The sequence below is a fragment of the Protopterus annectens genome, chromosome 1.part1 (genome assembly GCF_019279795.1).
Source record: "Protopterus annectens isolate FY-2018-M chromosome 1.part1, PAN1.0, whole genome shotgun sequence".
Lineage (NCBI taxonomy): Eukaryota > Metazoa > Chordata > Ceratodontiformes > Protopteridae > Protopterus > Protopterus annectens.
In genome coordinates this window covers 1,574,739,763-1,574,883,941 of record NC_056726.1, presented here as the reverse complement: position 1 = coordinate 1,574,883,941, position 144,179 = coordinate 1,574,739,763, and positions in this window count along the sequence as shown.

Here is a 144,179-nt window from a genome sequence, read left to right as displayed (position 1 = left end):
GATATTTGTACTTTAGCAAATCATTAATGGCATACTCATTTAAGGAATCTATATTCAACTGCAAATGATTAAAAATTTCTAAAAGAAAAGTATAATCAAAATCAGTTACCACATAATTCAAAGAGAATTTAAATTAACTTCTAAGAGAAAAGTCAAACAAACAATATATGACTAAATATTGAGTTAAGTACAGTAAAGTTGTTGCTCTGACCTTACAAGTTGGGAAAGTGGCTTCTGCTCACTATTGCTCGAGGTTGCACCTTTTTTTGACAGTACAGATCAATAAATCACAAATCAAGACAGGATTGTTTAGATAAGCTCTGGACTGTCCTCTCTGCTGTGTGAATTTATAGCTGACTAAGCCCCTTGGGATGGCTAGAGTTTGCCTGTCTAAGGTCTAACCCTGTCTAACAATAAACAGTGAAAATTAAAGGTAAAACAATAAAGTATAAATCAAAGTAAATATTCTTGTCCACAGGCTACCAGTTCCTTCCTACAAACAGTGAAAACAGTTGAAAAAAATAAAATATAAATTCAAATAAAAACTTCCCTTACCAGGCACAGTCAATTTCAAACCAATACAGGATAGATAAGCTAAAGGGTTGACAAAACTCTTTTTTTACACTAATGATCAGGAACATATTTTTAATAAACTGCCACTAAGAAGAAATGGATCAAACTACTGTTCATTTATCCCAATAAAGTGATGGATGGAGTAATGGACAGAGTTTGAATCATAGAATGTATAATGTTATAATAATGTTTGCTAAAATTAAATTAATTACCCTTCAAAGTCATGACAATTTTGCAATGAAGACGAAGAAGGGTGGGAGATCATGTGACATGAAGAGGACTTACTTACTGATAGTGTGATGGAGGTATAGATGGACTGATGAGTTTATAGTGACATTAATATTTATAATTTTATGCTTTCGTGTTTCTCCTGAAATACGTGTACAAATGTATACATTTTCACATTAATTTGGAAGTGAGTGCTTTTCCTTTGACTTATTGAGAGACATCCTTAAGGGTTGCTAAGTTGGAAGCTGTATTACATATTTGCTTCAGTACTGTAAATGATTTGATGAGTTTTATTTCCCCATTTCAGTTTATTTCAGTGTTACAGGTGATAGCTTTTTGAACACACTAAATGAGTGTACAATTATTTACATAAGTGTATAAGCTTGGCCTTACCAGAAAGAATCAAAGCCAGTGCCTCAAGTAAAAACAAGCTGCCATGGTGCACATCCAGCATCAACAAACTTTACAATAAACCCAAACATTTGCTGTCCAAAAAACAAAGGCAAGGCCCCAACAATGGAAAAGCACCCTTCTCAGCCTCAACAGGTAAATAAGATAACTTGTCAAATCATCCAAGGGCTCCTTTGAGAGAAACTTTGCAAGTACACCCAAGGATAGCCATAAGGCCTTTTACAGCTATGTACATAATCTAAAGGGTAGGACCCAAGCAAGTGCAGAACTAGTGGCCAATGGTACACACACATACACACACACACACACACACACACACACACACACACACACACACACACACACACACACACACACACACACACACACACACACACACACACACACACACACACACACACACACACACACACACACTGACCCCCAGAGATAGAAAACCTACTTGTGGATAGGTATGGCAAAAAGTTCACTCCCTTATCCTCGCCTAACTTACAACAAACCTTCTCCCAACCCTCCCCCCACCTTACATATCTGAAGACCAGGTCCTCAAAGCCTTGTCCAAGACAAAAAACACAGCCTGTATGGGACCAGGCTGTCTTCTAAACAATCGAAACATGAACTATCATCACCACTAAGTGCCCTTTTCAATCATAGCCTAATCACAGGCTTTGTTTCTGAAGAATGGAAAACAGCAACAGTTATTCCCCTCCACAAAGGTGGCCTAGCAACAGGCCTGGGGAATTACAGACCCATAGGCCTGACAAGTCTCATCTGTAAGTTCATGGAACATATCATTTTGTACCTCATAAATAAAGACATAGGTATCCTCCAAACCAAGGATCTTACCCAATTCAGATTTGTGAAAAGCAGATCATGTCTGTTAAATCTGGAGGAAATTCAGCTTTGTGAAAGTCAGATCATGTCTGTTAAATCTGGTGGATTTCTTTGAAAATTTGACCAAGGCCATTGAAGAGGGCATATCTGTGCGTGCAGCATAACTCACCCTGACAAAGGCTTTTGACACAATCCCACATTCAGGCATTACTGACAAACTTAGCAAACTGAATGTAAACCCCCTTTACTGTAAGATGAGATGCCAACTGGCTCACAAACTGGACACACGCTATCATAGTTGGTGACTCCAGATCAACAAGCAGACCTGTTACCAGTGAGATACCACAGGGGTCAGTGCTGGGCCCCCTACTGTTTGGTTATATACCTCTCAGAAGTTCAGGTCAAATCTAAGGGGTTGTGGCTGACCAGGTTTGCAGATGACTGCAAACTAGGCGCAATCAGTGAATCCCCAAATTATGTCAGTATACTCCAGGAGGGTCTCACGCTGACCAGTGACTGGTGTATTAGTCACAATCTCAAACTGAATGCAGAGAAATGCATCATCATTCTCTTCAGCACAAACAATGTCCCCTCACACTATCAAATCAACAACAATACCCTAAGTACCCATGAAGTGGTAAGGGACCTGGGATCACAAGTTGACTGCAACCTTAACTTCAACCACCACGTGTCTACGGTAGTAAGGAAATATTTCTACATAGTACACTTGATTAGAAAATGGATCACCTTGAGAGGAAAAGAAGTTATAACCTCCCTATTCTCTGCATTTATCCAGCCCATAATTGAGTATAACAACCCGTTTGGCATGTACAGTACTAAGCAGCATGCAATTAATGAGACCTCAGAAGTTTCTAACAAAGAAGATCAAGGGGCTACAGCATGTGCCTTACACAGACCAACTAAAGTCCCTATCACTATACTCTGTATCATATAGACTGCTTAGGGGAGACTTAAGCCTGGCCTACAGAGCAATCCAAGACCCAAAGCTAATGAACTTGCTGCATATCCGTAAATCAAATGGGACCAGGGCTACCCATTCCAGGGACCTAAATATGGCCTCTGGCTTAAATAGGACATGCTGGAGGGACAGATTTATCTCCCAGTGACTGCCACGACTTTGGAACAGGCTACCAATACATGTGAAACAGAGCACCTGTATGACACTGTTCAAGAGGAAACAGGACGAGTGGATGAGACACCATAAATTCATACCGGGGATAGCAACCACAACCCTCCAGGATATGGGCAGTCATCACTAAATGCAATCTTGGGTATTGACTAGCATTTCTGTGGTATTACATTGGGGTGAAACGGGTAAGCTTAAAATGACCTCTGGGTCAATAGTCTAGTAATTTCTATGATCCTATGAAAATGAATATTTAGTGTAAAGGTTTAGAATAAAGTTATTTATTATCCCCTGACTCTTGGAACAAATGCTAGAATGCTCACTTTAATGTTCATACACTAGTTTATATGTGGTAAAAATGTAACGTGATTGTATCAATATTATGTAAACTGCTTACACAATCGGTATTGTTAAGCTGAAAACTGAACTTGCTTTTCCTTCTGTTTTTCAAAAAAAAAAAATGACTGCAAAAAAGTCAGACGGTACAACATTATTTTAAATAAATATCATATGTTCAAAACTGGCTTGTTTGAAAAATTGTAGACCAAATGTAATTTCCTCACAAAGAAACAAAGGTCTTTCAAAATGCTCCATTGTAAGGGAAATGATAAAATTACACACTTCAACTTTTATTAAATTAATGTCAGTTGTAGATGAATTACAGTATAGTTTGTCAGATGTGTAATAGGGTCTATATTATATTGACGAAGGCTTAAATGTTCGAATCTCTAAGTGTTCATCAATGTAACAAAACAAAGAAAAAAAAAAGGTAAACTGAAACGGTTTTAGCAGGGGGGCAAACCCCCCTGCATCCCCCACATCCCCGCTACTTAACTATACCAACTCTGAGATTGCACTTCAGTGCATGGCAGAGCGGAAACGGGAAATTTCCCATTCCCTACACTGTAGCATGATCTTGGAGTTGGTATATTTAAGTAACGGGGGGGTGTGGGGAGGGGGGGCTTGCCCCCCTGCTTACATCCTTTAGTTTTTTTTGTTTTACTTTTTTTTTTTAATTTTTAAAGATATTCGAACACTTAACTGTTCAATCTCTAAAGGTCGACCTTTAGAGATTCGAACATTTAAGCATTTGTTTATCTAATATAGACCCGTGTAATACTAAAGCTATCTGCATTAATTATAAAAATTTGCAGATGTTATAATCTCATCGTAAACATGGGTGTTTCAGTTAGTCTCTTTAATGTTATAAAGTTTGTTGGGCATAAAATACTGTAGCCACCTCAATAATGAGATTTTCTTTTAAAAATGTACCACATTTTGTTTGGTCATTACTTATTTGGTGGGTCTATAGCAGATAGTCGAAGTTCCGTAACTCCGAACACCTAATGGTTGAACCATTATGTTTGAAGTTACAGACCTTCGACTACATAAAAAAAATAACAAAAACAACGGACAAAACAATAAATTTTTGTAAGCAGGGGGGCATGCCCCCCTACACCCCCAATGTGGGGGGCAAGCCCCACACACCCCCTACTACTTAAATATACCAACTCCAAGATCGCACCACATTAAAGTGAATGGAAACCTCCACTTATGGAGATTTCCATTCAAATGCTCAAACTTTTACAAACTCGAATGTATGGTCTCAGAACCCTTATTTGGCATATTCTCTGGATGACTCTTTTAGAGGTGGTAATATAACAAATTTTACACCATAGATGGCACAACATCTCCAGTGAGTACTTTTTAGTATGCTACATTTAGGATTTTGCCAATAACATAATGTATTATATTTATGCTCATACCATTTGTTTCATTTTAGGGAAGATCATTTCTTTTCCAAAGTTTGGCAAATCATTACAAATATAAGTAACAGTCTTATTACTTTATTTGCTGATTTATTTCTAATTATTAAATGCTTATTTTTCTATATAATTTATATAATTTTGCTACATTTTTCTTCTTTACAAATTTACTTCTGCATGCACACTACTGTATAATTCAATGACACCTGCATCCATTTTCAAATAAAATTGTGTCACCATCCAAAAAAAGGGACATGAAGGTAACTTATCATACAAGGATTGTAAAAATGGCCCTCAGAGTGACATGCATACTGAATAAACAAAATTTCATTAGTAGTAAACTGTTATTGCCACCACAAAACAAGTAGTTTAGCTAAGTCCACGACTCAAGTTAATTTAGTCTCATTACCAGGTCAGTGGCAAGTTACAACTGGATGACTAGCAAAATATTTAAGTACCTTTATCACTGGCCATCAAAGTGGCCACATCAGGCATTGCTAAGATCAATCTATACTTTTGTACCTGTCAGCAAACCATGCTGGAAATGAAGAAGCTAGCATGACCATCAGGCCAGCAGTGATAGTTACACCATTTCTCAACCTACTATATAATATTTGAACAACACAGTCCTTTAAGGCCAAGTACTATAAAAGGAAGACATTTATTTGTAGAGCAGTTGTTTTAATTCTGAATATTTTCTTTCCAGTCTCATAAAACACCACTGGAAAATTTTGCAAAATTATAGTCTTTTCTAGAAAAATTTGTAATTCCGAAGAATCATCCGCAAGTCTCGATAACAGAAATTTGTAGATAGTACATCGCTTGCTAAAATTTAAAACATTCAGCTGGTCTAACACAACATAACTCATGAAGTAGCTCAAGATTTTCATATTATTATATATTATCCCCTCCTGCACAATAATCTCAGTGTTAAACATTCACAACTTACGCCACATTCTATATAAAAAAATAAGAGTCTTGTACTTATGTTAAAACATGTCATTGTAATACATGGAATGCTTTGATTACAACCCAAAAGTAAGAAAAAGATAAGATTGTTAAGCAGCCCTAGGTACTCTTAGGATCAGATCTCACTGCTAATTGACATTGGATAATGCTGTCTGAGATAAGATTGTTAAACAACCCTAGGTACTATTAGGATCAGATCTCACTGCTAATTTACATTAGATAATGCTGTATGGGATAAGATTGTTAAACAACCCTAGGTACTATTAGGATGAGATCTCACTTCTAATTGACATTGGATAATGCTGTCTGGGATAAGATTGTTAAACAACCCTAGTACTATTAGGGTCAGATCTCACTGCTAATTGACATTGGATGATGCTGTCTGGGATAAGATTGTTAAACAACCCTAGGTACTCGTAGGATCAGATCTCACTGCTAATTGACATTGGATAATGCTGTCTGGGATAAGACTGTTAAACAACCCTAGGTACTATTAGGATCAGATCTCACTGCTAATTGACATTAGATAATGCTGTCTGGGATAAGATTGTTAAACAACCATAGGTACTATTCGGGTCAGACCTCACTGCTAATTGACATTGGATAATGCTGTCTGGGATAAGATTGTTAAACAACCCTAGGTACTATTAGGGTCAGATCTAACTGCTAATTGACATTGGGTAATGCTGTCTGGGATAAGATTGTTAAACAACCCTAGGGACTATTAGGGTCAGATCTCACTGCTAATTGACATTGGATAATGCTGTCTGGGATACAATTGTTAAACAATCCTAGGTACTATTATGATCAGATCTCACTGCTAATTGACATTGGATAATGCTGTCTGGGATAAGATTGTTAAACAACCCTAGGTACTATTAGGATCAGATCTCACTGCTAATTGACATTGGATAATGCTGTCTGGGATAAGATTGTTAAACAACCCTAGGTACTATTAGGATCAGATCTCACTGCTAATTGACATTGGATAATGCTGTCTGGGATAAGATTGTTAAACAACCCTAGGTAATATTAGGATCAGATCTCACTGCTAATTGACATTGGATAATGCTGTCTGGGATAAGATTGTTAAACAACCTTAGGTACTATTAGGATCAGATCTCACTGCTAATTGACATTGGATAATGCTGTCTGGGATAAGATTATTAAACAACCCTAGGTACTATTAGGATCAGATCTCACTGCTAATTGACATTGGATAATGCTGTCTGGGATAAGATTGTTAAACAACCCTAGGTACTATTAGGATCAGATCTCACTGCTAATTGACATTGGATAATGCTGTCTGGGATAAGATTGTTAAACAACCCTAGGTACTATTAGGATCAGATCTCACTGCTAATTGACATTGGATAATGCTGTCTGGGATAAGATTGTTAAACAACACTAGGTACTATTAGGATCAGATCTCACTGCTAATTGACATTGGATAATGCTGTCTGCGATAATATTGTTAAACAACCCTAGGTACTATTAGGATCAGATCTCACTGCTAATTGACATTGGATAATGCTGTCTGGGATAACATTGTTAAACAACCCTAGGTACTATTAGGGTCAGCTCTCACTGCTAATTGACATTGGATAATGCTGTCTGGGATAAGATTGTAAAACAAACCTAGGTACTATTAGGGTCAGATCTCACTGCTAATTGGCATTGGATAATGTTGTCTGAGATAAGATTGTTAAACAACCCTAGGTACTATTAGGGTCAGATCTCACTGCTAATTGACATTGGATAATGCTGTCTGGGATAAGATTGTTAAACAACCATAGGTACTATTAGGATCAGATCTCACTGCTAATTGACATTGGATAATGCTGTCTGGGATAAGATTGTTAAACAACCCTAGGTACTATTAGGATGAGATCTCACTTCTAATTGACATTGGATAATGCTGTCTGGGATAAGATTGTTAAACAACCCTAGGTACTATTAGGGTCAGATCTCACTGCTAATTGACATTGGATAATGCTGTCTGGGATAAGATTGTTAAACAACCCTAGGTACTATTAGGATCAGATCTCACTGCTAATTGACATAGGATGATGCTGTCTGGGATAAGATTGCTAAACAACGCTAGGTACTATTAGGGTCAGATCTCACTGCTAATTGACACTGGATAATGCTCTCTGGAATAAGATTGTTAATCAACCCTAGGTACTATTAGGATCAGATCTCACTGCTAATTGACATTGGATAATGCTGTCTGGGATAAGATTGTTAAACAACCCTAGGTACTATTAGGATCAGAATTCACTGCTAATTGACATTGGATAATGCTGTCTGGGATAAGATTGTTAAACAACCCTAGGTACAATTAGGATCAGATCTCACTGCTAATTGACATTGGATAATGCTGTCTGGGATAAGATTGTTAAACAACTCTAGGTACTCTTAGGATCAGATCTCACTGCTAATTGACATTGGATAATGCTGTCTGGGATAAGATTGTTAAACAACCCTAGGTACTATTAGGATCAGATCTCACAGCTAATTGACATTGGATAATGCTGTCTGGGATAAGATTGTTAATCAACCCGAGGTACTATTAGGATCAGATCTCACTGCTAATTGACATTGGATAATGCTGTCTGGGATAAGATTGCTAAACAACCCTAGGTACTATTACGATCAGATCTCACTGCTAATTGACATTGGATAATGCTGTCTGGGATAAGATTGTTAAACAACCCTAGGTACTATTAGGATCATATCTCACTGCTAATTGACATTGGATAATGCTGTCTGGGATAAGATTGTTAAACAACCCTAGGTACTATTAGGATCAGATCTCACTGCTAATTGACATTAGATAATGCTGTCTGGGATATGATTGCTAAACAACCCTAGGTACTATTAGGATCAGATCTCACTGCTAATTGACATTGGATAATGCTGTCTGGGATAAGATTGCTAAACAACCCTAGGTACTATTAGGATCAGATCTCACTGCTAATTGACATTGGATAATGCTGTCTGGGATAAGATTGTTAAACAACCCTAGGTACTATTAGGATCAGATCTCACTGCTAATTGACATTGTATAATGCTGTCGGGGTAAGATTGTTAAACAACCCTAGGTACTATTAGGATCAGATCTCACTGCTAATTTACATTGGATAATGCTGTCTGGGATAAGATTGTTAAACAACCCTAGGTACTATTAGGGTCAGATCTCACTGCTAATTGACATTGGATAATGCTGTCTGGGATAAGATTGTTAAACAATCCTAGGTACTATTAGGATCAGATCTCACTGATAATTGACATTGGATAGTGCTGTCTGGGATAAGATTGTTAAACAACCCTAGGTACTATTAGGATCAGATCTCACTGCTAATTGACATTGGATAATGCTGTCTGGGATAAATTGTTAATCAACCCTAGGTACTATTAGGATCAGATCTCACTGCTAATTGACATTGGATAATGCTGTCTGGGATAAGATTGTTAAACAACCCTAGGTACTATTAGGGTCAGATCTCACTGCTAATTGACATTGGATAATGCTGTCTGGGATAGGATTGTTAAACAACCCTAGGTACTATTAGGATGAGATCTCACTGCTAATGGACATTGGATAATGATGTCTGGGATAAGATTGTTAAACAACCCTAGGTACTGTTAGGGTCAGATCTCACTGCTAATTGACATTGGATAATGCTGTCTGGGATAGGATTGTTAAACAACCCTAGGTACTATTAGGATGAGATCTCACTGCTAATGGACATTGGATAATGATGTCTGGGATAAGATTGTTAAACAACCCTAGGTACTATTAGGGTCAGATCTCACTGCTAATTGACATTGGATAATGCTGTCTGGGATAAGATTGTTAAACAACCCTAGGTACTATTAGGATCAGATCTCACTGCTAATTGACATTGGATAATGCTGTCTGGGATAAGATTGCTAAACAACCCAAGGTACTATTAGGATCAGATCTCACTGCTAATTGACATTGGATAATGCTGTCTGGGATAAGATTGTTAAACAACCCTAGGTACTATTAGGATCAGATCTCACTGCTAATTGACATAGGATAATGTTGTCTGGGATAAGATTGTTAAACAACGCTAGGTACTATTAGGGTCAGATCTCACTGCTAATTGACATTGGATAATGCTGTCTGGGATAAGACTCTTAATCAACCCTATGTACTATTAGGATCAGATCTCACTGCTAATTGACATTGGATAATGCTGTCTGGGATAAGATTGTTAAACAGCCCTAGGTACTATTAGGGTCAGATCTCACTGCTAATTGACATTGGATAATGCTGTCTGGGATAAGATTGTTAAACAACCCTAGGTACTATTAGGGTCAGATCTCACTGCTAATTGACATTGGGTAATGCTGTCTGGGATAAGATTGTTAAACAACCCTAGGTACTATTAGGGTCAGATCTCACTGCTAATTGACATTGGATAATGCTGTCTGGGATAAGATTGTTAAACAACCCTAGGTACTATTAGGATCAGATCTCACTGCTAATTGACATTGGATAATGCTGTATGGGATAAGATTGTTAAACAATCCTAGGTACTATTTTGGTCATATCTCAATGCTAATTGACATTGGATAATGCTGTCTGGGATAAGATTGTTAAACAACCCTAGGTACTATTAGGATCAGATCTCACTGCTAATTGACATTGGATAATGCTGTCTGGGATAAGATTGTTAAACAACCCTAGGTACTATTAGGGTCAGATCTCACTGCTAATTGACATTGGACAATGCTGTCTGGGATAGGATTGTTAAACAACCCTAGGTACTATTAGGATCAGATCTCACTGCTAATGGACATTGGATAATGCTGTCTGGGATAAGATTGTTAAACAACCCTAGGTACTATTAGGGTCAGATCTCACTGCTAATTGACATTGGATAATGCTGTCTGGGATATGATTGTTAAACAACCCTAGGTACTATTAGGATCAGATCTCACTGCTAATTGACATTGGATAATGCTGTCTGGGATAAGATTGTTAAACAACCCTAGGTACTATTAGGGTCAGATCTCACTGCTAATTGACATTGGATAATGCTGTCTGGGATAAGATTGTTAAACAACCCTAGGTACTATTAGGATCAGATCTCACTGCTAATTGACATTGGATAATGCTGTCTGGGATAAGATTGTTAAACAACCCTAGGTACTATTAGGATCAGATCTCACTGCTAATTGACATTGGATAATGCTGTCTGGGATAAGATTGTTAAACAACCCTAGGTACTATTAGGATCAGATCTCACTGCTAATTGACATAGGATGATGCTGTCTGGAATAAGATTGTTAAACAATGCTAGATACTATTAGGGTCAGATCTCACTGCTAATTGACACTGGATAATGCTGTCTGGGATAAGATTGTTTATCAACCCTAGGTACTATTAGGATCAGATCTCACTGCTAATTGACATTGGATAATGCTGTCTGGGATAAGATTGTTAAACAACCCTAGGTACTATTAGGGTCAGATCTCACTGCTAATTGACATTGGGTAATGCTGTCTGGGATAAGATTGTTAAACAACCCTAGGTACTATTAGGGTCAGATCTCACTGCTAATTGACATTGGGTAATGCTGTCTGGGATAAGATTGTTAAACAACCCTAGGTACTATTAGGGTCAGATCTCACTGCTAATTGACATTGAATAATGCTGTCTGGGATAAGATTGTTAAACATCCCTAGGTACAATTAGGATCAGATCTCACTGCTAATTGACATTGGATAATGCTGTCTGGGATAAGATTGCTAAACAACCCTAGGTACTCTTAGGATCAGATCTCACTGCTAATTGACATTGGATAATGCTGTCTGGGATAAGATTGTTAATCAACCCTAGGTACTATTAGGATCAGATCTCACTGCTAATTGACATTGGATAATGCTGTCTGGGATAATATTGTTAAACAACCCTAGGTACTATTAGGATCAGATCTCACTGCTAATTGACATTGGATAATGCTGTCTCGGATAAGATTGTTAAACAACCATAGGTACTATTAGGATCAGATCTCACTGCTAATTGACATTGGATAATGCTGTCTGGGATAAGATTGCTAAACAACCATAGGTACTATTAGGATCAGATCTCACTACTAATTGACATTGGATAATGCTGTCTGGGATAAGATTGTTAAACAACCCTAGGTACTGTTAGGATGAGATCTCACTTCTAATTGACATTGGATAATGCTGTCTGGGATAAGATTGTTAAACAACCCTAGGTACTATTACGGTCAGATCTCACTGCTAATTGTCATTGGATAATGCTGTCTGGGATAAGATTGTTAAACAACCCTAGGTACTATTAGGATCAGATCTCACTGCTAATTGACATTGGATAATGCTGTCTGGGATAAGATTGTTAAACAACCCTAGGTACTATTAGGATCAGATCTCACTGCTAATTGACATTGGTTAATGCTGTCTGGGATAAGATTGTTAAACAACCCTAGGTACTATTAGGATCAGATCTCACTGCTAATTGACATTGGATAATGCTGTCTGGGATAAGATTGTTAAACAACCCTAGGTACTATTAGGGTCAGATCTCACTGCTAATTGACATTGGATAATGCTGTCTGGGATAAGATTGTTAAACAACCCTAGGTACTATTAGGATGAGATCTCACTTCTAATTGACATTGGATAATGCTGTCTGGGATAAGATTGTTAAACAACCCTAGGTACTATTAGGATCAGATCTCACTACTAATTGACATTGGATAATGCTGTCTGGTAAAGAAAAGTGGCAGATCATAAAACAGCCTTGAAAACTGTTAACCGCTTTGAGATGCTTCACTTAAAAACAAAAAGTGTGGCAGAACAAAGTGCCTAACAGCTTTTGAAGTTTTTCAGAACAGCATTTCGTTTATGCTTGCTGTCTAACAGCACTAAGTATTTTACTGGCTTTCAAAGGCTTTGACATCTGGTAAAACACTTCACACTGCCACATGGTTTTGCTGTCATTAGTGCATGTAGCAGGTAAAACATCATGCACTACTAAGAATTATGATCAGGCCTCACTGATCATAACCCAGATTATGTGTTCACAACATGGATACCAAGATTCACGTCTTAATCTTCACTCAAAAGATAAATGTATTGACATGCATGTCTCAAAGGCTTAATATAGTGGTTATAATCGGAATCCTGAACTTAATTATCATGTTTAACATTATATTATTATATCTAGTTTCTTCCTTGTAATAGTTATTCAGTAATCACACTGTAACATAGTAATACTTTCTGTAACTAATTATTTCTTATAAATATTAATCTGATATTAGTCCTACGTTTCTCACTCTTCAGTCCAGTTTTTTTTTTATTCAGATAATATTTGACTGTTACTCCTTTCCTTACTGTATGCATGGTTCACATATGATTGGACAGGTTAATCATATTTGTGTTCAGCTACATTCTGCCAGATCTATGATAGTTTCTAACGTGACTACTAATTATAGGCGGATGCTTGCTCAGCTCCATTTGTCAATGTGCCTCTCTATATCTGCCTGTTTCAATGTATCATTATCATATGTGTTAACAGACCTATTTGATAATCAATGTATTTGTCTATTTTTCTGCACCAACATCCATATAAAATATTTTATTTCTTTATTATTATTGTTATTATTATTTTATTACTATTACTCACCTTCAGAAGAAACTGTTACGATGCTCTGCTAGTGAAGGAAAAATCAGCAAAGGATATTAACTCAGCTGAACTATAAAAATTAAAATATACCTACATTTGTCCTCAATCTTCTTCACTGACACAATAAAAAGAGAGAGCACAAAGTTTCCATGAAGTAATTCCACTTAGAAATTAAAAGTATGCAAAATAAGTACACCAGACAGAAAGCAATTTTGTTTGTGTCTGCTCGGCTAAGGTATGCAATGTTTAGTTTAAAATGTATAATTCTGTAATATATACAAAATAAATAAATAAATAAATCAGGTAAAGAAATGTATTTAAACAGCAAGATAAAATCCAAACTGCTGTCATCTAAGTAATAAACTTTGATATAAACAAGAGATTGTATTTCACTCACTATGTATTGCTAAGATTGCCAGTGGCCATTTTTCGGGGCTCACAGTAATTGCATTTATTTAACTGTATTTAGATTTTCAGTGTTTCACATGATAATGTTTTTATTTATTTATTAATTTATTCTGAAACTTAAATACATGAGGTGTAGTAATGAGTGTGCAATCCTAGCCTCATATTGTATCTGACTCGGGAAGATTATTAAAACATACTAATTCCAAACATTGTTGGTCTGACTGCATTAACAGAGTTCTGCAAAGTCAGTCATTGGTTTAATTGTGTTTTTTACTGCATGTACAGGGAATCTCACACTTACTGATTTTCATTTTGCTAAATAAAAAACACTACACTGAAATTTAAGCAGTACCCATTAAAAAAGGTAAGACCAAATAAATTGCACAAATATATTACAGCATAGTGCAAATTCTATATATTTTCAGTGAAAATAACTTTAAAGACAAAGAGCTTGCTTGCTCTGCATAAAGCAAACTAAGCAAACTAAGACACTAGGTTTATGAAGACTTACTGCTTAAATTAAGAGGAACTGTGCTCCAATGCATTGTTTATGTGAAAGGTAATCAAGTTAGAACAGAATATTGAGTATTAGCTTTCAAATTGTATTAATTTTGTAGTACAAATACATACTACAGTATTAAAAAACACACCAAATAAGACACTAAATGAGCTCAGCATGGTACAGTATAAGAGCCTAATAGGAGTGTTAAAACAGTAAAAAGAGTTTCTAAGAGTAACTACAGTACAAAGGAGGCAGTAAATAATAGAGTTTAAAGGCTATTCAAAACTTGGCCCGTGCATATACCTATAGGGCTACAAAAATTCATGGGTTTAGTAAAGTTTTTGAGACAATTTAATGTCTGGTATGCTGTGAGAGGTAAGGAAATTCTGACTAGCTTTTAAAGTGGACATCTAAAGCCAAATGTTTTTGAAAAATTCACCAATAGTACCATTTAGATTGGTGTCATGTTTATATACAAGTGCATGTTAATTATGTGAATAATGAAATTATTCCAGCTATGAGTTTATAGAAATGACATAGAAAAGTTCTTAAAATTGAAACCAATTCTTGAGATACTTTTTATGGTTATTAAATCCAGGTAATTTGAGTTTAGTTCTTGTAGTGTTCTGCTATGCTATGCTTCAAATTGCGTCCTGTAGATTTTTTATTTTTTTTTCAGTCTTATAGTTCTTACTGTGATGTCCCCACATTGGGCCAGTAATCAAGGAGCCTGAATCCTCACCACTTACACTGGAGAGGGATGTTCACTTGGAATACAAATGGATACACTCATTATTTCCAGGTGCAGACCTGTCTGCATCAATTACAATTTCCCTTAAGAGCACTCAAGGAACATGCTCAGTCCAAGGGCTGGTTCTTCAGCTTAACGTTTTGTCCTTAGCTGGGGTTCCAAGCTAAGTCTTCCCACACCATCTCTGTGAAACCAGTGCTTTGTGGCCCTGTTTCAAGCAGCTGACACACATACTCTTTGAGATATGATTTGCACACACACAGACACACACACACACACACACACACACACACACACACACACACACACACACACACACACACACACACACAACTGAGAAAAGCTGGCATGGATTCACCTGCTGGGCCCCCTTCTGCCCAGACTATAAGGTAGTTATTACTGCCACCAGAACCCCTGCCATCTACTTTAAGGCTCTTACAAAGGTACCCAATTATATTGAGTGAAATTAATATTAATACAAATGGTAATGTTGACCAAACAGCCAGGCTTTAAGGAGTGGCCAGAGTTATCACCAAATAAATATATGCAAATTCTCACAAAACTTAAATATTTTTTAAAAGGACCAGACACAATGAAAAGTTTAAATATATTTAATAACAAATAATAAAAGAACAAGAAAATACTATATATCTATTTACAGTAAACACCAGAGTTTCAGCCACAAGGAATATTAAAAATAACATTGATGTAGAGTTTCACACAATTATAGAAAAACAGTACTTCTAATCTCACTATATTTTCCTAACTAATCTAAAAGAATTACTGTTCCCTAGTTAAGTTACTGGCTACCGCAAGGCAAGATGAAGTGGGTGAGTGGTCCTTGTTGTCAGATCCAAGATAAAATGCAGAATGCTAAATCACTCAGAGACTTCTCTCAGTAATATCTAGATATTATTTCAGAGTTGATTACAAGATGATATCAAATCTGGTCATCTGACTATTTTTCCCACACTATCACCAGCACTAGAAACTGACAGGATTTAACACCTACATGTAATAAATACACACACAAGGGCTTTTGCTCAGATTTGTGCAGCTGTTGAAAGTCATAAAAAATAAAACACTTCCAAGACAATACAGAAAGCTTCCTAGTACAGACCTTGTGCTCTGGTTGTATTGAGAACTGAAAGATACCATGTTTATGGCCTAGGCCCAGTGATTTAATTTCTTATATTTTTTATAAAGTTTGCAGGACTAAGATTAACCTTTGCTGTTCCAGTATATGCTGTTACAATGTATACATTTAAACAGTTACAATAATGTATGTACATTTCTTTTCTGTCCAGCAGGGAACACTGTTGATGCATTTTAACACAAGAAAACTTCACAAATACATTTTAGCATAAGCAACTGTACAAATCAGTTTGATATACAAATGACATATAATTATTTACAAAATTTCAGCTAGCTGTGTTGGCACATGTTACATATCCACTACCCTACTTCTCCTGATGTGGCTGGTAGTACCTTCTATCATCATATCTCTCCCACCTTTGAAGATTCAAGTTGTTTTTCAAATGCTCCTTGAGAAACATTGCTTGAGAGGAATGAGCCTATATGGGAATACATTACCCATATCCTGTCTTGAGAGCCCATTTTCATTGGCATTGTTAACCCCACTACGGTGTTGCACTATCATATCATATGCCTGCAACCCTAGGCTCCACTTTAGTAACTTGGCATTTTGCTGGCTGGCTCAATGCAGCCATATTAAGGGATTGTGGTCTGTATCTACAGTGAATTTCCTTCCATACAGATAGGGTTGAAGTTTCTGCAGTGCCCATACTATGGCTAAACATTATTTTTCTACTTCTGCATAACATTCCTCTACTTAGTGTGTTTTTCTATATCTGCATCATCTAAATGGATGTAAGAAGAATATGTTATTTTTATCTAGTACCATACAAAACATGTAAGATATGTATTATATTTGTACTACCTACATATGAAACTATATGCCAATGTTCCTTGTTGAGTTTTATATATGTTATCTTATCTCATCTGTTATGTACTACTAGATATCTGTGGTGTATAACTGTATTGTTTCTACCTGTTGAACTATGTAATTTTATCTGGAGCTTTTTCCCCAGGCCTCCGCTGAAAAAGGACCTGCGTCCAGTCAGACTTTCCTGGTTAACAAATGTAAAATAAAATAAATAAAATAAATTCCTCCCTAGGTTGGAGCCTATGACTGAGATAAACTACTGGGTGTTCTTCTCCCTCTGAGGAAACCTGGCTAAGTACAGCCCCACCCTATGGTTTGAAGCATCACAGGCACAACAAATTCTATGCTGTAATCTGGACTGGCTAACACAGGGGGCCCTCCCAAAGCCCCTTTACATTTTGGAATGCCTGTTCACAGGCTGTGGTCCATGCTACCTTATCTGGCCTGTTTTTTTTTTTCAGGTCTATGAGGGGAGCAGCTATTGTACTATAATTTCCAGCAAACTTTCTAAAGTACCCTGCTGTCCCCAAGAATGCCCTGACCTGTTGTTTAGTAACAGAGGCTGACCAAGCCTGACTGTCTTCTACTTTAGCAGGTTCTGGCCTGATCTTACCACTCCCCACTCAGAGCATAACCTCCTGCTTCAGCTACGATACAATCTGCCAGCTCCCAAAGGGCATCTTTGTGACTCAGATAATCCAAAAAAAGAGTCAGGAGGCGTGGTCAGATACTTAGCCCCACTCAGCTGCTCTAAGGCTTTATCTGTCCTGGGAGGCCCACAGACAGCTGGACTCCTGGATTACCCCCAATTCTAACATTTTCAGTATCTTTAACAGGGTACAATTTGTGCCCCTGCCTTACTCTCTGCTTGAGCATTCCTGTCATACCAAAACTTTTTCTGCTGTTGATTTCCTGCCAGGTTCTCCTAGGCCAGCCCATGACTCCCTGAGACTTGTCCTCCTGAGTTAGGAGACTCCTTGTGGGATTCACACTCACCCTCCAACAAATCATGAATCAGATTTAAAGGTCCCCTCACCTTATGTCCATACAACAACGGTGCACCCACAGTGCTTCCACAGACAAGCCAGCAGGTCTGACATGAAATTGGCATCCTGTCAGTTAGTATTTTCTCTCAGAAAACTACCCTGATGTAATCAACTACCACTAGGATATACTTCTTCTCTGTGGAGCTTGATATCAGAGAGGCCCTACAATATACATAGCTACAGGTCCTACAGTACCCTGTTACATCCTTTGCAATCCCAGGCCAATAAATGGTCTGCATAATATATCTCTTGGTACCATTTATGGGTTATGGCTAGAAGTGCCAGACGGTAGGGTCTAGGCACTACCAACTGCTGTATTACCTCACCCTCTAGCCCTCCCTCAGGGGTCCACTGTATACAGTAACCCTTTGTTCCAGTATACAGACTCCTCTTTTCCTTGATAATCAGGTGCCTCCCTAGCTACCTTCCTCAAGCCTCTTAGTGCAGGGTCTGAGAGCTGAACCTTCATCAGCACTACTTTTGTGACTCTTCCCAGCTCCCCTTCCAGAGAAAGTTTGGTATCCTCTGACAGCAGTGCCTCACTGTCACCTCTGCCCTTGCAGTCACTCTGTCCAAGGGACATCAGTACCTACCAGCAGCCTCAGCTTTGGGCTCACTGCTACAGGGTAGATCCCTCCCTGAAAGAGCCAACTCACCAGCCCTGACTTCAGGTATGAGCTCTGTCTGGGTCTCCCAGACTACCAGATCCACATGCCTGTGTTCAAAAGTCTGACTGCATGTAACTGCATGCACACAAGGTACTGCATTATCAAAATCATTCCCTATCAGGACATCTGCAGAGATATCCTCAAACACACCTACTTTCTTGGACTGACCAACCAAGTACTCTTCATCTTTAATCAGTACAGGCTTCACAATGGTTATGTCAGAGGCTGTATCTCTCTTAGCAGTGGCCTGTTTTCCATTCACTAGGATAGCATATAACCTCTTGTGATAGCTTGGTACTCCTGTTGTCTCCAGATAACTTACCAGTGGCATACTATTATACTCACTTGCTGCCTGTTAAACATTTAACCCTAAATCCTGGTTGTGTACCTGAACTAGTGGCTTCCCCTGTTACTGGTAGACCCTGTTGGGGAAGTTTAGGCTGCCCACCATTGGTTCTCTTATATCCATGTGCAGCACTAAGTTTTATCAGCCTTTCAAAAGTGGTGACCTGACACCCATTCACCCACCTATGAAATCAAGTGCTTAACTCAGTAATATAATCACACACATTTTCATCTACTGTAGGACAGAGCATGTGATGTACCTTAAAGAAGCATTTCCAGATGTAGGCACATACATATAAGAGCTGAAATGATCAAAAATGACCAGAAATGAACTTCAGGTAACAAAAACTTGCACAAATGATATATTTTGCAAAGAACAAGTAGCACAAAACATATTATTAATCAAACCAAAAGAACGAAATGCATTATTAATTAAACAATGTCTAAAACCACAATATTTGATAAAACTAGAATAAATATTCATATAAAAGGGCAGAAGAAAAGCTAGTACAATAAAAGGGCAAAATAAGCTTAAAAAGCAAGGTGACTGTATGTTTTTAGTAAAACGACCGTGTTTTGGGCATGAACTACTGTTTTACATTGACCGTACAGTTATATTGCAAAGTGCAGTCAAGTACAGCCATTTTGAAGAGTTTTTTTTGCTGTATACAATTTATTTGCTTTGGCATAAAGTTCTCGCATATTTATGTGTATGTATATTCATACATAATTCCAAGTGCCTTCACTATTGTGTGTTGATAGGCACAGGCATTTTGCAGACCCAGTCCACTTGTGTTTGATCATAATAATTAAAGATAAAATGTGCAGATTTGGTGATTTGAAAGATGAGTTAAAAAAGGACAGACTTGTGTGTGGTGTTAATAGTGTTGCAGTGAGAAACATTTTGCTTCGTGACAGTGCTTTAACATTGAGCAAAGTTATAGAGATTTGTCAGATCCATGAGCTCACAGAAAGACACACAATTTGCTGAAGCTGTTCTGACCGACTGCTTACCGTGATATTGGTAAAAGGTAAGTGTTTATTCTCAATTAACTTCTGCACTTTTGATTTAATATTTCTGTAATCTGTACAACTGGTTTTATTGTCCTTTTTGTTGAGAGATAGAGCTGAATTTCTGTTGCTGTTACCCTCAGTTCATAGTGAAATCTTTTTTCTAGAGGCCTTTTTGTTTCTCAGTGAGAGAGAGTGAACAGGACTGGTTTAATATAGCCAGGGGAATTCCTGCAAAACACTATTCTTGATTGGATAGGTTCCTGTTCCTCTACCTTTAATATCCAGTGTTTTAAGTCAGATATACCTGTTTGCTGAAGCTGTTCTAAGCTGCAGAGAGACTGACCTACTGCCTACTGTGATATTGGGAAAAGATAAGTGTTTATTTTCAATTAAAGTCTGCACTTTTGATTTAATATCTCTGTAATCTGTACAACTGTTTTTACTGCCCTTTTTGTTGTGTGATAGAGATGAATTTCTGTTGCTGTTACCCTCAGTTTGCAGTGAGCAGAGTGGAGGAGGGGCATTGACTACAACTCTGATCTGAGATATATAACAGTAAGTATCCTTTTTTTAGCTTATCTATATTGGTTATTGCTTCTAGCAATTTATATATAGCACTTTTTATTGCCTGCTGCATACTTTTTACTGTATTTTATTGCTATTAACTAATCTGCATGGGTAACTGATTTGTATGCAGTTAAAATAATTCTGTAGAGTCTCCTTACTCCTTTATCTGTTTAATTTTTTTCATTTTGTGGCTCACTGCTGTGATAATGATTTCTGTAATGTTTACTGTCTAGAACAGTGTAGGCTAATAGCCTTAGTATTGTCCCAGTTCAGATTTGCTGTCTCTGGGCCTGTTTGTTTTTGCAGTGATTGTTCTGAGCACATGACCAGGCCATCTTGAATTAGCAGAAGCCTTTCTTTAACTTCATCGCAAGATTGTGTTGATTAGCTGCTGGCTAGTAGGGGTTGGTTCTTTTGAGCTTTTTTTAAAAAAGTTGTCTAAGGTTGCATCTTCTGGTATTTAAGCCCTAACTTTGAGAGGATTTCTGTCTATACATACTGAGTAGAGTGGAGGAGGAGCATTGACTACAACTCTGATCTGAAATCTATAACAATAAGTATCCTTTTTTGGCTTATTTATACTGGTTATTGCTTCTAGCAATTTATATATAGCACTTTGTATTGCCTGCTGCATACTTTTTACTGTATTTTATTGCTATTAACTAATCTGCATGGGTAACTGATTTGTTTGCAGTTAAAAGCATTCTGTAGAGTTTCCTTGCTCCTTTATCTGTTTAAAAACTTTCATTTTTGTGGCTCACTGCTGTGATAAAGATTTCTGTAGTGTTTACTGTCTAAAAGAGTGTAGGCTAATAGCTTTAGTAATGTTCCCCACCCTCCACCCGTTGGTGTCTTGTTGTTATATTTAGTGGCTTTGCAGTTGCCCGCCCCTGCTGTAAATTTGATCTGGGACACTCCTCCCAGTCAAGTGTCATTAGCTCATTCTACATAATACAGAGAGAACACCTGAGAAGGCCTTCTGTTCCTCCTTTCTCCCTTTCTAAAAAAAATACCTGAATCTCCTTGTGTTCTGACTGTGCTTGGAAATATAGAGTATATTTTAGTGCATTTATTAAAACTGTATATGCCTTAATATTGCTACAACTCAAGTGCTCTAGGTTGCACTGCATCTGAATTTGTGTGTTTTAGCTGCTTTTCTGTATATATAGACTTTTCTGTATATGTAGACTAGCTGCTTATTCTACTGTATTACTGCCTCTTAAATCGCTTTTCAGTTGTGCACTTGCCTTGCTTCATTTAAAAAGTTTTAAATTGCTAATTTTGTAGAGTTTTATTGCATTTACTGTTTAGGGCTACACACTCAAGTGTGTTAGCCTTTTCTGTGTTTATTTACAGTATTATTGCATTGTTTAGCCTTTTTTAACCAAAAAAAAAAAATACTATCTTGTTTGCGAGTTTCCTGCCTTTCCTAGCTAGTATAGTCCAGATCCCAGGCTTTGCTTGTCTCAGTACTTTATTTTCTGTGCTCAGAGCTATCCAGACCTTGCTGTGGTAGAGGGACGTCCTACTGCTTACCAGTAGGAGTTGTGAGCATTGTACTGCCTATCTAACACTAGAGGAGTGGTTTCCAGCTCTGAAATTGTAATTTTATTAGCCTTTTTGGGCTGATTTCTATCCCTTTCAACTTTCTGGCTTAAAAATGCATGTATTTGTGCATTTTTCACATTGTGCAGCACCGCGGGGCTACGGTTAAACTATTCCAGGTGCCAGAAAGACTGCTCTTCAAATTTTCTCTTAGAACTGGCACTAAAATCGGAACCCCTGTGTCTAGCACTTGCTCTAGAATCTGCTGGAAAGCACTAGGAAGCCTTAAACTGATACAAGCACTCAACTCTCCTTGTCAATAAGAAAAAAATAATTGTAGGCACTAAAAAGCCTATAATTGCAAAGTACCTTGCAAAGGTAAGGGAAAACAGCTCTTGTACTTTACAAAAAAAGCACCTAAACAGGCATGTCCAAGGGTCAGCTTCAGGTGATTTCTCCTGTCCACCTGGTGAATCTGGGCATACTGAGGCAATGCAGCAACTGCCTCATGTACACAAACAACCCTCTCCTTCTACCACCCTACACTACAACCTGTGAGAGATGCACTTACATAGCCAAACTGGAAGCAAAGCTCTCTCCAGCCAGGATTGTGCTAGACAGACAAGAGGAGAAGGTTAACACCTGCACTACACCTCAAGCAATGCATAGCCCTTCAAAACTCACACCAACACCCACACATAACAACACTAAACCCACATATGCAGAGGCCCTTAACATTAACCTGCCCAAGCAACAAAGACCTCCGAAGCTGAAATGCAAGCAAACACCAGTCACAACCAAAGTAACACATAGCTCACAACACCAGTGTGCCACCCAACAACAGCCCCTAAGCAAGACAATGTACCCAACACTTTAGTCATAGGTGACTCTATAGTCAGGCACACTGATGTCCCACTCACCAGGCTGAACAAGGAGGAAATTACAGTCAGCTGCCTGTCGGGTACCAGGATCCGCCACATAACGCATGCACTCAAGTCACTCCACAACAAGTACAAATATGACTTTGTCATTGTCCACGTTGAAGTGAATGCCTTGAGACGTACCTCCCTGGACTACATGAAAAGAGACATGGAAAAGCTCTCAGATCATGTGGCCCAGGCAGGTATGACCCTAGCCCTGAATAACATCCTGCCTTCACCCAGAATTATACCACAGTATAAGGACAAAATGATTGACTTCAACAATTGACTAAGCTTCTGGTGTCATTCAAAGGGGATCCAGTATCTGTCTGCCTGGGAAGACATGATCGACAAACCACAATGCTTTGCCAGAGATGGTCTGCACCTGTCACCCCTGGGATTCAGGTTACTGGCTAAAGCTCTTGCCACCCCTATAGTGCCTTTTTTAGGCAAGGTTCAATGGACAAAACCATCACTGTAACAGATACAAGCATGCAAAATCTGAAGGTAAAGCTACTCAACGCTAGAAGTCTAAACCTCAAAATGTACTCTCTCAAGGCACTCCTAAAAATGGAGAACATTGATATCTGTGCAGTAACTGAGACCTGGTTCAAGGCTCCAAAGAGCACCCCTGCAATACCAGGCTACAACTCTTACCACACTTTTCAGCCACCAAACCAAGACCAAAACACTAAAGGTGGAGGACTGTTCATATTCACCAAGGATATTCACACTTCCAGGCTAGTTGCCCAACACAATGCATCTGAAATTCTCCAGGTGCAGCTAACACTAGGTAAGACTGCAATCCAAATTGTAGCTTGCTACAGATTTCCCACCATAGCCCAAGATTCTCACTACACCTTTCTAAACATATTGTCAAATATTAAGATACAACCAAACACCCTAATACTGGGTGATTTCAACTACCCTGCCATTAACTGGGAAAACTACTGGGCTACCAGCACCTTTTCCCAATGGTTCTTGGAATTCATAAATTCCAACACCCTGGATCAACTAATCCATTGTCCCACCAGGGGCACCAATATTCTAGATCTGGTCATTACCAACATGGGAGACAGATGCTCCACACCAGTGGTCACTCCCTCATTGGTCAGGTCTGACCATAAGCAGATCACGCTTGACATCCACATCCCACCCCCACCCCCCAGTAAGGAAACCTCCGTAAAAAAAACTTCTCCAAAGCCAACTTCATGCTACTCAAGTCAGAAGTGACAAACTTCATGACAGCCATGCAGATGGGATCTGAAAGTCCAACTGCTAAATCCTACACTAAGGCACTGTACGAGCACATCCACTTGTGTATGAATCGTGCCATCCCAAATAGAACCAAGACAGTCTCCTCCAAAAAAATGAAGCCAATCTGGTGTTCCCCTGCCATAAACAAACTATACAACAGAAGGAAGAAACTGTTGCAGAAAAGAGGAAAATCACCCCGGGGATCATGTCAGTCACCCTGCTAGAAAGGGGTCCAGGGAAGTAAATATTGTGAGAAGAAATATCCAGGAATTGTTATGGCTAGGCTTGTATAGACCCTAGGGCCGATAGCCTTGTACCAACCTATGAACCTATAAAGTATGCTTACAAGTGACAAGAGCTTATTTTCAGCAGTCTGTAGAGCAAGCGTAGACAGCATGCAGCACATGGCAAGCAGAAACAGGCCTAAGCACATGTCAGCTACAACCCCTGTGGGTTTCCTAGGGAGGACACATAACTTTCTAGCAAGTTCCAAGACTAGCTTAGCAAAATGGACATGCTCAGTGCAGTATAAGGGTGAATCAGCAAAACCCAATTCTTATTGTTAACTGTTGTAATTGTGGTGCCAATCATGAGTCTAAAAGAGAGAAGTAGTTACCATTTCATCAGCAATGACAGAAGTGTAAAAAAATGGAACCACTTTGAAAAGTTTTGTAAATCAAGCAAGCCTCATTCAGTTATAAAGAAAGGTCATTCAAAAAAGCAAGTTGATTATGTAGAAAGCTGCAACCCTACCCTATGCAGATGGGTCTATATTATAACATCAAAATCTACAAAAATTGAATGTTATAATATCAAACCCTAAACACCAAAATCTGCAAACATCGAGCAGTCAGAACAGCGATTTTTTTTCCCAGGGAAAAAAAATCGCTATTCCGAGAAACATGCACACAACACAAACACACACAAAAAACAGCAATCCACACACATACACTTAAAATCCTACACCTAAACCTAAACTAAACTTTACATACACTGCTAGCTATCCACTTACCTTAACCCGACCCTAACCCTAAGGTCCGTCACTATCACCCACGCCCTAACCCTAACTCACCTAACCCGCCCCTAACCCTAACCTACACACAATCGCACACTTACCTGAACCTGACCCATAACGCTCCAACATATCGAACACTGAAAACAGCGAAACCACAGCAATGGCCCACCGAATTCTTTCCCTGGGAAAGAAGAATTCGGTGTCCTGCTCCTTCACTGTTTTCAGCGTTCGACAAAACTGGTTTAATATTATAACATTCGAACTTTATAAAATTCGATGTTATAATATAGACCCATGTAGATGGTGTATTAGTGGTCGATGAAAAGGTTGATGCAATAGACTTGTTGGCAAAGAATGAAGTATTTTGTACTGTCCTGGTCAATGGTAAACCCAAAGAGCTCAAAGTAGACACTGGTTCAAAGTGTTCATAGGTTCATAGGTGGGTACTAGGCTATTGGCCCTAGGGCCTATATAAGCCTAGCCAAAAAGGTACCCTGGCTTTCACCAACCAAGAAAATTATTCTCCTGTGCCCCTGTCAAGCAGAGCCACAGAAGTGATCCCCGGGGTGAATTTCCTATTTCCCATCCAATTATCAAGATTTTTCTTGAAGAGTGCTAATAAGGAACTTTGTTTGATATAGATAGGTAGTTTGTTCCAGAGTATGGCAAGTCTCTGGGACAGGAATCTATCCCTCCAGTATGTTCTGTTTATTGTGGTGACAAGGTTTAGGTCCCCAGAGCATGTAGGTCGGAGGGACTGGGATTTCTTTAAGTGGAGCATGTCCAGCAGCACTGGGTTTGACATAGCTTTGTATGTTAGGCAGCAATCGCCTCTGAGAAGGTGATATGCGACAGAGTAAAGCTGGAGGTTTTGAGATGGTCTGCATAGGGCATCTGTTTGAGGCCGGTAATCCTCTTTGTGAGGTATTTGTGTGACATTTCCAGTTGTTGTAGATGTCTTGTGAGGTATATACCAAAAGGGGCATTGTACTCTATAATGGGCCTAATGAGTGATGAGTAGAGGGGAACAATGACCTTTTTTTTCCTGGATGAGAAACCTTTTGTGATGAAGTGTGCCACATAGAAGGATTTCCTGACTACTGTGACGATGTGATTATCAAAGGAGAGACTACTGTCCACCTGTGTCCTAAGGTGTCTTATCATACTTTCAGGGTTACGTAGACTACCGCCTATGTAGTAGTGTATGGGTACAGAGTTTTTACCAAAGGGGATGACAATGCACTTTTTGGCATTGAACTTGAGGCCATGACTTTGACACTAGGCATCTGTCTCAGTGAGGCCCTTTTGTAGGATGTCCACATCATTATGAGTTTCAATTATGGCTCCTAGTTTGCAGTCATCTGCGAACTTCATTAGTGAAAGACCTTCTGTGTAAGCCTGTACTTCATAGAAGTAGATACCAAACAGGAGAGGACCCAGGACTGAACCCTGTGGTACTCCACTTGTCACTGGTGTGAAGTCGTATTTGGAGTCTGCTACTTTCACAGTGTGGGTTCTGTCAGTGAGCCAGTTGGCAACACATCTTGTGACATAGGGATTTATCTCATTCCCTCCAGTAGTGCTCTTTTGAGTGTGTACCTTTAACTCCCAGTGGGTGTGGCTTCAGCCTTTAAAAAATGAAGTTATCACCTTACAATTCTAACACTCATTAACAGAGTTCAAATATCAAAACAATTGTGTTTGCCATCATGTATGCTTCAAGATAAAATATTCTGATACCTTGTGTGTAGCATGGATTTGGATTATTAATGCAAATATGAACAGGCAATATTTGACGCCTAGAGGAGCAGTAGGAGGTAACTGCAGAAACACCTGGAGACGTCACTCGGCTGTACCTAGTTTAGTGAGTTTATCTATAATTCCAGAGTGGAGGATGGAGTTGAAAGCCTTGGCGAGATCTAGATAGGCTGTGTAAACCACCTTACCATTGTCTACGGCTTTGGTGACTGCTTCAAAAAAGGTTTAGTAAACATGATCTGCCTTTTACAAACCCGAACTGGGTAGGGTCCAGAGTTTGTAGATTACCAATATCTTTGTTTATAAATTCTATGATGATACGTCCCATGGCCTTGCAGACCAGGCTCGTCAGGCTAATGGGGCAGTAGTTGCCGGGGTCCATGGTGGCTCCCCCTTTGTGGAGTGGGATAACCATCACTGTGCACCATTCAGTGGGCACAAAGTGACGTGAGGATATGATTGAACATGGTGCTTAGGTGGGGTGTGAGTTCATTCTGTAGTTCATGTAGAACGCAGCCTGGGATGTTTTCTGGTCCCATGGATGTTGTGTTCTTGGCTTTGGAGAATGTGTTTTTTACCTGTGCAGCCGTGATTACAAGAACTTTGCATTATTCCGGTATAGAGCTGTGCCCTTTAGGGGGTGAGAGGGGGTAAAGTTAACACTGAACCTATCTGCCAGGATGTTGGCAATATCAGTTGGTTCTGTATATTTAGTGCCATTGTGCTGTACCTCAAAGCAGATCTGAGTGCTGCCATTGAGATTCTTGACATAGCTATAGAGTGCTTTGTGGCTGTCTTTAGAATTAGTGGCAATTTTGTTTTCGTAACTAGCTTTGGAGGATTTTATGAGGGATCTCAGCTTCTTAATGAGGCTGACCAGGGAGTTCCTCCAATCATGGGATTTTACTCTTTTTTGCAACAGTTTCTTTCTTCTGTTGTAGAGTTTGTTTATAGCAGGGGACCGCCAGATTGGCTTCCTGTTTTTGGAGGATAGCATCTTGGTTCTGTTAGGGATAGCACAATCCATGCACTCGTGTAAGTGCTTATAAAGTGCATTTGTGTAGGATTCAACAGTCGTGCCTCTACTGTCTGTCTGCATGAATGTCGTGAAGTTTGCCACTTCTGTCTTAAGAAGCGTGAAGATGGCTTTGGAGACGTTTTTTACATTGGTTTCCTTAATGGGGGGTGGAGGCGGGATGTGGCTATCTAGGGTGATTAGCTTGTGGTCAGATCTGACCAACAAAGAATTGACCTCTGGTGTGGAACACCGGTCGCCCATGTTGGTAATGACAAGGTCTAGGATATTGCTTCCCCTGGTGGGGGTGTGGATAAGTTGATCCAAGGCATTGGAATTTATGAATTCCAGAAAACATTGAGCAGAAGAGTTAGTACGTGAGTAGTTTTCCCAGTTAATGGTGAGGTAGTTGAAATTGCCCATTAATAGCATGTTGGGTTGTACCGTAATATTTTCCAGTGTATCAAGAAATGAGGAGTGGGAATCATGGGGCATGGTGGGGAATCTATAGCAAGTTACAATTTGGATTGCAGTCTTGCCCAGAGTTAGTTGCACTTGGATAATCTTGGATGCATTATGCTGAGCAACTAGCCTGGAGGTGTGGATATTCTTAATGAATATGGACACGCCTTTGCCTTTAGTGTTTCAGTCCAGGTTAGGTGGCTGAAAGGTGTGGTATTAATTATAGCCTGGTAATGTAGGGGTGCTCTCTGGAGCCTTGAACCAAGTCTCTGTCACTGCACAGATGTCGATGTTCTCCATTTTAAGGAGTGCCTCGAGTGAGTGCATTTTGAGATTTAGACTTTTAGCATTGAGTAGCATTACCCTCAGATTTTGCTTGCTTGTACCAATTACAGTGGTGAATTTGTCATTTGAACCTTGCCTAAAAAAGGCACTATGTTATGTCAGCAGAAACATTTGCTAGAGTGAGAGCTGGTGAGCAACTTAATTTGGCCAGTTGTGTGAAGCTTGTTGATTATGGAGGTGAAGAGATTCATACCAAAGGCTCAGTAGTGCTTTCACGCTATTTGGCTGAAAGCTGTTACAGCTTGCAGTTTCATGCAGTCAGAATACCTGTGCAGTCATTATTAGGTCTCAGAGACACTAAGAATGAAACTGCTTTCTTTTACCAAAGAAGTCCATCATGTGACCACGTCCCAGTTCGAGCTTCAGTGATACTATTTTCTCAGTGTATGCTGATGTTTTCAATGACAAGTTGGGCAAACTTCCAGTTGTATACTCCATGAAAGTAGACCCAGAGGTCAGGCCAGTGGTCAGACCAGTAAAGAGAGTTCCAGTAGCTATGCAAGACAAAGTCATGATCCAGTCAGACAAGATGGTGCAGCAAGGTGCGATTTGTCAAGTCATAGAACCAACTGAACGGGTGTCTTCCATGGCAGCTGCTCATAAGAAAAATTCGGATGAAATCAGAATATGCATTGACCCAAGAGATTTGAACAAGGCATTAAAGAGACCTCATCATCCTATGCATACAGTCGAAGAGATTGCCACCCTCATTATTTATTTGTTTTATTTGTTTTATTTATTTATTTTGCATTTGTTGACCGGGTTTGTCCGACTGAGTTAAGTAACCCTTTTTCAGTGGTGGCACAGGGAGAAAAGCTCCACATGTTCTACAGATTATAATTTACAAAAACAAGCAAACAACAACTGGTTTATAGAAAATATTCAAAGCAACATATACATAAAAATGCTCATGTTAAATGCTACTGTTTTTTCTGTCTTAGATGCAAAGAGTTCATTTTGGCAAGTAATGCTTGATCGCAAATCTTCACTACTGACTACATTGAGTACCCCATTTGGTAGGTACAGATTCTTCAGAATGCCTTTTGGAATACATTCTGCCAGTGAAGTCTTTCAGTTTGCAATGGAGCAATTTTTTTCAGGTTATCTGTGTGCTATAATAGTGGATGATTTAGTGGTTGGAGGCAATGGTGAAGCAGAGAATGACAGAAACCTTGGAAAAGTTCTGGACAGAACGCATGAAGTGAATTTAAAACTCAATCTTTTGAAATGTAAATTCAGACTACCAGAAGTTACTTATGTAGGTCATTTATTTATCAGTACAGGCTTACAACCAGACCCTTCCAAACAAGCAGCCATTCTTGAAATGCCGGCTCCAGACAATGTCCATACCCTACAACGTTTCCTTGGTATGGTTAACTATTTGGGCAAATTGATCCCTGACTTTAGTGAGTTATCAGCACCTTTAAGAGAGCTGACACACAAAAATGTTACCTGGTCATGATTGGAGGAACACCAGAGAGCATTTGATAACCTAAAACACCAAATTGCCATCCAGCCTACATTTAGATACTATGATGTCCACAAACCAGTAGTTCTTTCCTGTCATGCTTCAGTTTGGTCTTGGTGCAATATTCTTCAGGAGGGCAGACCTGTTGCCTATGCATCTAAAACTCTTACCCAAAGAGAGATACAGTATGCTCAAATTGAGAAGGAACGTTGCCATTGTGTTTGCATGTTCGAAGTTCCATGGTTATATTTATGGCCGAGCTATCCAAATCGAAACTGATCATCAACCTCTAGTCACTATTTTAAAGAAACCTATGCATTCAGCTCCAGCAAGACTACAAAGAATGATGTTTAGACTGCAAAAGTGCAATTTCAAAATGGTCTGTAAAAAAGGCAAACTTCTGTAATCTGGCTGATACCTTATCCAGATTGCCCAGAAATATCACAGAACATCTTGATGCAGAGAATCTTGACTTTGATGTCATGGAAGTGCATAATTTTTCTACCACAAGACTTGATGAGCTGAGAGATCATACAAAGACTGATCCAATTTTGCAAAAGCTCAACCACTTCATCAGTATTGGATGGCCATCAAAGCAATCCTGTGTACCGCCAGAAGTACAACCTTATTTTCCATACAGAGATGAGATGCTGATGGAAGATGTTATCATTTTCAAAGTTCACAAAGTTATTGTTCCTACTTCTTTACAACATGAATACATTCAGATTTTGCATCATGGCCACCCAGGTTCATAGTCTATCAAAAAAGGGTGAGAGGACTAGTATTTTGGGGGTTTCTGTCGAAAGGCCATCCTACTATAGTCCATAGTACCAGAATAAAAAAGTGACCATACCCTTTCAATCTATTTTGCTGTTTTAAAAAATAGTGACTCTCCACTAAAACTTAACATTTTAGACAGGTAAAACTTAAGTTACCTACTTTTACATCCAACTTCACTAGTGCACACTGCTGTGTTTAGGATAAACCATTTTTTTCACAATACCTTTAAGCATCTATTGCAAGACCACAATTTATTGGAAAGCCCACATTCTGCCTCTCAGTAGTCATCTTGGGTTTAGTGCTTCTGTTTTCTCCTAGTGAGAGAAGGAGTGCAGTTACATTATTTACTGGAGACAGCTGATCACCAGAAAGCTTAATAACTGCTTTATAGGTGACAGCTTGGAATCTGTGCTTAAATTCTGATCGTGATGAGAGTAGGAGCAGAGTGCACTGATTCCTGACTCTTTCTGGTTGGAGACTGAGTGTCTGTGCTTAACGTACCTCATTGGTCTGGTTGCTATTCGAGGCATCTACAGAAAAAGGCTACAAGCCTCCAGACCCTTGCAACATCTGGAACAAGACTGTGGATCACCAAACAGGCTGTGGCCTGCTTCTCTTCTTGTGATTGGTGCTAACATTTTGCTTCTGGTGAGAGAAGAAGCAAAGGAATATTGTATCACAACAGAGTGTGCTGAGACCAGACCAGCATTAGTAGTAGCCAGACAGTGACTCCCCTCTTTTCATCATTCTTGACAAGCTAATTCTTTATTTTCAGTAAGTACTGCTTGATTTCTTCCTAACTTTAAAATATCTGCCTAAATACTTCATCCTTAAATTGTCAGGGTCTAAGTATTAGTTTCCCCTCAAGTGTTTGGCATTGTTCTGTACAGACTTAGACACTTTGACATTTTTCCTGTAAAAGGCTTCAGTACTTAATATATTGAGCTCATATGCAGGCATGCTAAAGGTCAGTTCCCTGTGCTTTCTCCTGTCAACCTGGTGAACTTGGGCATCCTGAGGCAATATAGAACTGCCTCATGTACACAAACAACCCTCTCCTCTTACCTCCTAACACTATGACTTGTGAGAGATGCACATATATAGGCAAATTGGAAGCCAACCACTCTCTGGCAAGACTAGATTAGCCAGTCAAGAGGAGAAGGTTAACACCTGCACCACACCACATTCAACACATAGCCCTCCAGAACTTACACCACCAAAACCCTCAGATAGTAACACAAAACACAGACCTACATTTGCGGAGGCTCTCAATAAAAATTTGCCCAACCAACAGAGACCTCCAAGGCAGAAACACAAGCAACCACCACATCCCAGCACAAACCATGAGACACATAGCTCACATAAACAGTGTGCCACTCAACCAAAGCCCATAAGGCAAAACAACTTACCCAATACACTAGTCACAGGTGACTCAATGGTAAGGCACACTGATGTCCCACTCACTAGGTTGAATAAGGAGAAAGTTATGGTCAGCTGCCTGTCGGGTCCGGGATCTGCCACATAATGCATGCACTTAGGTCAGTTCACAACAGGTACAAATATGACTCTGTCATTGTCCATGTTGGTGTGAATGACCTGAGACATACCTCCCTGGACTACATGAAAAGAGACATAGAGGAGCTCTTGCATCTTGTAGCCCAGGCAGGTATGACCCTAGCTCTGAGTAGCATCATACCATCACCCAGAAAGATACCAGAGTACAAGCAGAAAGTTATTGACTTCAACAATTGTCTAAGTCTCTAGTGTCATTCTAAGGGGATCCAGTATCTATCTGCCTGGGATGACATGATAGACAGACCTCGATACTTTTCCAGAGATGGCCTGCACCTGTTACCCCAGGGATTCCAGATACTGGCCAAGGCTCTTGCCACCCCTATAGTGCCTTTTTTAGGCAATGTCCTGAAGACATAATTACTACCATAACAGCTATAAGCAAACAAAATCTGAGGGTTATGCTACTCAACGCTAGAAGTCTAAATCTCAAAATGCACTTCCTCGAAGCACTCCTTAAAATGGAAAACATTGACATCTGTGCAGTGACTGAGATGTGGTTCAAGGCTCTGGAGAGCACCCCAGCACTACCAGGCTATAATTCATACCACAATTTTCGGCCCCTAAACCTGGACTGAAGCACTAAAGGTGGTGGTGTCTCCATATTCATAAAGGATATGCACACCTTCAGACTAGTAGCCCAACATAACACATCAGAGATACTTCAGGTACAACTAACACTAGGTAAAACTGCAATCCAGGTTGTAGCCTGCTATAGATCCCCCACCATGTCCCAAGGCTCCCACTCCACATTCCTAAACACATTGGAAAATATTAGAGTACAACCCAATACCCTTATACTGGGAGACTTTAACTACCCCTCCATTACCTGGGAAAATTACTCATGTACCAACTCACTTGCTCAACATTTTCTGGAATTCATTAATTCCAGCGCCCTGGACCAACTCATTCTTACCCCCACCAGGGGTAGAAACATCCTTGACCTGGTCATTACTAACATGGGCGACCGTTGCTCTATACCAGTAATCAACTCCTCCCTAGTCAGATCTGACCACAAGCTAATCACCATGGATATCCACATCCCACCTTCACCACCCCCCCAAAGGAAATCACCATAAAAAAACTTCTCCAAAGCCAATTTTGGGCTTCTAAAAACAGAGGTGGCTAACTTCATGGCACCCATGCAAATGGAAAATAGGTGCATGACTGCTGAATCATACACCAATTAACTATATGACCACATACACAAGTGCATGGAATGGGCCATATCAAACAGAACCAAGATGCTCTTCTCCAAAAAAGGATGCCAATCTGGTGGTCCCCCACCATAAACAAACTCTACAACAGAAGGAAAAAAACTGTTGCAGAAAAGGGTGAATTCTCATGACTGGAAAAATTCCCTTGTTAGCCTCAGCAAAAAACTGGGATCCATCATCAAATCCTCTAAAGCTAGCTACGAAAACAAAATTGCTGCAGATTCTAAAGACAACCTCAAGGCATTCTATAATTATGTGAAGAATCTACATGGCAATGCTTAGATCTGCTCTGAGTTACAGCACAATGGCAATACATATACAGAACCAACTGATATTGCCAACATATTGGCCGACAGGTTCAGTGCGAACTTTACCCCCCTTTCACCCCCTAAAGGGCCTATCACAATACCTGAGAAATGCCATGTCCCTATCATCACAGCTGCACAGGTAAAAACAGCACTGTCCAAAGCCAAGAATACAGCTTCCATGGGACCTGATAATATCCCTGGCTGTGTTCTATATGAATTACAAAGTGAACTGGCACCACACCTGAGTACCCTGTTCAATCACAGCCTCATTTCAGGCTTTGTTCCTACCGAATGGTGCACTGCTATGGTCATCCCACTCCACAAAGGGGGAGCGACTACAAACCCTGGGAACTACTGCCCCATTAATATGACGAGTCTGATATGTAAGGCTATGGAGCGCATCATCATGGACCTTATAAATAAGGACATAGGAAATCTCCAAACTCTGGACCTCACATGGTTTGGGTTTGTGAAAGGTAGCTCATACCAGCTCATCCTGACAGACTTCTTCAAGTCTATCACCAGAGCTGAGGATGAGGGCAAGGTAGTTCACACAGCCTACCTAGATCTTGCCTAGGCCTTTGACACCATCCCTCACTCAGGAATCATAGACAGACTCACTAAACTAGGCATAAACCCCTATGTCATAAGATGGGTTGCCAACTGGCTCACTGATAGAACCCACACTGTGAAAGTAGCGGACTCCAAATCTGACTACCGACCAGTTACAAGTGGTGTCCCACAGGGATCAGTCCTAGGTCCTCTCCTCTTTGACATCTACTTCACTGAAGTTCAACTAACACAAAGGGACTCTGGCTGACCAAGTTCGTAGATGATTGCAGACTGGGAGCCATTATTGATTCTCCAACTGATGTAGACATTCTACAAAAAGGCCTCACTGACACCAGTGACTGGTGCCAGAACCATGGCCTTAAGCTCAATGCCAAAAAGTGCATTGTCATTCCCTTTGGGAAAAATTTGGTGCCCATGAACTACCACATAGGCGGTAGTCCACTAAACACCAAAGGTGCGATAAGAGATCTAGGGACACAGGTCAACAGTAACCTCTCCTTTGATAACCACATTGCCACTGTAGTCAGAAAGTCCTTTTATGTGGCACATTTCATTACAAAAGGTTTCTCATCTAGTAAGAAAGAGGTCATAATCCCTCTCTACTCATCCCTCATTAGACCTATTATAGAATACAACTCCCAATTTAGTAGTTACCTCACTAGACACCTACAACAACTGGAAAGGACATAAAAATACCTCACTAATATGATCTTAGGCCTTAGACACATGCCCTATATGTACAGACTCAAAAAATCCAGCTATAATCTGTCTCTTATCACCTATGTAGAAACGATCTCTGCTTGCCCTACAAAGCCATGTCTGTCCCAGAACTGCTAGATATGCTACACCTAAAGAAATCCCAATCCCTCCGTACCACACGCTCCAGGGACCTAAATGTCATTACCACAATAAACAGAGCATGCTGGAGGGAAGGGTTCCAAACCCAGAGACTTTCCATACTCTGGAACAAACTTCCCATTCACGTCAAGCAGAGCACTTCACTGGCCCTCTTTAAGAGAAATCTTGACGAGTGGATGGGCAATAGATAGTTCACCCTGGGGATCACTGCAGTGCCCTTGCTTGACAGGGGTACTGGGAACTAACTTTGGGCGGCATGATGCCAGGAAATCTTCTTGGGCTAGGCTTATATAGGCTCCAGGGCCATTAGTCAGGTACACACCTATAAACACACCTATAAACCTATAAAGTGCTTTCATCTTGTTCAGTATGCAATAGTATTAAACTGCATTTGCAAAATGAACCACTTCAGCTAAGTCAGATTCCTGAACTACCTTGGTCACCAGTAGCCACTGACATATTTGAGTGGAACAATCAGCATTACTTATTGTTGGTAGATTCTTATTCAAACTGGTTTGAGATTGATCTGCTATCTAACCTAACATCCAGTGCTGTCATTATTAAGATGAAACATCATTTCTCAGACCATAGTAGTCCACACAGCTATTTCTGACAATGGTACCCAGTTTACCAGTCAGTTGTTTCAGAGATTTGCAGAAGAGTGAGACTTTATCCTTCTTACTAGCAGTCCAGAATACCCTCAGTCAAACGGCCTTGCTGAATGTGCAGCACAGAGTGCAAAGCAATTACTAGAGAGGTCAAAGGTGACAATACTGATATCTTCTTGAATTTACTTAATCTCGGAAATGTACCCCATGACAACGTACGTGGCTACCCTGCTCAGAGCCTTCTAGTTAGGCAAACAAGAACAACCTTGCCTGTCAGTCCTAGTTTGTTGGTGCCTAATACAAAAACAACAGAGCAATCAAAGCCCAACTTTTTAAGAAGAGTTTTTTTCAGAAGTCCAACTATGAGAAAATGAGTATATTTCTTCATCCGTTAAAAGAAGGAGAGACAGTGAGGATTCAAACAGCGAAAAGCTTTGATCGAATTGGTCAAGTGAGAGGTATATGTGCTGAGCCGAGATCCTACTTAGTGGAATCTGAGGGTATGTAATACAGGAGAAACTGCAGGCATCTTCTTTCTGTGTCAGAAATGATATTGCAGCATCGTACCTGTGATACAGACTCTAGATGTCAAAGCAAACACGACAATGTTCATACCGAAGAACATGTCTCAGTATCCATTCCCATTCCTGATGGTGTCCCAGTTGTCCCCAAAGTTGAACATTCCTTGAGGACAGTCCCCATTGCTAGATCCACTTCTGACTTTTATGTTACATGATCAGGTTGTAGACCTAGTGTGAAATACACAACAACCTGGACATGATTGTTTTGTATGTGTCTGATTTGTATGATTGCATGTCAAAGAATTAGTTTTATATAATTGCATATCAAAAGATCATTTCTGTATAATTGCATGTTATTGAATGCTGTCATTTGATGTATGATCTATTTCTCAGAGAGGGAGGATGTAGAACAGTGTGTGTGTTGTACCTTTAAGAAGCATTTCCAGATGTAGGCATGTGCATATAAACAGTGATCACGTGCAGCAGCAGTGCCATTTTGAGAGAACAGCCAGAGTGTTAACATGTATGAGTGTAGTAGTCAGTCTGTTTATAAGTTTATTTAGGTTTAAGATACAAAGCATCATTCCCGATGTGTTTGGGTGTAATAAAGCTGCTTGAACTGAACCCGTAACTGTTTGTCTGTTTTATCCTGACCAGACAAGTGACATCTACCTTGTGTCTATGCTTGCAAAACATTTTTATTTAAGCTTCAGGTGTTAACGTAAAACATTCCAATAAACATTTTTAACTGTATCATAGTTTAAGCATTCAGTATCAGACAATTTAGAAGCAACAGTTACAGCTTTACTATGGAGTAAGGAGGTCAGGATCCATACCCAGATCCGTTGGTCAACATTATACTGTTTACATACCTTTTCAAATATATGAATAAAACAATCAGAATTATTGCCCTCTCTAAATTGTGGAAGAAATTACTGACCCTTGTTGCTTCTGGGGTTTGGTTATTCCCTTCTCCATTACCTTCATGACCCTGGGGAAGAGTCAGCATCTCCCTCTCACGTTGGTACTATTTCTTATTTTCTTCAGCCTCCAAACACTTCAGTCTCTCTGCTGATTCTAATTCCCAATGCTTGGCCTCTAGTTCAAGTCTCTTTAACTCCAGGCAGATTTTTAAGTCCTCTGAGGAAAAGTTGAACTGTTCTGTTTCTGAGAGCTGTAAGTCCCCATCAACAGACTGGCTATCCTCCTGGGTGCTGGTCTGAGCTGTGACTAAGGCTGAAATAAATTCATCTTTAGTCATGTTGACATACACTGGTTCTTTGGCTTTGCACACCTTGGCCAACTGGTTCTCTGTCAGCTTGCCATAATCCTCTGCTGACATCCTTTCCCTGCTCTCCCTGACTAAGGTAACAAAAAGTAAATAAATAAAACTATTGCGATATGAAACTCTGAATGTTCACAGTGTGGCTGCTGAGAGAATGCACACCTTTAGTGACAACTGCTTACAAGCTACAGAAATTCAATATCTACACCACTGCTCACCAATATGTGATGCCCACCACTGCCACCAATATGTAATGTCCACACACCGGGCCAGTAATCAAGGAACCTGAATCCTCACCACTGACATTGGAGAGGGACGCTCAGTTGGAATACAAACACATACACTCAGTATTTCCATATGCAGACCTCTCTATATCAATCACAATTTCCCTTAAGAGCGCCCAGGGAACACACTCAGTCCGGGGGCTGGTTCCTTTCTATATCTGTGCAGACCCCAGGTAAGACTCCCCACTGGTACAGCTTAGAGTTGAGTCTTAGCTGGGGTTCTAATCTAATTCCTCTTCCACCCTCTCTGTGAAAACAGTGCTTTGTTGCCCTGCTGCAAGCAGTTGACACACACACTCTTTGAGATTTGATTTGCAAACACACACGCACCTGGGAAAAGCTGGCACAGATTGACCTGCTGTGCCCTCTTCTGCCCAGACAATAAGTTCGTTATCACTGCCACCAGAACCCCTGTCAGCTACTTTAAGGGTCTTACAAGGGTATCCAATTATTCTGAGTGAAACTAATATTAATACAAATGGTAATGTTGACCAAACAACAAGGCTTTCAGGAGTGGCCAGAGTTAACACCAAATAAATAGATGCCAATACTCTCAATACTTAAATATTTTCTAAAGGGACCAACCACAATGAAAAGTTTAAATATATTTAATAATAAATAATAAAATAACAAGACAATACTAAATATCTATTTACAGTAAACACCAGAGTTACAGACACAGGGAATATTAAAAATAGCACCAATGGAAAGTTTCACACAGTTGTAGAAAAACAGTACTTCTAATCTCACTATATTTTCCTGACTAATCTAAAAGAATTACTGTTCCTTAGTCAAGTTATTTACTACCACAAGGCAAGATGAAGTGGGTAAGTGGTCCTTGTTGCCAGATCCAAGACAGAATGCAGAATGCTAAATCACTCAGTGACTTCTCTCTGTAATCTCTAGATATTATTTCAGAGTTGATTACAAGATGACATCACATCTGGTCATCTGACTCTGTTTCCCACACTATCACCAACACTAGAAACTGACAGGATTTAACACCTACATGTAAAAATACACACACAAGAGCTTTTGCTCAGATCTGTGCAGCTTTTGAAAGTCATAAACAATAAAACGCCTCCAAGACAATTTAGATCATTTCCTAGTACAGACCTTGTGTCTCCAGATGAATTCAGAACTGAAAGATACCATCTTTATGATCTAGGCCCAGTGATTTAATTTCTTATATATTTTTTAAAGTTAGCAGGACTAAGTTTAACCTCTCCTGCCCAGTATATGCTGTTAGAATGTATACATTTAAACAGTTACAATAATGCATGTACATTTATTTTCTGTCCAACAGGGAACACTGTTGATACATTTTAACACAAGCAAACCTCACAAATACATTTTTCAGCACAAGCATATGTACAAATCAGTTTGATATACAATTGACATATAATTTACAAAAGTCCAGCTGGCTGTGGTGGCATATGTCACACATCCACTGCTCTACTTCTCCTGGCATGGCTGGCAGTATCTCCCATCATCACACTTACAAGTAACGCTAATGCTTGTAGTGATGAAAAGGCTTAAAGATATTAGTTATTCCACAATAACAGGACAAATATTAGATTTTTAAAGGGAAAAAAATAATTGTTCAGGTAAGACACTTACCATAAGAGTTTGCCAGTACAGTATAAATATTAGTAAAAGTAATCATTGTTAACAGATTTTTTTTTATTTGCAGAAAAATATGTTTCATGTTTTGAATAATTAGCATAAAGGACATTACCTTACTCGGATATATCTCCTTGCAAAACAAAACTGAAGCATCTTTTATTTTGGACATATTCAGTATCCATGTTTACATAGCATTTTTATCTATGCTATTTTTGCCATAGTAAATTAAAGGGGCATCCTTGATTTATGATAAATGTCTGTAACATGCTGAAATTTCAAAGGATACTTGAAGAGAAGGAAAACAAAACATCAGAACTGAGCATATTTGTAAATTAAGGTATGTTAGAAACTGACTATAAATAAATATATTGTAACTAAATTAAAAGATATCTATGCAGAGTTCCAAGTTATTTGCAGTTATGATTATGCAGACCCCTAGAAGTCTCTCCTTGTTTGACTACCTGAATTATTGGTGCAGTTTTCCAGGTACAAAGTGTCCCTCTGATTCTTTTCTTATAACCGGGCATACTGTCAAAAGATTTTAATACTCTTAACATATACTGGAAGAATCACGCAGCAAAAAGGTAGGCCAAAAAAGAGTTTATTTTACATGCATGGAGACCTGCCACAAAGTTCTTGGTTGTCAGCAGTCTAATTTCTGTACACTTTACATGGGTTTTTATACCCTCTTCTATACATACACAGCAGCTGGTTACTAGACAAGGAATTTCAGTCAAGGCTATAAATTCACTCACTGGAGCCTTAGATGGTCAAAAGTCAGACACAAGATAAGTTGGTGCCTACATCAAGGTAACATCTATACACTCCTCCTTGGTCAGAAGTCAGTCCCAAGATAGGCCTGTGCCTGGACCAAAGTAACATCTGTGCATTCCTTTCTGGTCAGCAAATTCCTTACAAGAAAAACAACTAATTTTAGCTTATTTCTTTGCACGCAATGCAGTTTCAGATTTTAACCCTTCCTATACAGGATACAAAGATGTTGAACACAAAGATTCTTACTACATTTCCCCCCTCACAACACTTTGTATCCCCAGTAATACATTTTATTCATACAGGTTTTTGCACAATTCATTTTCTGTATATTCAGAATAATAAGCTTTAGTTGCATTGGCAGACAATACACTTGATATTATCATTTGGATGCAAGGAATGCAACAACAACCCAACAGTAGGAATATAATGGCACCAACACATACAGCAATTAAGACATTCATAAGTACTGTTCCCCAATTCCCAAACCAATTTTGGAAAAAGTCAGTCAATGGATTCTGTCCTGGTTTTGTAAGTTCAGAAACTTGTTGTAGGATCTCCAGGTGACTGTCAATGTCATGTTCATTATCCGGTATGAATGAACAACACTCCTCCTGGATAAGAGTGCAAGTACCTCCTTTCGCCGCTAGGGTGAAATCGAGCGCCATACGATTCTGCAACACTACAGTCCTCATTGCAGTTAGCTCATCCGTCACCAACTCTAGTGCAGAAAAAGTTGCATTGCTCAGAGTTTCTAACAGTTTTGACAGTTTTCTGAGCTCCCAAATAGATTTTACTGTCCCATAAGCTGGAAGAATACCAGCCCAAGAAATAACATCATCGCCCAAGTCCATGTGTGACAGTCCCTTGCTGCTACTGTGGGCCAAATCGTGATGATAGATCCAGGATGCATCAACGTTACCTATGGGATTAACAGGTTTATTTACAGCACGTACATTTCATATTTTACCTTGGGGAAGAGAAAATGTATGTCTTATAGCTGGTGCCAAATAACCCAAAAAACAACTGCCTGACCAATTCCTTGGTAAAGATTTTGTATGCTTTTTTACCACAGATAAAATAACAATCATTCACTTTGAGGGTGATATTTACTGGAATAGAATGATTTCCTTTGTCTTGTATCCCTTTAAACAAAAGATCATACACAGATAACATTTTTTCAAAAAAGCTTGTGACATTAATAAGCCCTGTACTATTAATAAGCACTCTTATAGGCTTGAAACTCGTTGCACAGTGCCCATCTATTGTACAGTTATGAATTATGGTTACATTACATTGACTCCATCCAACCTTAATTTTTCCAGATCTCTGGAAACATACAGTTCCATTCTGGCAACCCATGAGGGGTAGTGCTATTTTGTCCTTTAAGGCTATGTTTGAAGTTTCAAACAGTAAATTAGTCCATGTATCATTTGCCCCCAAAGGGACTGTACCTAACATCAAACCACCATGTACAGTAGGGATAGCTGTGCATACCCAACAATTTGAAACATTAAAAGACAAAGCATATGCATATTTAATAGCCTGATACGTGTTAAAAGGTGGATGCCAAGCTGTATTTTCATCTCTCTTTGTTTGGCTAGTTTCGTTTAAAAATAAAAATGGCCAAAACAGAAAAACAACACTTACAATCACTAATAACAAAATTATTTTACAATGCCTTTGTGGGAAGGGCTGCTCCCTTCCGGTATTTTCCTGCATTGCTACAACAGTCAGAAAAGTTCATACAAAACAGGATTACTACTAATCAGTGTTCCTCAGGGGAACTCAAATTTTTCTCCAACTCGAATTTCCTGACGATCTTGCAATGTGTCAGGTGAATCCAAGATGTTCGCTCCTTTATTCGAACTGCTGTGGGAGTAGAAATCAAAACCTGGTATGGTCCTTCCCATTTAGGTGAGGTCCAGGTTTTTTTCTTAATTATCTTGATCCAGATCCAGTCGCCAGGCTTCACTTCCAAGATCCTGTTGTTCTTTTGATCTGAAAAGCAATCATTTGTTAGAGAGGTGTTAGTTCTGGTCAGCAATTTCCTCATGTAATCTGCTATCTCTTCACCCCCCTCACGTTCCGCAGGCAACAGACCTTGCCACTGCGGGACGTAATAAGGTCTCCCGTATAGTAGTTCAAATGGTGTGACCCCTTTTGAAGTGGGAGTGGTACGCATGGACAGGAGTGCCAGAGGTAAGCAGTTTATCCAAGACTGATGTGTCTCAGCCATGAGTTTACGTAACTTGCCTTTGAGAATGCCATTATGGCATTCAACCAACCCTGCTGACTGTGGGTGGTAGGCACAATGGTGTTTTAAGTCAATCTGAAAAACGGCAGCCAGTTTCTGAATAACTTGGTTTACAAAATGTGTGCCATTATCAGAATAAATGCGTGTAGGTAGCCCAAAATGAGGGATAATATTATTTGTAAGGGCCTTGGCTACCGACAGGGTATCTGGGTGTGCTACCGGGAAAGCTTCGACCCATTTTGTAAAGGCGTCAATAATGACCAACACAAATCGCTTCTGTTGAACAGGAGTTAGTTCAATGAAATCCATGCAGATTGTGTGAAATGGGTACGGAGGCAGCGGAAAAGCTGCTGGGGTGACCCGCACCCCACCACCATGGTATCGTGCACAAAGCAGGCACGATAAACAGAATCGTTTGGCATATGCTATAAAGCCCTTGGTCCAGAAAATTTGCTGGATCATTCGAACCATAGCAGCAGGGCCCAGATGAGACGGGCCATGCGTCACTAATGAGGCATACCTAAAAAGGTTTGTTGGCAAGACATACTTATCATTTGGACCTACAAAAACTCCTTGCTTTTGAATGGCACCATATTTAACCCATCGCTGTTTTCCCTGAACTGTACTAAGTTCCTGCATTACTTGTAAAGTTTGTAAATCGAATTTATCTGTAGGGCGAAGTTCCTTTTGTGTGGTCTCGAGTGCAAAAGTAGAGGTTACGGCTACACTTTTTGCAGTTTTGTCAGCTAGTGCATTTCCAAGTGATACTGGATCCTTGGCATTTGTGTGTGCTGCGCACTTACAGATGGCCAATCCCCGTGGCAGTTGGACAGCTTGTAAGAGGCTAAGGATTAAATCCTTGTGGGTTATTTCCTTTCCTGAGGCCGTAACCATTCCCCTATTTTTCCATTGCTGTGCAAAGACATGGACCGTGGAAAAAGCATACTGACTATCTGTGTAGATAGTAACTGCCTTATCCTTGGAAATGGTGCATGCTCTGGTCAAAGCAATCAATTCAGCCGCTTGTGCGGACAGGTTCCTGGGGAGAGGTTTTGCCTCTAGTACCTTAGTCTCAGTTGTGACTGCATAACCCACTTGTGTAATACCTGCCTCATTCTTACGTGCTGACCCATCTACAAACAGGGTCCAATCTGAATTTGCCAAAGGCTGATCCTTAAGGTCTGGTCTTGGTAAGACATTAGAGTGTATTAAGTCTAAACATACGTGAGGGGCACCGTCATCAGCTGTAGGTAACAGCGTGGCTGGATTAAGAGCAGTGCATCGCTCAATGGTCATGTGTGGTTGTGATAACAACGTTGTCATGCAGGACAAATGTCTGCTAGGAGAGAGAAAGGTAACTTTATCCTGTAGAAGTATTACCGCGACAGAGTGCAGTACTCGTAAGGTAAGGTCATGAAACAAAACTAGGGTTGCAGACGCCTGCACGGCCAGTGCAGCTGCGACTACTGCTTGTACACAGTGTGACAACGATCGTGCCACTGTGTCCAGTTTACTGGAATAAAAAGCTAATGGTCTCAACTTATCCCCATAAGTTTGCAACAGAACCGATGTCATAAAGCCCTGCTTACAATCTACTGTCTGAACAAAAGGTTTTGTATAGTCAGGGAAGCTAAGTGTTGCAGATCCTGCTATCAGTTGCTTTACCCTAGTAAATGCCTGTATTGCCTTATCTGTCCAGTGCAGCGCGTCATGTGCTGCCATGAGAAGTGCAAAAATAAGTTCTGAAAGTGGACTCACTTCCTCTGCATAATTGGGAATCCAACTACGACAAAAGTTAGTTATTCCTAAAAATGACATCATTTCTTTTTTCGTACTGGGCATTGGTGCCTGTAAAATAGCTTCTTTTCTACAGCTATCTAGTTGTCTACCAGCATTTGAAATGGTATAGCCTAGATATCGTACTTCAGTTTTACAAAATTGTAATTTAGATTTGTTTACCTTATGTCCCTCTTTCGCCAAGAAATGCAATAACCGAATAGTTTCGGACTCACAGACAGCCTCCGTGGGTGCAGCCAGTAAGATGTCGTCCACGTATAATAGTAGATGACAGCCATGCTCTGGTTGGAACTGTGCCAGGTTTGTCGACATTTCTTGCGAAAAGATTGTAGGGCTTTCACAATATCCCTGCGGCAGTCTTGTGTATGTGTACCGCTTGCTCATGAACGTAAAAGCGAACCAAAACCTACTAGCTTCCTGTAGAGGGATGGAAAAAAATGCATTACTGATATCAATGACAGAAAAATACTTATCTGTGGGAAGGATATCATTTAACAAAACAGATGGATCTGGGACCATAGGAGCCCTTGGTACCACAGCAGCATTCACAGCCTGCAGATCCTGTACCATTCTCCAGGTCCCGTCCAGTTTCCTTACTGGGAACAAGGGTGTGTTACACGGTGAATCTGTGCATGGAATTAAAACCCCAGCTTGTAATAGAGCCGTGATCACTGGTAGAATGCCTTCTTCTGCCTTTTTACTTAACGGATACTGACGCTTGTGAGGTCTAAAATTGGATTTTGGAGTTATTTTAACCTGTCCTGCTGTTCTTATTAGCCCAATGTCATGTTGCCCGCGGGACCATAAGGAGTCTGGCACTGATTGTAACTTTAATTCTTCCTGCAGGGTTAGGAGATATAGTCAGAATGGCCCTCCCCCGGGTGGCGTTAGCCTGTCTTCGCGGAGGTGCACTGTTGGTCTAGCCTGGGTGACCCAGTTTAGTCTTTGTACCTGTACTCCTTTACATGCCAACTGTTCTGGCATCATTTTAGCCCATTCAGTAACTTTCCTCCCCACCAGATACCATGCCATTTGTTCTTGCCTTGTTACAGAGACATGTGCAATGGAATTATTGCGAAAAAGTAACTGCATATCTTTTGTAAGACTGCATGTAACTGCAGAATTTCCTGATTTATCCCAATAGAGATTTTGTAACAGGATTTTTGTGACCTTGTGTTTAAAGAATTGCTCTTCATATTTGTCGTCTGGTCCTACATACTTTCTGTAATACATGGTACAGTGTAGCTGTTTAGCTACCACTGGCGGTTGGGTGCCATATTTGCTTAAGGCCAAATTAGTTAGCTCATTTACTACATTTTGTGGTCCAGTTTCGACAAGATCATTACTGTACCAGTAGTGTAAATCACCCTGCCCCACTTGTAACATAACATCTTGAATTTCTACTCGTTTGGCTAGAACCCCTGATGCCGTCGGCACAGCTGCTATGCCAAACACGTGCATTAAATCTCTCCCTAATAAGTTTACAGGGCAAATTTTGAAGATAATGGCTCGAAACCTGATAGTTTGGTTAGTTTCAGGGTCCGTGAACCATAGAGGTTTAGATAGTGGTTCCTTATAAATGCGGCCATTTTCTGCCTTGACTAATACATAGTCATCAGAAGTTACATCAGATGGCACTGCAGAGGTTTTTAGCAGGGTCCTGGAGGCCCCTGAATCACACAAAAATTCTACATCCTTCCCTTCTACTTGAAGTGTGATAATCGGTTGTGCCTCTAGCTGCATAGTTACAGCCAGCGCTGTTAAATTAACAACCTGATATTCGCCGCCTGAAAAATCAGTCATTTCATTCTCCCATCCTGCGCATTCTCCCTTACCCTCTTCGTTTACGTCCTCAAAAGCTTCCTCTTCACTCTGCCTTATTGAGTCTGGCCCATCAGCCTTTTTGTCTGGGTCTGATCCACCTCCACCACCATCATATAGTCATGCTGACTCGTGATCCGGGGTGGCTTTCGTTTTTTCAGAAGACCGGCAATCCCTCGCAAAATGTCCCTTTTTCCCACATTTGAAACATTCTCCTCTTTTCTGTCTGCCTTCATAATCTTCGGAATGTCCCACATTCCCTCTTCCTCTGCCCCTGCCTCTGCCCCTTCCTCTACCCCTGTTAGCCAGACCTTGCAGTAGCATAAGTGTCCCATCTTCACTCACTGTAAAGGTTTGAGCTTGTTTCTTTTTCCTTTCTTCTAAATATTTTTCTGCATGTCTTGCATACTCCAGTAGGGGTTGCAGACGTGCCGTCCTATGGTCTATCATATGTTTGTGAATGAAGTTACTGATTGCAGTTTTACATCCTTTTAAAAAGGCATTTTTTAACTGTTGTTCATAAGGTGAATCATTTTTTTGATTGGGTGGTTTGCTTATTCCACTATGGTTATCAAAACACTGGGTAAGTCTGTGCAAGTAGTTGTCTACTTTTTCATCGTCTTCTTGTACACATCTATTGATACAGGTCCAGTCTGCCCTAGGCTTCCATTTATCTATAATACGAGTTAGTAAATCCTTAACCTGCTTTTGGTGTGAGTCTGAATTGTAGGTAAGTGGTCTATCGTCTTCCCTGGTTATGGGGTCCCAGTCCCCACAGACCAGGTGCCAGTCGGGACCCAAAATTTGTCAAACTACTTGCTCCAGCTCTACGGCATTTAGCTTGTAACTTTCTATCATGCCTGCGATATTTTCACAAAACTTGGTCATATCTAACCTAGGGTGTGGTATTCCTTCTACAGCTTTTCGAATGTCCTCCCGTGTCCAGGGTCAATAGACTAAAATGGTGGGACCCTGTCCGGACGTACCTGCTTGCGGATTCACAACTTCTATGAGGGGATACTCTGTGGACGCCAAATTGACTTCGGCTTCCTTTTGTGTCCATTCTGATGTATCTATATGACGGTTCCGGAGTTTCAGGGTTTTACCTACTTGTTTTGTCAGTACTACGGGGGTTACAGTTTTATCCTGATTCTCTGTGTCATCCTCCTGATACTGGGGTGGACTAACCATGTCTTTAGTGACTTCGGGATACAAGGGAGGGGCTGTCGGTTTACGACAGGCAACAGATGTCTCGTCATCCTCTTTGCGGACAAAAAATGCATCTTTTGCACTCGAGCCACTACTTCCCTTATTTGAAAATTGTTCCTTATATCTCTTATTAGCTTCTTCTAACCATTTCTGTGCTTGAGGAAATCCTACCTTTTTTTGTTTTTTAACCTTACCTCCCGTGTCCCTGCGCAGGTCTCTCACTAGATTTTGACATTCTGATTTATTTAAGGTACCACTAAACCCATAGTCTTTTTTCCATTTTTTCATATATTTCAAGTTTTTCGGATGTAATTTAAACATATATTCCTCATCCTCAGTCCTTTTATTTAAGCAGCCCTTACTAACACAACAACTGCTTCCTATTCCCATTTTTCTTATTAAAAAGAAAAACTGTTTCCTTTTCCTGAGATCTCTACCGGTCTTTTGTAAAATTTTTAAACAAAAGAAATTCCCTTATGACTAGTCCCTTAAAAAAAACTTTTATAAATAAAAAAGCTTACCTTACTGCGGATCTTCCGCCTCGTTAAATCACCGTCCACGGATCGAACCTAAGAGTGACTGGCCTCTACATACGACATCTATGTCGGAGGTCTTTCCGTTCAAGGGAGCCCGAGATTTGTTCCCCCCTTCCTGTACAGGTTTTTCAGTCCCTCTTATGCGATTCGTACCATGAAGAGGTGGCCCCACGTTCTTGGGCGCCAGAAATGTCAAAAGATTTTAATACTCTTAACATATACTGGAAGAATCACACAGCAAAAAGGTAGGCCAAAAAAGAGTTTATTTTACATGCATGGAGACCTGCCACAAAGTTCTTGGTTGTCATCAGTCTAATTTCTGTACACTTTACATGGGTTTTTATACCCTCTTCTATACATACACAGCAGCTGGTTACTAGACAAGGAATTTCAGTCAAGGCTATAAATTCACTCACTGGAGCCTTAGATGGTCAAAAGTCAGACACAAGATAAGTTGGTGCCTACATCAAGGTAACATCTATACACTCCTCCTTGGTCAGAAGTCAGTCCCAAGATAGGCCTGTGCCTGGACCAAAGTAACATCTGTGCATTCCTTTCTGGTCAGCAAATTCCTTACAAGAAAAACAACTCATTTTAGCTTATTTCTTTGCACCCAATGCAGTTTCAGATTTTAACCCTTCCTATACAGGATACAAAGATGTTGAACACAAAGATTCTTACTACACATACCTTGACTAAAACTGCTAGGAGGTTGAAGTTAGTGATGTGAAGGGCTATTGCTGTGTCTATTTATTATAAAATGATATCTAGTCAATTTGTTACTGTCATTGTTAAGATCATCTACCTCGGACACAGGAAAGATTGTAGTTTGGATAATCCCACTTAGGCGGGTTTGTAACTTTGAAAGAAACACTACCAGAGATGGGGCAGTGGCCACTAAAAATAGTCAATAGTAAATCTATATTGTATATATACAATATAAGCTATCATTAAGTCAAGAGAAGAGGGGTTGTTGGAACGTCAGCTCATTTTTCTGGGTTTAATAGCTGAGATAAATTATTATGTGTGAGACAACATAGTACTTTTGACTTCTTACTATCAAGAGAGTCAATATTGCAATCTCCTAGAATAACACACTTTTTTCTATACATATACTGGATTATAATTTCTAGAGTTTCTTCCATAGTGTGTAGGTTGGAATTGGGGTAAGCATCATCAATGTAAACTTTTATAAATTTGCTTATCTAAAACTGTACAACCTATCTAATGTAGCATATATATATATATATATATATATATATATATATATATATATATACACACACACACACACACACACACACACACACACACACATACACACACGTGCAAGCCTTACACGCACATACACACACACACACACACACACACACACACACACACAAACACACACGTACGTGTGCACACGCACATACACACATGCACACAGACACACACACACACACACACACACACACACACACACATATATATATATATATATATATATATATATATATATATATATATATATATATATTTTTTTTTTTTAAGTTTAGAGCTACCCCATTACTTAAATATTATGTACATTTGCTTTAGTAAACAAGCACATTTCAAGGGGAAATAAAAGACCAATGATAAAATACTTGTAAATATGCAATTATTTTCTTTGTGCACCTGATGTGTGTCTGTCTCTTTCAAAAACAGAACTAAAATAAATACAATTGCAGTTAGACATTCATATTCCTTGTAAATTAAACAGCAGGGACTAAAGAAGGAACATTTTGTACTGAAGGGAAAAAGTTTGCAATGAATACCTGTGTGGTAACATTGAGATGTTTACAACAAGAGAAACAAGGAAACTATTCTGGACTGTTTGGAAATTAAGTGATAAGAACTGAACTTACGATATAAAATAAAATGTGGAGATGCCAACGGAGTAAAACACAGCTATTAACTGTAATGTCCAGGCACAAACCAAGTCCAAGATGATAAAAAATACAAGATTTATTGTCAAAGTACAATCAGGTAAGCGCTTTCACATAGGAGCTTCATCAGACCTGGACATTACAGTTAATAGCTGTGTTTTACTCCATTGGCATCTCCACATTTTATTTTATTTTTTTATATATCCTTGTGCCTACGGAGGATTTACCTTGTGGGGTGCTGGCAGTCTTTATCTTATTTTTTGAACTTACGATATGCTTTAGAGGACCAGAAGTATTATTTCATTCTATATATTCTTGAATGGTATTTAAGTGAGTAGTATTATGTCATTAATAGGTAGTATGTTATAGGGGTCTATATTAAATCATCGAACACTTAGAAAAGCAAACAATGATTTATCGACCCCATGTAAGCAAAAGCTTACAAACTCAAATGCTTAGAACAGCGATGTTTTTTCCAAGGGGAAAAAATTGCTGTTCCAAAAAAAAAAAACACTTAAAACATAGCGTAAAAAGGGGAGCTTCACCCCCCCCACCCCCTACTTAAATATACCAACTCTGAGATCACACTACAGTGACGAAAATGGCAAAGTAAAGGACGCGGCCAAGCGATTTCTTTCCCAGGGAAAGAATGTGGTTATATGCCGCTTTGTCATTTTGCCTTTTTATCTTTTCAAGTTCAACCGAGACGCATTTGAAAGAATGCGTCTTTGGTCATCTAATAGGATAATAAATCTAATTTTCTGTGAGTAGTATTATGTCATTAGTAGGTAGTATGTTATAGTAGGGTATAATACATTTAATTTTCTGTGAGTAGTATTATGTCATTAGTAGGTAGTATGTTATAGTAGGGTATAATACATTTAATTTTCTGTGAGTAGTATTATGTCATTAGTAGGTAGTATGTTATAGTAGGGTATAATACATTTAATTTTCTGTGAGTAGTATTATGTCATTAATAGGTAGTATGTTATAGTAGGGTATAATACATTTAATTTTCTGTGAGTAGTATTATGTCATTAGTAGGTAGTATGTTATAGTAGGGTATAATACATTTAATTTTCTGTGAGTAGTATTATGTCATTAGTAGGTAGTATCATATAGTAGGGTATCATACATTTAATTTCTATAATTTAAATTCCATGAGAATGCCCTCACAGCCTACATAAAACAAAGTTAAGAAAAGCCTCTAATTGGAAAACACTAGGCCCAGATGCAGTACCTAACTTCTGGCTAAAAGTATTAACATCTTTGCATGAATATTTACCTATAAGTAAGAACTATTTGTGAGTACCGCAAACAGACACCAGCCTAGCTACTAACAAGAAAAACAATGCTCCTACTTAAGAGTGAACCTGCAAGTTACCCTAAAAACTATAGACCAATAACTTGCCTACCAACAATGTATAAACTATACGCTGGAATTCATGCCAACAGAGTTTATAGTCATTTAGAAGAAAACTCAGTTATGGTAATAGAACAAAAGGGTAATAAAAGAAAGTCATATGAAATAAAGGGTCATTTGTTGTTAAATAAAGTCATAATGAGAACTATAAAAGGGGAAGAATCTAAGTATGGCATGGATAAGACTACAAAAAGCATTGGACAGTATCCCACAGTCATGCATAAAAGAGTGCTTAAAAATATATAAGATACACCCTACACTGATAAACTACATCACTGCAGCCATGAAACAGTGGCAAATCACTTTGCAGTTAAGCCACAATAAAGGACTAGTTATTATTCCAGGAATAAAAATCCAAAGGGGGATGTTCCAGGGTGACTCTCTGTCACCAATGCTCTTTTCCTTGCCCTTAACCCATTAAGCTGTCTGCTTAACAGTAGGTCATGGCTATAATTTGGCTCCCAGAAAGCAAAAAAAGTGTAAAGACTTACCATCTTCTCTTTGTCAGTGATTTAAAACTGTACAGCTCATCAGATGAGGAACTGAAAGCACAACTGCAAGTAGTCAAAACATTTTCAGATGATATAAGAATGTCATTTGGTCTTGATAAATGTGCAAAAGCAACCTTTAACACGGGGAAAGCTGCAACAACAAGAAAACATCAGTTTGGGACAAGAATGTGATATAAAAGAACTTGAGCAAGAGGGAGTGTATAAATATTTGGTAACTGATGGACGATCAACAGTAAAACATGAACAAATGTGAATAAAACTCAGTAAGGAATATTTTAGAGACTTAAATTAATCTTGAAAACAACGTTGACATCTAGGAACAAAGTTCAAGCTATAAACCAATTTGCTCCTCCTGTCCTAACTTACAGTTTTGGAGTGATTAACTGACCCCAAAAGCTGTTGGATAGATTAGACAGGAAAGCAATAAGGATGTTTCATGCTCATCAAATGATTTATAAAAATCAGTGCAAACCAAGATTACATATTCCCTGTTCTGAAGGAGGCATGGGCCTACTTGAAATTGATTGCATATATATAGATCTGCAATTGTGGGACTGCATACATATCTACTGACTTCACAAGACCCAAACATAGTGAAAGTTTTGAAACATGAGGAGAATAAATCTAAGATGACTTCCCTTCTTAGTCTAGCAGAAGCATATTGGTGTCAAACGTGAATGGAAATCAGACGAGAAGTAGATACAAATCAGGTAGTAACTGAATGTGTCAAACAAAAAACAAAGGAAAGAATATAAGGTGAAAGATCAGATGAGAAGGCAAGAAATGTGGAAAATGCATAAATATAGTTGCAATGGGGTTGGGAGGGTGGCTTAATGGCTAAGGTGTTTGCCTTATAGACACAAGGTGCAGGGTTTGAGTCTCACAAGGGATAACTGGCTAGGCTTAAGATGACTTGCAAGGGCAGTTAGCTTAACATTAACCTATGAACCTAAGTGTAGAAAACTCCTGGAACAACCTCATGTTGATCAGGAATAGTTAAGGAGAGGCAAATTCAAACCAAAGGATGAAAGATTAATATCGGTGGCCCAAGACAGTGGACTACGCACACGTTGGTTTACAAAGCCGATTGAACTTTTGGGAGAAACAGACAGATGTAGGTTTTGTAAAACAGAATTGGAAACAGTTGCACACCTTGTTTCTGGGTGTGATACACTAATGGCAGAAGGACTGTATACTGAAAGGCATAATAATGGGGAAAGACTGTTCCACTGGGGATTGTGCAAACATTGTAATATGGAAGTAGCTGATAAACACTGGAAACATGAACCACAAAACATCACAGAAAATGATGAAGTCTACATCACATGGGATCACCCATTACCAACAGTTCAAAAAACAGATGCAAGAAAACCAGATATTATGGTCTATGAAAAGAAGACAAAAGTAGCATTGATCATTGAAATTGCTACACCCAGTGACTACAGTGTCTTGTGTACAGAGAGACACAAAGTAATAAAATATCAGGATCTGCAGGCAGAAATGAGAGCAATGTGGAAGAAAGATACTCAGACAGTTCCAATAGTAGTAGGAGCAACAGGTCTTATAAAAAGAATCTATAATCATATTTAGATATGTTACCAATACATGTAACTCCATACAAATTGCAGAAGGAGTCATTACTGGCCACATTACGAGTGCTGCGAAGAGCACTTTTGACTGACATCAAACACTGAAACAATACTAATTTCATGAACTTTAATCATACTTTGACTTAGGAATGGGGTCCACTCCCATCATGGTATTAGAAACCCAAAATATTTGAAGAAATTAAGGGTCTATTCCTGTCATGGTATTAGAAATCCAAAAGATTTGGAGAAATTAAAAAGAGAGAGACCTATATAAGTACTTGTTAGCTATTATAACAATCTGAGTAATAAAGAAACATCATGCAAAGTTTCATGTAATACAATATTCTGTTTTATTTGTCTACATTTGTTAGTACACCATAATTTCTTACAAATATCAGATATTCTAAATGGTACTTTCATTTCATCCCACTACTTTAGTTTCCCTCCCTTTACTGTACACACTGCCAACATTAATGAGGTCTTTAAAGACCTCAGAAAACTTAAACCTGGCTCAGCAGTGCCCAACAATCTAGTAGCATAATTTCTAAATATTTTATCCTCCACCATTACTTCTCCTTTAACTATTAACACCATCATCATCATCAAGAGATCTATCAAAAATGGCCAAGTCCTGCATGTTGGAAGAAGGGTACTACTGTACCTCTTCACAAGTAGCACCAGGTAAGTGGAAAAAACAACAAAAGTCCAGATACAATTCCATAGATTTATTACTGACAGTTAAGAAGCACTTTTGTCCCCAAGTGAAATTTCTTCAGAACTGCCATTATTAAAACACAAGTCATTTAAATACATCTCAGACTAATCATATGACATCCAATAACCAATCAATTTAATAAAACACTTACAATTGTGTGTATAGAGTCTGATGCTTGAACAAAAACTCAAATGCATAAAACAATATAAAAACAATGAGTATGCCCCCCTGAGTATAAAAAAGCAGGAATTTAAAGTTAAAGGGGATTTCAACTGTGAGTCTAGTTGAATAGTCTATATTGTCTGTTGTGATTCTTGTCCTGCCTTTTATATAGGGAAAACCTCCAGAAAACTAAACAAGAGAATTTATGAACATAACCTGGAGGTTAACAAGGCAAAAACTACTAATGCCTTTGTGAAGATTGGGTGAAGATAGGTGAAGGCTGCCAGCCTACCCAGATAGAATTTTGGAGATAATTCTGTCATCTGTAAATATTAATGTAAACCACAGGCTTCTTGTCTTAAATGGTAAAAATAGTGTTACATGTGGAACTGGAAAATAATATAACAACAGTGCACTCTACTGACCAAGCAAAACATGTTGTGACCCTTTGATGTTAAAACTCGGAGTCAGTAAGTCTAGAGTGAGGCATCCTGCCTATTGTTTTAAGGCCAGAGTTAATGGCCAGAATTTGCATGCATAAATCTCCTTTATTGTTCTGGTTTCTGTCCAGAGGTGAAGAATGATGTAATGTTAACCAGGAATGTGATTTTAAAAACAGAGAGAATCAGAGAGCATTAAGCATTTTTGTCTTGACCATCCAACTCACCAGCACTGTCTTGCTCTATATGTAAGTTTATTTTAGACTTGTGTTTTCTCTTAGAAATAGCTAGAAACTAAAAAGATTAGACTGCGTTTTTCCATGATGTCAGAACTGTACTACTGAATTATTTTAAGTATTTCTCTGTGATCTCTGAAATCTTGACTAGCACTGTGTAGTAAAAATTATTGTCTTGTGTTTTGACTATTTGTTATTAAATATTTTTAAACCCTTTCAACTGTAGCTGTTTTTGTAGAGATAATTTAAGCTCTTTAGAGTACTTGCATGCCTTTGGTAAAATTGTACAAAGCCATTCTAATAGCTTTAGCCCTGGGCTATACTACCAATTGGATAATAATATTGCACAGTAATAATTGGACACCCTTTTAAGGGCCTTTGAGTAGCTGATAAATATCAGTGGGTGGTGGCGGCTGGTACTACTGTATAGTCTGGGAAAAAGGGGCACAGCTGGAGAACCTGTGCCAGCCTTCCCCACGAGTGTCTGTGTGGATGTATAAACTCTTCTCAAAGTGTGTGTGTATGTGTGTCAGCTACTTGGGCAGGGACATGAAGCACTGGTTGGACAGAGAGGGTGCACAGAGGTTTTAGCTTGCCCTCTAGGCTAAGATCTGAACCATATAGCTGTGCCAGTGGGGAGTCTTATTGGGGACCTGGAGAGCAAGGAAGCAACCAGCCCTGGACTGACTGTGATCTCTGTGTCCTCTTAAGGGAAATTGCACTTTACTGTGTGTATTTGTTATCCTTTCCTCCTATATGAGACGCCCCTCACTGGTGTTAGTGATGAGGATTGAGGCTCCTTGATTTCTCGGCCAAGGCACAGGCGTCACAGCCTTGTACAAACTCATACTTGTTTGTCCTAGTCACAGATTTCAATTTACAATTATGAAGCAGATAAAAAGAGACCCAAGGGCTATATTACTGAAGAACATCTGTTGGTTAGTGAGCTTATTTGAAATTAAATGCAAAAGCACCCCCTGGGTTGAATGAAGCTTGCTCTATTTGCCCTTTATTAAAATTAAAAAGTTTATATGCTTAGTAGTTTTTTTAAGAATAAATATTATTTATATATTTTTAAAGTCAGTGTTATGTAAACATACATTTGCATATCTAATAAATTAAGGGGCTGTTGTTCTAATATGAATTTATTTATTACTGAGAGGCATATGACGAAAGCGCCTGTCTGTAATAAATGTGTGGAATTTTATCTGGACTTTTGCTGTTTTTTCCACTTACCTGGTGTGGTTATTAGTTTGAGTCTTGTTCGTTTGAAAATTTTCTTTAGTTTCTCTAAATAACTATTTCTCAATTAAAATCTTACCATCTGTTTAAACATGTCCAGAAAAGACATCCACCACCAACTTCTTGATCATCTGATAAACTCTGACTCTGTTGTAGTACACAATTTGAATTTAGGCCCAGTAACAGCAAAGACAGTGCACTTCATAATTGGTAAAGTATTTTCAAGAGCTTCTTGACTATGGGAAAAGTGTCGGAGCTGTCCTTTTAACAACTGTAAAGCTTTAGATGCAGTTCCGCATACTATTCTAACAGTGGTCTTAGATGGTTATAGCTTCATTCTCAGTGTACTGAGATGATTCTACAGCCCTTTGACTAATTGTGCATGAGCTGTAATACAGAATGAAAATATCAGTAACTCTTCAGCCATAAATGTAGGCATACCTCAGGGTCCAGTATTTGATTTACAGCTCCTGCTCATCATTTATGTGAATGAGATGATCGATCACTCAGTAGGTTCCAAACGAATTCAATGTGTTGATGACTCCATTAGCATTCTGAATTTGTTAAACCTGAAGCATACTTTCATTTCCTACAATCTCGACTGGTCTCTGTGGGACTACACTCAACGCATTAAGAAATAGGTCTTTGCTCTTCTTTTGCAGAATCATATTAGCAGCCACTTCTGACTCACTGCCTACCAACCTACAACATTTGCCTCATTTGTGAATTGATCCAACTTAACCCTTAACATTCTTGACTTATCTATCAGAGAGAATTTTTTTTCAGTTAATGTTTTGGGTACATTATTGATAACCAGTTATAATTTAACCTCAAGTTAAATAATGCAGCGACAAAGATTGATTTAAAGCTAGACAGACTTTACAAACCTTTCTTCAACAAATAGTGCCAGATTATCCACTTTAAGATCCTACCTACTTTGATTGCTTATGTTCTCCACTCTCATCTTCACTTCAGTTTCCTCTGCTCTTTCATAAAGTATTTCTAAATTTTTTTCTGGACATGACAACTGAACGCATACCTGCTTATCTCTATATAATCTGCATTCTCTCACATTCACATATAACCTTCCTGTCATTCACTTATGCATTACTCATAAATTATTATATTCCAACAACTGTTGGAATATAATAATATTCCAACAACTGTCTCTCCATAATCTGAGTACCCCAGTCAGTCATACATTGTCCATTCCTAAATCCTGCAACAAGTATGCAGAGGTTAGTTTTCCCATTACAGATAATAAACTATGGAAAATTGGCATGCAATACATGTTTTGTCCCAAACAAGAAGCTTTTTGGTTCCTCACTAAAGCAACATGTGTTACAAAATTAGACTTACAGCTGTAGTATCAGTTAATTATCTGATACTAATGTACTTAACAACCAGTGAATTACTAAGCATTAGCACTTAACTACAGTACACTAGCAGTCTCTTTCTAGCTGCACATCACTAATTTCCCATGAGCTCTCATCAGATTGACAACTTGCCAAGTGTTTTCTGTATTTTACAATGACTGGAATCAGTCTTACTAACATCCTTAAGACATTATAGCAATTTTATTTATTATATAACCAATATCATGTATTTATCTGTTTCCAGACCTGCTGTTATTCATATGTACTTAAGTTGTATTGTGAAGTTATGTCATATTCATGGCATTTTGTTGTCCTAACATTTCTGTCTTCCTTATTTTTATAGTATCTTACCTACTGTTATACAGATTGTATGATCTATTTATGCACTGCTGTTGTGTTATTTATTTTCATTGCCTGGAGATTTCTTTCCATATTACTGAATTGAAAATGGGACTGCTCAGTTAAGAGATATAAAATAAATAAATAGCTAAGGAAATAAACAAATAAATATATAAATAAGTGTGATACACTATCAGTCACACACACAGTATCAGTCACAGACAGAAGTGGAATAGGTGTGCTATGCCCACACATAAATACACATTCGACCTTGGTAACAATACTTTCTTTCTTGGTGTACTTTAAGGCATAGACTTTAGACTAACTTCTCCATGATTTTAGCCAGTGTGCAAAGGTAAAAGACTGTCTAAAAATCATCAGGAGGAATCAGAGACCTAGCCTTTGGGTAGAGTTAGATAGCTGCATGTTTTCCATGTGTGTAAAATGCGTCAGTGTTAAGACATGTGTCTCTCCGCACCAGAATGAAAAACAGTAGTTTCACATAGAATATTAAGGATGCTTCATCCTATAGACTCTCTTCAGTCTCCATTTGCATGCTGAATGACTCTGAGAAAGTCACTTAAACAGATAGTGCTCCCATGTTGCTCTTGAAGAGTTTTGTGCTTAGTAGGCTTACATGTGTTCTAAGTCCTCTGACAAATCTACAAACTCAGAGAAAGCCCACTATGAGCTGCTAAAATAAGATGTACTGACATGGTCCTTCTCACTATGGTAGGAGTCATCAAGGAGAGGAAAAAAAGGGCATGCCACAGGGGTATTGCTTTAATTAGAGAAATACCTTTTCAAAATGCCTAAAAGATTTTTGCTATCCATATAGGATTTGTTAAGAACAATTATCCAAATCAACAGTGATTTACAAATTGGATATTAAAATAAAATCAAGCAAAAATGTCTCTACCTGTTCCATCACACCTTCAGGGTGGTGCAGTGCTGCAGCGGTTAATGTTGTCACCTCACAGCAAGAGGTTTTCTGGTTCAATTCTCAGCTGGGGTGCCTTCTGTCCAGAGTCTGCATGTCCTCTCTGCATTCACATGGGTTTCCTCCAGGTGCTCTGGTTTCCTCCCGCTTTCCAAAGACATGTCTGGAGTGTTTCTCCCTAGGCTTTTGCTGAAAACTGGCTCTGTCCCAGTCAGACTTTCCTAGTAAACAAATGTTAAAATAAAATAAATGAAATAAATAAATAAAATCATAAATCTTAGAGGTGACATCCACCCAGGCCCAACTCAGCATATGTAGGCACCAGACAGTATATCACCATCAGCTCCTGTATCACTACCACCTCACCTACAGTCCCACCCAGGCTTATATATATATATATATATATATATATATATATATATATATATATATATATATATACCATACCAACTTACAAAGTATTTATAACAAACTCTGAAGTGCATACAGGAATTGAGCTATACACTCCAGACATCTTAGTTGCCACAGAAACCTGGCTCTGTCAGGAAACAAAAAAATGAAGAATTTCATCTGAGAGGCTGTAACATTATCAGATTTGACAGAGCCAACAAAAAGGCTGATAATGTAGCTATTTTCTTTAAAAAGAGACACTATATATCACCTTTTCCACCAAATCCTGTCAACTTTTTTTTTTATCTCAGAAATCTTACTAATCATGCTAAAACTAAATATGCAGAAAACAATTGCAATCCATACCCTGGTAAGAAAACTTAGTATGTCACTTTTATTCATCATCATCTTCTTTCGGCTGTTCCCGTTAGGGGTCACCAGAGTGGATCATCTGTTTCCATTTCTTCCTGCCCTCTGCATCATGCTGTTTCACACCAACCACCTGCATGTCCTCTCTCATCACAACCATAAACCTTATCTTAGGCCTTCCTCTTTTCCTCTTACCTGGCAGCTCCATCCTTAGTGTCCTTTTCCCAATATACTCAGCATCCCTCCTCAGCACATGTCCAAACCAATGCAATCTCACCTCTCTTGCTTTGTCTCCAAACTGTTCAACCTGAGCTGACCCTCTAATATACTGATTCCTAATCCTGTCCATCCTAGTCACACCCAGTGCAAGTCTTAACATCTTTAACTCTGCCACATCCAGCTCTGACCCCTGCCTTTTTGTCAGTGCCACCATCTCCAACCCATATAACATAGCTGGTCTCACTACCCTCTTGTAGACCTTCCCTTTCACTCTTACTGGTACTTGTCTGTCACAAATCACTCCTGACACTCTTCTCCACCCATTCCACCCTGCCTGTACTCTCTTCTTCAACTCTCTTCCACACTCACCATTACTCTGAACTGTTGATCCCAAGTACTTAAACTCATCCACCTTTACCAACTCTACTCCCTGCATCCTCATCATTTCTCTACCCTCCCTCACATTTACACACACATATATTCTGCTTTAGCCCTGCTGACCTTCATTCCTCTCCTCTCTAAAGCATATCTCCACCTCTCCAGAGTCTCCTCAACCTGGTCCCTACTCTCACTACATAACACAATGTCATCTGCAAACATCATAGTCCACGAGGACTCCTGTCTGATCTCATCTGTCAACCTGTCCATCACCACTGCAAATAAGAAAGGGCTCAGAACTGATCCTTGATGTAATCCCACCTCCACCTTAAACGTATCTGTTACTCCCACTGCAGCCCTCACCAATGTCACACTACCCTCGTACATATCCTTTACCACTCTTACATACTTCTCTGCCACTCACGACTTCCTCATACAATACCACAACTCCTCTCTAGGCACCCTGTCATATGCTTTCTCTAAGTCCACAAAGACACAATGCAACTCCTTCTGACCTTCTCTGCATTTCTCCAACAACACTCTCAGAGCAAACATTGTATCTGTAGTGCTCTTTCCTGGCATGAAACCATACTGCTGATCACTAATCATCACCTCCCTTCTTAACCTAGCTTCCACTACTCTTTCCCATAACTTCAAGCTGTGACTGATCAATTTTATCCCTCTGTAGTTACTGCAGCTCTGCACATCACCCTTATTCTTAAAGATAGGTACCAAAACACTTTTTCTCCGTTCCTCAGGAATCTTCTGACTTTCCAAAATTTCATTAAACAATCTGGTTAAAAATTCCACTGCCATTTCTCCTACGCACCTCCATGCTTCCACTGGTATGTCATCTGGGCCAACAGCCTTTCCATTCTTCATCCTCTTCATAGCTGTCCTTACTTCCTCCTTGTTAATCTGTTTCACTTCCTAATTCACTATCCTTACATCATCCAACCTTCTCTCTCTCTCTCATTCTCTTCATTCATCAGCCCTTCAAAGTACTCTTTCCATCTACTCAACACACTCTCCTCACTTGTGAGTACGTTTCCCTCAGTATCCTTTATCACCCTTACCTGCTGCACATCTTTCCCAGCTCTGTCCCTCTGTCTAGCCAATTGGTACAGGTCCTTTTCTCCCTCTTTAGTGTCCAATCTCTCATACAACTCTCCATATGCCTTATCCATAGCCTTTGCCACCTCTCTCTTTGTCATGAGCCTCATCTCCTTATACTCATGTCTACTTTCTTCATCTCTTTGATAATCCCACTTCTTCTTCGCCAGCCTCTTCCTCTGTATACTCTCCTGTACTTCCTCATTCCACCACCAGGTCTCCTTGTCCTCCTTCCTCTGTCCAGATGTCACACCAAGCACCTTTCTAGCAGTCTCCCTCACTAGCTCTGCTGTAGTTACCCAGCAATTCGGTAACTCTTCACTGACTCTGAGTGCCTGTCTTAACTCTTCCCTGAACTCCACCTCACAATCACCCTTTTTTAACTTCCACCATTTAATCTTTGGCACTGCTTTCACACTCCTCCTCTTCTTCTTGACCACCAACATCATCCTACAGACTACCATTCTATGCTGCTTAACTACACTTTCCCCTGTCGCCACTTTACAGTCTCCAATCTCCTTCAGACTGGCCCTCCTACATAGGATATAATCCACTTGTGTGCATCTTCCTCCACTCTTGTACGTCACCCTATGCTCCTCCCTCTTCTTAAAAAATGTATTCACCACAGCCATGTCCATCCTTTTTGCAAAATCCACAATCATCTGACCTTCTGCATTCCTCTCCTTAACACCATACCCACCTATCACTTCCTCATCCCCTCTGTTCACTTCACCAACATGCCCAAATGAAATCTGCTCCAATCATTAGTCTCTCACCCTTGGGTATACTCACCACTACTTTATCCAACTCACTCCAAAATTTTTCTTTCTTATCCATCGCACACCCAACTTGTGGAGCATATGCACTAACAACATTCATCATTACACCATGAAATTCAAGCTTCATAAACATCACTCTGTCAGACACTCTCTTCACCTCCAAAACACTTGGCATACTGTTCCTTTAGGATAAACCCTACCCCATTTCTCCTGCCATCCACACCATGATAGAACAATTTGAACCCACCTCCTATACACCTGGCCTTACTTCCCTTCCATTTGGTCTCTTGCACACACAATATATCAACCTTCCTTCTCTCCATCATATCAGCTAGCTCTCTCCCTATACCAGTCATACTGCCAACATTCAAAGTTCCTACCCTCACTGCTACACTCCTAACCTTCCTCCTCTCTTCCTGCCTTCGGGCATGCCTTGCCCCCCCTCTTCTCCTTCGGCCAACAGTAGCCCAATTTCCGCCAGCACCCTGTTGGCTAACAGTACTGGTGGCGGTCATTGTTAACCCAGGCCTCAACCGATCCAGAATAGAAATATGAAATGTTCTCCGCATAAGTCATTTGGCAGTGGTTTTACACCGGATGCTCTTCCTGACGCAACCCTCCTCCAGTTATCCGGGCTTGGGACCGGCACAAAGAAATGCACTGGCTTGTGGCTGGGTTGTCACTTTTATTAATATATTGTTTGTTTTTCTTTCAGCTTTTCCTGGTTAGGGGTCGCCACAGCAGAACCCTGGTCTGCTAATGATTGGCAGTAGATTTTTTTATGGGTGCCAAGGTGCCAGCTCAATGCCCAACCTTCAACAAAGGCATGCCCATTCTACTACATCTCATTAATTGGGAGTCACTAAAAACTCTTCCTATAAATTATGCTGTATCTGAGTTCAATAAATTTTTTCTAGGTGTTCTAAACACAATTGCCCCCTCATAATAAAAAGAGTCAATGCCAACCCTGCCTGTTGGCAACTAAACAAATCATGAAATAAAAATCAAAGCAAGGAAGGTCTGGACAAAATATAAAACAGCTCGTACATTACTATACAGACAACTAAGACACAAAATAAAACAACTGACCAAAGAAAAGAAAACCTTTTAGTCAACCAATCAACTCCCTTGCCAGTCTACCTGGCAAATATCTTAAAAGCAGCCAAGGCTATTGCATATCCAATTTCAATTCTGATAAATCAAGCCATATCTGAAAATAAAGTCCCTTCAATATAGAAAGAAATATTCATTATTTCACTGCAGAAGGCTGGAATCAATACAGATCTTACAAATTATAGGCTAATAGCCATTTTATCTCCCCTATCAAAAATATTAGCAAAATGTATTCATACACAACTTCTCAACTATCTAATAGATAACCAGCTTCCATTTTCAGTCCAGCATGGCCTCTACCCTCATCACAGCACAACTACTGCTTTCTTGAATTTTGGTAATACTGCCAACACCCATACTGATGCCAGAAGCCTAGTCAACCCCATTTTCTTAGACTTATCGACTTAGATAAACTCTCACCCTTGGTGCTCGTCAACGTTTCATTAAAATGACCCCATAGCTACCTCTCCAACAGAGTATAATCAATGAAACAAAAAAATGACTTCTCCTTCATTTTGTCAGTAGCTATTCATGTCCCACAACTATCTGTACTATGCCCCAAACTTTTCAACTTATTCATCAATGATCCCATACTGCTACAAAAAATGTCACCCTAGTTCAATATACTTACAACTTGACTTATCTCCTCTACCAAATCTCTCTCTCAACTCCAAGACCATATACAACAATCTATCTTATCAATTGAAATGAGTAAATAAATTACAACCACTACTGCATCTTAAAAAACTAAATTACTACGCTTTACCCCAAAATACATCTCTGTCACAACAACACTATTCAGTATCACCTCAGCCAACAAGACCATGATAGAAAGTACAGTTGCATAAGTCCTACTTACCTGTAACAGTAGATGCTTGAATTCCATACTCCTTCAGTAGCATTTTGAGTTATCTGCCAAGGTAGCTCAGTACTGGCCAGCTTTCAAAAGCTTGGACTCCCCTGCCTCTCTCCTTTTGTGACAGTTGCTTAGATGAGCATATCATGAGAGGGAAGCTTCCAGCTGTCACAGGAAGCGAGTGTTCAGTCTTTTTCTGCCATTCAAAGAAGAAACTTCTCTGACTCTTCACATGCTCCACTGCTGATTTTTCTAGCTTATTGCTCAGATAAGCCCCATTTGGGGAGCCCCTTCATTTCATTTTTTAATTAGATTTATTATTCTCTTTCTGTTTTTATATCTAAAATATGTTTATTTTAATATTTTATTTCTGTCAGTATCTGCAGTAATTCTTGTTGGAATATCTGCTTGTAGCAGTGTTTATCTGACTTCTATTTTGACAAATGCTTGCTTTTCCTCTTTCTGAGGAAAATTTAAGTATTTCTCTCAAAAGCGCAGTGTGTATGTGTGCTGTTAGACACTAGGAGCTGTTTCGTGTAGTCAGAACTGCAAATTAATCACGTTTGTCTTTACTATTGTTGCACTACTTTATTTTCATCTTTTGAAATAAAAATATTCCAGAGCTTGGCTTTTCACCATTTATACATTATTTACTACATGCATGGCTCTGTTCTCTGTGTTTTTATGACCAGATAGTAATTTTACAACAAATTAAGTTATTTGAATGTAGTGTGTAGATTGTATTCTCTGCAAGAAAATATCATAGATAAGTTGAAATTTGACAATCGTGTATCACAAGTGGTTAAAAAATCAAAGTGTATAATAAACAGTAAAAACCTACCTCACTGACATAGCTAGAAGATATATAGCCTCAACTTTCTTACTGCCATCTGTTTCTATGTCATCACAATCTTCACTAACCAGTTAAGTCTCACAGCTGTCCAAACCTGAGAAATTGCAGAATAAAATGGATACATTTGCAGTAAACTATAATAATAGGAACACACCACCGCCTAACCCTCAGAGAATTAAACTGGTTAGAATTAATACATTATGTAGTACTTTCTCAGCTAATTACAATACTCAGACTTCTCCATAAGCCAGGAAAAATTGCCCATTACAACTTAATGCAGCACTTCTCCCCAAAAGAATTTTATTATTCTGTAGAAAAATCACAAATGACTACAAACAAATCAACTACTAATACTGCAGGGAAAATAAATAAATAAACAAAAGCCCTATGGGTTCCTAGGCAGGAGAGATAAGGATCATACAACCACAGACTTTCCAGTGTCTCCATGCATGGCTCCTAGCTTTGAAATTTGTTACATTTCTCTGCTTAGCCATGGGGATTTATCTACTCTGTTTTAACTGGCAGTTGCTGGAAAAAGCTTGTTTTTAACCCACTGGACATTTATGAGCCTTGCAAGGGCCATATGAGGATCCTAACAATTAAAGGTAGTGAACCTGTGCAAGAAACTGTAATATACATGCATATATAAATAGTCCCTCTTTAATATAGTAGTAAGGCTATTAATGTTGTATGTCACACGGGCTTCCTTCTTTAGGCATTTATCTATATTTTCAGTAAAGACTGAAGATGCATCCATTCAGATCTCCTATATTATTAGTGCATTACCTGGTATAGCCTAGTGTTGGTACAGAAACAAACATGAATCAAGCACACAAGAAACATACCACATGGTATACAGAGAGGTGGTATAAGCAGAACTGGTCCAAGACCATGGGTTTTCCGTGAATTTATTTTACAGAACGTATTGGAACCAAAAAGCTGAATCCAGTCATACTACTGACATTCACTAATGGTGATGTGAGTACTTCGTAGTCACTAGATCACTGGGTAAAACTGGAAAGGACAGGTAATTGAGAATTTTCATAAAAAAATGATAAAACTGATGGAAATGACCCAATAAGGGAACAAAATGAGCAATATGTCATCTAAATGAGCAATATGTCGTCAAAAACTGCACCATGGCTTTCTATAGAGTCTAAACTCAAAATTACCCTTAGAAACAAAGCATGGGCTTTATGGCATTCTTCTAAAGACCCTCAAGATCACATTAAATACAGGCAATCCAGGAACAAAACCAAAAAATCAACTTAGACAAATAACAATACTACAGTAATTTACAGGCAGTAAATCAAAATAACCCTCAGAAGTTTTGGGCAGGTTTAAATAATCTACTACATCCTGGACAAACTTCAACCCCAATCCCTGCTACTACTATTGATAAAACCCCTGAAGATGTTTCTGATAGTTTTAACCAATTCTTTACTGAGACAATTCAAGCCCTAGCTAGCCAACTACCTCCTAGCTCCCCTGGTCCTGAAAGTAGCACCCCTAGAAACCTACTTGCGTTCAGCTTCCAACCAGTCACCACTTCACTTATCCGTACCTTGATCAAAAAATTAAAACCCACTACTCTTTCTGCTGATCAACTCCCTGCTGGTACCTACAAAAATCAGCTGATGCTATTGCTTACCCCGTCTCAATAGTAATCAATCGAACCATAGTAGAAGCTAAAATTCCCACCATCTGGAAAATATCCTATGTAATCCCACTTCACAAAGGAGACAGCTCTACTGAATTCTCCAATTATAGGCCAATAACTATACTCTCTCCACTTGCAAAGATTATGGAAAAATGTATTCACAGACAACTCATGCACCACCTAATCCAAAATAGCCTTATGGCAGACACTCAGCATGGCTTCCGTCCTCATCACAGCACTACTTCAGCCCTCCTAGCCTTTACTAACACCATAAACCATAATCGCAACAATAATTATATATCCTCAGCCCTCTTTTTGGATCTTTCCAAGGCATTTGATATGGTTGATCACCAACTTTTAATCCACACCCTGCAAACATTCTGTCTAGATACTGGAGCCCTCCAATGGTTTCAATCCTACCTGAATGGTCGACAGCAGGCTGTCCTCTGGCAGAACAAACTCTCTAACCTTCTACCTAACACCCTTGGAGTACCACAAGGCTCTATACTAGGGCCCTTGCTGTTCTCCATCTTCATTAACGACCTTTATACTGTCATCCCAAAAGTCAGCTGTATCCAATATGCTGATGACTCTACTCTGATTTGCTAAGCCACATCTCCAGTAGAGTTATGGTCAGCTACCCAGACCACCTTTAATACAATAGAAAACTGGCTTTCTAAACATCGTCTGATCCTAAATCCCACAAAAACTAAAATGCTGTTATTTTCACCAACACGTAGGTCTACCGCTTTCACCTTTACCATAAAATTGAATGATGGCACAATAATCTCCCCTGACCCATCTACAAAACTATTAGGTGTCATCATAGACAATAATCTAAAATTTGACCTACATGTTAACCAAACTATCAAAACCATCAATAAAAAACTAGGGTCACTTTACAGAATAAAAGCCTTCCTAACCCCTCCAGCTAAAATTGCCATTGCTCGCTCTCACCTTCTTTCAACCCTTCTCGAATTTAAACAAGACTGTCCTTAACAAACTCTTAATTTGCTACAACCACATTGCCAGGTTTGCCACTGGGCTGCCTTTTATGACACATCATTGCATCAATCTAAATCAGCTTGGGTGGCTTGAACTACCCAGCCTAATCCAGTATAACCAACTGATTATTGCCTATAAAATCCTCTATAATCCGGACAATACTCCTGCACTTAAAAATATTATCACCCCCTATAACAATCCTAGACCACTTCGATCCTCTAACAAACTACTAATTCAGACTAGCAAAATTAATAACACAGCCAGTGATTCTCTCTTTGCAAACTCTGTAAGTAGATCCTGGAACTCTCTTCCAGCTGATATTACCTTACTTTCCACCTTAGGTCAATTTAAAACTAGACTCAAACAACATTTGTCACTTAACTGGCTATGTCAATGTATCAAGCCTGGCTAACTCTCTCTAGAATGTGTAAAAATCTGTTAACCAGTTTACTGTGTAATTTAATTTAATCCTGACTTGTGCTCAGGATTAACTGTAACCTGTGGAACTTGTTTAACTTGCTTACTTATGTAATCTCTGTAAATAGTCTGTTTGTAATATGTAATGCTGGTATTATGTAATGCTGTATCTGCTTACCCTTGGAGCTTTTCTCCCCGGGCCTCCGCTGAAAATGGACATGCATCCAGTTGGACTATCCCGGTCAACAAATGTAAAATAAATAAATAAAATAAAATAAATATCCTAGAAGCTTCTCTGGTGATACACTGTTACCCTCTTCAGTAACAGAGATGAAAACATGATATTAAGCAAGAATCATTAAAAGCTGAATTTCTACACTTTAAACCATGGCATTTTCAACATAGCAGGGGTTTTACCACAATTTTACCACAGTGATGCAGAGTGCAATATGTCAACAAGAAAAGTGCTTTCAGAGATTTGGGTCTGTGAGGCCTGGGAAAAGCTCCAAAGGTACACTGCTGACTATTCAGATCATAAACTAACATCTAAATGTCAGAAAGAATGATATTGTAATAAAGCTAATTTTTTTTTTGTATTTCAAACTGTGTCACTGCAACAACCAATAGAGAGATGCTGTTGCATATGATTATGTATATACACAATGTTAGAGACACTCTGCAGTCACTGTAGGCAAATATTTGTATGTTCATGTAATTACATATTCACAGATTCATGTCCAGCATGCTGTGCTTGTTTGTGAAGGCATTCATATACACACATGAAGGGTATAATTTTCCACATTCACAGAGAAGGTGATTCTTGCATTTATGAAGAACTCATGAAGCTTAAGCAGAATGAATATAGAAATGCTCCACTATAACCTACTAGGCTATCTGCATTGTAACTGTAAATGGGAAGAAAACTCAAGCTGAAATTGCTACTGCATTCAGTGCTGCATCAGCGAAATCTTATTAGTAAGATGTCCTTATACATGCATACATAACATACATACATAAATGTGGGAGCATAACTTCTTTTCAAATACCTTAAATATCAGTCAGCAAATGTTCAAAAGCAAATGGGAGAAACAAAAAACATTGATGCACAAAGGATTGAAAAAAATTGTTAAAAAAAAAAAAATATATATATATATATATATATATATATATATATATATATTTTTTTTTTTGCAGGACCCCCAGAACCTAATTATATATGCCCAATACTTGCAGTGCCACAATTTCATACTGAAAAAAACTTTAATTTTCAATCAGCTGTACTGGATTTTTCACTCATCAATGAAAATCACATCAACTAATGACAGTGCACCCATAAATAAATAAATAAGTAAATAAAAACAGAAGGTCAATTTTTGACCAAATCTCAAGCAATTTAGCTTCTGTATTCCTAGGAGAACCAGCGCAAGTGCAAAATCCAGTAGAAAATTATTTAGAACAGCAAGAAGTTGTCATGGTGGAAATCAGATATAACTCCTAGAACTTAGAATTTGTGAAATGACAGATGGCAATTGATTCAGGAGAAACTGAAGGCATCCCTACAAACAGGATTAGCTTCATTCTAGAATAGATACAGTTCGTGTCTTCTACTACCAGATATGACAAAAGAATCTCAGCAGTTTACACACTCACTGGCTAAGGAATGTGTAACTGGAATTCAAGACTCATGTGAAACAGCAATACATCCAGCTCACTTATCAGCGACTGTCAACAAGTTACCCTACCAAAAGGTGACATTAGGAAAAACTAGTTATGAAATACCTGTAAACAATCTAAGAAAATGGCACAATTTCAAAATATGCTTTCATTTTCCAATTGATAGCAAAGACTAATGTGTAGCTGATATTATTGTTTAGTAAAATATTGTTCTTTGTTGAATCCTGAGGCTTAGGAATAGTATAGGTAATAATTCATTTCTATAAAATTATTGTAAAAACTGATTTTAAAAGAGAGGATAAATAATATACAGAAGTATATTGTACCTCTTTAAGATACCCATAAGGCTAGTGCATGCTGTATGGCAGATGAATTATTTTCTTAGGCAGTTCTCTGGCTATATCAGTCAGATCTATCACACACCTTAATCTTTTCAAACCACTACTAAAAGACTTCCTGTCTTCCTCCTGGCTTTGCCCCTGGTCCTCATCTGGGATGTAGCTCTCTCACACCCTTCATCCCCTTTTTAATACCTCCCTTTAGAGCAGTAAATGACAACTTGCTTATCCCCCTTCTAAGACATCACATTATTGTACTTCTAATAGTACTATACCTACTTCTAATTAGCACAACCAAATTACTATTCCAACACTACTTCGTCATTCACAGTCAGACTTGCTTATCTCCTCTAATACTTCACTCTATTGTATTTCTTAAATTACTCCTACCTATCTTATACAACAGTCTTCTATCTGTAAAGTCTCATTCAAGGTCTGTATATGTAATGTTTGCAAATATCAATGCAAATTTTATTTTAGTGACTATTATGCTATGTATTCACCAAAACTGCATTATAAAATTTGTTATTGTAAATATTGATTGCATTAAATATGATACTTTGGAGATTTTCTCCCTAGGCCTCCCCCTGCCAATAAATAAATAAATAAATAAATAATATATCAATAGAAAGTGAAGTTGCATTCCTTCATATTTGTTGAGTCATTATTTTGGGTGAAATACACTAGTAGTGGTACAGAAACCAACTGAGAGAAAGACACGACAGAAGGCTAACTCACAAAAGGGAATGAATTACTTTACTGAATACATAGGTCTCCCAGTTACTAAGGCAGACTTAATATTTTTTTTTATTGGGAGGGTCATAGCTGTGATCCCTAGAAGAATGAGACTGTATTTGTGAATACAGGGACTATAAGTCCAGTATTGCAGTATCTTGGAATATTCCCCTTACTTTAAAGATCAACAATCCTGGAGTTAGTATGCAATCATTAATGCATGATGTGGTGGGTGTGCTAGAGAAATAATGGGCTGTTGTAGTATTGGACCTCTCCAGCCATGGACGTTCCATTATTTACCCATAACACCCACCTTGGAAGACATTATTTTGCTTAGATAATGAGCTACCTGGAAAATTGTTTCATATTTTGCATTAGTGTATATATGTTTTGATGTTTTTTATTTAACATAGTTTCTCTGCCTAATGTTTCAAAGTTGCTATAGTCAGTGGTATCACTAGCTATTCTGTCACAAGTTACTATCGCCCAATCTGGTGTCTCCCCAGTTGTACTGAGGAGCAAAAAATAAAAAAAAGGTTCCCTCTACCATGGAGTACTAAGTGCTTTTGTTCTTTAGTTCTTAAAAAATGCTATTCCTTCTTTTAAACTGTGGCACTACACATTCATTGTAGTATTTACAATTTAAATTAAATGAAAAATATACCTACAAATGAACAAAAAAAACCCTTTTAAGGAAAGCATTTCGTAGTCACCACAAAATAAAACAAAGTTATGGATAACATGTTTGAATGCACTTATTTCAAACTACAAGCCCCAGGGTAATACTACACAAAAAACTAGAAACCTAATAATGTTCATTATTATCATTTCAGAATCTCATGATTTCTTCTTGGAGAATTCTGCAATTTTTGCAGTCACCTTAGTTGGCTGGGTTTAAAGACCATGTGTTTCTAAAGTATAGCAATACAGTGCACTTATGCTGTGCTGACAAGGTCATAAGAAGGCCGAAACATGCATTTCCACAGCTAGTGGGGTCTGAATGCATCTGCAAAGACTTACAAAGAAAAAGTAAAAAGTCATGGATATTCAGAAGCCATATAGCTGAAACACGATGTCCTTAAGGGGGTTATTTGTATATATCCCATACACCTCTATTACAGGAGGTTTAAGGTATCACACAGTGAAAACTCTAGTTTGGCTAGGTTTTTCTTGTAGATTTTACTAATTGGTTTGTCTGTGTGACCTTTTTACTTTTTGGTTTGGATTTATAACTCAAGACAAATGTTAACATTGATACCTTTCCATCACATACATGGATTTTGCTGAGCACTGTAACATTTATATCTCCATATCTAATAAAAAAATGTTTAGTTAAAATATTTAGCACAAAATGTTGCACTGCCAGCAAATGCAGTCCTAATACAGTAACCTTTAAAAATGAATCTATAAGGCAAGGAAAGTTATTTTTTTTCTGTCAGTAGTTAATCAGATTATAAACAAGTAACAACAACCAGTTGTGAGAGAAAATTCAGTGTGAATGAGCAACATAATTTGAGCATCAAAAGACTGTTATCTCATGATGCCATGTACTGTGATTTTGCACTAGCATTACGCTTTTTTTGTGCGCCAGAGAGAGAGAGAAGTAAATGTGTATCAGCTCGAACGGGAGCGGTAATGATACATAATTCCATGAAACAAATTGTGCATCTTGAGATTATGATGTATACTTTGAAAGTACATAAAAAAAAAGCCACCCTGTTAAAAATCCCATTCATCCATACCCCTTTATTGACCCCCACCCAATACAGGCACAGCCAAGGACTGAACTTCCTAATCCAAAGTATGCAACGAAAAAAAAATATATGTTACATCTTAACAACTGAGGCCTGTTCTTATGCCCCAGTACAACAGTACATTTGACAGAAAAATGCAAAGGGGAACATTTCTCATCACTTTCTGAGAAGTAAAGTGAAAAGGATGTTATTGACTTAATTATGGGGTAAATCCAAAAATCAACAATTTTTAATTTAATAGATAAGATAATCATTTTTTTTTTTTTTTTAAGATTTACCACCATGTGCACAGGTGGCTGCTCAGCTTTTTTTTTTATCTCCAAGGATCATCATATTATAAGGTTTAGGAGGATAGAAAATAATAAATAAAATGAAAAAAACATGACACCTTTCACTTTTCAATCATCACTGGTACATGCATCTCATAGCAGCTAGCAGCAGTGCAGCCTGTGTTCTGTTCTTTTTTTCCACGCAAGTAATGCTTAAGTCATCAAACGTGGGTGGTCCAGCTGATGTCACTGTCACTGTGACAAATAGGTGGGGGGTGGGCATGGGGGGGGGTGGGGGTGTGAATGGATGCGGATGCGGGGGGACTTTAGTCCAGTTTTAGCCGCAAAGAAACCTGGCAACCCTAACTAGCATGGAATACATAATCGTATGAAACAGACATCAGAGCTAGGTACCCTTTTTGCATCACACTAACACAGATGGTTAGCTAGTGCTGAAGATTAAGGCTACCAGCAGTTAATAAGCTACTCTCTGTATTCTGGAGTTTGAGTGTCTTACCCTCCTTTTACCGATTGTATGATTCTGAAAAAGCCATGTAACCAGAGAGTGCTCCTGAGTAATGGGGGGAAAGGGCTAGGTCCCTGCACTGTATGCCTACTAATAATGTGTGCACCCATATGATGCCAACATTAAAACAGCTAGATAAACAACTTAGCAGTTAATTAGCAACTGCTACTTGGGTATAATACCGTTCTTGTAGTACTTCAGGTATGCAGTGACAAAAGGCATATCAAAAGGCCAAAACAAGTAGTAATGCCAAAAGCCAGGTTAAGAATGGAATTAATATGGAGTAGGCCAACTCAGACAGCAGAAAAGGAAGCATCATGTGCAGTACACTTGAAAATGATTCCCATCTTGGAGTACATAAAATAGGCAATACATGTTACAAGTAGTTCTACTGACATCTTATAAGTCTGTGATTGTGAGAAGCATTGATATAGCTGTCGGCATGGTGCAGAGGATTCTAAGCTGTTAAGCTTCATTCTGTGATCCTGGCTGGGTTTGATTCCCAAAACCTTTTCTTTTGCCTGTAGTGTGCCTCTGATCAAGTCACTTAATCCGGAAGTGCTCCTAGGTCACTCTTGAAAACAGACACCTTTGCACCCGTTAAATTATCTGATTAACAAAAGAAAATGAAAATAAACATCCTTGTAGTGATGTGGTGAGCAATATTCACATCATGTAGGCGGACTGATTGCTGTAAAACAGGAAAGAGAATCACCGCTGAACAGCAGTAAGAACTCGCCAGAACAGCTACTCTAAGTGACAGAGGATGACATTGCAGGTGATCTTTGAGGAGTGCTCACATAACATGGAAGACTCCCAGAAAACTGCTGCAGAGCAGGATAACTGAAGTTTAAGACTGTCATTTAAGACAAATGAATGAACTTTGGGTTATGTTCAGTCTGGCTGTGGTCCAGTTGGATAAGGTTGTATAACACTGAAAATCTTGCATGGCTAATTAGACAAGGCTGACAGCAGTAAATAAGAGTTGTGATAAATCAACTTTATTGCACTCAGCTTGCATTGAGCCTCTCATGTTTATTCTGATGAGGCTACTACGATCCGTTCATTCCACATCCCACATACATGTGTGAATGGGTCCCTACTCTGGGCCAGCAATCAAGGAGACTTAGTCCTCACTACTGAGCAAAGATAGATTCACCCAGTATTTTTAGATGCAGTTCCCTGCACCAAACACAATTTCTCTTAAAAGCATGCTCCAGACCTGGGGCTGGTGTCTTTTTCTCTATCCAGACCCACACAAAACTCCACACTGTCCACTCTGGAGCTCTGTGTCCATGTTTCCAGTAGATGACACACAGACATGGATATCTGAGTTTTACAAACATGAACACACACACACACACACACACACACACACACACACACACACACACACACACACACACACACCTGGGAAAAGCTGGTACAGATTTACTAGCTGTACCCCTTTCTGCCCAGACTCTGAGGTGATCACACTGCCACCAGTGTGTGATATATATCCTGTCAGAAATCCTTCCTGTCAGGTTCCAAAGTGCTGCAGTAAGAGTTCCAAAAAAACAGATGCTGGTTAGAGGATGACATCACCTCTGGTCACCTGACTGTGGTACAATACACACACATACCTTTGCTAAGATCTGTGGCAGCATATGAAACCTATAACACAATTTCAAATTTTCACATTCCAGGTTTCTCTGATAAACATACACATTTAATCAGCTACAACAATACAACCTAGTATACATGCATACATTCTTCTGTCCAGCAGGACCTACTGTTGGTGCATTTTTAACACAAGTAATTTTATAAATATATTTTTAATTCAAACATCTGCACAAATCAGTGTGATAGACAAATAACATTAAATTCCTTACAAAACTCCAGCTAGCTATGCTGGCATATGTACACATGTACTGTCCTACTCTCCCTGGCACAGATGGCACTACCTCATAACATCACACCATGCACCAGAAAAACTAGAGAAAAGATATAAAGAGCACGGTGGATATGTTTGAAATAAACTGCAGGTGATGTTACTGACACCCCCTCAGGAGACATTAGAATTACTGTATGGTCAGGTGTGGGATTAGTGCTCAAATCCACTTCATATAATTGATCTGAGTGGTGTTGTTGTGACATCTGGTGTCACTTTCAATAATCTAATCATAGAAAGTTCTACCTGGCAATAAATCACGTAGCAGAGAACTCCTAAGTATGACTGATTAAGATCAGGATTTACATTGCAGGTAGAACTCAGGGTGGAATTTAGTAGATGTCATAGATACCAAACGTCCATCTTCATACTTTTCATGATGTGTAGTATCTGGTTATAGGATTGAATTCCTCCTCCACCCTGAAAGGAAGACGTTCCAGTCCTGTTATGCTGGTGTCAATGGCTGACTTTATGCTTAAAGAGTCAATACATGGTAATGCAGTAGCTGTAAATTATATATATATATATATATATATATATATATATATATATATATATATATATATATATACACACACACACACACACACACACACACACACACACACACATATATAGTGATGGTTCAATTAGTAATCATCATAACCCTTCAGTATTAACCACATTTTACTGTAATACTGACTATGGCAGTTAAGGGAAAGTGCCACAGGCTTTCCGTATTCTGCACTTATGTTTGCACATGTATACTTTTACAGGTTCATAAGTGGTTACTAGACTATTGGGCCAAGAGCCAAGTCTAGCCAAGCTTACCCCAACCCCCAACATTTACCAAAATATTGCTGACATGTGTCAACACCCCATGGAATTTTAGTGTTATGATATATACACTTCTACATATAAAGCATTCACAGGCTGCCCCTGTCAGTTAGGGACATAGGTGCTAAACCAGGGGTAAATTTGCAATTTCCCAACCATTGGTTCAGGTTATGTTTGAACAGCATTATGACTGGGCTTTGCTTTATATGGAAGCCTGTTCCAGAGAAGGGTTAATCTCTGCAACTCATACCTGTCCCTCAAACATGTTGAAGTTAAGGTTTAAGTCTTCAGAGTGGGTATTTCTGATGCTAATTATTTTTGGATGTGCAACAAGTCTATCAGTATGCGATCAGGAGATGCCTTATAGGAGTAAAGGATGTGTATAAAAATGAGAGAACTATTTTTGCTCTACAGTTCGACTATGATAAATGGGATAAACGTGATAAAAACTTGACAGCCTACCATGAGCAATAGTCTATAGAGGCAAAACAGAAACAAGTTTGAACAGCAAAATATTAAATGTTTATATGACTGGTATACAAGCATAACTGGTACCTTTGAGATGTCTACGTTAGGGGGCTCCCACCCCATGAAACTGTAAACAGTAAAACATTAAGGGAATAAGTGTATATGATGTTGATGATCCAAAGCTTTAACAGCAAGTCCTTTACCTCTCACTCCACAAAAAAAAACACAAAAAATCTAAAACACATAAAATTAATGTATTTCTCTGCTTGTCTTACAGATTTTTTTTTATTTGTTAACTGTCTATGTTGGCTGGTCCAAGGACCCCTTGCAGTTACAAACTAGGCTAGCAGGCACACTGACAAAATATTAAGTGACACTGTATATAGAACAGAAGTGACTGATAAGCAGAGATGATTGTTGTAACCATCTAATCACATACAAGTAACACATTGAAAACCTTGTCAAAGGACAGTTACACATAGCAAGAAGCATAGAAGAAAGTGTGTTGTAGCAAAACGTATTGTGAGCTTAAATCACAAAGATATAGTGATATAAATTAAATTAAATAATGTCTGTACACATTCAGGAATGGAGTGTCCTATATAAATTGCTGCTGCGAAGTATATTTTAAGGAGGAGACACACCTAGTCAATCTCTTTATCCAATATCTTTGACATTTTGGCATTCTATAGGTGTTGGGAAGAAGACCAGTTAGTTTGGTTCTGAAGTTTATATGGTTTGTCTGATTCTGAAGACTATATACCTTGGTTCATGTCTTGTATATTATGTCAGTAGATTCTAGTTTAATGGGCTGCTTTACTAAAACACTTCTTCCCAGTCGAAAGGACTAAAGTTAGACATTTCTAATCACATGACACGTTTGTTGACTGATCTGAAAGATTAGATGCAAATCTGGACTGCAGATCTGCATTCCTGTGGGGGGTTGTAATCCATGCGTAACAGCCTGAAGGTGAAAAGTAGAAATGTAGCATGTGCAATGATATGCAGTTACTTGGCTTTTTTGTGGAAATACGCTGGAAATCATATCTGCTGGATCTGCTGGATGGTAATATGAATTGACAAATTTTGTTGACTGCTTTTTGAAAAGTACAGCTTTTCTAGCTGAAATTAATGGTGACCTACTGAAATGACATATTAAAATTTTTGAATTAATAAGCTGATTCCAAGAGACCTTATAAAGTCAAAGATAAGAAGAACAAAGATCCTTTAACAAAATGTTAAGTGTTTTAACAGAATGTTAACTGTTTCATAGGTTCATAGGTTCATACTAGGCTATCTGCCCTGGGGCATTTATAAGCCTAGCCCAATTGTGTTTGGCTTACTCCACCCCTTGATTTGAGTATACTGTGCCCTTTTTAAAGTTTAGTTTACTGTGCCTCTGTCTAATAGTGACACGGAAGTAATCCGCGGGACAAACCTACGATCCCCCATCCACTCATCAAGATTCTTCTTGAAGAGAGTCAGTGAGGTGCTCTGCCTAACATGAATTGGAACTCTATTCCAGAGCAAAGGGAGCCTCTGGGTTATGAATCTGTCCCTCCAGCATGTTCTATTTATTTCTGTGCTGAGGTTCAGGTCCCTCAAGTGCGTGGCTCTAAGGGATTTAGATTTACTGAGGTGGAGCATGTCCATTAATTCTGGGTTGGACATAGCTTTATATGTCAGGCATAGATTGCCTCGAAGTAGGCGGTATGCAACTGAGTACAGCTGGAGTTTTTTTAACCGAGCAGCATATGGCATCTGTTTGAGTCCCTTGATCCTCCTGGTGAGGTACTTTTGGTGTCTTTCTAATTGCTGCAGGTGTCGGGTAAGGTACATCCCAAACAGGGCATTGTATTCTATGATGGACCTGATGAGGGATGAATAAAGGGGCACGATTACCTCTCTTGATCTAGATGTGAATCCTTTCATGATGAGGTGGGCTATGTAGAAGGTCTTTCTAACCACTTTGGCAATGTGGTTGTCAAAGGAGAGATTGCTATCAACTTGGGTCCCCAGATCCCTAATTACTTTCTCTGTACTTAATGGGTTACCACCTATGTGGTGATTTGTGGGCACATTGTTTTTGCCAAAGGGTATGACTATACACTTTTTGGCATTTAGCTTTAGACCATGGCTCTGGCACCAGTTATCCATCTCTGAGACCTTTTTGAAGGATGTTTGTGTCAGCTGGAGAGTCGATTATGGCACCCAGTTTGCAGTCATCTGCAAATTTGGTGAGCCATAGCCCTCCCACGTTGGCCTGTACCTCAGAAAAGTAAATACCAAACAAGAGAGGTCCCAGGACAGAACCTTGTGGGATGCCACTTGTGACCGGTTTCGAGTCTGACATGGCTCCAGCAACTCTGACTCTGTGGGTTCTGTCTTTGAGCCAGTTTGCGACCCATCTTGTGACATAGAGGTTTATATTTAGGCTGGATAGCTTATAGGTTCATAGGTTCATAGGTTCATACTAGGCTATCTGCCCAAGGGCCCATTATTTTGCTGTGCCTCTGTTGAGCAGTGACACTGAGGTAATCCCTGGGGTATATCCCATCCATTGGTCAAGATTTCTCTTGAACAAGGTGCTCTGCCTCACATATACCGGGATTTTGTTCCACAGCATATGGCTCTGATGGATCTAGATTTTTTGAGGTGAAGCATGTTCATCAAATCAGGGTTTGACATGGCCTTGTATGTCAGGCACAGGTCACCTCTGAGCAGCGGGGATGCTGGTGAATAGAGCTGGAGTTCTTTCAGTCGGGCAGCATAGGACAGATTTTGAGACCCTTTATCCTTTTGGTGAGGAACTTTTGTGGCCTCTCCAGCTGCTGCAAGTGTCGGGTCAGATACATTCCAAATGGGGCATTGTACTCAACCATTGGTCTGATGAGTGATGAGTATACCTTCATGATAAGGTGGGCAATGTAGAAGGTCTTCCTAACTACTTTAGCAACATGGGTGTCGAATGACAGGCTGCTGTCAACCTGGGTCCCCAGGTCCCTGATAACTTCTTTAGTGCTCAGTGGATTGCCACCCGAAGGGTATGACTATGCATTTTGGCATTTAACTTTAGGCCATGGCTCTGGCACCAGTTATCCGTTTCTGTGAGACCCTTCTGAAGGATATCTGTGTCAGATGTGCTCCTGTGTTTGCTTGTACCCTGTGGGACACCACTTGTGACAGGCTTTGAGTCTGACATCCATCTTGTGATGCATGGGTTAACATTTAAGCTGATGAGTTTTCAATGATCTCATCAATGGCCTTGGTGACTGTTTAAAAGTCAACCAAGTTTAAAAGGCATGATCTGCCTTTGACAAAGCCAAACTGGGTTGGATCCAAAGTCTGCAAATTCCTATGTCTTTATTTATGAGATCCATTATGATCCTCTCCATGGCTTTGCAGATAAGGCTTGTCAAGCTAATGGGCGGTAATTTCCAGGGTCAGTGGAGGCACCGCCTTTGTGAAGTGGGACCACAGTCGCTGTCGCCACCAGAGGTGAGACTACGATTAAACAGCTGTCCTAACTGTGGGTTTAATTTCAGGTCCCATGGATGCTGTGTTTTTGCCTTGAGAGAGCAGTTCTCACTTGGGCGTTAGAGATGTTTGGGGGCTGCAAGTGTTTGGTATAGATATCTCTCCTTTTGCACTGAACCTGTCAGCCAGTATGTTGGCAATGTCTATAGGATCAGTAATCTTCACATCATTTTGAACTAATTCAGAGCATATCTGGGAGTTTCCTCCCAGGTTTCTTATGATTGTCTTTTGAGTCTTTAGCTATTTTTCTCTCAAAATTTGCTTTGGATGATTTTATGAGAGCTCTTAGTTTTTTACTTATAGTGATCAAAGGTGTCTTACCTTTTAAGGATTTTGCTCTATCTTGTAGTAGCTTCCTCCTTTTGTTGTAGAGTTTGTTTATGGCTGGGGTCCACCAGACTAAGAGGCTTTGTTTTGCTTGGGATTGCCTTATCCATGCAGTCCTGCAGGTGCTGGTAGAAGGCATTTGTAAGTGATTCAGCGGCTTGAGTACTGTTTTCCCGCGCTCGGGGCCTTAAAAAGGAGACCACACTAGTCTTTAGAAGTGTGAAGTAGTTCTTTACTGTGGTCTTTTTATTTCAGGAGGGGTGGGATGAGGACCTTTAGATTGTGATCTGATCTCACCAGTCAGGGGTATACTTCTGGTGTTGAACATTGTGCTCCCATGTTCGTGATGATGAGATCAAGTATGTTTCTCCTCTTGTGGGGATGGTGACTAGTTGTTCCATGGCATTTGAGTTTATGAATTCCAGGAACTTTTGGGCTAGGGTGTTTGGGCTTGAGTAGTGTTCCCAGTCTATATTAAGTCACCTAGTATGATGGTGTTTGGAGATACATTTATTCCCTCCAGTGTTTTCGGGAAAGCCATGTGAGGTTCCTGAGTTTGTGAGGGTGGCCTGTAACATGCTACAATTTGCAGAGCAGTCTTGCCTATGGTTAATTGCACCTGGATGGTCTTATTGTTCATAGGTTCATAGGTTCATAGGTTCATACTAGGCTATCTGCCCAAGGGCATTTATAAGCCTAGCCCATAGTTATGTGGGCTTTAGCACCCCTTTAGTTTGAATAAAAACTATGCCTATCATTTTGCTGTGCCTCTGTCAAGCAGTGACACTGAAGAAACATTTACCCCTGCCAAGTCTTGAACCCAGGACCCCCTCAACTACAATATACTGCATTATCCCACTAAGCCAGTCAGCTCTCATTGCTGCTTACTTACTCCCACCAAGCTCTCTCTCCTCTTATTTTGTTTGTGGGATTTTGGGCGGGGGCATGATGAGGTGAAACCTGATAGTGCTGGGGTGCTCTCAGGAGCCTTGAACCAGGTTTCTATCACAGCACAGACATCGATGTTCTCCATACTGAGAAGGGCCTCGAGTGCGTGCATTTTGAGATTGAGACTTCTGGCATTGAGCAGCATTACCCTTAGTTTATTTCCTTTTTTGTGTTCTAGGGTGGTAGGTTTAGAATTTGAGCCTTGCCTAAAAAGGCACTATGGGGGAATCCCAGGGTGACAGGTGCAAGCCATCCCTTGCGAGCGAGCGTGGTCCAGCATGTCATCCCAGGCAGATTGAATGACACCAGAGTTTAAGCCAATTGTTAAAACTGATCATCTTATCTCTGTATTGTGGCATCATTCTTGGTGAAGGTAGGATACTGCTCAAGGTCAGGGTCATGACCTTCTCCTTACTCAGTCTGGTGAGTGGGGCGTCAGTGTCTGACTTGCAGGTGTTGTGTTCTGAGGTGGTAGTTGTTTGGGTGTCTGCTTTGGTGGCCTCTGCTGTTTTGGTAGATTTTGATCAGAGCCTCTGAGTATGTCTTTGTGTGTTTATGTGTATGATTTGAGGTTGTGATGGTACTATGTGAGACTGGGTCTATAGTGTGTGTGGTAACCTTCTCCTCCTGTCTGGTCTTGCCAGTCCTATGTTGAGTTCACCAGCTGAGCAGGAGAGGACACTATCAACTGATACATGCTAGAAGGAATAGACATGTGGGTGACCGAGAAATGGGGTTTACCTTTTTGGGGTACTATCTATAACAAGAGTGCTGTATCAAGGTGATAAGTACTGTAAGAGCAAGTGCTAGGTTTTACAGATAGAGTATAGTCTACTTGGAGTCAAGTAGAGATGATCTTTTTAGTTATAGGATACGCTGATTAGATCAGTAGTATAGTTCGAGGAAGGTAGTTTTAAGGGAAAATTTGAAGAGTGGACTTTAGGTAGCCCGAATAGTTTAAACCTGCTTAACCGCCGCTGCCCTAGTGTGCAACGGTGGCAACTCCGCGCTAAATTTGATGCCCGAGTGGGGTATTGTGTCAAATGCCTTTGCGAGGTCCAGATAGGCTGTGTGGACTACCTTCCCTTCATCTATGGCCTTGGTGACTGTTTCAAAGAAGTCGACCAGGTTCAAAAGGCAGGATCTGCCCTTGACAAAGCTAAATTGGGTAGGATCTAGTGTCTGTAGGTCCCCAATGTCTTTGTTTATGAGTTCCATGATGATCCTCTCCATAGCCTTGCAGACTAGGCTAGTCAGACTTATGGGGCGATAGTTTCCAGAGTCCGCAGAGGCGCCACCTTTGTGGAGTGGGACCACTGTTGCTGTAAGCCATTCTTTGGGCACATATCCTGTAGTGAGGCTGAGATTGTACAGCAGTTTTACTTGAGGGATTAGTTCTTCTTGGAGTTCATGTAGGATGCAACCCGGGACGCCATCTGGTCCCATGGAAGCAGTGTTTTTTGCTTTGGAGAGGGCGGCCTTCACCTGAGCATCAGAGATGTTTGGGATGCTGCACTCTGCCGGGATAGATACTTGCTCTTTTGGGGGGGAGGGGTGGAGAAGTTTGCACTGAACCTGTCTGCCAGGATATTGGCGATGTCTGTGGGTTCAGTGTATTTTTTGTCGTTTAGAATCAACTCAGAACAAGTCTGGGAGTTGCATCCCAGGTTCCTAACATAACTGAAAAAAGCCTTGTGATTGTCTTTAGTGTCCTGTGAAATTTTTCCCTCGAAACTGGCCTTGGAGGATTTTATGAGAGATCGTAATTTTTTGCTAGTACTGATCAGAGATGCCTTCCCTTTTAGGGATTTTGCTCTATCATGTAGTAGCTTCCTCCTTCTGTTGTACAGTTTATTTATGGCTGGGGTCCACCAGACTGGATGTCTACCTTTGGATGATTGGGTCTTGATTTTGTTTGGGATAGCATGATCCATGCATTCCTGGAGATGTCCGTAGAATGCATTTATATAGGATTCTGCAGTTTGGGCCATAGTTTCCACTGGCCCTGGGGCCTTGAAGGATTCCACTTCGGTTTTGAGAAGTGTGAAGTTCGCTTTTGAGAAATTTTTCACTGTGGTTTTCTGGGCTGGGGGTGGGGTCGGGATGTGGATATCCAGTGAAATTAATTTATGGTCTGATCTTACCAATGAGGGATATACTTCTGGTATGGAGCATATAGTCCCTATGTTGGTAATGATCAGGTCTAGTATGTTTTCCCTTCTTGTGGGTGTGGTGACTAGTTGTTCCATAGCATTTGAGTTTATAAATTCCAGGAACCCTTGGGCTAAGGTGCTGGGGCTTGAGTAATGCTCCCAGTCTATGTTTGGGTAGTTGAAGTCGCCTAATATAATGGTGTTCGGAGAGATCTTCATGTTCTCCAATGTTTTCAGGAAAGCCAAGTGTGATTCCTGACTTTGAGAGGGTGGTCTGTAGGATGCTATAAACTGAAAAGCAGTCTTGCCCACTGTCATTTGCACATGGATGGTCTCCGATACTTCGTGCAATGCCACTAACCTGGAGGTGTGAATATCCTTGATAAATATGGAAACTCCCCCTGCTTTTGTGGGTTCGGTCCAGGTTTTGGGTCCGAAAAGCATGATATGAGGTATAACTTGGTAGTGCTGGGGCACTCTCTGGAGCCTTGAACCAGGTTTCTGTCACTGCACAGATATCGATGTTCTCCATACTGAGGAGAGCTTTGAGTGTGTGCATCTTGAGGTTAAGACTTCTGGCGTTTAGCAGCATTACCCTTAGTTTCTTGCTCCTTGTGCTGTCTATGGAGGTGGGTTTGACTTTTGAGCCTTGCCTAAAAAAGGCACTATGGGGGTGGCAAGAGCCTTTGCCAATATCCAAAAGCCTGGAGGTGACAGGTGCAAGCCGTCCCTAGCGAAGCAACATGGCTTGTCGAGCATGTCATCCCAGGCTGACAGACACTGGATCCCCTTTGAATGACACCAAAATTTTAGCCAATTGTTAAAATCGATCATTTTGTCACTGTTTCAACAGCTTATCTATATTGATCTTGACAAGGTACTTAAAATAAAGTGTTGGTAAGCTAAAAACCTACATAGCTACTAAGTATTATTTTGGTTGACCTGGCCCCATGCATTACAGGGATAAACCCTTGACTATGGTCCAGATGCCTTGTGTTTGACTGACAGCACGTTTGTGAAACTGGGAAGGGAAGATGGCATGGTGTGACTGGCACTGGCACTGGCTTGCCCACCCAGGGGGATGAAGGTGACTTTGGCTTGGTGCAGTGATTACACATGCAGATATATGGGACTACCTTCTACAGTAAGGACCCTAGCAAAGCCCCCGCTGCATTGAGGTTTCCAGCATTTTGAATGTGGCTTGCAGAGTAGTGTGCATGAACCCTCCTGAGGTAGATACAGTGAAGATTGCAAAGTGGGTGCTAGAAAAGGGATATAGGCCATATACAAAAAAAGTTGTAGATAACAGCACTCCTCTTGGTACTAGACTCTTGTCTTCTACAGTACTAAATGGACTACTGGCCCTCTGTGGGGGGACATGTCAGTTGTGTGATAGGTAGGGGATGCTGGATGGTTATTATAGCATAGGGATTCCAATAAAACAATAAAGCATTACTTTATTTGACCACTGAGTGCATCATAACATGCAAGGAATGAACATTTTTAAACTGTATAAAGTTTTAAACAATATACTTACAGATTTATCTGTATTTATTGCTAGATTGTAAGACTGAACCCAATTCCACCCCTTGAGTAAATTATTTTGCAAGCTGATTTGAATGGTTGCAGTTGACTGTCCTGCCCTAAGATAAAACAGCCATTAACTGAGAAATCAGAAGGGTTATGTAGGGGAGAGGTTCTGAGTGCAAGAAATGGTAGGGTACTTACTGTTTCGTGAGGACCACAAACAAAATACATTGAACTGCTTAACCTAAGTGGTTTACTACAAAGCATTCAGCCCACTCAAGTCACAGAAAAAATATATATTTTATAGCAAACAACAAATAACTGTAGAAGAAAGCAAGCGTATAGCTTGAGCAGGTGATTTCTAAAAAAATTCTCCATAACAAATGGAATTGCAAATATATTAGGTAAATTAAAAAGCTTGCCTGAATTAATTGAAACGAGTACACAATACCAGAATAAAAAGCAGGCTTTGTTCATGTCATCTTCTTATAATTCATGCAGGTCTGCATTTTTTCAGCCTTCTTGACCCTGTTTGACACATCCATTTGTACACATTGTTTTACAGTCTCCCTTACAAAGTTTGATCAATATATTGATATGTATCTGCATGTGCTGTATAGTACAGTCAGTCTTCACAGATGGCTGAGTCTAATAGTTATCTAACAGATCTTACAGTTCTAAAGGCTTCTGAGGGCAAATTCTCTCCACAGTGATGGTGAATAAAGCATGTGATTATCCCCTTGCAGTTGTTTCCAGTTTGTTTATTTCTTGAAACTGGCAGCCAGAAAAGAAACAAAAAACAAAATATGTTTATAGAGGAAACAGAGGTGGGAGCCGAGGTGATGCATAACATAGAATCTGTGTTGCGAGAAGTAGGCCAATGCGATGATTTTTACATAGCAAGTAACTTTGTGACAACTGAAAGGAAAGAAAACGAAATAATGATCAAATCCAGAAGAAGGAATATAGATGCAATATCAGGAGACAAATAAATTGTAATAAAATCTTTACTTTACCAGAAAGGCTCATCCAGACTCTGCTACACTTTGCTGTGAAGGAAAGGTTAGTTTGCTGTTATTTTTTTGAATTTCTGTATTGCCTTTCTATATTTTGAATACTGTAGTTTGTTTTCTTTACCTTGTGTTTTGCTTGCATTCTGTTCTAACAGCATATTAAAACTTCAAAAGAGACCACAGCTCTCTCTGTTCTGAGTCAGGCAGAATTTTTCCCGCCCTTCCACCCATTTAAGTTGTCTTTTTAAATATCACTGTCTTTCTAGTTGCCCGCCTCTTATGTTAATCTGACCATATATCTCATTTCTCTCTACTTTCACTGGCTTATGTGAGTAATCACAAAACCATCACTTTTGAAATCCACCCTTCAATTATTTAAATTTATTGGCCATCCTACAGTATTTCATAGTACCAAAATACAAAAGTAACCACCCCTTTCAGTCCATCTTGCTGTTTTAAAAATAGTAACTCTCCACTAAACCTTAACTTTTTAAACAGGTAAAACTCAAGTTACCTACTTTCATATCTAACTTCTCTAGTGCACACTGCAGAGTGCATTCTTTTCAATCTTACCTTTAAGCATCCCTGTTACTAGCACTTTCTCTAATACCTAAAAGATCATCTCTACTTGACTCCAAGTAGACTTTTCTCTATCTGTTAAACCTAGCACTTGCTCCTACAGTACTTATTACCTTGATACGGCACTCTTATAGATAGCACCCCAAAAGGCAAACCCCCATTTCTCGGTCACCCACGTCCCCGGAATCTCTTTTAAAGTTTTTTGTCTAGTCCTTCTAGCATGGGATCAGTTGCTAGTGTCCTCTCCTGCTCAGCTGGTGAACCTGGGAATATTGAGGCAATGTTACAATTGCCTCATGTACACAGACAACCCCTCCTCCCACAAAACACAAATACATAAACTGGAGGCTGAGCTCTCTCAACATAGGACTGGCAAGACCAGTCAGTAGGAGAAGGTTACCACACACACTATAGACCCAGTCTCACATAGTACCATCACAACCTCAAATCATACACATAAACACACAAAGACATACGCTCTGATCAAAAATCTACCAAAACAGCAGAGGCCACCAAAGCAGACACCCAAACAACCACCACCTCAGAACACAACACCTGCAACACATAGACCTCACAGTCAGAGTGTCAAACAGTCACAGCCCTTAAGGCCAAACACAATGCCAGACACACTAGTCATTGGTGACTCCATAGGCAGGCACACTGCAGACTGAGTAAGGAGAAGGTCACAGTAAGCTGCCTGTCGGGCTAGAATCCGCCACATAGCACTCAGGTCTCTCAACAGCAGGTACAAATCTGACTCAGTCATTGTCCGACTACATGAAAAGAGACATTGAGGAGCTCTCTGATTATGTAGCCCAGGCAGGTATAACCCTGACCTTGAGCAGTATCCTACCTTCACCAAGAATGATGCCACAATACAGAGATAAGATGATCAGCTTTAACAATTGGCTTAAACTCTGGTGTCATTCAAAGGGGATCAATGTCTGTCTGCCTGGGATGACATGCTGGACAAGCCACTGTCACCCTGGGATTCGGATATTGGCAAAGGCTCTTGCCACCCCATAGTGCCTTTTTAGGCAAGGCTCAAATTCTAAACCTACCACCCTAGAACACAAAAAGGAAAAAACTAAGGGTAATGCTGCTCAATGCCAGAAGTCTAAATCTCTCTCAGTATGGAGAACATCGATGTCTGTGCAGTGACAGAAACCTGGTTCAAGGCTCCTGAGAGCACCCCAGCACTATCAGGTTTTACCTCTTATCATGCGTTCCACAAAATCCGGAAAATACCAAGAAAGGAGGGTATCCATATTCATCAAGGACACCCACACCTCAAGACTGGTGGCAACGCACGATGCATCGGAGACCATCCAGGTGCAATTAACCATAGGCATGACTGCTCTGCAAATTGTAGCATGTTACAGGCCACCCTCACAAACTCAGGAACCTCACATGGCCTTCCTGAAAACACTAGAGGATAAATGTATCACCAAACACCATCATACTAGGTGACTTCAATTACCCTAATATAGACTGGGAACACTACTCAAGCCAAAACACCCTAGCCCAAAAGTTCCTGGAATTCATAAACTCAAATGCCATGGTACAACTAGTCACCATCCCACAAGAGGAGAAAACATACTTGATCTCATCATCACGAACATGGGAGCACAATGTTCAACAGTATACCCCTCACTGGTGAGATCAGATCACAAACTAATCTCGCTGGAGGTGCTCATCCCACCCCACCTGAAATAAAAGACCACAGTAAAGAACTTCTACACTTCTAAAGACTAGTGTGGTCTCCTTTAAGGCCCCGAGGCGGGTGGAAAAAGTACTCAAGCCGCTGAATCACTTACAAATGCCTTCTACCAGCACCTGCAGGACTGCATGGATAAGGCAATCCCAAGCAAAACAAAGACTCTTTGTACCAAGGCCCATAAACAAACTCTACAACAAAGGAGGAAGCTACTACAAGATAGAGCAAAATCCTTAAAGGTAAGACACCCTTGATCACTATAAGTAAAAACTAAGAGCTCTCATAAAATCATCCAAAGCAAATTTTGAGAGAAAAATAGCTAAAGACTCAAAAGACAATCATAAGGCCTTCTTTAGCTATGTTAGAAACCTGGGAGGAAACTCCCAGATATGCTCAGAACTAGTTCAAAATGATGTGAAGATTACTGATCCTACAGACATTGCCAACATACTGGCTGACAGGTTCAGTGCAAACTTCTCCCCTCCCCAAAAGGAGAGATATCTATACCCCAAACATCTCCAGAACTGCTCTCTCCAAAGCAAAAACACAGCATCCATGGGACCTGATGGTGTCCCCGGCTGTGTGCTCCATTAAACCCACAGCTAGGACAGCTGTTTAATCATAGTCTTACCTCTGGATACGTGCCAGGGGGGGCGCACTGCAACTGTGGTCCCACTTCACAAAGGCGGTGCCTCCACCGACCCTGGAAATTACCGCCCATTAGCTTGACAAGTCTTATCTGCAAAGCCATGGAGAGGATCATAATGGACCTCATAAATAAAGACATAGGAATTTGCAGACTTTGGATCCATCCCAGTTTGGCTTTGTCAAAGGCAGATCATGCCTTCTAAACTTGGTTGACTTTTTGAAACAGTCACCAAAGCCATTGATGAGGGAAAGGCAGTCCATACAGCCTACCTCGATCTGGCGAAGGCCTTGATACAATACCCCACTCGGGTATCATTGAAAAACTCATCAGCTTAAATGTTAACCCATACATCACAAGATGGGTTGCAAACTGGCTGAGTGACAGAACCCACAGGGTCAGAGTTGCTGGCGCCATGTCAGGCTCAAAGCCTGTCACAAGTGGTGTACCACAGGGCTCAGTCCTGGGCCCACTCTTGTTTGGCATCTACTTTTCCAGTACAAGCAAACACAGGAGGGTTATGGCTGACAAAGTTTGCAGATGACTGCAAACTAAAACACATCTGACACAGATATCCTTCAGAAGGGTCTCACAGAAACGGATAACTGGTGCCAGAGCCATGGCCTAAAGCTAAATGCCAAAAATGCATAGTCATAAAAATAAGGTTAGTACTAGCTACCAAATAGGTGGCAATCCACTGAGCACAGAAGAAGTTATCAGGGACCTGGGGACCCAGGTTGATAGTAGTCTGTCATTCGACACCCATGTAGCTAAAGTAGTTAGGAAGACCTTCTACATTGCCCACCTTATCATGAAGGGATTCTCATCTAGATCAAGGGAGGTCATAGTCTCCCTATACTCATCACTCATCAGACCAGTGATTGAGTACAATGCCCCATTCGAATGTATCTGACCCGACACTTGCAGCAGCTGGAGAGGCCACAAAAGTTCCTCACCAAAAGGATAAATGGTCTCAAACATCTGTCCTATGCTGCCCGACTGAAAGAACTCCAGCTCTATTCAGTCGCTTACATTGCTCAGAGGTGACCTTTGCCTAACATACAAGGCCATGTCAAACCCAGATTTGATGAATATGCTTCACCTCAAAAATCTAGATCCGAGACTTAAACCTTTACACGGCTATTAATAGAACGTGCTGGAGGGATAGATTCATCACCCAAAGACTCCCTATGCTGTGGAATAAAATCCCGGTATATGTGAGGCAGAGCACCTCGCTGGCCTTGTTCAAGAGAAATCTTGACCAATGGATGGGAGATCGCAGATATACCCCAGGGATTACCTCAGTGTCACTGCTCGACAGAGGCACAGCAAAATAATGGGTATAGTTCCCCATACTAAAGGGGTGGCGTAAGCCACAAAACTATGGGCTAGGCTTGTAAATGCCCTCGGGCAGATAGCCTAGTATGAACCTATGAACCTATGAACCTATAAAATCAAAAATCTAGCAATAGTTATAAAATAGATGCAGGACATAAAGTGACCACTGTAGTAAAATGCTGAAGCAAGGTGAAAGTATTCTGAGTACCTGTACCACAGAAAGTTATTTAAATGTGACATCTGAGCTATTTTAATACATTTTGCAATCTGGTTATACAAAGTATGTATTATATGGACATAATACTGAAGCCAGGTTTATAAATACAGGTAGTTAATTTAATTGCATTGTCATATTTTGTTATTCTACCCTTAATGGCAGGATGAGTTGTGCTTCTTTATCCATTTACAAGACCTCTGACTTGATTTGCTAATTTAAAATATGGTATATTCTTTATACTGAATAATAATTTAGAATATGGAAGTAAAAAATAAATGAAGATGGTTGATCTTCTCATGAGTGAGATTCAGTTATTGAACTGCTATAGATGACAGCTTACACACTCAATGAAATAAACAAGTTTCTTTCCCTGGGAAAAAAATGATTCTAATGAACCTTTAACATTCTTTTTTATTCAACTGTACCTCGCGTTAGTTTGGCAGTTTGCACAGAGATTTAAAGTTGTGAGCAGTAGTTCCTGTGATATAGGGTTTAATGCCTTCATTTGCATACTGTGTGACCTTGAGAGAATCACTTAACCAGACAGTGCTTAGGGGCAACTGGAAATTTGGGCTAGTCTGCTCAATGGTCACATGGGCAAGCCTAGTAACTGCTGATGAACTTATGATGTGCCTACCGGCTCCAACAATTTATGTAATGATTGTGGACATAATGGACCTGCTTTTGAAAGGACATGCTGTATTCCTGTCAGATACAGTATCAATTTAGGCAAACCCTGGCCAGAGTTTCACCTACATTGACTACAAATGGCTTGCATCTACCACAATATGCATTTGATGCAAAATATGATTACTACCTTATTTCATTTCATTGGTCACTTATGCTTTGACCTAGTAGCCCCTCACTTACCTTGTGATGTTCTGCAAGACATCTCCTGGAGGGGAACTTCAGTCCCAAGACAGACAGACAGACAGATATATCAGCTTTGTACCAGGCATTTCTTAGTGTATTGTTGCACTATAAGGTACAGCAAAATTGTGCTATCTTACTAATTGTATCCAGATTAGAAAAGCAGGTGCATTTTATATTATTATTATTATTATTACAAAGGAATATTCCAGATATTGTGAGAATAACAGGACTAGCAAGCAAGCCTTGTATCCTTTGAAAATTCTAAAAATTCTTCCTCTGCATTTATTAACTATAGACTGTCTTGAATATATCTGCTATTGTTGCGGTCATTACCCAAAGAGGGAAGTGTATGTCAAGTCCCTTCTGACTTCCCTGTAAATACCCTGTTTTGCTTTCTGTTCCTGGATTTCATGTTGTAAAGAGAGCTCACCATCAAGTGAAATGATACTACCAAAGGTACTGAGAGCCTTGATTTGGTTTCTAGCTGCTCTTTTACAGACTTCATGTTCATCTCTGCCAAGTAAACTTCATCTATCTTTTATTTACACCCGTATTGTACCTTCCTTGTTTGGAATACCTCAGGGCTGTTGTTACTCAAAAACAAAAAAAAGTAACAGTGCCACACCTGAGATATTACCACCAGTATTCTTACTTCCTATTTCTAGAGGGGTTATAAAAAAGTGACAGTGTTGTATGTGAGACCTCACCACTTCTTGTTAGAGTGGTAGCAGAACATGCCATTTTCAGCTGAGATTTCACCACGTGTTTCTATCCCTTCATCTATCCATCCATCCTCAACTCCTTGTTTCCATTATTGCACATGGGGTCGGGCTGTCACTTTAACAGTGACAGCCACCTCAAGCCAAAGTTTACAGCGCCGGGTGGCTAGCCCTGCCATGGTAGTTCATTCGTACCACTCACTCGCACACACACTTGCACCTACAGCCAATTTAGAGTGCCCGATCCAGCTACTGCATGTCTGTATTTCTATATAGTAGTATACTTTTGTACTCTACATTTTGATGTACTTCTCCTAAGAAGGCTGAAGATGCTTCTATCTTTCATAATCTTTTGTTACATTACTTCAAGATCTCTGCTTCTACATATTGCCCAGAATGAATTGCATTTTTATGGGAGTAGGTTCTGGAAAAGCCAGGGTGGTGAGTCATAGGCAGAGCCTTCGACACTTTTTCATTGTATTTATGCTATTTTGCTACTATATAAAGGCTTCATAAATGATGTTGGCTTCCTTCAAATTGGACACTCATAGGAGGGAGGTGTGAAACCCCACAAAAACAAAGAAACAACTTCTTCTGTAGAAAGTTATTCTTGGGAAGGTATTTCTGTGGTTTATGAAGATCAGTATAACATGCCCAGTTAACAAGAAATTAAGTAAATAAATAACTTTGGGAGGGATGGAAATAGGATGGTAAAGTAACCGCCTAGTGCTGTCGCTGGAATGGACACACAACAAATCATCAAGGTCACATGAGTTATGACGTGATAGAAAAACTGAATATTATGTCCATATATGGACAAATGACTTGGATGAGAAGGAGATCTTGGCAGTTCGGGGAGAAGTCTGAGGAAATGGGGAGGGATCTAAAACAATCAGTGTATGTGTGCTTGCATGCATGTACGTGCACACACAAACTTGGTTTAGTTCTCAGTGGTGCTGCCTTGTCTGTGGCATGGGTGTGGCTAAAGTTATACAGATGCCTGAATAGTGTATGCATCACTCTGGAGTCATGTGGGTTGGGGATGACATAATGTTTAAGGTGTTTATCTCACAGGCACAAGGCACATGATTTGATTCTCACCTTTGAATGGAAAATTGGCTAGGTTTAAAATGGCATGCAAGGGCAGCTAGCCTAGTATTTATTTATTTTATTTCACATTTGTTTACTGAGAAAGTCCAACTTGGAACAAGCCAATTTTCAGTGGAGGTCTTGGGAGAAACACTCCAAACACTTGTCTTTGTAATGTGGGAGGAAACCAGAGCACCAGGAGAAAATCCACATGAAGACAGGGAGGACATGCAGACTCTGCACAGAAGACACCCCAGCCAAGAATCTAACCAGAGAACCTCTTGCTATGAGTTGACAATGCAAAATGCTGCACAACTGCACCATCCCATTTACCTCTGAACTCAAGCTATGACTTCTATTGCAATTAAGTCTGGAAGTGCATATGCAAAAATGAAGACATGTTTGAGTGATGTTCTGCATCTGCCTATGACAAGACTCAGCATCTTAAATAACAGATTTAAACTTTTCATTACCAGAAACGGGACCCTAGGCAAGGTAATCAACCAGACTCCCCATCATACTAGTATCAGTTTACTTGGCAATCTTGACCCAGTCACCATACAATAATGTTCAGTTTTCAATGCGCATACTGTTTTCTTTGCAGTTAGTAAATCACAAAGATCTGGATTTAATTTAATGTTTTTATGTCAAATTTTAAAAGCAAAACAATGTAGTTGCTTATTTTAAGTTAGAAAATCTCACAGTAAAAACAGACTGATCATTATTAAGAGAAAACTGTTGTTCCCTTGAAACTCATATTCATTTAAAATACCCCTGACAATCCATTAAACTGAAAGACTTGTTTATTTTTCAGTTTATTTTTTGATTGCCTCATTCATTTCAACTATACGTGTCTATACAGCTATCTGAGGTGTCATTAAATTACAAAATCTGAATGGGCTGTCAGCTCCCAAAATTTGTAATGAGGTCCTGGGGTATAACACCTTGAAAAAAAAATAAAAAAGAAAGAACTGAAATGGTACATTCTAACCATTTTAATTTTTTTGAACTGCCTTATTGAAGAATGTACATTAAAGAAAAATTCTTGATCTTTCAATGAAGTGGAATTTGTTTGGTACTTGAAATTTATCAAATGCAGTCAGATATCTACCTTGAGCACTTTCCATTACAATACTAGCTTTTACACGTGAAATAGTCCCCTTAGAAAAGTTATCAACTCTGAGAAATTAAACTTAAAAATAAATAAATAGAACACCTACCCTCCAAAATGATGTCACGCAGTATACTGTTGATGGCCTATCTACCAAACACTGCCACAGAGAGGGCCAGAAATTGTCAGTGTATATGGACATCAGCCTGTGCACATCACACTATGAGGTGATTTCAATTTCTCTGGGTGATGTTTACAGGAGCCACTCCACAATGGAGATCACAGACATACATGCAGATAGAAAATACATTACTTTGACAAGACCTTTCCAGCAACTTCTGAATGAAGACAATCCTTCAGAAGCTGCATTGCTTCAGACTCATTAAGAGACCACCCTAAAAGAAGTAAGAATAGTACAAAGAAAAATGAAGTCAGGGAAAGCAGCCGGACCAGATGAGGTCACGGCAAATAAGATCAAGATGTTGGGTGAGTTATGGGAGAACTGGTTCCAGAAGGTAATCATAGCAGTGTGGAGCGAAGGGCATATCCCAAATGACTGGAGAATAAGCATATTAGTGCCAGTGTACAAAAGCAAAAGGGACATTCACAACTGTGGGCAACACAGAGGTATCAGACTCCTGTTACATTGGATGAAAATTCTGGAGAGGGTGACTGATAAATGAATATGTAGAGCAGTGGAAAGTAAGATGGGAGACAAGCAGTTCAGATTCAGATCAGGATGCAGCACTACCAACCCAATGTTATGTGAGGCAGATAGTTGAGAAGAAGCTAGAGATGAGGAAAGAATCTAACTTGGCATTCCCAGGCATTGGGAAAGTATACCACAAGGTCACAAGAAAGCAGATTTGGTTAGTCCTGCAATGGTTCAAAGTCACATAAATATTGGTAGAATTAGTGCAGGCTGTGTTATTCTTGTGTGAGCTATTCTGATAATACTCAGGACTGTAGCATGCTTTTGCAGAGTGTTAAGGGTTCAAATCCAGAAGTATGTCAAACATTATTCCATGTTTTCTCGTATTAATATTATGGGGAGGGTTGGCATAATGGTTAAGGTCTTTACATCAGATATAAGGAACATATTTCATTCTGACCTCTGGTTGTTGGCAAGGCTTGTAATAGTCTGCAGACTGATAGCCTGGTATGTACCAGTGAACCTTTGAACCTGTGTAATAGGACTCGATGACACAAGTAGAAACATTGTTCAGACTCAAAGGGGTTCCCTGTAGGAATGGGTGTGCATCAGGGCTCAATTTTGAATGTAATGCAAAACTGCAAAAGTGAAGGCACACATGATGCATCTGGGTACAGATAGGACAGTAGTAATGCCAGCAAATATAAGAAATCAGAAAAAGCCAAAATTCAGACAGAAGGGAAAACAGTAGGTTAATAGCTTCAAGTATCTGGGCAGGATGGTAAAGAAAAAGGGACACCTAAATAAGGAGGTCACAGACAGAATCAGAGGGACTGCAGCCAACTGGCACAGAGTATTAGGGGCAGTGTGTGACAGAAGATACTAAAGAAGCTGAAAAGTAAGGTGTACAATGTGGTGTGACCAGTACTACTATATGGCACAGAAACATGAGCAGTAAAAGCAGAGCAGTTAAGAAAACTAGAAGTGATTAAGATGAAGTACCAGAGAAGGTTGGAAGAATGAACACTGTGGGACAGAGGAAGAAATGAGGACATAGGACTAGAAGCCAAGTAGCACTGATTGCAGAGAAGGTTGAAGAGGACAGATTACCGTGCTTCAGGCACATGTGCAAAAAAGCAGAAGACAATCTACTGAAGAAATTTGGGATAGACAGGAAGAAGGCAAGAGGAAACCATGGCATCCAGCACAGAGATGAATAGATTAATTAAGAGAAGACCTGCAACAGTCAGGCATAAGTATCAATAAAAATAGGAGAGTGGCATTGAATCAAGACAGATGGCAACAGCTGACACAATACCCCGACCCAATGGAAAAATTGGAAAAAAAAAGGTTTAATAATGATGAGGATGGTGATGATTATGATGATGACAAGACTTTTAATATTTCTGAGACTTTCAGGTATAAGTATATTCAGAATATTAAGGTTAAACTCGCAGCTCCAGCCCCGCCCTATAAAAATGCACAAAAGCCTCAGCTGTTTCTCAAGATACCACAAAAAACAATAAAACCAAAACCTCAGCTCATACATGTAAAATATTACATAGACCTTCCACTGACCACACTAAAGCAAACGTACAGAGCCACAATAATATGGAACCAGAGAATGTCCAGGGCAAGAAAATATCTTGAGTTAATGCTGAATCAAGCCAGACTCAAATACTCATAAAACAACATTGTTTTACAATACATGAAAAAGCAAAAAAGATATGACAGGATATCACCTCAAGCATATAAGACAGACACTGTGACCTGACAACCCAAAAGCATGTTAGTAATTGCTGACTCCACTCCATGTAAACTAGGCACATACTTCACTGAACTTTGTAAGGAACTGCGTGGGACCAAAATTAGGGACATCTCAAATAGACTATAAATGATTGATGATAAATAACACAAGGTTATTCTTCGCATTAAAGTGAACAATCTAAGAAGATATTTCCACTTATTTAAGCAGTGCTACAATAGATATGGTGGGATCATTGACTATCCTAACAGCAAACATGGAAAAACATATCCGATTAATGAAATACTTCCATTACCTCAAGTGGTGCAAAAATGTAATGACAGCAATTTGGCCATCAGTCAATGGCTATGGAGGTGCTATACACAGGGGACTCAGCAGCTGCCAGCCTGTTTTGAGATTTGTTACCACCCAGAGTACTTTGCTTCTGATAGGCTTTACCTATCACCTAGGGGAGTAAACGTACTGGCCAGGACATTCCCACCCCCATTGTATCCTTTATAGACCCCTTCAAATTCCAAGCAAAAACTTAAATACACAACATAAAACATTAAAGGTGAAGGTAGCTTCTCTAAATGCCGGAAGGTACCATTACTGAAAAATGGTTTGAAGATGCAAAATGCACATATACCTGCTTACACTGCAGGTCTGATAGGATAGGTGGTGGTGTCTCAGTCTTTGTAAAAGAATTCTTAAAAACAGAAGCTGAGAAAATACCTCAGTACTTAGAAATTGTTTAAACAATAATGAAGATGTCGTATTAAATACTGAATTATAGGAATGCTTTGTATAGTGATTATCCCCCTACAGAGAATGAAGATTTCCTGACAAAACTCCCAAACATCAGATACATACTTTAAATACTACTCTTATATACTTAAAAAGCTGTTATAATAACAACAGATTTTGTATTGGCATGTGTTTTTTGAAGGCTAAGCACTGGAATTCAAACATTTTTGTGCACTGGTGTAAATGATCTTGCACAATAAGTAGCCATGCACAAGATGTGGGTGATTCAGACACACACTGAGCACAAGTGGGGAATGCCGAGAAATCCTGCAGCCTATGCAGTCTGCGAATGATGGTCTTCTTTCTTCTTCTTTCGGCTTTTCCCAGTTAGGGGTCGCCACAGTGGATCACCTGTCTGCTCATGATGTATAATGACATATTAATGAGCAACATTACTAAAATGAAGGACTCTGTGGTTGTAAATGAGGATAAACAGTATGGAGATGTGTTTCAAAGACAAATACATACTGTATTAGCGGGGCTAGCTTCAGATTTAATGACTGCAATACTGTAGTTACAGGAGACAAATCATGGATTGATGTACATGGCAGCCATGGCATTAACATACCTATATTTGCAACAGGCTGTGCTTGCTATTGGTAGTCGTGGTATTACCACTCTCAGTAGAGCAAGGTCATCCATTTGCATTTAGCATTTCATTCTCTTCAGAACAGTGAAATCATGGACTACTACCATGTGGATAGACTCAGTCTGTAAGAACAGGCCAGGTGAGATGTGTAGCTCTCATTTTCAGGCCAGTAAGATGAGTGAAGCAGCTATCCCTGTGGATAATATGGTATTTGTGGCTTTGAGAATGCTAGCTATAAAGGCATTTCACTGATTAAAGGGAGACATGGTGAGTGTATCCCAAGCATCTGCCTCAAGGACACTACCTCTGTTTCTCAATGCCATGCTACAACATATGGGGTAGCTTATGTGTTTCCATGTACCACAGAGAACAGAGCTAACATGCAGTCTTTTTATGACACAGCCCCATTTCCCTGATGTAGTGGGGGCCATAGACTGCACCCACATTGAAATAAAGGCCCCATCGGGTGAATAAAAAAGAAGATATATTAACCTCAAGGATTTCTACTCTGTCATCTGCCAAGTGATCTGTAATGTATAAGGTATAATCGATAATGTGTCTATACGCAGTACTCATGACTTCCATATATGTATACCAACAGTTTGTGTTGGATAATTTTTACCCAGGGACATCTTTGGCAATGCTGGATATGCATTGGATCCATGGTTAATGATACCTATTAGAAATATGCAGACCATGGCAGAGACTGGCTACAACAATACCCTGTTGCAGACATAGGTCTGCTGAAATTCCACTTTCATTGCCTGGATGTAACTAGTGGTGCCCTGCATATAATCCTGGGATATGCAGTAAGATATTTTAAGTCTGTGATATGTTACTTAACATATTTTTTGAAAATCATTGCAGCAGGGAAGACACATTCAAGAAGAAAAAGTCTTACACCCGGCAGTGGTGGAGAAGCCTGATGAGGAGCCTGTGGAGGAGGTGGGCTGAAGGCGAGGAGCCTGTGGAGAAGGAGGTGTCTGATAAGGAGCCTGTGGGGGAGGAGGCTGCAAGGGAAGAGTCTGTGAAGGAGGAGGTGCCTGATGAGGAACCTATAGAGGAGATAGCTGCAGGGGAGACTACACCAGATGAAGGTAGGCACAGTATACTGTGGCAGTGGCTAAGAGTCAGAGGTTGGTTCTATGCTGCCCGACTGAAAGAACTCCAGCTCTATTCAGTCGCTTACCGCTTGCTCAGAGGTGACCTGTGCCTGACATACAAGGCCATGTCAAACCCAGATTTGATGAATATGCTTCACCTCAAAAAATCTAGATCCAGAGGGATAGATTCATCACCCAAAGACTCCCTATGCTGTGGAACAAAATCCCGGTATATGTGAGGCAGAGCAGCCTTGTTCAAGAGAAATCTTGACCAATGGATGGGAGATCGTAGATATAGGATTACCTCAGTGTCACGCACAGCAAAATAATGGGTATAGTTCCCCATACTAAAAATGCCCTCGGGCAGATAGCCTAGTATGAACCTATGAACCTATGAACCTATGAACCTATGATGGCCCAGAATAAAACAGTATACAGTAAGTTAAAAGCTATTCATGCAAATCTTCACCCAGACTGTGCTCTCCCATGTATCAGACATAAGCTTCCCAAGTAGAATATGAAAGCAATATATTAACTGACACCAGTGTGTTTTATGTATTTGTAGACATGTTCTTAAGAAGTACCAGAGTCTGATGAAGTCCCAGGAAGTTCCAATAGTATTAGGGGAATGGGTCTTATAAAAGTGAATTTACAATCGTATTTAGATATGTTACTGATACATGTAACTCAGTATGAATTGCAGGAGTCAATTCTGGGTACATTGCCAGTGCTGCAAAGAGAATTTTAGGGTAACATCAAAGACTGGAATAATACTAATTTCATGAATTGTAATCATACTTTGACTTAGGAATGGGAGCCATTACTGTCATGTTATTAGAAACCCAAAAGACTTGGACAAATGATACCAACAGAATAAAGTTTACTAGTGGATGCCGATTCCATTGTAGAATGGTATTTTTATTATTTTATTTTATTTTTAAACAGCTGAGCTGTGTTTTTACTCATTTATTATGGCTACCCACATGACAGTGCACTGAGGACAGGACACAATTGCCATCATTTGTACAGCTGGGGGGGCCACAGTGTCAAGTGTCATGCAAAAGGTAATGTAGGTGCATTAGTATGTATAAACAACTTGTCATTGTGGATTTCAGATGCAGAAGAAATGTGGATGCAGTGGCCAGGAAGAGTGCTCTTCCTATGACTGTGCATGTGTGTATGCAGCTTGGCCTTGTGGATATGAGTGTGTGCAAGCTGGAACACCATGCTGTGGTGAGATTTTACACACAGGTCTAGGCCACCTCAAGAAATGTGGGTGCAGACTGTGCATACCCCCATCTATAGGAGTACCCTTTCCTTCGAGGGTCACAAGTACTATTCAACCCTTGTCTAAAGGAAGGAGTGCAATGTGACATGAAATCCATGTTGTCATGGACGTTCACATTTTATCTGCCACCCCTCCATGCTGGATGGTTTGGTGGAAGTGGTGGCACTATAGCTGCCTGACTGTGGCCTTCCCATTCTACATTGACCTCACCACTAGAAGCAGAGGTAGCATGGCCACAGGAAGAGAGTCTGATATGCTGCATGTGTTAGGAGACAGACCCGGGTCGCTCAGGTTGCCCCTTAGAACATGTCCATGATGTCACATCTATAAGAAATGCACTCCCATGGGTCTTCCTACAGGACTGAGGTATTGTTGGTCTGTTCCTGTCTAATGGCCCTGTACATTTCATGTATCATGGGCACTGAGACAGCTCTGGTGGAGGTGGTACCCATGGTGTTTATGGCAACCAGCATGACAACTACCCCTGCCTTCTTCATGCTAAATAGAGTTAACAGCAAACAAGATGGACTGTACTGCAAGGGATACGTTCCTTCCTGGTTAGACCTATCTGCAACTTCCTGTCCTTCTGTCATACCTCTCAACCTGTTAGCACAAGAAATCTGGTCTAAGCCAAAAAGAATGGAGGGACAAAGGCCCAATTATAGGGACAATTTTTGCATATTGCTCTTATAAACTTAGAAAGTTGGTAGAGTAATAGGTTTTGCATTGGCATGCATTTTCTGAAGGATATCAAATCTGAAACTCAAATATCCATCAATATTCAGTGACATCAATCCTCAATAATGTGGCAGAAAACCACACATTTTATGAGGAACAGACTAAAAATAAGGGCAAAAATCTGGACATTCTGCAAAAATGTGGGCATTTGAGAGGTATGCCTTCTATGTCTTCTTCTGTGTCTGAGGTGAGTTACACAGGTAGAGAAGCCATGTCCACTGACTACAAAATCACACACACTGACACCACAGAGATGGCAAATCTTCTAGCAGACAGGTTTGGTGAAAATTTCACTCCTTTATCCCCTCCTAACTTACAACAAACCCTCCCCAAAACTCCCCCCAACCTACATATCTGAAGAGCAGGTCCTTAAAGCCCTGTCCAAGGCAAAAAAAACAGCCTCTATGGGACCAGATGACATTCCCAGGCTGTCATCTAAACAGGCTAAAACATGAACTAGCATCACCACTAAGTACCCTTTTCAGTCATAGTTTAACCACAGGCTTTGTTCTTGTTGAATGAAGAACAGCTACAGTTATTCCCCTCCACTAAGGTGGTCTAGCAACAGACCCATGGAATTACAGACCCATAAGCCAGACTACCCTCATCTGTAAGGCCATGGAACATATCATTATGGACCTCATAAATAAAGACATAGGTGACTTCCAGACCCTGGATCCTATCCAATTTGGCTTCGTGAAGGGCAGATCCTGCCTGTTAAATCTGGTGGATTTCTTTGAAAGTGAGACCAAGACCACAGATGATGACAAATATGTGCACACAGCATACCTCAACTTGGCAAAGGCTTTCGGCACAATCCCACATAAAGTCATTACCGATAAACTTAGCAAACTGAATGTAAACCCCTTTGTTGTAAAATGCATTGCCAACTGGCTCACAAACTGGACACACACTATCAAAGTGAGTGACTCCACATCAACCAGCATACCTGTTACCAGTGGGATATCACAGGGGTCAGTGCTGGGCCCACTACTGCTTATATATACTTCTCAGAAGTTCAGGTCAAAACTAAGGGGTTGTGGTTGACCAAGTTTGCAGATGACTGCAAACTAGGGGCGATTATTGAATCCCCAAATGATGACAATCTACTTCAGAAGGCTCTCATACAGACCAACAACTGGTGTATTAGTCACAGTCTCAAACTTGAATGCAAAGAAATGCATCATTATTCCTTTCAGCACAAACAATGTCCCTTCACACTATCAAATCAAGAACAATACCCTAAGTACCCATGAAGTGGTAAGGTACCTGGGATCACAGGTTGACAGCGACCTTGACTTCGACCACCATGTGTCTACCGTAGTAAGGATAGCGTTCCATGTAGCACATTTGCTTAATAAAGGCATCACCTCAAGAGCAAAAGAAGTTATAACCCCCCCATACTCAGCACTTATCCGGCTCATCCGCTCCATTCAGCATGTACTGTATAAAGCACCTGTAGCAATTAGAGAGACCTCAGAGGTTTCTAACAAAGAAGATTAAGGGGCACCAGCATGTGCCTTACACAGACCAACTTAAGTCCCTGTCACCACACTCCGTATTGTATATATGCCTGGCCTACAGAGTAATCCAAGACCCAAACTAATGAACTCGTTGCATATCCATAAATCAAATGGGTCTAGGGCTAACCATTCCAGAGACTTAAATATGGCTTGTGACTTAAATAGGACATGCTGGAGAGACAGATTTTTCTCTCATTGTATGCCATGTCTTTGGAACAGGCTACCAGTTCATGTGAAACAGAGCACCTCTATGACACTATTCAAGAGGAACCTGGCCGAGTGGATGGGGCACTATAAATTCTTATCAAGGATAGACCCACAACCCTCCTAGACATGAACAGTCATCACTAAATGCAATCTTGGGTATTGACTAGCACTTCTATGTTATTACATTGGGTTGAAACGGCTAGGCTTAAAATGACCTCCGGGTCGATGGCCTAGTAACCTCCTATGATCCAATGATCCTATGATCCAATGGGGAACTAGACTTCATATACCCTATATCCAACACTGACACTGTGATACCTGGCCATGCCAAAGTTCACTTGTCATCACTGTCAGAGTCTGAATCATGTCTGACAGGCAGAGGTATATTCACAGTTAATAAGTCTGTGAATACACCAGAGTTAAATACCTGCAATAAATAAGACCTGTCAGCATTACTTTATTGTCATTAAATGAAGGAATAGCATTGACTATATCTATCTTCTCTTGTGCTGTTGGCTTCAACTTTGAAACCATGATGTTCCTGTGAACAAAGTAATCCTGCATTTAATCTGCAATACACAGCAGGGTTACCCAGGTATGCAGCTTCCTGTTCATAGAAAGACCCACACACACACACACACACACACACACACACACACACACACACACTTGTGGCATCTCCAACAGAGATTCTTGGTGGGTGTTCAAGTTCTGCTCTAATACCCATGACTTGTAGCCTCCTGATGATTCAGACCCCCCATGCAGAGAGGCAAGGAACTCCTCCAGTTCTGATAACAATGGTTTGCTAGATGGACCACCTCCCATTGTCCTCAGAGTGTCTTTGTGTAATTGCTGTTTGTCAGCAAGATGCATGACTGTGGTCTTGCAAAGGTAATACTACCTATATTGAGGTGTACATGGTACATGTATAGAACATTTCCCAGTAGTCTGAATATGTGTATAGTAGTATACAGATCATCAGTATGTTTGATCATTGCAGATTTTTTGCTGTATACATGCTAGACTTAGATGAAAAATAACTACAGCATAACAGAGATACTTGGGATCACCATAATGCAACTGCTGTGTATAGGCATCCCGTTAGTCTGGATCACAAGTTCCACAGTACATCTGTGTGTGTGGAAGTGTGTGTGTGTGTGTGTGTGTGTGTGTGTGTGTGTGTGTGTGTGTGTGTGTGTGTGTGTGTGTGTGTGTGTGTGTGTGTGTGTGTCAGCGGAGACCCAGGGAGAAAACATCCACAACATACAATACAATTTAGACAGTAGACTAAATCAATATGATTAAATACACATTAGTCAAATTTCAACATACAATACAATTTAAACAGTAGACTAAAAACAATATGAATCAATGGTTCGAATCAATACATATTAGTCAATTTCAACAGAACAGCACAGCATTTATAGTATTTAACATTAGAGTGCGTATAGTGTATATGTACATAATATAAAAACTAGCTAATACTATACAGATTGATAGTATACAAATTGAAAAGCTAGATAGTTTGCAACTAGATACATTTGTGAGAAAGAGTTTCTGTGAGTTAAAGAGGGTAGATAAAAGGAATGCAAAAATGGAAAGAGAAAGGACTTTAGACAAAGCTAGACAGATATTTATGCAGGAAGAGAGCAAAAGCAATGGTCTGTATGTAGGAGAAAAGGTGAGGTGGTGCTGGGCATTAAAAATTTTTCCATTCTACAGTCTGCTTTGTATATTATATATATGTGTCTTATGCATATCTTTATTTATTTCTGTCTCCCCTTCCTTACTTTGCACTATCCTTTCTTTAATAATTTCCTGTTTGTTGCTTTATTTCCATCCATTTCTGTTTGCATTTTGTACAGTAGCTGCCATGGTAGTGACAGTGGCATGGCCATGGTCTCCAAGCTCACCAGTAAGCCCAGCCATCTCCTACGTGTACCCTACCTGTAACCCAGCCTGCCTACCTAGTGGGTGCAGTTGGGGGTGGGGCTGACAAGAGGCACCTCCCCTGTCACTGGTGGTGCTTTACCAGCTGAGAGCACCATTGTTCCCTCTGAGAAAGAGTCCTCCTGCAACTAGCAGAAGTGCATCTCTGCCAGTCCCTGCCATCACCAACTCAGGCATAGCTCAGGGGGGAGGATATTGAGGGTGTTGCCTGACCTCCCCCCTGAGTATAGCACAGGCAGTGTGATACAGAAGGTCATAGCTACCCAAACTGTCATCCTGATGCTCCATTCCTTTATAGGTGAATACCTGCTCCCATCTGTTGTCTAATCCTCACCATCACCAGTGTCCTCCATTTGTTTGTGTGTCTTTAAACCCACTACCCCAGCCCTCATTATGTCAGTATCTGCCCTGTCAGTCTTTGTCTCTGTTACATGTCTGTGCATTTGTCCTTGCTTCTGACCCCCACCCTCTTGCTGTACTTTTACCCTTCCTTACATATCTCTCCAGCTTCCTATCTTATAAAAAATGGGTACCTACAAAAGGGTCTACCCTCCTTCTCCCTCCCCATTCCCATTCTTACATTCCTGTTTCCCCTTGTACATGTTCATATGCTTGCTGACCCTTTTTACTATTATCCTGTAGACCAATTTTCACTCCTGTTTATGGTAAAATCAATTTGAATATTGAAGTGGGCTCTTTAAAATGCCAAGCTTGTTTTGCCCATATTATTGCAAATTAGCAGAGCAGTAAATGCATTTTCTGTGCTTGTTTATTTTTCTTGACAAACTCCTAGCCATGACTGCAAGATTTCCTCCTTCACTGCAGACCATGTGCACTGAGTGTACAGATTTTCTTATTAGCATCAAGTTCGACTGTAATTTTTCACTTAGTTAATTGGCCTTGTGCTGTATCTCACTAGGAGCTGAACCTGCAGTAGGCACACCATAATTGCACTAAGCATGTTTCTGAATCCCAGGGATGAAGTCTGAAACTCATGTCTGTCATTATAGCTCTTAGCCTTCCATCTCCAAAATGAGGAGCACGGCCACTTATAATGTGAAACTAATGGACAAAATGTGGAACACTGCCACTTATAATGTGAAACAAATGGACAAAATGTGGAGCACTGCCACTTATAATGTGAAACAAATGGACAAAATGTGGAGCACTGCCACTTATAATGTGAAACAAATGGACAAAATGTGGAGCACTGCCACTTATAATGTGAAACAAATGGACAAAATGAGGAACACATATTAACAACTAGGAAGCTCACACCATGATTAATAACTATTTCTTTATACTTACAAAAACATTTCAATGAAATCATATGACTCAATATTATTTAACACGCATGTTTATTTTAAAAGAATCTCTCAATGTGAACAGCATGGGACATGGAATTTTTTAAATGCAGCACTCCTCATAAATAGATAGAATTGAGCAATATGTAAATATGTAGTGACTGCAACACTCAAGGATTTGCCAGTAAACCACAACTTTAATGAGGAACAGAGCAAAAATATGATACAAAATTAGGGACATCCTGCAAAATCATGGGTAGTTGAGAGCTATCCCATCATCATAGCCACAATGACAATGACATCTAACTTTATCTGTTACAGAACTGTGGGTAGCAAATATATACCTCTCAACTTCTTTGCTGAAGAATTCTGGACAAACCCAAAATAATAGGACAAAGGGCTAAAATCAGGAAATGTTTAAATATTCACCTAAAAAAGTTAACAGAACAAAGGTTTTGCAACAACATGCATTTACCAAATAATAAGTAGTGTAAAACCCTAATGCTGGTCAGTATTCACTGACTGTAATTCTCTGTTACTAGAAAAATAATATATATATATCTAGATATATATATATATATATATATATATATATATATATGTGTGACTCAGAAAAAAGTATGTGACAAAATGAGGGACATTCTGCAAAATCAGGGACAGCTTAAAGTTATGGCAGGTAGGGCTATATCACTACATCGAACCATCACTTCAACGAATGGCATTTTATCGGAAATGCAATTCATTGAATTCCCATCATGTGGGGGGCTGCCACCCACTCCCCCCCCCGCTAATTATATATACCAATTCTGGGATTGCACTACAGTGAGGAAAGGGCAAATCTCTCAATCCTCACTTTACCATGATCTCAGTTTGAACAGTTCAATGAACGGCTTGTTCGATGTAACTGCACTGTGCATTCGCTGATATGAACTCAAAGTACTATACAAAGATAGTGGTACAGTGCAGATTGGGACATTCACCCCTTTCCTCATTGTAGTACGATCTTGGTGTTGGAATATATAGTTAGCAGGGGGTGGGAGGGGGGCACAAGGGGTTTACCCCCTGCAAAAATGTGATGTGAAGTGCAGGTGTTTCACTTACCTGAGATCCTATACAGACATCACGTGCGCTGTTCAGAGACAATGTCAAAGCTGATTTGGCATTGTGAACTGCTGTATATTACGGCTTTTGCTGTTTTCTTTGATGTTACAAATGGGATTTTGTTTTTCAGGTAGACATTTTGATAGTAAACTATATATATATATATATATATATATATATATATATATATATATATATATGTATGTATGTATATACAGTATAATTATATATATATATATATATATATATATATATAGGTTCATAGGTTCATACTAGGCCATCTGCCCTAGGGCATTTATAAGCCTAGCCAGAATGTGTTTGGCTTTCGCCACACATTTTAAATTAATTTTGCTATGCCCTTTTTCGAGGTTAGTATACTGTGCCTCTGTCTAACAGTGACACAGAAGTGATACCCGGGGTAAACCTATGATCTCCCATCCACTCATCAAGATTCCTCTTGAAGAGAGTCAATGAGGGACTCTGCCTAACCTGGACTGGGATTTTATTCCAGAGTGAAGGGAGCCTCTGGGTTATGAATCTGTCCCTCCAGCATGTCCTATTTATTTCAGTGCTGAGGTTCAAGTCTCGAGCATGTAGCTCGATGGGATTTGGATTTTCTGAGGTGCAGCATGTCCATTAATTCCGGGTTGGACATGGCTTTATACGTCAGGCACAGATCACCTCTGAACAGGTGGTATGCCACTGAGTAGAGCTGGAGTTTCTTTAACCGGGCAGCATATGGCATCTGTTTGAGCCCTTTGATCCTCTTGGTGAGGTACTTTTGGGGTCTTTCCAGTTGCTGCAGGTGTCTGGTAAGGTACACAAAGGGGCATTGTACTCAATTATAGGCCTGATGAGGGATGAGTAAAGAGGCACGATGACCTCCCTGATCTAGATGTGAATCCCTTCATGATTAGGTGGGTTATATAAAATGTTTTTCTAACCACTTTGGCCACGTGGTTGTCAAATGAGAGATTGCTATCAACTTGGGTCCCCAGGTCCCTAATTACTTCTTCTGTACTTAATGGATTACCACCTATGTGGTAATTTGTGGGCACTTTGTTTTGCCAAAGGGATGACTATACACTTTTTGGCATTTAGCTTGAGGCCATGGCTCTGGCACCAGTTGTCTGTTTCTATGAGGCCCTTTTGGAGGATGCTTGTGTCGGCTGGAGAGTCGATTATGGTGCCCAGTTTGCAGTCATCTGCGAACTTGGTCAGCCACAGTCCTTCAGTGTTGCCCTGTACCTCCGAGAAATATATACCGAACAAGAGAGGTCCCAGGACTGAGCCTTGTGGGACACCACTTGTAACTGGCTTGGAGTCTGACATGGCTCCAGCAATTCTAACCATGTGGGTTCTGTCCTTGAGCCAGTTTGCAATCCATCTAGTGACATAGGGGTTTATATTTAATCTGCTGAGCTTATCTATAATGCTCGAGTGGGGTATTGTATCAAAGGCTTTTGTGAGGTCCAGGTAGGCTGTGTGAACCACCTTCCCCTCGTCAATGGCCTTGGTGATTGTTTCAAAGAAATCAACCAGGTTTAAGAGGCAGGATCTGCCCTTAACAAAGCTGAACTGGGTAGGATCCAGTGTCTGTAGGTCCCCAATATCTTTATTTATGAGGTCCATGATGATCCTTTCCATAGTTTTGCAGACCAAGCTACTCAGGCTTATGGAGTGCTAGTTTCCAGGATCCGTTGAGGCAACACCTTTATGGAGAGGGACCACTGTTGCTGTACGCCACTCTTTGGGCACATATCCTGTAGTAAGGCTGAGATTGAACAGTAGTTTTATGTTTGGGTTTAGCTCTTCTTGGAGTTCATGTAGGACGCAGCCCGGGACAGCGACTGGTCCCATTGATGCTGTGTTTTTGCTTTGGAGAGGGCGGCTCTTACCTGAGCATCTGAGATGTCATGGGGCAGCACTCTGCTGGGATAGATATTTGCCCTTTTGGTGGGGAGGGGGGGAGAAGTTTGCGCTGAACCTGTCAGCTAGGATGTTGGCAATGTCTGTGGGTTTGGTGTATTTTTTGTCATTTTGGACTAATTCTGAGCATATCTGGGAATTACCACCCAGGTTCCTAACATAACTAAAGAAAGCCTTGTGATTATATTTAGTGTCCTGTGCAATTTTTCTCTCGAAGTTGGCCTTAAACAATTTTATGAGTGCCCGTAGTTTTTTGCTAATACTGATCAGTGATGCCTTCCCTTTTTGGGATTTTGTTCTATCATTTAGTAGCTTCCTCCTTCTATTGTATAGTTTGTTTATGGCTGGGGTCCACCAGACAGGACGTTTGCCTTTGGAGGACTGAGTCTTGGTTTTATTTGGGATTGCATGATCCATGCATTCCTAAAGGTGTTCATAGAATGCATTTATAAAGGATTCTGCGGTCTGTGCCATATTTTCCACAGGCCCGGGGCTTTGAAGGATTCCACCTCGGTTTTGAGGAGTGTGAAATTTGCTTTAGAGAAGTTTTCACTGTGGTTTTCTGGGCAGGGGTGGGGTCGGGATGTGAATATCCAGTGAGATTAGTTTATGGTCTGATCTTACCAGTGAGGGATACACTTCTGGTCTGGAGCATATAGTCCCCATGTTGGTGATGATCAGGTCCAGTATGTTTTCCCCTCTTGTGGGAGTGGTAACAAGTTGTTCCATAGCATTTGAGTTTATAAATTCTAGGAACCTTTGGGCTAGGGTGTTGGAGCTAGAGTAATGCTCCCAGTCTATGTTTGGGTAGTTGAAGTCGCCCAATATAATGGTGTTTGGAGAGACCTTCATATTTTCCAGTGTTCTTAGGAAGGCCGAGTGGGGTTCCTGGGTTTGGGAGGGTGGTCTGTAGCAGGCTATAAACTGGAAGGCAGTTTTACCCACTGTTAGCTGCACATGGATAGTCTCTAATGCTTCGTGCTTTGCCACCAACCTGGAGGTGTGGGTATCTTTGATGAATATCGATACTCCCCCTCCTTTTGTGGTTCGGTCCAAGTTTTGGGGTCGAAAAGCATGGTATGAGGTATAACCTGGTAGTGCTGGGGTGCTCTCTGGAGCCCTGAACCAGGTTTCTGTTACTGCACAGATATCGATGTTCTCCATGCTAAGGAGAGTTTTGAGTGCGTGCATCTTGAGGTTTAGACTTCTGGCATTGAGTAGCATTACTCTTAGTTTCTTATCCCTTGTGATACCTATGGAGGTGGGTTTGTCTTTTGAGCCTTGCCTAAAAAAGGCACTATGGGGTAGCAAGAGCCTTTGCCAATATCCGAAAGCCCAGAGGTGACAGGTGCAAGCCGTCCCTAGCAAATCATCGTGGCTTGTCGAGCATATCATCCCAAGCTGACAGGCATTGGATCCCCTTTGAATGACACCAGTACTTAAGCCAATTGTTGAAATTGATCATCTTGTCTTCATATTGTGGCATCATTCTTGGTGAGGGTAAGATGCTACTCAAGGTCAGGGTCATACCGGCCTGGGCTACATGCTCAGAGAGCTCCTCCATGTCTCTTTTCATGTAGTCCAGGGAGGTACGTCTCAGGTCATTCACACCAGCATGGACAATGACTGAGTCATATTTGTACTTGCCTTGGAGTGACCTGAGTGCTTGTGTTATGTGGCGGATCCTAGCACCCGACAGGCTGCTCACCGTGACCCTCTCCTTGTTCAGCCTGGTGAGCGGGACGTCAGTGTGCCTGACGATAGAGTCACCTATTACAAGTGTATCAGGTGTGTTATTTAGTCTTAAGGGCTGTGACTGTTCGGCACACTGGCTTTGTGAGATATGTGTTGCACATGTTTTGTTTTGGGGTAGTGGTTGCTTGGGTGTCTGCTTTGGAGGTCTCTGCTGCTTAGGCAGATCTTTATTTAGAGCCTCTGAGTATGTTTTTGTGTGATTATGTGTTTGGTTTGCTGTTGTGGTAGGTCTATGTGAGACTGGAATTGTAGTGAGTGTGGTTTCCTTCTCCTCCTGACTGGTTATGCCAGTACTGAGTTGAGAGAGCTTAGCCTCCAGTTTGGCTATATGTTTGCATCTCTCACATGTGTTGGAATTTGTTGGGAGGAGGAGAGGGTTGTCTGTGTACATGAGGCAGTTGTAACATTGCCTCAAGATTCCCAGATTCACCAGCTGGACCAGAGAGGAGATTGACAACTGACCTTTGGACATGCTAGAATAATATTGGGAATTCCTTTATAATTGAAAACAAGGGCCAGTGGGGAGTGAGGGTGTAGTGCTTTTAATTTTAGTGCTGAGTTATGTAATTGGTTTAGTGAGCAAGTGCCAGGTAACTTAAGTGCAATGAGTTACAGGTAACTTAAATGCAAAAATGACAAACAGTAACTTTCTTTCAAGTGAAACAAGGAAATAAATACAGTAAGCAGTGCAGATATCACTAGTGATCCACAGAAGCGCTGAGAAGCCGCGTATTAGGTGGAATTAGTGTTCCAGGGAAATAACAAGCAAACAAACAACAAACATATAAACAAAGCTAGATTTAGCAGGCCTGGATCTAGTCTATGCTACAGCAAACAAGGTGTACCAATTTCAGTAAGATACAGTTCAAATATTCAGGCACTATAAACCTTTAACCAAAAATTCCCAGCTCAGAAGGGCAGAGTCCAGACTCTTCTCCCACAAGAGTGCAAACCACAAACCTTCTTAATGTAAAATAACTGGCCTGAAGCCCAAGTGCTTAAACCAGAACTAATACACTTTAAGAATAACAGACATTGGGCTCTCAATCAGCAGTTCCCAACTTAGAAGGATGAAAGCTACCTGTCCTGCCACCACAGTGCATGCCACAAACCTTCCTAATGTAAAACAACTGGTCTGAAGCCCAAGTGCTCAATCCAAAAGACTTAGAATGATAGCTACACTTTAATCAAGTTACTACCAAGCAGTAATAAATACAATTGAATACTTTAGAGAATGCCTGGATTAGTGCTCATGTTACACAAACAAAGCTAGATCCAGCAGGCCCAAATCCAGTCTATGCCACAGCAAACAAGGCGCACCAACTTCAGTAAGAAGCAGTTCAGATATGCATGCACTATAAGCCTTTAACCAGAAATTCCCAGCTCAGAAGGGCAGAGTCCAGCCTCTCCTCCCACAAGAGTGCAGACCACGAACCCTCTTAATGTAAAATAACTGGCCTGAAAGCACAAGTGCTTAAACCAGAATTAATACACTTTCAGAATAACAGACACTGAGCCCTCAATCAGCAGTTCCCAACCTAGAAGGATGTAAGCTACCTGTTCTGCCACTACAGTGCAGACCACAAACCCTCTCAGTGCAAAACAACTGGTCCGAAGCCCAAGTGTTTAAACCAAAAGGCTTAGAATGAGTTACACCAAGCAGTAATAAATACAATTGAGTACTTTTAAGATGATGCAAAAGTAAAATAAAGTAGGTAGAAACACAAGTACATTAAAAGCAGATGAAATTTTTTTTTTTTTTTCTGAAGAAGTGCTGAGATCAAAGAAACAGATTTGAGTGCTGAAACTAGAAAACTGGCTAGTTATAAGAAAAAAAACTAAGCTAGAAGGCTTCCCTCCAACACAGAAGGGCTTGGGGGCTCAGAAGCCTACAAATAGTCTATACCACTTAACAGGAAAGGCAAAAAACAAGCTTAATTTTTTTGTTTCCCAGATGCTCTCTTTGTACACAGTAGGAGAGCCTGAAATCAGAATATGATCTCACTGCACTCAGTTGAGTGAGCAAATGAGATGGGCCCAGAAGGAGTATCCAAACACAAATTTACAAGAGGGGCGGGCAGTTTCAAGGCCACTAAGATTAACACTAAAACAAAAACAGGGAGGGTAGGTGGGACTAACTGAAGAGCAGAGTCAAAACTTCCAGTTCAGTTAATATTCCTGCAACACAGTTAAAATCAATTTAAATACTGTAATTTTTGAAAAAAAAGTGCAGATAAAGGTACTTAAATTCTCTTATACGTCCAGTTGAATACAGCTAGTTCTATATATATATATATATATATATATATATATATATAAATATATATATATACATATATATATACATATATATATATATATATATATATATATATATATATATATATATATATATATCTAGAGAGAGGGAGAGATAGTAATAAGCAAAATAAGGTAGATCATACAATGACCCCCATTAATATTCCAAAATGTGCACGCTGATTGGTCAGCGTGCACGTTGTAAATCAAACTCGCCCGGACTTTTTCCATTAGTATAACTCTTTTTTTTTTTCAGCAAAAGAGAACGCAAGATCTCCGTTGCTTTTTACAACCTGTCTCGCTATGTTAAATAAGTTTAACATAGCGAGACAGCTTTAAAAAGCAATGGAGCATCTCCGTTGCTTTTTTTAAAGCTGTCTCTCTATGTTAAACCCATTTAACATAGCGAGACACTTTAAAAAGCAACGGAGATCTTGCTTTCTCTGTTGCTTTCAAACTGTCTCGCTATGTTAAATGGGTTTAACATAGCGAGACAGCTTTAATAAAAGCAACAGCGATTCTCCGTTGCTTTTTTAAAGCTGTCTCGCTATGTTAAACTCCTTTAACATAGTGAGACAGTTTGTAAAAAGCAACAGAGATCTTGCTTTCTCCATTGCTTTTGCCCACAGCTCTGATGTACTGCGTAAGTATACGCATGCTCAGTACATCAGAACTGCCGCAGACTTCCAGACAGCTGCAGAAGGGCAGCGAGGATGCATTATACAATGCCATTATTTAAGAAAAGTAATTATTTTTTTTCTTAAATAATGTCATTAATAATAATAACCACTTCTGGGTGTGGGTAATGCTGGATTTACCCATGGTTGTCTTTGTTTAGCCATTCGGGCTTCACCCTCGTGACCAAACCACACCAACCGTGGGTAAATCCAGCATTACCCACACCCAGGCGTGGGTTATTGCTATAATAATCGAGTATGAATTAATCTATACAAGACAAAAAAACAGGAAAGGGAAAAAAAGTACATAACAATATAATAATGGACAGAATAGTAGCCTGATTAGCAGGTACTTGGCTGGCAGGTTGGATGAAACTTGTAGTAGGTCTATGCTATTTAATTTCTTCAATGTGTGTGTGTGTGTGTGTGTGTGTGTGTGTGTGTGTGTGTGTGTGTGTGTGTGTGTGTGTGTGTGTGTCATGTGGGACAAAGGGAAGATAATTACAGACATTTAATCACTGTAAAATCATTCATTTTGATTGTTCTCCTGAGCTTCAAAATTATACATAACTTAACTACCTCTGTATGGCATCTGTGACAGAAATGAAGTATAGAACTAACATCTAAGGAATGTGAAGGAATAAAAGTTAAAAAGCATTAACTTACAATTCACTTATGATTATGTGCTTCCACAAGTTAAGAATCAGTCTTTAAAATTTGAAAATGCACATTTACTTTTACAGAAAACATACTGAATGAAACAAAAGCAATTAAAACAGACCAGAAATATTCAGATACTTTACTTCTGATACTTCCTCAAGTCTGTTGTATCATTATAAACTATGAGTTTGTTCAGGCATAGATATTTATCTGCTTTCTTGACTATTGTTTTACACCCATGTGCTTATGACTGTGTTGATTGTATCACTTCTGTATGCATTGCAATTTGTTTGAAAGCCATGTTGTTATCGGAATGTATGCCAAGCTGAGCCTGCAATTGGTCAAACTATGGTCAGCTCTACCCCAGTAACCAAAATGTAAATAAATAAATGTAAAAAAATGTATTGCCATATTAATCGTTTCTCAGCCTTTAAGATCAAGAATAGTGTAGTGTAGTAAATGCAAACGATCAAGTTCTGAATGTGTAATTACTACTCTAGAAGATGGAAAGCTGAAAAAAGACAGATGAAATTCTATTAAATTATTGATTTTTGACAAATGTATATATAATTTACTTCACAAAAAAGCTACAATGCACCTTATTTACTAACTACAGAAGCTGCTAAGAACCATTTAATAGAAGTGGAGCACCATTTCATTTGACTATGAAATCGGACATGACCGATTGATTAAAGCACAAGGGTACTCTGGTGAAGTATTGACTGGCTGGCCAGAAAATGAAAAAAAAAGCAGAACAATGCTAGGACAGAGAGTAGACTGCATTAACAGACTTGTCCAGTTAGTTTCTGTATCACAGCGGAGTCAGACAGCTCAGCTTTATTGTTCAATGCACTAAAATATAGCAGCTGTCTGCATTTCCAGACACTGAACATGTCATCTTAAAACTGGTAACAAGTACAATGACTGTTTAACTGTGGCAGAAGGACTTTAACAGCAGTGAAAACTACAAGCGCTTTTAGCTTAATGCAGAATAAGAGACCAGCAGATATTGTCTGACAATGAAGCCGTATTATATCATATTGTGTTTTTATGTTAACCTGCATTTGGGTCTCGTGATGAGACCTGGAAGTAAAGGCATGGCTAATGCTATTATTTATTTGTATGTTTTAGTCTGTCATGTAGAGACATAGGATAGCACAAAAGGTACTAACTACAGCATATTACTAGTATAAAGGAAGACATCTTTTATCCCTCAAAACTTTTGCGTGCAGCAACCCCAGTGATATCTGCATTCTCATAGCCCTGCCAGTGCAGGCTACCTGTATTTGTATCCCAACGTTTCTTAAAAATGTTCCTGAGAATGTAGGTTTGCTACCTGCCTGTAAACAAATGTATGTATGCATCTTGAGAAACATGAAAGCTAAAATAACTTAAAATATGAAAGTACTTCAGCAGACACTCCTCTTCATAACAGTGATATTTGTATCTTGCCCATACAAAATGGTGAAATTATATTGAACAAGTAGCATGATAATACATACTTTTATAGTAACTGTTCAAGCAGCCATTAATACCTCTCTGCTCATACCAGACAGAACACAATTAGCAGTATCACTTTTGTTCATGTAGATGTTATCTTTATTGGTACAAAGCATTATTGTAGGTGTCACTCCATTTTTGAGACATTTGTGCAATTATGATTTGTATACATCTGCATATTTAATGGCCAAATTAATGTGATATCTGTACATGTAAATGTGGACAGTGGACAGCACAGTGGTGCAGCACTAGTTTTGTCGCCTCACAGCAAGAGGTTCTCCGGTTTGATTATCGGCTGTAGCTTGTAGTGCCTTCTGTGTGGAGTCTGCATGTCCTCCCTGCATTCGTGTGGGTTTTCTCCGGGTACTCCGGTTTCCTCCCATGTTACAAAGACATGCATCTGGAGCGTTTCTCCCCGCGCCTTCGCCGAAAATTGGCATTGTTCCAAGTTGGACTTTCCTGGTAAACAAATTTATTTATTTATTTTACATTTGTTGACCGGGATAGTCCGACTGGATACATGTCCATTTTCAGCGGTGGCCCGGGGAGAAAAGCTCCAAACACAACATACAGAAAAAATAATACAGGAAAAATCATAATATCAATACATGTTGCAAACAGTTTACAGACTCTGTTCAGTCAAGCAAGTTATACATTTGATCATTATTAAACTTATATAAGTATCTAAACTAACAATTATGTCACAGCTTGTATGTAGTATAAAGTACTGTTTGGCACACAGTTATAGAAAGGAGCTATTCAGGATTAGAACAAGGACATAACCAGTGTGTCTTAAAATGTTGTCTGAGACTTTTTTTGAATTGAGTTAGTGAGGATACTAGAGTAAGGTCGGCAGGAAGGGAGTTCCAAATATTACCAACAGAGTTGGCAAACAGGGAGTCCCCAGCTGAGTTATTGGTTTTGAATGTTTGAACCAGCAGTCTGTTAGATGAGCAAAGTGGCCTGAGGTTACTGTAGGGGCTAATGATGTTTTTAAGTGCAGGCGTATTTTCAGGTTGGTTGAGTACTTTATATGCCACTATAAGCTGGTTGTATTGAAATAGGCTAGGTAATTCAAGCCACCCTAGAAGATTTAGGTTATGACAGTGGTGTGTCCTGAATGCTGTGCCTGTGGCAAATCTAGCAATGTGGTTATAATAAATAAAATAAAAATAAATATCTGCAAGTCAATGCTAGGTAGACAATAACTATCAGTGCAAAGTTTCTCCAGCATTGTGTATGGTTTCCTTTGATTACCATGGAGCAGAAATGTAGCTAGAGTGAGGCAAAGGGTGCAGCTGCCCAGGGCATAACTTGTCAGGAGCGAGATTGGCAGATACCAATCAGTGATAATGCAAAACCAGCATTCAGTTTCCGAATGCTGGTATTGCATTTGCTGTCTGAGCTAAAGCACTCTTGTTTCAGTATTCTGTATATGGAAAAGAGAATGTAGAAAGTTGTTGTCAAATTCATAGTAAGTGGTTTGCTACAATTATTTAGAAAGAATAACATTTTATGAACTGCTGACCTTGGAGGACTTTTGCAGTCAGGGCTGAAGCATTGTTATTTCAATGCACTGTGTATGCAGAATATAATGTATCTAGCGACTTGTTGCATTTGTAGCAAGGATTTTTCTATAATTTGCAGTCAGGGCTGAAACACTACTATTTCAGTGCTCTAATGTATGCAGAATAGAATGTAGCAAGCCACTTGTTACATTTGTAGCAAGGAGTTACTGCAATTATTTAGAAGGAAGAACTTTTTTGAGATATTGAGCTCTGAGGACCCTTTTTTCTTGTTCCTCTACTGGGGAGGAGAACATACCCTTTTTTTTTTCAGTTGAAGGGGGGATGCCATATCTGGGGCCTGCACCAGGTACCACAAAATCCAGCAATGGCTCTGCCATACAACACAATATAACACCTTATAGTTAAAGTTATTAATATAATCATTAATGTATGTCATATATTCATAATATTTCATGAAAACAACTCACATTTTCACAGGTACTGAGTACCCCTTTTGTCTGAGGATGAATCATTTCCTCTGGTGTGACTGGGCATGTGAAATGTTGTTTAAAAGGCATCCAGGTGGACAATGCCAGAGATATTTTAGCAATAATCCACACCTGGGTGTGGGTAATGTTGGATTTATCTATGGCTGGAGTGATTTTATCGCAAGGGCAAAGCCTGAGTGATCAAACAAAATTAGCTGCAGGTAAATCCAGAATTACCCATACACAGTTTTAGATTATTGCTATTATACATGACATTATTAAAAAAAAAAAACTTCTTAATTTTTCTAAGTAATGCCATTGTATAAAGGAATTTCAATGTTCTTCCACAAATTCTCATTAGAACGTGGTGTGTGGGCTATATACACTGCACATGCGCTGATCATACACATTCTAATGTCGGCAACGTACATAACAGTTGAAGTCCTCAGTCCAAAACATTGAATTGTCTGATGCCGACTTCTTTTGTGACCCAGTGACATAAGGAAACACTGCCAGCAGACTTTGTTTCTGCTGCAGATTTGGAAGCGAAAAACACAACCATTAGGTTGTGCATTTCATTTCTACACCTAAAGAACTGTCCTGCAATTCAAGAGATCACTCCTTTTTAAAAAGCAGAAACACAAGTCACTGTAGGAGAGATCTGCATGATCTATTACTTGTGTGTATTTTTTAATACACTGAGCAAGGAAGTCTTCTAGCAAAAGAATCTTACTAAAAGTGATTCCTTCTTCCAGAACATGACACACTAAAGTGAAATAAACATAGGAATTGGCATTCAGGGTTCACTATCAAGCAGAAATAAAGACTGTAATATTTGAGACTCTTGATTTTTGGTGATGGTGTTCTTTGTATCCAAGGGATTTAATGAACTAGGTATGTCTTTTCTGTGGAGTTATTGACACACCATTAAAGTGTGTTGTTGCCAAACCCAGACCTTACTTATCAGACTTTGAAGAGGAAGACAGATGTGCATTGGTGTTTGTAGCTTTTTTTCAATAGCTACAACAATTCAGACTTCTTCCTTTTGGTAATGCCAGATTTACAATGGCACTCTGACTGGACTGTCTAATCAGGTGTGCATTTTTGAATATTTATGAAGTAACATCACATAGGTTCATAGGTTCATAGGTTCATACTAGGCTATCTGCCCTAGGGCATTTATAAGCCTAGCCAGAGTGTGTTTGGCTTTTGCCACCCATTTTAAATTAATTTCGCTATGCCCTTTTTCGAGGTTAGTATACTGTGCCTCTGTCTAACAGTGACACAGAAGTGATACCCGGGGTAAACCTATGATCTCCCATCCACTCATCAAGATTCCTCTTGAAGAGAGTCAATGAGGGACTCTGCCTAACCTGGACTGGGATTTTATTCCAGAGTGAAGGGAGCCTCTGGGTTATGAATCTGTCCCTCCAGCATGTCCTATTTATTTCAGTGCTGAGGTTCAAGTCTCTTGAGCGCGTGGCTCGATGGGATTTGGATTTTCTGAGGTGCAGCATGTCCATTAATTCCAGGTTGGACATTGCTTTATACGTCAGGCACAGATCGCCTCTGAGCAGGGAGGGTGGCCTAATGGTTAAGGTGTTCGCCTTACAAACACAAGGTGCAGGGTTCGAGTCTCACAAGGGATAATTGGCTAGGCTTAAAATGGCTCACAAGGGCAGTTAGCTTAGTACTAATCTATGAACCTATGAGCAGGCGGTATGCCACTGAGTAGAGCTGGAGTTTCTTTAACCGGGCAGCATATGGCATCTGTTTGAGCCCTTTGATCCTCTTGGTGAGGTACTTTTGGGGTCTTTCCAGTTGCTGCAGGTGTCTGGTAAGGTACATCCCAAAAGGGGCATTGTACTCAATTATGGGCCTGATGAGGGATGAGTAAAGAGGCACGATGACCTCCCCTGATCTAGATGTGAATCCCTTCATGATTAGGTGGGCTATATAAAATGTTTTTCTAACCACTTTGGCCACGTGGTTGTCAAATGAGAGATTGCTATCAACTTGGGTCCCCAGGTCCCTAATTACTTCTTCTGTACTTAATGGATTACCACCTATGTGGTAATTTGTGGGCACTTTGTTTTTGCCAAAGGGATGACTATACACTTTTGGCGTTTAGCTTGAGGCCATGGCTCTGGCACCAGTTGTCTGTTTCTATGAGGCCCTTTTGGAGGATGCTTGTGTCGGCTGGAGAGTCGATTATGGCGCCCAGTTTGCAGTCACCTGCGAACTTGGTCAGCCACAGTCCTTCCGTGTTGGCCTGTACCTCTGAGAAATATATACCGGACAAGAGAGGTCCCAGGACTGAGCCTTGTGGGATGCCACTTGTAACTGGTTTGGAGTCTGACATGGCTCCAGCAATTCTAACCATGTGGGTTCTGTCCTTGAGCCAGTTTGCAACCCATCTAGTGACATAGGGGTTGATATTTAAGCTGGTGAGCTTATCTATAATGCCCAAGTGGGGTATTGTATCGAAGGCTTTTACGAGGTCCAGGTAGGCTGTGTGGAACTCCTTCCCCTTGTCAATGGCCTTGGTGACTGTTTCAAAGAAATCAACCAGGTTTAAGAGGCAGGATCTGCCCTTAACAAAGCTGAACTGGGTAGGATCCAGTGTCTGTAGGTCCCCAATATCTTTATTTATGAGGTCCATGATGATCCTTTCCATAGCTTTGCAGACCAAGCTAGTCAGGCTTATGGGGCAATAGTTTCCAGGATCCGTTGAGGCACCACCTTTGTGGAGAGGGACCACTGTTGCTGTACGCCACTCTTTGGGTACATATCCTGTAGTAAGGCTGAGATTGAACAGTAGTTTTATGTTTGGGTTTAGCTCTTCTTGGAGTTCATGTAGGATGCAGCCCGGGACACCATCTGTTCCCATTGATGGTGTGTTTTTTGCTTTGGAGAGGGCGGCTCTTACCTGAACATCTGAAATGTCAGGGGGGCAGCACTCTGCTGGGATAGATATTTGCCCTTTTGGTGGGGGGGGGAGAAGTTTGCGCTGAACCTGTCAGCTAGGATGTTGGCAATTTCTGTGGGTTCGTCATTTTGGACTAATTCTGAGCATATCTGGGAATTCCCACCCAGGTTTCTAACATAACTAAAGAAAGCCTTGTGATTATCCTTAGTGTCTTGTGCAATTTTTCTCTTGAAGCTGGCCTTAGATGAATTTATGAGTGCCCGTAGTTTTTTGCTAATACTGATCAGAGATGCCTTCCCTTTTTGGGATTTTGCTCTATCATGTAGTAGCTTCCTCCTTCTATTGTATAGTTTGTTTATGGCTGGGGTCCACCAGACAGGACGTCTGCCTTTGGAGGATTGGGTCTTGGTCTTATTTGGGATTGCATGATCCATGCATTCCTGAAGGTGTTCATAGAATGCGTTCATAAAGGATTCTGCGGTCTGGGCCGTATTTTCCACAGGCCGGGGCTTTGAAGGATTCCACCTCGGTTTTGAGGAGTGTGAAATTTGCTTTAGAGAAGTTTTTCACTGTGGTTTTCTGGGCAGGGGGTGGGGTCGGGTTGTGAATATCCAGTGAGATTAGTTTATGGTCTGATCTTACCAGTGAGGGATACACTTCTGGTCTGGAGCATAGAGTCCCCATGTTGGTGATGATCAGGTCCAGTATGTTTTCCCTCTTGTGGGAGTGGTAACAAGTTGTTCCATAGCATTTGAGTTTATAAATTCTAGGAACCTTTGGGCTAGGGTGTTGGAGCTAGAGTAATGCTCCCAGTCTATGTTTGGGTAGTTGAAGTCACCCAATATAATGGTGTTTGGAGAGACATTCATATTTTCCAGTGTTCTCAGGAAGGCCGAGTGGGGTTCCTGGGTTTGGGAGGTGGTCTGTAGCAGGCTATAAACTGGAAGGCAGTTTTACCCACTGTTAGTTGCACATGGATAGTCTCTGATGCTTCGTGCTGTGCCACCAACCTGGAGGTGTGGGTATCTTTGAATATTGATACTCCCTCCTTTTGTGGTTCGGTCCAAGTTTTGGGGCCGAAAAGCATGGTATGAGGTTTAACCTGGTAGTGCTGGGGTGCTCTCGGAGCCTTGAACCAGGTTTCTGTTACTGCACAGATATCGATGTTCTCCATGCTAAGGAGAGTTTGAGTGCATGCATCTTGAGGTTTAGACTTCTGGCGTTGAGTAGCATTACTCTTAGTTTCTTATCCCTTGTGATACCTATGGAGGTGGGTTTGTCTTTTGAGCCTTGCCTAAAAAAGGCACTATGGGGGTAGCAAGAGCCTTTGCCAATATCCAGCCCAGGGTGACAGGTGCAAGCCATCCCTAGCGAAGCATCGTGGCTTGTCGAGCATGTCATCCCAGGCTGACAGGCATTGGATCCCCTTTGAATGACACCAATACTTAAGCCAATTGTTGAAATTGATCATCTTGTCTTCATATTGTGGCATCATTCTTAGTGAGCGTAAGATGCTACTCAAGGTCAGGGTCTACCTGGGCTACATGCTCGGAGAGCTCCTCTATGTCTCTTTTCATGTAGTCCAGGGAGGTACGTCTCAGGTCATTCACACCAGCATGGACAATGACTGAGTCATATTTGTACTTGCCTTGGAGTGACCTGAGTGCTTGTGTTATGTGGCGGATCCTAGCGCCCGACAGGCAGCTCACTGTGACCTTCTCCTTGTTCAGCCTGGTGAGCGGGACGTCAGTGTGCCTGACGATAGAGTTACCTATTACAAGTGTATCAGGTGTGTTGTTTAGCCTTAAGGGCTGTGACTGTTCGGCACACTGGCTTTGTGAGCTATGTGTTGCACGTGTTTTGTTTTGGGGTAGCGGTTTCTTGGGTGTCTGCTTTGGAGATCTCTGCTGCTTAGGCAGATTTTTATTTAGAGCCTCTGAGTATGTTTTTGTGTGTTTATGTGTTTGGTTTGCTGTCGTGGTAGGTCTATGTGAGACTGGAATTGTAGTGAGTTTGGTTTTCTTCTCCTCCTGACTGGTTACACCAGTACTGAGTTGAGAGAGCTTAGCCTCCAGTTTGGCTATATGGTTGCATCTCTCACATGTGTTGGAATTTGTTGGGAGGAGGAGAGGGTTGTCTGTGTACATGAAGCAGTTGTAATATTGCCTCAAGGTTCCCAGATTCACCAGCTGGACCAGAGAGGAGATTGACAACTGACCTTTGGACATGCTAGAATAGTATTGGGAATTCCTTTATAATTGAAAAAAGGGCCAATGGGGAACAATGTACTCAAGGGGAGTTTGTGAGGGTGTAGTGCTTTTAATTTTTTTAGTGCTGACTTATATAATTGATTTAGTGAGCAAGTGCCAGGTAACTTAAATGCAATGTGTTACAGGTAACTTAAATGCAAAAACAACAAACAGTAACTTTCTTTCAAGTGAAACAAGAAAATAAGTACTGTAAGCAATGCAGATATCACTAGGGATCCACAGAAGCGCTGAAAAGCCGCATTTTAGGTGGAATTAGCTTTTCAGGGAAATAACAAGCAAACAAACAACAAGCATACAAACAAAGCCAGATTCAGCAGGCCTGGATCTAGTCTATGCTACAGCAAACAAGGTGTACCAATTACAGTAAGAAGCAGTTCAAATATGCAGGCACTATAAGCCTTTAATCAGAAATTTCCAACTCAGAAGGGCAGAGTCCAGCCTCTCCTCCCACAAGAGTGCAGACCACGAACCCTCTTAATGTAAAATAACTGGCCTGAAGCCCAAGTGCTTAAACCAGAACTAATACACTTTTAGAATAACAGACACTGAGCCCTCAATCAGCAGTTCCCAACTTAGAAGGATGTAAGCTACCTGTCCTGCCACCACAGTGCAGGCCACAAACCTTCCTAATGTAAAACAACTGGTCTGAAGCCCAAGTGCTTAATCCAAAAGACTTAGAATGATAGCTACACTTTAATCAAGTTACTACCAAGCAGTAATAAGTACAATTGTATACTTTAAAGAATGCCTGGATTAGTGCTCAAGTTATACAAACAAAGCTAGATTCAGCAGGCCTGGATCTAGTCTATGCTACAGCAAACAAGGTGTACCAATTTCAGTAAGAAGCAGTTCAAATATGCAGGCACTATAAGCTTTTAACCAGAAATTCCCAGCTCAGAAGGGCAGAGTCCAGCCTCTCCTCCCACAAGAGTGCAGACCACAAACCCTCTTAATGTAAAATAACTGGCCTGAAGCCCAAGTGCTTAAACCAGAATTAATACACTTTTAGAATAACAGACACTGAGCCCTCAATCAGCAGTTCCCAAATTAGAAGGATGTAAGCTACCTGTTCTGCCACTACAGTGCAGACCACAAATCTTCCTAATGTAAAACAACTGGTCTGAAGCCCAAGTGCTTGAACTAAAAGGCTTAGAATGAGTTACACCAAGCAGTAATAAATACAACTGAGTACTTTTAAGATGACGCAAAAACAAAATAAAGTAAGAAGAAACACAAATACAGTAAAAGCAGATACATTTTTTTTTTTTTTTTTTGTGGAAAGAGAGAAAGGAGTAGCAGAAACTAAGCTGATTGGCCTTCTCAAATGTTCTCCCTGTACTGGGTAGAATGAGGTAATGACACTAGACTGGGAGGAGGGTCCCAGATCAAATTTACACTGGGGGCGGGCAACTGCAAAGCCACCAACTATAAAAACACTATACCAACACAGAGGGAGGGTGGGAAACAAACTGCAGAAATGTATCTCACAGCTGAAAAGCAGCAGTGAGCCTTTAAATGAAAGTTATAAACAGCTAAAGGAGCCTCTAGAAAAAAGAGTTTAACTGCAACAAGTTATTAGAAATAAACAACCCAACAGTTGCTTAACAAAAGTGGACAATTTCCAGTTAATACCTCACACACAGTCAAACTAGCTAGAAAAATACACAGTACACAAAGTGCTATAAATAACAAAGAAATAAAGAACAAAAATAAACAAAAATCAGGATACTTAATGTTATATATTATAGCTCCAGGTTTGCTGAGTGTCCTTCCTTCGATTAGCTGAGTGTAAAATGGCAGAACACTCACAACTGAGTTTCCTTAGGTAACAGAAAGTTGAAACCTGAGACAGCTTTTAAGAAAGAAATCTCAAAAGAACCAATGAGGTGCTTAGTCTAAGCTGTAGTCCAGGTGACCTCAGTCAGCCAATGACCTCAAACAATTCTCTCTCACTGAAATGCCTGATGGCTTTGGCTAAACCAAGATGTCCCTGAATATGTGCTCAGACACACAGCCTCCACAAACAGTAGGCCCCAATACAAGCCTGAATATGAAAATGCTACAAATATCCCCACTACTTGGACCAACTGCAGAAATGTATCCCACAGCTGAAAAGCAACAGTGAGCCTTTAAATGAAAGTTTTAAACAGCTAAAGGAGCCTCTAGAAAAAAGAGTTTAACTGCAACAAGTTATCAGAAATAAACAACCCAACAGTTGCTTAACAAAAGTGGACAATTTCCAGTTAATACCTCACACACAGTGAAACTAGCTAGAAAACTACACAGTACACAAAGTGCTATAAATAACAAAGAAATAAAGAACAAAAATAAATAAAAACCAGGATACTTAATGTTATATATTATAGCTCCAAGTTTGCTGAGTGTCCTTCCTTCGATTAGCTGAGTGTAAAATGTTAATTACAGAACTATGATATTTATGCATATATACACTAATTTTTATTTCTAAATAAGCATTTACATCTTCAGAGTACTGGTAGTTATTCATCAAGTAGCAGTGACATCTTATCCAGCATTATATAAGATTTTAGTTCATACTATCAATTACCTTATAAACTCCTTCTGGATCAGGTTGTTAACATATCACATATTCATAACTGGCAGGGGAAAAAAAATCATAATGTCTCACTTACTAATAACCCCATTTGGGTGAGAAGATATTGCTGACCTGTGTGTAGACATGTCCTGTGAAATGTTGTTCCACAATGCTGCTATGTGGATACTGCCCAAGACATTTCCATAAAATATGCAGATATGCATAAAAACATACCTCCCAACCTCTGATAATTAAAAATTATAGCACTGACCTGTAAATCTCATAGTAGATGGTCGGAAGAAGGAGAAGTTTCTTGTTTTTCATTATAGAAGATCTTTATAATTAGACCCTATGTAGCTAGTGGTAGTGAATCTTTTTATATACTTTGTGCATATATTTAATAAATTATGCAGTCATTATTACAGGTCAGAGTTTATGAAAAACAGTAATTTAAGGAGGAGAAATACTAAATCTGAGGTTCAAAATCATGGTACTACCCTTAAATCACAGCAGCTGATAGATATAGAGAAGTCCCCACACTGGGCCATTAATCAATGAGCCTGTATCCTCACCACTGACACCAGAGAGGGACGTTCACTTGTAATCCAAATGGATACACTCATTATTTCCAGATGTAGACTTCTCTGCCTCAAGCACAATTTCTCTTAAGAACACACAGGGAATGCACTCATTTCGGGGTCTGGATCTCTCTAACTGTCTCCCTCTAGGTCTCCAATAAGACTCCTCAATGGTACAGCTGTAGGGTTAGATCCTCAGCTGAGTGCTCAAGCCAAATGCTTAGCATCCTTTCTGTGAAACCAATGCTTCATGTCCCTGCTCCAAGTAGCTCACACACACACACACACACACACACACACACACACACACACACACACACACACACACAGACACACACACACACACACACACTTTGAGATTTGATTTGCACATACACACACACACACACACACACACACACACACACACACACACACACACACACACACATATGCATGCACATACCTGTGAAAGGTTGGCACAGCTTTATTAGCTATGCCTCCTTCTGCCCAGACTATAAGGTAGTTAACACAACCACCAGGTACTACAAAGCCAGCTACCAAAGGCTCTTTCAAGGGTACCCATTTATACTCTGTAGAATTAATGTTAATACAAATGGTAATGTTGAACAAACAGCCAGGCTTTCAGGAGTGGCCAGAGTTATCACCAAATAAATATATGAAAATTAATCTCACAGCTTAAATATTCTCTAAAAGGACCAGCCACAATGAAAAGTTTAAATATGTTTAATAAAAAATAATAAATAACAAAAAAATACTAAATAGCTATTTAGAGCAAACACCAGAGTTTCAGTCACAAGGAATATTAAGAATAACACCGATGGAAAGTTTCACACAGTTATAGAAAAACAGTACAGCTAATCTCACTATATTTTCCTGACTAATCTAAAAGAATTACTGTTTCTAAGTTAAGTTATTTAGTGAATAGAGCAAGGCAAGATAATTTGTGGGTGAGTGGTACTTGTCAGATCCAAGATAGAATTCAAAATGCTGAGAGCAATTTTCTATTAATATCTAAATATTATTTCAGAGTTGATTACACAATGACATCACATCTGGTCATCTGACTCTGTTTCCCACACTCACCAACACTAGAAGCTGCTAAGGTTTTAGCACCTATGTGTTCCCATACACACAGATAGAGCTTTGCTCAGATCTACCGGAAGTCGTAAAACCATAAAACACTTCCCTTCTTCCTACAGAAGCTACAACCTATTCTCTAGCTCAGATATTGTGTTTCTGGCTCCCTCCAAAACTGTGGGATAACACCTTTATGCCTTAACTCATAAAGTAATTTACTTTCAGATATATTTTGAAGTTTAAAATTAACTTATTTACTTCCGGTTTAATCCAGTTACAATAATACATGTACATGTCTTTTCCTTCCAGCAGGGCACACTGTTGATGTACTGCAACATAAGCAAATCTCACAAATACATTTTCAGCACAAGCATCTGTTCAAATAAACAAATGACATATAATTATTTACAAAAATTCCGGATAGCTGTGCTGGCATATGTTACACATCCACTGCTCCCCTTCTCTTGGCATGGCTGGCAGTACCTCCTATCATCACAGGTATGCATAAATATCATATTTCTTACTTAATAAGTATAAACACCTGCAAAGTAGTGGCAAACACCAGACAACAGGGAGAAGTTTCTCAGCATTATATGTTTTTTTTGATTCCTTGAACTACCACGTACACTCATTGCATGGCAAAATGATAATATGAGTATTACTACTGCACATTTTCATTACCTAGAATGTAAAAACAATTACAGCCTGTCATTTTTGAATTATGTAATTTTTGTTTTAGGCAGTACTTAGTCATTTGCCAGGAATATGCAAATTGTACAAGGAACATTCTTTGAAGTCAGAGAAGTATGTATAAGTATCTAAATATAGTGCTCAACCTCTGACCATAACAGTGAGGGGCAGACACATATACAGTATATATATATATATATATATATATATATATATATATATATATATATATATATATATATATATATATATATATATATATATATATAGCACTCAACCTCAAAGGCAAAGAATCAGGGACAAAGCCCCAAAAAATATGGTGGACAGGGGACCGAAATCAGGCACAGAGATTGCTACTACATACTTGAATGTTACTACACTAACAAGTTTTGCATTTGCATGCATTTTTATAATTACAAAAACTCTAATGTCCTTCAGTATTTAGTGACTGCAATCCTCAGTGACTGGCCAGAAAACCACAAATTTTATAAAGGAACCCATCAAATATACATTCCAAAGACAGGAACTTTATAAAATATCATAGATAGTTCAGAACTATGCACAAACATAAAGTAATTAAATATAGTGCTCAATCTATGAGCTCAATGATCAAGGGCAAAACTAAAAATTAAAGATTCATAGAAGAAACACAGATGTACAAATTCAAAGGTGGATGATACTCTTAGATGCTTAAAAAAGCTGCAATAATGGGATTTGCATTAGCATTCATTGTCTGAAGGAAATGAGGTCTGAAAAACAATGTTTGTCAATAATTACTCATTGCAGTCAATAAAAAGTCTTTCGGCTTTTCCCGGTTAGGCATCACCATAGTGGAACTCCGGTCCGCTAATGACTGGCAGTGGATTTTTAAGGTGCCGAGTTACCAGCCTGATGCCCAACCTTCAAAGAACCCACACCTATTCACGCACACACCTACCTGCATGTCTTTAAGTGACACTCGACCACAGGGAGGACATGCAGACTCCACACAGAAGGCGCTCCAGCTGAGAATTGAACGGGAGAACAGTCAATGTAAAAGTGAAATGTTTACCAGACAACCACAGCTTTCACTAAAACCACAAATAAGGGACAGAAATTCCTGTTATATACTTAGAATAGAGATACAACACCAGGTATCATCTTTGCATGCCTTTTTGGCTACTCTATCAACTTTTTGAGAAAATAGGAACAGTGTAGAGCACTTATTGCATGAAATACTCTGTGTTCTACCAACACTTGTTTACTGCCCCTTTGCCAGTTGAGGTCCAGTAAAATAAGGAGAGGTGTAGTAGGCAGCCTTAATATATCCTTGCTAGGGCAGTGAAAAAATACAGCAGAGCTGTTATAAAAATAGATAGAATCAGAGAACCCACCTGGTTCTGCTTTATGATGACATCAGATATCTGCCCATGTAGAAGTAATGCAATTTATTTTCCCTATAGATCAAAATAGCAACCTGTGGCTACACAAGGGAAAAAGTAAGTTTTCCTTGCTTTTCTTTGTTTTTTTTTTCTAGCTAGATAAGCACAAAAAGATCAGTATGTGTGCGTGGATGGTGCAGTAAATGCTAACAAATGAATAGGAACAAGCACACTCCACCAGCATGGCTGCACTGTGTGCGTGTGCACAGGAATGTGTGCGCTGCAGTGCAGGTGCGTGTGTGCAGCACACATCCACATGCTTCTCATTACACAACCAGCAGCTGATAAAGAGTGTTTTTTTCTTAATTTTTTTGAATGCAAGGTAAATTTTTATTGTTACATTATAAAGATGCACAGTTAGTTGCAAAAGTCTATGACCACATTTGTCCATCTATAATTTTAAATAACACAGAAAAGTGTTTCAAGATCAGAGTGCCCTATGGGGCTGTAGGCATGGTGGAGAAACTTATCTTTAAGACAATGGCACTGTAGGTGCCAAATGAGTAATTAAACTCATGCTAAAACCTAAGCATGAGATAGTTAACTGAGAGAGGCATCTATTCCATAGGTATGGTGGTCTTTGAGATACAAATTTGTCAGGTTATTCCACAGGTGTGGCAGTTTTTGAGATACAAATTTGTCAGGTTATTCCACAGGTGTGGCAGTCTTTGAGATTCAGTTTTGTCAGGTTATTCCACAGGTGTGGCAACCTTTGAGGTTCAGATTTGTCAGGTTATTCCATAGGTGTGGCAGTCTTTGAGATACAAATTTGTCAGGTTATTCCACAGGTGTGGCAGCCTTTGAGATTCAAATTTGTGAGGTTATTCCACAGGTGTGGCAGCCTTTGACATACAAACTTGTCCAGTTATTCCACAGGTGCAGTAGTCTTTGAGATTCAGATTTGTCAGGTTATTCCATAGGTGCAGCAGTCTTTGAGATTCAGATTTGTCAGGTTATTCCACAGGTGTGGCAGCCTTTGAGATTCAGATTTGTCAGGTTATTCCACAGGTGTGGCAGTCTTTGAGATACAAATTTGTCAGGTTATTCCATAGGTGTGGCAGTCTTTGAAATTCAGATTTGTCAAGTTATTCCACGGGTGTGGCAGCCTTTGAGATTAATATATTTGTCAGGTTATTCCATAGGTGTGTCAGTCTTTGAGATACAAATTTGTCAGGTTATTCCACAGGTGTGACAGTCTTTGAGATTCAGATTTTTCAGGTTATTCTATAGGTGTGGCAGTTTTTGAGATTCATATTTGTCAGGTTATTCCATAGGTGTGGCAGTTTTTGAGATTCAGATTTGTCAGGTTATTCCATAGGTGTGGCAGTCTTTGAGATTCAGATTTGTCAGGTTATTCCATATGCAGCCTTTGAGATACAAATTTGTCCAGTTATTCCACAGGTGCAGCAGTCTTTGAGATACAAATTTGTCAGGTTATTCCACAGATGTGGCAGCCTTTGAGATTCACATTTGTCAGGTTATTCCACAGGTGTGGCAGCCTTTGAGATTCAGATAATTCAGGTTATTCCATAGGTGTGGCAGTTTTTGAGATTCAGATTTGTCAGGTTATTCCACAGGTGTGGCAGTCTTTGAGATACAGATTTGTCAGGTTATTCCATAGGTGTGGCAGTCTTTGAGATTCAGATTTGTCAGGTTATTCCATAGGTGTGGCAGTTTTTGAGATTCAGATTTGTCAGGTTATTCCACAGGTGTAGCAGTCTTTGAGATACAAATTTGTCAGGTTATTCCATAGGTGTGGCAGTCTTTGAGATACAAATTTGTCTGGTTATTCCACAGGTGTGGCAGCCTTTGAGATACAAATTTGTCCAGTTATTCCACAGGTGCAGCAGTCTTTGAGATACAGATTTTTCAGGTTATTCCACAGATGTGGCAGCCTTTGAGATTCAAATTTGTCAGGTTATTCCACAGGTGTGATAACCTTTGAGATTAAGATTTTTCAGGTTATTCCATAGGTGTGGCAATTTTTGAGATTCAGATTTGTCAGGTTATTCCATAGAAGTGGCAGTCTTTGAGATACTAATTTGTCCAGTTATTCTACAGCTGCAGCAGTCTTTGAGATACAGATTTGTCAGGTTATTCCACAGGTGTGGCAGCCTTTGAGATTCAAATTTGTCAGGTTATTCCACAGGTGTGGCAGCCTTTGAGATTCAGATTGTTTAGGTTATTCCATAAGTGTGGCAGTTTTTGAGATTCAGATTTGTCAGGTTATTCCATAGGTGTGGCAGTCTTTGAAATTCAGATTTTCAGGTTATTCCATAGGTGTGGCAGTCTTTGAAATTCAGATTTGTTAGGTTATTCCATAGGTGTGGCAGTCTTTGAGATTCAGATTTGTTAGTTTATTCCATAGTGTGGCAGTCTTTGAGATACAAATTTGTCAGGTTATTCCACAGGTGTGGCAGTCTTTGAGATACAAATTTGTCAGGTTATTCCACTGGTGTAGCAGCCTTTGGGATACAAATTTGTCCAGTTATTCCACAGGTGCAGCAGTCTTTGCAATACAAATTTGTCAGGTTATTCCACAGGTGTGGCAGCCTTTGAGATTCAAACTTGTCAGGTTATTCTACAGGTGTGGCAGCCTTTGAGATTCAAATTTGTCAGGTTATTCCATAGGTGTGGCAGTCTCTGAGATACAAATTTGTCAGGTTATTCCACAGGTGTAGCAGCCTTTGAGATTTAAATTTGTCAGGCTATTCCACAGGTGTGTCAGCCTTGGAGATTCAGATTTTTCAGGTTATTCCATTGGTGTGGCAGTTTTTGAGATTGAGATTTGTCAGGTTATTCCACAGGTGTGGCAGCCTTTGAGATACAAATTTGTCAGGTTATTCCAACAGGTGTGGCAGCCTTTGAGATACAAATTTGTCAGGTTATTCCAACAGGTGTGGCAGCCTTTGAGATACAATTTTTTCCAGTTATTCCACAGGTGCAGTAGTCTTTGAGATTCAAATTTGTCAGGTTATTCCATAGGTGTGGCAGTCTTTGAGATTCAGATTTGTCACGTTATTCCACAGGTGTGGCAGTCTTTGAGATTCAGATTTGTCAGGTTATTCCACAGGTGTGGCAGTCTTTGAGATACAGATTTGTCAGGTTATTCCATAGGTGTGGCAGTCTTTGAGATACAAATTTGTCAGGTTATTCCACAGATGTGGCAGCCTTTGAGATTCACATTTGTCAGGTTATTCCACAGGTGTGGCAGCCTTTGAGATTCAGATAATTCAGGTTATTCCATAGGTGTGGCAGTTTTTAAGATTCAGATTTGTCAGGTTATTCCACAGGTGTAGCAGTCTTTGAGATTCAGATTTGTCAGGTTATTCCATAGGTGTGGCAGTCTTTGAGATTCAGATTTGTCAGGTTATTCCACAGGTGTGGCAGCCTTTGAGATTCAGATTTGTCAGGTTATTCCACAGGTGTAGCAGTCTTTGAGATACAAATTTGTCAGGTTATTCCATAGGTGTGGCAGTTTTTGAGATTCAGATTTGTCAGGTTATTCCACAGGTGTGGCAGTCTTTGAGATACAAATTTGTCTGGTTATTCCACAGGTGTGGCAGCCTTTGAGATACAAATTTGTCCAGTTATTCCACAGGTGCAGCAGTCTTTGAGATACAGATTTTTCAGGTTATTCCACAGATGTGGCAGCCTTTGAGATTCAAATTTGTCAGGTTATTCCACAGGTGTGATAACCTTTGAGATTCAGATTTGTCAGGTTATTCCATAGAAGTGGCAGTCTTTGAAATTCGGATTTGTCAGGTTATTCCATAGGCAGCCTTTGAGATACTAATTTGTCCAGTTATTCTACAGCTGCAGCAGTCTTTGAGATACAGATTTGTCAGGTTATTCCACAGGTGTGGCAGCCTTTGAGATTCAAATTTGTCAGGTTATTCCACAGGTGTGGCAGCCTTTGAGATTCAGATTGTTTAGGTTATTCCATAAGTGTGGCAGTTTTTGAGATTCAGATTTGTCAGGTTATTCCATAGGTGTGGCAGTCTTTGAAATTCAGATTTTCAGGTTATTCCATAGGTGTAGCCATCCCTGAAATTCAGATTTGTCAGGTTATTCCATAGGTGTGGCAGTCTTTGAAATTCAGATTTGTTAGGTTATTCCATAGGTGTGGCAGTCTTTGAGATACAAATTTGTCAGGTTATTCCACAGGTGTGGCAGTCTTTGAGATACAAATTTGTCAGGTTATTCCACTGGTGTAGCAGCCTTTGGGATACAAATTTGTCCAGTTATTCCACAGGTGCAGCAGTCTTTGCAATACAAATTTGTCAGGTTATTCCACAGGTGTGGCAGCCTTTGAGATTCAAACTTGTCAGGTTATTCTACAGGTGTGGCAGCCTTTGAGATTCAAATTTGTCAGGTTATTCCATAGGTGTGGCAGTCTCTGAGATACAAATTTGTCAGGTTATTCCACAGGTGTAGCAGCCTTTGAGATTCAAATTTATCAGGCTATTCCACAGGTGTGTCAGCTTTGGAGATTCAGATTTTTCAGGTTATTCCATAGGTGTGGCAGTTTTTGAGATTCAGATTTGTCAGGTTATTCGATAGGTGTGGCATCTTTGAGATACAAATTTGTCAGGTTATTCCACAGGTGTGGCAGCCTTTGAGATACAAATTTGTCAGGTTATTCCAACAGGTGTGGCAGCCTTTGAGATACAATTTTTTCCAGTTATTCCACAGGTGCAGTAGTCTTTGAGATTCAAATTTGTCACGTTATTCCATAGGTGTGGCAGACTTTGAGGTTCAGATTTGTCAGGTTATCCCACATGTGTGGCAGTCTTTTAGATTCAGATTTGTCAGGTTATTCCATAGGTGTGGCAGTCTTTGAGATACAGATTTGTCAGGTTATTCCATAGGTGTGGCAGTCTTTGTGAGATACAAATTTGTCAGGTTATTCCACAGGTGTGGCAGTTTTTGAGATACAAATTTGTCAGGTTATTCCACAGGTGTAGCAGTCTATGAGATTCAGATTTGTCAGGTTATTCCACAGGTGTGGCAGCCTTTGAGATACAAATTTGTCCAGTTATTCCACAGGTGCAGCAGTCTTTGAGATACAGATTTGTCAGGTTATTCCACAGGTGTGGCAGCCTTTGAGATTCAAATTTGTCAGGTTATTCCACAGGTGTGGCAGCCTTTGAGATTCAGATTTTTTAGGTTATTCCATAAGTGTGGCAGTTTTTGAGATTCAGATTTGTCAGGTTATTCCATAGGTGTGGCAGTCTTTGAAATTCAGATTTTCAGGTTATTCCATAGGTGTGGCAGTCTTTGAAATTCAGATTTGTTAGGTTATTCCATAGGTGTGGCAGTCTTTGAAATTCAGATTTGTTAGGTTATTCCATAGGTGTGGCAGTCTTTGAGATACAAATTTGTCAGGTTATTCCACAGGTGTGGCAGTCTTTGAGATACAAATTTGTCAGGTTATTCCACTGGTGTAGCAGCCTTTGGGATACAAATTTGTCCAGTTATTCCACAGGTGCAGCAGTCTTTGCAATACAAATTTGTCAGGTTATTCCACAGGTGTGGCAGCCTTTGAGATTCAAACTTGTCAGGTTATTCTACAGGTGTGGCAGCCTTTGAGATTCAAATTTGTCAGGTTATTCCATAGGTGTGGCAGTCTGAGATACAAATTTGTCAGGTTATTCCACAGGTGTAGCAGCCTTTGAGATTTAAATTTGTCAGGCTATTCCACAGGTGTGTCAGCCTTGGAGATTCAGATTTTTCAGGTTATTCCATTGGTGTGGCAGTTTTTGAGATTGAGATTTGTCAGGTTATTCCACAGGTGTGGCAGTCTTTGAGATTCAAATTTGTCAGGTTATTCCACAGGTGTGGCAGCCTTTGAGATTCAGATTTTTCATGTTATTCCATAGGTGTGGCAGTTTTTGAGATTCAGATTTGTCAGGTTATTCCATAGGTGTGGCAGTCTTTGAGATTCAGATTTGTCAGGTTATTCCATAGGTGTGGCAGTCTTTGAGATTCAGATAATTCAGGTTATTCCATAGGTGTGGCAGTTTTTGAGATTCAGATTTGTCAGGTTATTCCACAGGTGTGGCAGTCTTTGAGATACAAATTTGTCTGGTTATTCCACAGGTGTGGCAGCCTTTGAGATACAAATTTGTCCAGTTATTCCACAGGTGCAGCAGTCTTTGAGATACAGATTTTTCAGGTTATTCCACAGATGTGGCAGCCTTTGAGATTCAAATTTGTCAGGTTATTCCACAGGACTGACAGCCTTTGAGATTCAGATTTTTTCAGGTTATTCCATAGGTGAGGCAGTCTTTGAGATTCAGATTTGTCAGGTTATTCCATAGGCAGCCTTTGAGATACAAATTTGTCCAGTTATTCTACAGGTACAGTAGTCTTTGAGATACAGATTTGTCAGGTTATTCCACAGGTGTGGCAGCCTTTGAGATTCAAATTTTTCAGATTATTCCATAGGTGTAGCCGTCCCTGAAATTCAGATTTGTCAGGTTATTCCATAGGTGTGGCAGTCTTTGAGATTCAGATTTGTTAGGTTATTCCATAGTGTGGCAGTCTTTGAGATACAAATTTGTCAGGTTATTCCACAGGTGTGGCAGTCTTTGAGATACAAATTTTTCAGGTTATTCCACTGGTGTAGCAGCCTTTGGGATACAAATTTGTCAGGTTATTCCACAGGTGTGGCAGCCTTTGAGATTCAAATTTGTCAGGTTATTCCACAGGTGTAGCAGCCTTTGAGATTTAAATTTGTCAGGCTATTCCACAGGTGTGTCAGCCTTGGAGATTCAGATTTTTCAGGTTATTCCATTGGTGTGGCAGTTTTTGAGATTCAGATTTGTCAGGTTATTCCACAGGTGTGGCAGCCTTTGAGATACAAATTTGTCAGGTTATTCCAACAGGTGTGGCAGCCTTTGAGATACAATTTTTTCCAGTTATTCCACAGGTGCAGTAGTCTTTGAGATTCAAATTTGTCAGGTTATTCCATAGGTGTGGCAGTCTTTGAGATTCAGATTTGTCAGGTTATTCCACAGGTGTGGCATTCTTTGAGATTCAGATTTGTCAGGTTATTCCATAGGTGTAGCAGTCTTTGAGATACAAATTTGTCAGGTTATTCCATAGGTGTGGCAGTCTTTGAGATACAAATTTGTCAGGTTATTCCACAGGTGTGGCAGTCTTTGAGATACAAATTTGTCAGGTTATTCCACAGGTGTGGCAGCGTTTGATATGCAAACTTGTCCAGTTATTCCACAGGTGCAGCAGACTTTGAGATACAAATTTGTCAGGTTATTCCACAGATGTGGCAGCCTTTGAGATTCACATTTGTCAGGTTATTCCACAGGTGTGGCAGCCTTTGAGATTCAGATAATTCAGGTTATTCCATAGGTGTGGCAGTTTTTGAGATTCAGATTTGTCAGGTTATTCCACAGGTGTGGCAGTCTTTGAAATTCAGATTTTTCAGGTTATTCCATAGGTGTAGCCGTCCCTGAAATTCAGATTTATCAGGTTATTCCATAGGTGTGGCAGTCTTTGAGATTCAGATTTGTTAGGTTATTCCATAGGTGTGGCAGTCTTTGAGATACAAATTTGTCAGGTTATTCCACAGGTGTGGCAGTCTTTGAGATACAAATTTGTCAGGTTATTCCACTGGTGTAGCAGCCTTTGGGATACAAATTTGTCCAGTTATTCCACAGGTGCAGCAGTCTTTGCAATACAAATTTGTCAGGTTATTCCACAGGTGTGGCAGCCTTTGAGATTCAAATTTGTCAGGTTATTCCACAGGTGTGGCAGCCTTTGAGATTCAGATTTGTCAGGTTATTCCATAGGTGTGGCAGTCTCTGAGATACAAATTTGTCAGGTTATTCCACAGGTGTAGCAGCCTTTGAGATTCAAATTTGTCAGGCTATTCCACAGGTGTGTCAGCCTTGGAGATTCAGATTTTTCAGGTTATTCCATAGGTGTGGCAGTTTTTGAGATTCAGATTTGTCAGGTTATTCCACAGGTGTGGCAGTCTTTGAGATACAAATTTGTCAGGTTATTCCACAGGTGTGGCAGCCTTTGAGATACAAATTTGTCAGGTTATTCCACAGGTGTGGCAGCCTTTGAGATACAATTTTTTCCAGTTATTCCACAGGTGCAGTAGTCTTTGAGATTCAGATTTGTCAGGTTATTCCATAGGTGTGGCAGTCTTTGAGATACAAATTTGTCAGGTTATTCCACAGGTGTGGCAGTCTTTGAGATACAAATTTGTCAGGTTATTCCACAGGTGTGGCAGCCTTTGAGATACAAACTTGTCCAGTTATTCCACAGGTGCAGCAGTCTTTGAGATACAAATTTGACAGGTTATTCCACAGGTGTGGCAGCCTTTGAGATTCAAATTTGTCAGGTTATTCCACAGGTGTGGCAGCCTTTGAGATTCAGATTTTTCAGGTTATTCCATAGGTGTGGCAGTTTTTGAGATTCAGATTTGTCAGGTTATTCCATAGGTGTGGCAGTCTTTGAGATTCAGATTTGTCAGGTTATTCCATAGGTGTGGCAGTCTTTGAGATTCAGATTTTTTAGGTTATTCCATAGGTGTGGCAGTCTTTGAGATTCAGATTTGTCAGGTTATTCCATAGGTGTGGCAGTCTTTGAGATACAAATTGGTCAGGTTATTCCACAGGTGTGGCAGCCTTTGAGATTCATATTTGTCAGGTTATTCCATATGTGTGGCAGCCTTTGAGATTCAGATTTGTCAGGTTATTCCACAGGTGTGGCAGCCTTTGGGATACAAATTTGTCAGGTTTTACAGTATAGCTGTTATTGATTTTTATTGAGGTTAAGTGGCCTCTTGTGTTAGCTCACAATGGGGTTATTCTAAGAAAAGTATATTCTGTGATTAGTAAAATATGAGTTGTAATTTGGGGGGAAATTACCTTTTAAAGCCATCAAATATCAAGCAGGGAATTCCATATATGTTGCATACAGGAGCAGCTATAAAAATATCAAATTAAAGGTCACCATCTAGAAGGACTGCAAGGTCTTTTGTTATTGCGTCATTGTGTAGTTGTTGCTCATCAATAGTGTAGAAAGTTTGGTGTGGTAGGGGTCTTTGGCAATATATAGAATACTGCATTTCTGCACTGAAGTAAATTTAATTGTTACAGCACTATTTCTGTGTACTTTTAAGTCCTGTTTGAAGGAACATGATGTCAGTGGGATTAAGGACAATGCACACAAGTCTGCAGTTATCTTTATGCCTGATGAGCCAGACACTGCAGTCAGTTTTGACATATAAGAAAAAAAGATGGCAACAAGCAGTAGCTCCAGGAACAAACCTTGAGAGACTTTACTAAGGACAAATGATGGTGAGTATGAGTCCTCCTATTCTTAGCTGTTGTGACAGATCATATAGCCAGTTGCGAACCCACATTATTATGGCTTCATCTACCTTTAGATAACCAGATTTAAGTATGATAGAATGCTTTAGGCAGATTAGAGTAAAGTGCAAGGACAGATAAACCATCTGGTGTGCTGGTCACACCCTCAAAAAATTTGTGAAGGTTAAGCATCTGACAAAACCATACCTAGTTAGGTCACAGAGAAGGAGGCTCCTGTGTCTATTTGAATAATTTCTCCATAGAGATATGCAATTCTTTAGCAATAGTAAACATCTAGCAGACGTTGTATTAGCTGATTGTTATCTAGAAGATAGGATCAAGGGACATCTAATGCTGACAGTGACTTACTACAAAAAAAATAGTTATGAGCTCCGGAGCTTCCTTCTAGAGTATACTTTATTTATTTTTGTTTGTTAACCATGGCACAGCACTAATACATATGGACCTTCTCCAAGTTCTGCCTGGAAGTACTGTCAAATTAGGCAAATAGAGGCTGATGGAATCAAACTCTGGACCACAGGAAACTGATTGTTAGCATCTCATAACCTTAGTCCTCTGTGTCAACTGCCAGACATCCATTGTACCAACTGCCAGACATCCTATTCACCAACTGCAGGCACTTTACCTGTTAATGTCTTATTCTTCACCATCTCTAACAGCCAAGGGAACTTAGAATTTTTTTTTCTGGATTGTTCTCTTGTTCTTTTCTCTTTCTAGGGTATTGTTTGTTTTTTATCCATACAGATTTTGTCTAGATAAGATCACTCTGAGTGACCATTGCCCTGGTTTGTCATAAGAACTTGAACTATCATGGTATTAAGTGTAGCCCAGCCTTGAAATGAAGGTGTGTTATGAACATATTATAAGATGCATGAGGAGGTAATATATTTGTAGAAAATGAAGTTAAAAGGAGAGGATATACAAAAAAAGTGGGAAAACTGCTGAAAGTGATGTGTCTTTTTTAGTTAATTCATCTCAGAAAAAAAGAGGTAGCCATATTTGTCCTTAAGAGGTTACTCAGGACCCCTTTACAAATTTATTTGGATACAGTGGGAAGATAAAGGATAAGCAATGTCCAAATCCTAGGAAGGAAAGCCCACTTGGGTAGATCTACCTCTAATGAACAATTATCACCTTAAGAGATGTTCTGGGCTAACGCTGTCACTCTAGAACTCTACTGTCCTGTGTTAATAGTTTTGGAGGTTAATGTAGTTATTAATCTGATTCTGGATGAACACCCTTCAGAAATAGTCAGACATCATAAAGTCTTAACATATTTGTGAGCCAACATTTTCTGTTGAAGTCCTATATATATGGCATAAGTGGATGAGTAGGCTTTCCTCTAATACTATATCTTACAGCACAGGACGTGTAATTTTACACAGAATAACTGATGGTTTTGAGAAACAACTTTGCATTACATCTTACATGTTGATGCCTCATGAAACAATTTATTCACACCAGGATGAGTAATGGTTAGTCATAATTTACGGAATCCAAAGACTGTTTAAACATTTCTGTGGTTGCATTTAATCACATACACAGATCATAAACTACCGACTGCTTTATTTAATGAAAGGAAGTCTGTTCCACAAATGGGTTCACCAGAGTTCAATGCTGGGGAGAGCAATTGATTGTATGTAATTTTAAAACTGTCTATATACCACCGTCATGCTAATGCACTAAACAGGTTACCTGTTCTAGAAAAGCCTAAAGACTTGGACATACCTGATCAAGTGTCGAAGTAAGATGTCATGGCTACTGGACTGATGTTGATGTAACTTTGTCACATGCCCATAAAGACATGTTAAAGGGCTGGTTTGTAATAAACTAGACATTGATTTTTATTTATTTTTATTTGACATGTGTTAACTTGGTAGGTGATCTGATCCCGGACTGTTTTCAGCAATGACTGAAACTATGAGCAACAATACAAGTAGAATTCTATTAAAATGCATATGACAATGTAATTGCCTACAGATAAATATACAATGCAGTCAAATAAATAGATGCTCATATGGAAATGTTCACATGCAGGCATAAATGCAGAACAGAAATTATTTAAGACTTACAGACATATTTACTATTTGTTAACCAGGTAAATGGACTGGTCTGTTGACCATTTTCAGTCATGTACAGAGAACAGCATACAAATTAGTAGAGAATAAAAGACAATGTTATAGTCACAAAGTGAATAGAATATAAAAAGAAATGCAAAACAATGTTAAAGTCACAAAGTAAACATAATATATGAGGGTGATATACAGTCTGTTTTGCAGAGATAATTCACCCACTAGCAGAAAACAGAAAGCACACTTTTATGCATTCTATGTATAGTAGAAAAGCATGTGTTTATATACTGTTATATACAACAGAAACATCACATTTGTATACACTGTATATAGTAAATGAGTCATTCAAAATGTTATGCTGTTGATTAATTGTTCTGTTGTTCAACCATTGTCTCATAAACAGTTGCATATGGCTTCATTGTGTATATGACTTTTAATCTTTTTTAAATTCATTCATTATTTCTACTTTTCTTATTTTAAAGTGGAAGTTGATTCCATGTGGCTGGTCTCAGGTGGGAGAAGGCTTTTTCACATATTACAGTTCTGAATGGAAGTCATATTAATGTTATACTATCACTCTGAGTGCCACCCTCCCGACTGGCCTTGTTTGTGCTATTAGTTGGAGATATTATCTTATTGGGGGACAATAGCCTGTCTTTAGAATCTTGAATAGTAAGCAGCTAAAGAGATATGTATCTCTATATGTGACGGGGAGGTACTCCACATCCTTTATTATTTGGCAGTGATGGGTATGGGAACTTGCTAGAAGAGCAAATCTGAAAATGTTGTTCTCCATGATTTGTATTCTGTGAATTATATGATGGGTGAAGGGTGAGTATCAGTAAAGAATATTTGAGTTTCAGTAACAGTACATTCTTAGCTATATCTGTACGGGGCATGCAAGAGATCTTTGGGAGTGTTTGGAATGCTATGATGAGCAGTTATTAGCATATAACACTTTATAAATAAAGGGAGTTTAGCAATTTGGAGATTGTTGCTGTTATAGGCAGCAATTTTGATTTACTCAGGGTAAGACAGCGATATTCTCTAGCACTGAAAAGGATAGAAAGCAGCATACCTACTCGACATTGCTTGCAAACATTCAATAGTAAATATAGAATTATAGGTAAACAATTTTCAAGTTTGGCGAAAACCTTTATAATTCCAATAGCTCGTCTTGCTTCTATTGTATGTATAGTGCTAAAAACTGTAGATAAACGTGGAATGTTTTAGCACACTTCTTACTGCTTGCTAATTATTTCTTGCTCATTATGTGGCATGAGAGTTATGTGCTAACCATGTGGTTTGAGAGTTATGTGCTAATCATGTGGTGTGAGAGTTATGTTATGTGTTAATCATGTGGTGTGAGAGTTATGTGCTAATCAACAGGGAATCTTAGGTGTTTTGCTGATTAACTTAAGTGAGAGGGGTTCTATGTAAATCATTAATTTCATGTGTGGTGAGTTAGTCTTGTTTGAAGAGTTCTAATAGGTATAAATACTGACTTGCTAGAACTGGATAGTTCTTCTCTAACAACCAGGTCCAAAACTTTTCAAAGCCTTTTTGGAGGTGCAGCTGTAAAGTTTCTTTATTACTCTTAACAGTGAAGGAGTATGGTGTCGTCTGTGCACAATTTAACATTTAGGCTGGGAATGTCACCTGGCAGGTTACATATGTAGGCAAAAATAGTTAAAAATGATAAAAATCCACCAAAACAACAATAGTACACTGGTTAAACCTCTTCAATGATGCTAGTAGTTCAGATACTTTTCCATAAAGTTTCATCAGGCATAAAATCATTCCATAAAATATCACCTTTTATAAAGCAATTCATCACATAATTAAAACCAATTAGCACATAATAATTACATTTTAAAGAAACGTACTTAATAACCTGATTGTGCAGTTCTTTCAAAATCGGTTTGATGCTAATGCTACCATTTATCCATTTCAGCTCTTCCTTTTCTGTGAGATTTAATAAATAATCTCCTCTAATAGGTTAGTGTATTACTTGTAAAATCATAAATTTAAAATGATGAGTTCCATCAGTATCATAAATGTGTTTAAAAAAGTGCGTTACTTAGAATCCTTTACCTATATCGATCAAATGATTCCCTATATGCTCATTAAATTTTTAGTACTTTTTCGTTAAAGCCCTACCACGTCTCCGCGCTGCTGTGTGTTGCCGGTACGTAGTCATTGATACAGGACTGACAATGTGCACTGTTAGAAGACATACACGAAGAAGGAACTGGTATGTTTTCCCTGTTTGTCGTGTTATGTTTCATGTATGTTATGTTTAACGACGTTAAACCCCTACCACATCTTCGTGCTGCTGGTGCTGCAGTGTGTTGTGGGTATTTAGT